This window comes from Dermacentor variabilis, chromosome 8 (assembly GCF_050947875.1).
Source record: "Dermacentor variabilis isolate Ectoservices chromosome 8, ASM5094787v1, whole genome shotgun sequence".
NCBI lineage: Eukaryota > Metazoa > Arthropoda > Arachnida > Ixodida > Ixodidae > Dermacentor > Dermacentor variabilis.
This window is the reverse complement of record NC_134575.1, coordinates 142,429,398-142,554,485: the sequence shown is the minus strand read 5'-3', so window position 1 is coordinate 142,554,485 and position 125,088 is coordinate 142,429,398. Positions and strand designations below refer to the sequence as shown.

General features: G+C 44.5%; 2 protein-coding genes across 4 annotated transcripts; one reads left to right on the top strand and one right to left on the bottom strand.

Moving 5' to 3' along the window:
• The first annotated feature begins 10,143 nt into the window (after positions 1-10,143).
• On the top strand, positions 10,144-82,618 carry LOC142590637 (uncharacterized). Its single transcript, XM_075702988.1, has 5 exons — positions 10,144-10,358; positions 11,289-11,413; positions 15,582-15,648; positions 80,803-81,063; positions 82,438-82,618. Exons 2-5 carry the CDS (start codon positions 11,366-11,368, stop codon positions 82,479-82,481), a joined length of 420 nt encoding a protein of 139 aa, XP_075559103.1. The 5' UTR covers positions 10,144-10,358; positions 11,289-11,365; the 3' UTR covers positions 82,482-82,618.
• Positions 22,280-48,783, bottom strand: LOC142590635 (uncharacterized). Of its 3 annotated transcripts, none has more exons than XR_012830206.1 (4): positions 48,206-48,783; positions 35,596-35,736; positions 25,718-25,901; positions 22,280-22,718 (listed from the first exon to the last, which is right to left on the bottom strand). XR_012830206.1 is itself a non-coding variant. In XM_075702987.1 (4 exons), coding segments are annotated over exons 1-4 (549 nt in total). In that variant the 5' UTR covers positions 38,660-39,969; the 3' UTR covers positions 22,280-22,717. The 3 variants fall into 3 exon arrangements, 2 of the variants coding, with proteins under 2 accessions (XP_075559102.1, XP_075559101.1); XM_075702987.1 differs by lacking the exon at positions 48,206-48,783 and adding an exon at positions 38,437-39,969; XM_075702986.1 differs by lacking the exons at positions 22,280-22,718; positions 48,206-48,783 and adding an exon at positions 38,437-39,969 and having other exon boundaries at positions 25,461-25,901.
• Positions 82,619-125,088: the final 42,470 nt, after the last annotated feature.

Genomic DNA, 125,088 nt, shown 5'->3' with positions numbered 1-125,088 from the left:
ACACACCTCCTAGTGTTAAATTAAATGCATACAAAACCCTCATTAGACCCTCTTTAGAGTATGCTGACATTAGTATTTGGGCCCCGCACCAGAAGTATTTAACCGAGAAACTAGAACGCATACAGAACTTAGCATTGAGATTTATATATTCACAATATTCACGTCAAACGAGCATTACGAACCTGCGCGTCAAGGCTAACGTTCAATCACTGGCGCAACATAGAATGATTTCCAGATTAAAATTTCTATACTTACTTTATCACGGCTCCTATCGAATACCACAAGCAACATACATTCAAGCGCCATTCAGACTTTCTGCCCGAACCAACCATAATAAATCAATACGACACCATCCCAGCCATAATAACACTCACAAGTACTCTTTATTCCCACACGCCATTTCCCATTGGAACATACTACCCTCTAGAGCCGTAAATTGCCCATCTGCCAACGCAATTATTGACAGTATTGAGAATCTGGAATTCGAATGGTGATATTACCTGTATTTCATATGCAGCCTCTGTAGATGCATTCTTATGGTAAACGCTGTTTCTCCTGCTTCCCGGACGGCTCATTTAAACAGTGTATATATTTATTGAGTGTGTTCTTTTTTGTGTGTGCTAATGCTCTTTGTTTTGGATACACTAGTTTCACTTTATTCTTTTTTTGTACTGTATTGCATGTTGTAACCAGCCCTGCATGGGCCCGACGATGGCCTGCAGTATTGTAAAGTAAATAAATAAATAAGAATGCAAAAGCAATATATGTATACATATACACACATACATATATAAATATAACAAATTTCACAGAAGTTTACAATAAACACAAGTTAAGTTACCATCAGGAAACATTCTTTTTTTCAGAAATTATTTTACATACTTGCAAATATATATGTGCATCTATGTTAAAAAACATAAAAAAAAAATCTGCATATAGGCTGCTGCTTTCGCGACAGACATCACGGCAACATAGCCCAGGGCGTCATCACATCCTTGAATTTTAACAAACGCAAAGACGCCCTTTGCAGCATCCAGTTTACAACACGAAACCCTGCCACGTGGTTCGGGCACAATCACTGCAGCGGAAACCCGGATTCTAGGAATAGTAGTTACAAGTGTGAATGTATGAACAAAATGAGAATATATGATAAGTTCTGCGGAACTGTTGGAGCAGTTAACAATACACATCTATAAGAACAAATCCAATATTTTAGTTTTGTTTAGAGATAACACATCAACATGTTGTTGGTTAAAATAGTTAAGTAGGGACGGTAGTGTATGTTTAAGGCATTGGCAGCCATAATTAGTATGTGAGAAAGGGATCTGCCATGGTGCCTGGTGACGATATGAATATGCACTTCTATTTTGTTGTAGAGTTGCCGGGGCTAGGAATGAATCGAGTTTTCCCAGCATAGCATTTCTATAGCTTAGTAATGTTTTGAATTTATATATGTCACGGGCTCTGATTATTCTGTTTTGTTGAAAAGCTCTTGCGTATGCTCGAAAAAAAAAAACGTTCGCTATCGCCCGAATTGCTTTCTTTTGAAGTATTTCCAGCATTTGAATATTTTGTGCTGTAGTGTTACCCCAATAAGTGAACAGTAACTGAGGTGTGAATGAAGAAGAGCATGATAAATGAGACACTTAACTTGAAAATGTAATGCACTTCAATTGCAATTTAACACACCAACAACTTTTCGTACCTTTGAGCAAACATGACTAACGTGTTCATTCCAGGACATATGCTTAGAGAGTATTATGCCTAGGGTTTTTATGGATGACGTAAGGTTAATTTTATACAGACCCCACACAATATTATCTGGCAATGTAGTAGAACTTCCCAGAGCATGAAAAATAACGCACTTTGTTTTGGTTTCATTGAGGATGAGGCCGTTTGCCTTAGACCATGCTCGAAGTCCATAACAAACGGAGCTTGCTATAGGCATTATTTCTTTTAAATCTTTACCTGTAAAGAAAACAGAGCAATCATCTGCATACGTGACAAATTTACACATATTGCTCACTTGTACAATATCATTAATGTAATACAGGAAAAGTATCGGGCCAAGAATGCTACCTTGGGGCACACTCGCTGTCAAAGATTTTATCTGCGATCTGTTCTCATTAATTTCAGCAAACTGATGTCGGCTTTCTAAATAAGATCAGATAAGTTCAAGTGTTATTCCTCGGAAGCCATATTTTTCCAGCTTTATCAGCAGCAATTTCTGGTTGACCCTATCAAAGGCTTTGCTGAAGTCTAAGTATAACCCTAAAGTCAGAAATTTTTTGTCAGTGTTCTCTAGAATAAGCTCCTTCTGTATACTTAAAGCAGTTTCCATAGACCGCTTTTTCTTAAACCTGTGTTGACAGTCGGTTAGCAGGCTATGTTTTCGCGAAAATTTATTAATACAAAAGTTAACAATTTTTTTGAGTCCCTTTGATAGCACAGGAAGTATAGATACTGGCCAATAATTGCCCATATTATTTTTGTCACCTCCTTTGTGAACTATTACTCTCGCTACCTGCATATTACGTGGGAAAACTCCGGTTGACAAGAAAATATAAAAAATATGCATTACTGCAGGTGCAAGTAAGTCTATGGCGTACTTAATTGGCCTAATTTCTAAATCATCTACGTCTCGACTATGGCTATTTTTCAAGGATGAAAATGTTGTAATCACCTCAGGGATGCTAGTAATCTTTAGGAATAAAGATTCTCTTAATGAAGCGGCATGCATTGTATCTTGAATGTCGTGATCTATGCATCCTACTTTAACAAAAAAATTGTTAAAACGGTCTGCAAGTTCTGTACCACCTACAAAAGTGCAATCAATGTTCAACGTATCTGTTTGTGTATCGACTGACCGATTTAGTGCTTCGTTTATTTTTTTCCATACTTTGTCACTTCTGCTATTACCTCCATGGAGTTGTTAGTTGAGTTTTCTTCTCTATTAGTTGCAGGTGTGCCTAATACAGTGTTTTCACTTTAACCTCCTTATTTGCCTTTCTTCACTCTCATTTCCACTTGAGAATTTTGAACTTTGAGTGCCTATAACCTATATTAGGAAGTAGCCGCTAGCAACACTTGGGAAGCAGTGTTTTTTTATTTTAAGCATGAATGACATTGTCATTCACTGAATTTTGTGTGTAGTGCACAAAGCATCACATGGCAATAATTTCTTTGTTGAAAGAACTATAAAAGACACTGGTAAAAAATTACTGCATAATTCATTTGGGATAAGTAAGTTGAAAACCCTGTATTGTTTTTAGAATGCTTTTCTTCCCAATTGGATGTTTTACTGGAAAACATTTTGCAGCAGAAATTATGTTCCTGTGTCATCCTTCCAAAAGGTACAGTAAAACTTGTGAGCCCAAAACTGAATGAATTGGTTTTATGTGTAAGATTAAATTGCCCAAATTATACAGAATTTTTTAATGTTAATTATTAAGCTCAAGGATGTAATTAATGCTTTGAAACATTTGTTCTATGCTTCCATATATGTAAATGTAAGCTTTCACCCAGTGAACACACTAAATTAGAAATATGCCTGCTATCCATGCTCTTTGCGCGTTAAAGGAACTTGCATGCTTTTGCATGTTTAGGAAATTGCCTTTCATTCTGTTTATACAGCATAATTTTCTCACCTATACTAGTAGCTACAGTGTACTGAGGTTGAGTGCCCAGGCAAGGAACCCGGAAATTTTACGGGAATAACTACCCAAAATTACTGTGGATGGATCTGGCAGTGGGAGCAGTTCAGGAAGTGCACTGAAACTTCGAAATTAATGTTCAGTGTGACCTGCAGCATCCTGGAGTGAGGGTCTGCACTGGAAGGAAACTCTGAAATATGTTAGCAACTAGTCAAACATTGTTTTAACCCCAATGAGTGCTTTTAATGGTGCATAATGGGAAAGGACAACCGGTGACATCAATGCGAGCCTTCAGACTCTAAAGTTTGCTCTATGCATTCCTCTGTGTCATTTCATCAATGGCAAGAGAGCAGGCGCGTATGCAGTAACTTTTTTGGGGGGGGGGGGGGGCAACCATAGGTCTCCTTCCTATGCATATTAGGGGAAGGGTACCTTTATTATACAAATATGAATAATGCCGACCATTCACCATAAAGACACATAAACCCGAAAAGAGAAATGAAATAAGGTGCATCTCACAGGTAGGCCTGTGAGATGCACCTCTCCTTTACATGGTAAACAAGGAACCCCATCAAATGGACTCACACTGGAAAGAACCGCAGGAAGAACACTGCCAAGAACAAGTAAACAAGTGAAAATGTAAATTAAAGATTTCTATAGTAGAATACATAGCAACCATGGCACATGAACCGCGCGGGGTTGTGTTACTTAGCCAGCCAATCACAAAAGCAAACAAAATCATCGTCATGTGGCCTTTTCAACAATGCGTTGTACTTGATAGATCCGGAGAGTCTGCTGTTCTTGAAGAGCCTTTTATCGGCAGAAGCAATGAGGTGTGCAACAGACATGGACAAAGTGTATGGAGTCTGAGCATTTCACTCTTCAAAAGTCTGCGGTACAGTTCATTTCACTGCTGAACCAGTTTTACTCATGAAACTTCACTGCCAACTGCACTGAAACTTGAAAACAAATAGTTGCAGCAAAGCAAGCATTTTATAATTTTCAGTTGAATAAAGAATTCGACTTTCGCCATTATTTTATTTATTTATTTTATTTACAATACTGCTACTCTCATTTGAGAGCGTGGCAGTTGGGCGATACGGTAGACATGTATATGAATACGCATTTAGGCAGAACAGTTAATTGAAAAAAGGAAGAAAAAAGAAAACAATTGCCCGAGGATGTTAATATAAGAAAGAAGCTGAGTTTAGAAACAAAAATGCAAGTTTTCACATGACAGTTAATTAACATGATTCTGGCAGTTAAGAACACGTAATTAACTAGTTTATACATAAAATAGGAGCGAACTGAAAGATAACACTTAACGCGTGAAGAAATTTTAAAGTTGTGTGAAGGGATACGCTTTAAAGCATACACTTTGAGAGCGAGAAGACACGAATGGAAAAAGAAAGAACAATCTAGGCAAGCAATCAGCAGGAAATGGCAGTTATAACAATTATCTTAGCAGTAGTACAGTAATGAAAATTTATTTTGGGAACACAGTGTACCATATGTCCACATAACGACAATCAAACAAAAATGGAAAAAGGAAAGTGGGAAGTCGAAAGCAACACAATGCGAAATTTCTGACGATGACACGTGCGACGATAAATTGTTTAATTTACGCACTGCAGCTTCCACTTGTGAAGTAAATTCGGACAACGATTCGATGGCGGTTATAGCAGGATCAAGTCAATTGTAATCAATTGTCAGGGGGAAGAATGAATACTTAAACGTGTCATTGTTGCATGTGTATTCTGTTAAAGTGTGCGCATGTTTGTTACGTGTTTTTCGAGCCTCAGAAAATGAAATGTACCTGGACACATCTATTTATAGTTATTTTTTAGAAGCTGAAACAAGAACTTCAGGCGAGCGTGTTTTGCCCTGGTAGATAGCATTTGCAATCCAGACTGCGTTAGAAGATTAGTCGGTGAGTCAGTGCGTATATATTTGTTGTGAATGAACCTTATAGCCTTTCTTTGTACTGCCTCTAATTTTGTTATGTTAGTTGTTGTATGAGGAAACCAGACTGTATTTGCATATTCGAGAACCGACCTAACGAACATTGTGTAGGCCAGTAGCTTCGTTGATGTTGTAGAGAGCTCAAGGCTTCTTTTGAGGAAGAATAGTTTGCGTAATGCTCCTGCCATGATATTCGAAATGTGTTTATCCCACCTGAGGTCTGAGGTTAATGTAACTCCCAGGTATTTATGTTGTTCAACTTTAGTTAGTGGTATGCCGTTAATCTCACATGTAAAGTTAGATGGTCTTGTTTTCCTTGTTACGGTCATGACCACAGACTTTTTTACGTTAATTGACATCTGCCAATTAGAGCACCAAATAGCTAGAGTGTTGAGGGATGTATTAAGTGCGATGTTATCGTTATAATTAGTGATTTCACTATAGATAACGCAGTCGTCAGCGAACAGTTTTATATTACAACCAATGTTAGCTGTGATGTCATTAATATAGATTATTAAGAAGAGTAAGGCCCAAGAACTGAGCCTTGGGGAACTTTGGAAGTAACGGTGACAGTGTTAGGTGGCATTTTTTCGTAGGTTACAAATTGTGAACGATTGGCTAGAAATTCTTATCCAGGCTGAAAGGAGCCCTTTCCCAACAACACTTTCAACTTTAGCGATTAATTTGTTCTGGCATACACAATCAAGTGCCTTAGATGGATCAAGTAAAATCATGTCAGTCTGGCCGCGGTGATTGATAGTATATGCAAGATCGTGGATTCGTTCTGTTAGTTGGGTTATTGTTGATAAACCACTGCGAAAACCATGTTGGTAGGGAGACAAGAAGCCAATGCTCTCTAGAAAAACCGTTATGTGCTTTAAGATTATGTGCTCTAGAAGCTTACAGGATGTACTAGTTAATGAAATGGGTCTAAAATTTGAAATTTCTGTTGTGTCGCCTGATTTATGGATAGGTATTATCTTTGCAATTTTCCAGTCGTTCGGTAGCTGTGAAGTCGTGAGTGATTTACGAAAAATTATGCCGAGTTATCTACTGCACCATTCCGCATACCTTTTCAGAAAGTCGTTAGGTATGTTGTCAGGACCGCTGTCTTTTTTAGGGTCAAGATTAAGCAGAAGATTAAGTATGCCAGTGTCCGTAATGTGTAATTCGCCAATGCTTACGCCCTGTCTCGTTAGAATGGGGGGAATAATGTTATTGTCTGTAGTAAATACTGATTGAAAAAAAATGTTATATGCGTTGGCTTTCGCAGTTTCTTCCTCTGGGCTTAAGTGGGACGCTTCTCCATCATTGGTGCGAAAGTGCCTCCAGAACCTTCCGGGATTATTAGTAAGAAAGCTCGGTAACTTTACATTAAAATAATATTTTTTTGCTCATTTGGCTGCAAGCTTGAATTCCGCGATGGCATTAGGAAGTTTCGTCACCCTGGATTCGTCTCCTCCTTTAATTTTTATTGTTCTACGCAGTCTTTTCAGACGGCGCTTTGCCTGAATTACTTCTTGGGTTATCCAGGGATTATTTTTTGGCGGCCGCTTGATTTTAGTGGGCACGTAGTTTGTGACGTAGTAGAGGACGATAGATTTGTACTTATACTCGCCTATTATACTTTAATAGGCGAGGGAAAATGTATAAAATTATGCGCTAATAATATTATTTTTGTGATTAACGCCTTATTTGCCTAACAGGAAAAGTTTGAAGTATGAATTATTTGCAGCCTCGCAGAGGAACAGTGGCTGGCGGTTATAAGGCCGTGGGCGGGGCTTCGCTGCATACTTAAGTTGCATCCGACTATAGTTTCGTTTTTTGAATTACCTCTAGAAGAATTATAGAGAAATATATATTTGCAGAACAACCACATTTCTTTTGGATCCCTCGTTTACTGCTCTACCAAGTGCCAAAACTGACTCTTATTGTTATTTGGGAGGTTGTGTAACGATGCGTGGCCGCCAGTCCCGTGCAACCGCATAGAGCGCAGGACGCTGCGGCTCTAGACATGCTGCACCCACCGTGAAGGTTAGAAAAAAGCCCACATAAGCACTACAGAGAAGTGGCAACATTAGGCGGTTTGACTGATAACTGTACAAGCGTCATTCAAGACACACGGAATTGCTCCCCACTTCTGGCGGCGTTTACAGTAACGAACGGCACACGCGTTATCAGCATGATAGCATTGCCTGTTACTTTCCTGTCGGGAATGATAACGCGCATGCCGTTCGTTACTGGAAAGTACCGGGCTCGCCGCGTTAAAGGGCCCCTGAAACGGTTCGGACAAATTTTGTAGACGCGTAGGGTACAGCGTAAGTAGAACATTCGCACCACAATTTAAGTGAAGCGTTACGTATTAATGGAGCTACAAGCGATTACAAGTTACCCTCCTCCCTAGCCATGCTTTTCCTCCTCAACTCGTTCGCCGAGTGATTGGGGCTAAGCTCCGCCTTCACTGGTCCTGCGTCACGATGCGACGTCACATCGTCCATTTCCGGTTGTTTTGGAGCCCGCCCCCGTCCGAGAGAAACCTCTCCGCTAGCCGTTTGGCCGTCGACCCCAAGCGAGAGCTATCGAAGCAGCGTGCGTTGCGAGCATTCTGTCGTAGCGCCGAACGTGTCTGGTATTCCGGTAATCACACACTACCTGAATATTTCGACGGAACGATGGAGGCATAAACTCAAGTGGATGAAGGAACATTAGCGTAGACGTACGTGAGCTACCTGATCGGTCTCCACGGTCCAGCCACCCGCTGGCGCAGGGCTTAACCAGCCAAAGAAAGAGCTAATATTGCTCTAACCAAGTGTAAAACATTTTAAACATTTACAAAAACAACGTGTTAACGATTACACTCCTGCGAAAAATTTACACCAGCAGCCAAGAAGATTACATTTTGTTACTGCTACTGTGTGTGGTTGAGCTCTATGCCACCAGGTGGCTGCACCGTGCAGACCATTCACATTTGCGCTTCTGTTCATCCCCTGAAACCACCCGCAAGGGGACGCGGCCTGGCCCTATCCCCTTGCACTTGCGTTTACCCTAATACCGGACTCGCGAAACGCTACTGCGTTAGTAATCTTCCGGTGTAAAGTGACGGCCGCAATCGCAAAAATCCTGGCGCCGATCGGATAGCGGCAGTCCGATGCGCTGCAGCCAGTCCGCTCGTCTACTGGCTTGCAGAGGGACACGATGTCGCAGCTTGACATATTGCCCGTCGCTACGTTTGCAGTCCACAACGCAACAAAGTCGAATCATAGCGCTCGCGAAAACACAAACCGACACTGACGACGGAGCTCTCGTCAAAGACAGAGCACGTTGTAACACAAGCAGACGACACTTGCTGTGTGCCGGAAGTGCTTAAGTGTACTGAAAAATTGTTCTGGTGGCAGGATTACCTGGAGGAGTCGGGACTATACCCCACCACGATCATCGGGTTTCGGCGTTCCCTCGGCACCCAAGACGCGATGATTCTGTTGAAGAAAGATATAATTGACGAAGATACCCTAACGAAAGACAACAAGGCCATTCTGGGGCTGGACCTGCAGAGCGCCTTCGACAAGGTGAAGCACTCTGCCATCCTAGCCCAGGTGACCAGACTCAACATGGGCGCAAGAACATACAATTATATCAAGGACTTTCTGACGGGACGGACTACTGAGCTCTGCGCCGGCGATCTACGGCTCCAAGAGAAGAGGCTCGGCAGTGTCGGGACCCCCCAAGGCTCGGTCATCTCGCCGTTGTTATTCAACCTCGTCATGATCGGGGTGGCCAAGCGACTCTCTCGCGTCGAAGGCGTCCGGCACACCATCTACGCCGATGACATCACGCTGTGGGTTCCGGGAGGCAGCGATGGTCACATTGAGAGCACGCTGCAAGAAGCCGTCGACGCGATTGAAGACCAGCTGAACGGTTCTGGTTTGATCTGCTCACCGAGCAAGACTACATGAAGTTGTCTCTCTCTCTCTCTCTCTCTCTTGTGCATTCTCTTTATGTTACTTTCTTGTTATAAAAACAAATTAACTAACATTCAAACTATTACGAACATTTGTTTACCATAAAGTTGGAAAATTTATCGATCACGCGCCCTGGTCAGCCAATCGGATAGCTCGCCCCACTGACGTCATATGGTGATTTCGGTCATATGGGTAGGGGCGGCTTAAAATTTCGCCGAGCAGTGTGCTGCGATCGGCAGCGATGTGCATTTTTAAAGCCTTATAATAAATTACACGCTTTACGTGGAGCACTTAGATGTGTCAATTAATGATCAGAAGGACCTACTCTAACGACTCAGTACGTTTGTAGAAAATCGTCAAAATCGTTTCAGGGTCCCTTTAAAGAAAGGAAATGCGGACAAGCAGATGACGATTATCGTTGTGTGGCAAAAGGGTGTAATTATGCTTAAGAGTGTATGCTAGCCACCATACCCTTAGTATAAACATATCTTCTCTGTAAAAAAAAAAAAAGAAAAAGTTTAACACAGTGAATTTCGTCTGGCGACAAAAAAAAAAGTCGCTTCCAAAGATTGTGCGCATCTATAGCCAAGCCGATCCATGCCTAAAGCTTCCCAAAATGGCCGACTGCATCGTCGAAATCGTTAATACACTCTAATCGTTCACTCGATTTTTCGCTGCATTGGAAATGCAAGCGGTTAATTTAGCCGAATGATATGTCTCGACGCTTTTCAGCGCCCGTCTCGTGCTTCTGAATAGAGCTTGCGGTATTGGCGTGAACAGACAGGCAAGTGGACGTATTTATTTTACAGTTATTGAACAGTTACTTATCGATACATCTTGAAGTTAGCCTACAAGCTGTCGTTAAAAGTTCCGTCTTTCAGTATACCTTGTGCAGCGTACTCTCAGCTCAATACGAAATTCTTGACTGCGTTCTCGAGTTTTGTTTAACGGTAATGAGGAGGAGTTAGATAATGCACAGAGGCAAGGTTTTGTCTGGTCTTGCAGGAGTCCCAGGTGCTTTTTCCGCCGCGTACACTGTCGCAATCGTTACACGTCTGAGGAACCAGACTGGCGGCGCATAGGTAAAGCCGGCTGCCAGTGCAAGCCGCAGTCCCCTACATTGTCGCTATAAAGAGGAAATTTGTACGTGTACTAAGTGTACGCAACGTTTCTTTGTTTAGTATAATTTGGCGGTGCCTCCAGCAGACAAAATGTGGATCCCGTACTGCTCCGTCGGTTTGGGCTCGGCAATGCCTCCGCGTGGCGGGCGCGTTTAAGAGAAAGCTTTAGCTCGGGTGTTCCAATCTAAATACATGTAAACGCAGTATTCGTTTTTCTCGGCAACCACTGCACCAAATTTGACGAGGTTTGTTACATTTAAAACAAAAGCTTAGAATCTAGAATTTCTACTGGGTACACAAAAGATTTAAGCGAAACAACTGAAGCAAAGCGGGGCATGGTGCTTTCAGTGCCCAATTTTTTATAGAACATGTAGCTTTCAATTATAAAGGGGACTGTAATGCGATGTCTTTAAGTAGGGGGTTGTCTTATATTCAGAGTCGACTTATGTTTCAATATGAACGGGAATGAAGTGTTACACAATTCTATTAACGAAATTTACCTCTGCTGTTTAGTTTCCATATTGTGCGTAGAAGCAACAGTGCGTGCACTTTCAGCTGCTCAGTTTATCTTCAATGCTGCTCTCATTTTGTAGAGTTCATCACTTGTGCATGTGCAACACATTGGCGGAGGCAATACGAACTGCATTTCTCACTAGCTGGACAAGTCGGAATGGCAATGCACCTTGGAGAACAAGACTCGAATTGTGAAAGTCTGGTGGTAAGTCTGAATTAATATATTTTCATTTATATTTGGCGTTAACTTTCCAGCGCACTTTCTATCCTATTGAAGAAACATTTAGCCCCGTTTGGCCTGTTTTTTGAGGGCCTTGCATCAGGCCCCCTAGCAAGTTTTAGTTTACACTGCAATTTAAAGCTTCTTGAGACCCGAATACAGCCATGGGACATAATTACTTTTCAAGCTGGTTATTATTGCCTCCAGGCATGTTACGAACATGAAAGATGTTTTTTTAATAACATAGTTTTAAATAACTGGCATCTTCTTTAAATGTCACAGTCATACGTAGACAGGCTAAGAGCTGCATCTCCAACAAGTGAACATCTCATGTTCGCTATGGTAAAAACTGTATTTCATTGCCTGAACACAGAGGTGAAGATGGAGTTATGTGTAGTAGACTGTTACTTGGCTGCTGCATCCTGAATTTTCATGCATTAATGAGGAATTCAAAACAGGCTTCAAGGTTGCTTCCTGCTGTTTGTGACAATGCAGAGGCCTAAGATCAATTTAGTGTGAAATTTCTTAAAAGTAGATGAGAAGAATATGAGTGAACCACTTTCGACAGTTCCACATGCATTGGACTTCATATCCATGATGAATGTTTGGAGTAATGACTTCAGACTTCTGGCATTGCTTTACCGAAATAATCTTTTAAACTGGTTTATTATTAGAGGAGACAGCAGAAATTGAATGCCCTCTTACCACACCACCATGAGGTGAGCATGACTGCCAACAGAGACACTCTCCCTCTGCCTTGAGTAGCATCCGCAAACGACGTTCCTTCCTCGCCTTGCCACATACTTGAGCCGAAGAACCACATCGGGTTCACGTGACTAGCACCACCCGCTTTTTTTTTTCTCTTATCCATTTTTGTTGCGTGGCACATTTTCCACCGTGGCATTGGGCGATTTACCGAAGTAATGCGTCATGGCGAGCAACACGACTGTGTTTTGCGTCGCAGTGTTTGTTTGTGTTGCCTTGACTCTGGCTGGGTGTGGCGCTTTCTTGAGAGGGAGGAAAGTGGCGTTTCATTTGACATTTCAGCTGTCTGTATGACATGCACAGATTTATCATGAATATCTGTGTCATGTGCTGTAAGGCTGTAAACTTAAGAACAGCATTAAATACATTCTCTTAGTGGTGAATGCAACGCATATTTATCTTTTGCGCACAAAGAAAATGTGAACAGTGTACAGTGCTCCCACTTCTGCGTCAGTCTGATAAAAAGGCCAACAAAGAGTGATACTGCACTAAATCAAGTATCTTGAAATTTGGAGACATCCTAGGGATGCTTCTGCAGCAGACATGATTGACCAGAGAGGTTAACAATGTACAGCTGCTTGCGGTGACCAAATGCACAGCACCATCAGTTTTGTGCCATGCTATAATTCTATCAAAACCGCCTAAAATTCTTGCAGCTTTTTAAGAAAGGATTAGTGGCACATAACAGTGTGCCTTTTTTTTCCTGTTTTTTGAATTATATTTTTCTCCCACATAGCTGATGTGACTCAGAGGTTTATAGTCCTGAAAGCTTGTTTGCTTTGTTATGAATGTTACCAAAAACTTACGTGTGCAAGCTTACCTCTGCCCACACTGAACGCAGACACAGTGAGTTTATTTAGTATGGAAAGCTAAAACAATGTAGTGGCTGCACTATTGTTATGAATCTGTCGTAGTGATAGATGTTGCTGATTTTATGTAGTGCTTGTTTTCATCACTGAGGATATCACCTAAAATTCTAAGAGGCAAAAAAAAAATGTATATAATGTTCACAAGATATGGCTATGTGACGAGTAGAGACTGGGTGATGGCAGCCGATTGAGGGAACGAGCTCGCCTGCGGATCTTGCAACCACAAGAGGTTTAAGTAGATTTTATCGCATTAAAGTGTAACAAGTGACGAGAAAAAAAAAAGCCTGGGCATGTCATCAAAAGATACCACTGGGAACAAAAGTCTATGGATCTACACGTACCGTGAAATACCCAATTTTTTTTCTTACTTGCCATGTTGGCATACACTGGTCCACAGTAAAGTTGCAGAATGGGGCAGGCCCTCCATTTCATTCCTGCTTGACAAAGTTGAGATCTCTTAATTCCATTCTTTTTAACTCCCCAGAATGCCAAGAGTTGTACCATTCCTCCAACTTTAAATGAAATTCTTACTATACTGGCTCTTTCAGTATCTACCTATAGGTCACTCTCTCTGCCGTGGTACTTGCCAACAAAATGGTATTCTACTTATTGTGAAATCCTGAAGTACTGGAGACTGTTCCAATGACGAGCTTTAATTGCAACTAAACACTAAGCTTTAGTTGCCAAGAATGATTCTATTTAGCAAGAGCATGCTTGGACTATGACACAAGGATGGAGGCCAAAAAGTTACTGCCCTTCCACTGCTGCGAAGTGGGGTGCAAGCGAAACTTGGGATCTGCGGCTCTTTGTAACGCCTCACGGCGAGGGCGGCACGTCAACGTCGACCCCTTTCTCAAGTTCCCGGTGGCATCAATCAAACACTGCCTGTTCTTTGGCCAAAGGCACAACACGTGGCCTGCTCTTCAGCAGAACAGACCAAACGCAGCCTCCCCATCTGACTGCTGGGCCTGAACTGGTGTGGGAAACTGCGGGTGTCAGGCGAGCGAACACACCCTTTCCCTCCTCTGGAGGAAGGGGACGCCCGTGATTGGTTCATGCCTTGCGCTGCTTCTACTTACCCACCTTAAAGGCAGCGTTTGATGAACTGACAGTGGCTGAATCGGTTAGCATGGTGATCTCGCAACCCAGAGATCGGTGGTTCGAATCCGCAGCCTGATAAGCAATTTCTATTTTTGCGCAGCTTGGGTTTTTTCGCGCGGTAACACCGACACCAGTGAGGCAATACAAGCTTCTGTTGAAAAGGTCACAAATGGTTGCATCTTATGCCAGTTCCTGTTCATGTGGATATTCAGTGTTATTTTTCACTGTCAGAAGTATCCTTGAAGAAAAAGGGGAGGGGGGCCAACGAAGTATCAACACTAAAGAAGCAAGGTCGACGTACATGGTAGTTGAAATAAATCGATGATTAAATGTTGATTATGCTGTCATGTACGACGCACAAATTGTGAGATGGATCTGGCGAGCTTCAAGCTCACCTGTCAGCACTCTCATTGGCCTGTTGAGCATGTGTAGCGTTGGTAAGATTAGCATTTCCTCTCTTCAGCGTTGACTGCTGCATTGTGGCGTGGTGGAGCACTGCCATTACGAATCCCCTCACAAACTATGAGCTACCAAGCTGCACTAAGACCAGTGCACCAGTGTCACGTCTGTGCGCACTCAAGGATGACAGCACGCATTGCATGCGAACTCAGATGTGCATACATACAAATTCTTGATTACGTCTCTCATTGTACTGTTACACTAAGGTACGTTTTAATACTGCATAAAATTACTGCTTAATTTGCACATCACATAGCATTAATTATAAAAAATTCAGCATGTGCATATTATAGCCAGCTATAAAGAAAAAAAGTTACAGAGCTCCTTCCAACATATCATGCTATGTTTCGCAAGCTGTTCCAACAACGAAATAGATGATATTGCACAATGGTGGCCGCTTTTCATAAGTTAGCTTCGCTGGAATACATCTGTGTTAGTGGCAAAGCATACGAATTTGGTTTCGTGTCTTAATGAACTGTGCAAGCTATTTCCGGCCCAAATTCTTTTTTAAAGAGTTGCACGCATTCATCATCATCATCATCCTATTTTAAAGTTCAATGCAGAATGAAGGTGCCTCCTTGCAATCTCCAATTATCATTGTCTTGCACTAGCTGATGCGAACTTGTGCTTTCAAATTTCATCTCACCTAGTTTTCTGTCATCCTTGACAGAACTTCCCTTCCCTTGGCACCCATTCTGCAACTCTAATGGTCCACTGGTTATCTAGCATTACATGGCCTGCTCAGCTTCATTTTTTCCTCTTAATGTCTACTAGAATGTCGACTATCCACACTGCTCTCTTCCTGTCTCATTCTCATTTATCATTGCATTGCTCTTTGTACGGCCCTCAACATGTTCTCGAGATTCTTCGTTAACCTCCAGGCTTATGTGCCATACTGCATGCTTAGAAGAACAACGTGTCTACCAAGTTGACATTTTCAAATTCCCCGATTTTTTCAGGTTTCACAGAACTTTGTTTTATGTCAAGATGGGCTGACACCATGTCACCTGATGCTGTCACTCTCTGGTAAGCATGTTAAAAAAATAAAAACAATCCAGTTTGAACAGTAAGGAGTAGTGTTTATTTTATTCAAAATAGAAAACTGAAAAGAGGGGTTTGTAAAATGCACAGCTACTAAAATATCTTCGAAAGAAACTCTGTGCCCTTTTACTCTGTGAAGGATGACCAGCAAAGCTGCGTACGTGGGCCCCTTAATGGTGAACTGCACCTCTACCGCGGGTCGGCCTGGTATTGCACTACCTATGGGATTGGCCCATGTGTGGGGGAGTGCTTAAAGCCTGCTTCATCTCCGCCGCAGGTTTGACTGGCATTTCACGACCTTCGGGATCAGCCCACATATGGGGAGTGCTTAATGCTTGCTTCACTTCTGCCTCGGGTTGGCCTGGTATTGCACTTTCTTCGGGATCGGCCCACCGTATGAAAAATTGTTGGTCTATGCGCAAATGCGATCTGCCAGATCCTCACCATAGACAGCTTCACTGTAAAAAAAGTGGTCTAGCTCACGGCAAATAGAGTCAAACATTTTAAAATGCGAATAAAAAGAGATGCATACAAAAGCAAATAGCTATTTGTATCAACTGATAGCAAGCTCATTGGTATCATGCCCGAACTTTGTCACATATGAGATTCTCCAAGCAACTGGAAAGTCAACCTCAACTGTCTTGACATACTCTCAGCCTGCCCATAATGCCTCAGTGTTGCATTTCATTGCTTTAAGAGATTTATTTTGGTTTGGATGTGGGTAACCTGCATCTTAGCGTCAGCCAACACTTTGCTTTTTGAGCGCAAGCTCCTTCAAAGAGGCGGCGGCACAGTTCCTTTCCTGATCATTCCTCGATGCAATGGTCCTTCCTATTCTTGTCCTTGTTACGCTGCGTGTTCGCCCCATGGATGAAGCATCCTTTTGGTCAGTTGTACAGTCCGATTTTTCAGACTCCCTAAGGGCCGCTACAATGTCCGAAAAAAAAAATGAATGCATGTCTTTTACTGCCCTTAAGGGCCCAAATCGCCACAGGCACGTCCGTAAAAGCTCTGAAGGTCTGCCAGTACACTTATTAGGCATATAGGTGCTTGCACTCTGACAGGAGACGGCGAGTGCACGTGAGTAACAATATATGTGCTGTGTCCCATACACTTCACCGCGTAGCATCACTGTGCTGAGGCAAAGCTGCCTTTCGAGGACTAGCAATATGCAATATGCAACGCGCCGTGCTTTACGAGGATTGCAGAAGCAGAGTGGGTACCTTCGCTGACAGCGGTGAATTCTTTCAATGAAAAAGACAGCACCGAATGTCAAGAACCGTAATAGCATACCTAGGCCTAGTGTTCCCGCCATGGTGATTACAGTGGCCAGTGGATCTGCGTGTGAGTGTCAGTTCAAGGTGGTGAGATAACACGGCGGTGTTGGCTTTGATTAATGCCATATGAAATCTGCAGTTGCAGCACATTCGGAGTGCGGATCAATGGTGAATATCTCGGCAACAGTGGGGACAAATTACTAGTGATTGAGGACCTTAACCAAAAAAGTGTTAGAGTGGGTTTGAAGATTAATATGCAGAAGACAATGTTGAAAAATTCACATCGCCAGTCAGCCACTAGAGTCTGTACAGGAGTAAGTCAGTTGCTCGTAAGGGACCCTGATCATGAAAAGGCAATTTACCTAAGAATAAAAATGGGGTGGAATGCATATGGCAGGCATTACCAAATCATGGCTGGGAGCTTACCACTGTCATTGAAAGAAAAAAATTATGGGGTTTTACTTGCCAAAACCACTTTCTGATTATGAGGCACGCCGTAGTGGAGGACTCTGGAAATTTCGACCACCTAGGGTTCTTTAACGAGCACCTAAATCTAAGTACACGGGTGTTTTCGCATTTCGCCCCCATCGAAATGCGGCCGCCGTGGCCGGGATTCGATCCCCATCCTCGTGCTCATCAGCCCAACACCATAGTCACTGAAAAGAAAAGTGTACAACTATTGCATTCTACTAGTGCTAACTTATGAGGCACACATCAGAATCGGGTAAATACCGTAATTAAACTTTGTGATATATGGTTCTTGCTTCAAAAGTTTCCTATGGCAAGCATAAATGGGAGTTGTCGAAACGCGATCACACGTGTTGAATGCATACATTGTTTCCTAAGCATCGTCGAGCTAGAAGTGCTGCCACTAAAGGAGTCGCTATTGGGTTCACCATAGGGGTCAACAGCGAGTCACTGTTCCAAGTTCAAGTTATCCTGTGAAGGCCAATTTTACAATCAAAATAAGAGATTCGGGACTGTAGAAATGTATGACTGCCGGCCAAGACCTTTGGCCAGGATTGAATTACTCGGAGTCGAATTAACAGAAGTCGACTGTACCATATGGCAGTGGAGTTTGCAGCAAGAATGTATCTCCTACTACACATAGCAGTATATTGGCATGCTGCAGTGCTCAGTGGCTGCAGAACAGTAGACTCCTATAAATTTGATCCCGTCTGAAAGTCCCAGCCGACACACGTGCATTTCTATAGGTCCAAACTTCGGTTATTTTGATACTAAAATAGGCCTTCACCCAACAATTCCAACTTGAGCAGTCAGCATGCATGCTGACCCCTACAGTGAACCCAATAAGAGACCCCTTTGGTGACATACCTTAGAGGACAGTAGATGTGTGCAACAGACTTTATCTCCTGCAGGAAATGCCTATTTTCTGCCTGCCCAGGAGGAGCTCCAAGCAATAATCACAGATCAAAACGTCTGATTGTGGTATTCACCCATTTCTAATGTGCCATCTTAACAAAACTTCCTTGGCGATTTTTGTATGCTTTACCGCATAACCGATGGGTATTGCGGCGAAGCTCACTTTTGAAAATTGGTTGCAATGTGCAACACATTGGACCCCTGTCCATTTCTTTGTTTAATAAAAATTGTGTGCGCATTTGATTTCTCTTTCATTTTAGGGGCTTTTGTCCTTTCTATGCTAGTTTACACTTCGGACACAGAGACAGCGGGCGTGTGTTTCACTCTGGGGCATGTTAGAATCTGTACGTAAACCATGGCAAATAAATCAGTCATGTGTGTTGGAATTTCTTCTGCATCTTCTTAAATTTGACCCACCAGATAATTCAATCTGTTTCGTCAGTCCCGTCAGAGTCGAATTAACGGAATGAAGTCAACTGCATTTTGCTTGCTGCTCAGAAGTATGAGCTTGAATAAATAGCATAGCATTACAACACATAGGAGACAAATGAAGTGCTGCAACATGTGCCAACTTGCCTAAGTTAGCACTATATAAGCTTGAACCCAGATGTGCCAGCTACATTAAGGTTGTGACAAAATGTAAAATCGCATGTGTTGGAGACTCAGTAGGTTGGCTTTCCTTCTTGAAAAAGTGTTGCAGAGTGCCTGTTAAGGATTCACTGATTGATGCTGTCAAACTGTCAACAAGGCTGCCAAAAAATTATTCTTAATACAACCCTTTCATGGACACAACAAGGTAACAAATTGTTTTGTGTGTGAAGCATTAAGAGTATATTCGTGATCAAATATTGTTCTTAAAAAGTGACCTCAACGAGACAGCACACGAGACTGCACAAGATCTAACTCACCGTGTGAGCCCGGACTCCCTCTCGGCAGGATGGGCAAGCGAGTGCGATCCCCTCGTCACAACGATCTCACCCAGCACTACAAGTTAGTCAAGAGAACCATGCCGCTACCGCACAAAGCACCCAATAAAGCACAAGAAGTCACGTACAGGTGGCTTCAGACAGGCACCTACGCATGCCCGGCCTTCCTGCACAAAATCTTTCCGGACGTGCACCCTCACAATGCGTGTCACTACTGTAAGGATATAGCTAGCCTTGATCACATGCTCTGGGCTTGCCCCCTGGTGCCAGGACCACCAAGGAAGAGTGGGACCGAGCTCCACACAGCTCGGACCTTGAAGCACAGCTCTGGGCTGTCCATCGGGCCCGCGACGCGGTGGAGGGGCATGGCCTCTCTGTCTCGACGTGGGAGTGGCCCACTGCGCGCTAATCGCACGTACCGACGGACGTCAAGAAATTTATTCATCCATCCATCATCAAAGCAGTTGTCCGAAAACATTCTGCAGGGAACAGCTAAAACACTATGCATTTCTCATTATAGTGATATTATGTGTGCGTGAGTTTAATAAATAGATAATTGTAGGTGTGTGTATGGCAAATTCAGATGCTAACTTCACCAAAGTCATAAAAGCACACAGCACTCTACTTAAAAGGAATCTGAGCATTTGGCCACTGTTGTGTCACTAATGTGCACTGTCGTAGCCGTCTTCATTACCAAGCAGAAATACACCCAAGAAACTATTTTTCGGACATGCATGAGAATTTGGGTATCCTTGCAACACTGCCACGTACCTCACAGAGGCAATTAATTATAAGCACAGCTGAAATTTCGGATGCTGAAATGCTTTGCCTTCAAAGTGCGGAAGGCACAACCATTGTAGAATGTGTTGTATAATGCCGGTTTTCAAGCGTCAACTTTGCTGCAATATAGCTTGCTACGGGAAGAGGCTTATGCAATGTATCGTGGTGGAGCATACCAGCAGTGAAAAGGGGCCATTGTAAGATGGCATGATTTACATTTTTTTATTTACACACATACATACTCTCTTCTGTTACAGCACAAGCGCCAAGAAGCCTGATAAGTGTTGTGGTTGGTCTACAAAATTAAGAAAAATTAAATTATGGGGTCTTACTTTCTGATTATGAGGCATGCCGTAGTGTGAGACTCCGGAAATTTCTACCAACTGGGGTTTTTTAACGTGCACCTACAGTAAATTTAAGTGCACAGGTGTTTTCGCCTTTTGCCCCCATTGAAATGCGGCAGCTCTGGCCGAGATTCGATCCTGCGACCTCGTGCTTAGCAGCTTAACACCACAGCCACTAAGCAACTAGGGCGGGTACAAATTAAGTTCCTTGCCTACCCAAACAAAAATGTTTGCAACATGATGTGCGTGGTATACCGTCCTTGGGAAGGCAAGCTTAATTGGTTGCTGTTGGCTTTGTGTCTTGCTTCACTCTTGAGCAGCGCTTACTGACTGCACAGTAATAATAAGCTCCACCAAATGGCTAGATTACTTCTGTATTACTCCAAGTGTTCCAAGAAGACTTTTGGAACATGAAGTAGAAAAAAAATTTCTGCTCCTAAACTGCTCCAGAATGTCAACTTTGTGCTTGAAACCCTAAACTGTCTTGACCACCACTGAGGGGTTGATCTTGAACATCACTTATATACTTAAGATAAAATCTTGAGTAACACTTACTGGTTGTCTAAACATTTTGAAATGGTTTCACAGGTTCTAATTTAACACTTATATGCACTTTTTAAAACAACAGTGAATAACGATTTCGGTAACATATTTCAGTATTCTACAGTTGATTTGGAGGATTATGCGCCAACACTGGTCTGCAATTATGGAAGTTTAGAGATAAAAAAATGGGGGCAATAATGCCTACGTTTTACACATTGTCATTGTACAGAACACAACCTATGCAAGTTGCTATAAAACTGATTCATATAGTATTTGAAATTACCATAAGAGTATGTAAACAGCTGGGGTTTCATAGTTCTAGGTTCTTGTTATGTTTTAAACTAGCACCTCCCTTTAAATGGCAGTAAAAGGCATGCATTAATTTTTTTTTTTGGACTGCCTGATTTTCTAAATGTTTTGTTTTTGCAGTCCTCAGGGAACCACCCACCGCCACCAAGAAAAAGCACTTTTGACTGTAGCAGTAATCAGTGATTCGCCTAATTGGCAAACAGTTCAGGATGCCAAACAGCCTCGAGACAGCTGTACCTCTGACAGAAGGCACTAATACACAGTGCAATGCACTGTTTCTGCACTCTAGACTGTGGGATTCTCATCCCGTACCTTGGGTCAAAGGAACGAAAATCACAAGGGCATTTATTGCACCTTTCATAGATCAATGCCTGCTAGCCGAGTTGCTATCCACAAAACATGCTGATGGGCGTGCGACAAATCGCGGAAGTCCGACTCACCGCGACCGGATAGTGAGCGAATATGTTCGCCCCTTGCTGGATCCCAATGCCTGGTCGTTCACGCGTACGGTCACGCGAACGGTGGCTCTTTCGCACAAGGCCTCACGAGACGATCTCGCAGAAGCATGGATCGGCGCACGGGCGGCACGTCCGTGCTGCTTGCCGTCCCGAACCAAAGAGGAAACATGTTCTCCCTTGCGCCCCCAAGTAACCCAGCCATGAGGCGGCGTTAGCAGCGCAACACTCGCGCCATCTCTCGCGTGGCCTGCGGCCCGCGGCGAAGCCGCAATGCAGGAGACGGAAGCTATGCGGGAAAAACAACATATCAGGGGACGTGTGACAGTCGCGCATCCCCACAAGACAAATGTGATAAGAGCTGTATTATGTGACCTATTATAACTCCGTAGTGACAATACAGACAGGATATGCAGGGCATATAGCAATGAGGACAGTAGCAATGGAATGATATCACCAGTGTACAGAGCGCTGAATTCATTCTTGCTCTGTTACTGATAATTGAGAACTCTATCAAATGAAAAATTAAGAAAAATATCATGTGTGAAGGAATACTACTCATCATATCTATTGCAATTATTCTTGGACAGCATTCCGTCTTTCTTGCTTTTATTATTAAGGCATTTATATAGTACTGCTCACCTGCTGTTCCATGTGTTCCATCGACACATATACGATCAGTTCCAAGCCTCTTGAAAAGCTCCTGTTGTGGTGTGGTCATGATGACTAGCATAAAATCTCTGTCATCCAAAAGGTCCTCATTTTTTTCTCTAAAAAAATGTCACTTTTTGTCAAGTTGTCCTTGGTGTTTAAAGAAGAGCAATGGGTTTTCCTTTTCACTATGCATCCTCTCAACCCAGAGTTGCACGCTCACATAGTCATTATCGTGCAGCCGCTCGGTCTTCGAGACTCTGGCATCCCTCATTATTTTGCGGAGATCCTGCTTGCTTAACAGGTTAATGCGGTGGAATGTCTCATCCACGTTGGACCGCACATTATCCAGTACTGCATCCATGGACACACCTTCTCGCAGCTTGTCTTGAGAGAGTAGAGAAAAAGTGTATATTAGTTGAAGCATAAGTAAAAATTACCGAGCACGCAAGGAAGTGAAATGGGCACTGATGAACATTTTTAATATCATTATTTAGAATTCCTTTAATTGAATAATGAGTTACATTGACTTACAAAAACCTTTTGCAATGGTGTGTGTTAAATAGTTCAAGCTGTCGCAATTTTTGTTCTTTTTAGGTTAGGTTAGGTTAGGTGTTATGCAGCCTTCAGCTGCTGAAGAGGCAAGATTACATTTCTGAATTATACTACACGATTACATTACATTTGAAGAAACAAGATTACATATTAAAGTGTTTAAATGTTTGGTGTCATTGATAAACCGTCATAGGGATTATCTGCACCAGTGTTATCAGGTACGTAAGTGAAGAAATTTATTGTGTGTACCAAGTTGTACAGCTAGGCTGCCAATTTCATCCTTCACTGTTGGTAACCTTGTTCGCACAAAAGACATTACTGAACCATTGTAAAAGCATTGCACTGGACTGGACATGTGCAGATTGTGGTTCAGATCCTACCCAGGGCAAAAATGTCTTCCACTTTAGTTCCTTTACTAAATATTGCCATTGTTATCAATTTCTATCCTACAGTTAGAACTTAATTTTCCAATTACATTCCATAGCATAAGTTATTGCCACTTCCATAGTGGCATGCCACCATAGAAGGGCAAAACAGTCTGCAATCGAAAACATGTGCAGCATTTCCAGATTAACTTAAACATCACTGTTACTGACTGAATTGATGCACATAATTTGATTAATGTCAATATAAAAATTGTCAATTAAAGCTTTCAGCAATTATTTTTAATGGTTGATTTATCAGTCATTCATCCATATTTACAGAGCAGACACACCTGTGAACGTATGCTTTGAAGGCTATGCAGTCACGTGGGTTTTTGAGTTAAAGGTATTATTTCAGTCAAGTAGAGTACTGACTGGACACTTGAAGCTGTTTTACGAGTTCATGTCTAATACCCCTGTCACACGGCAAATCTAATGTCATTTACAACGAATGACATTCGCTGATAATGCCATTTCTTTGGTGTCACACGGTAAAACGTAAGGACATTTACAAACAAATCAGTTCGCCAAACTCATTCGCATTCGTTTGGAAATGAATGTGTATCCTCGACACCACGAGTTTACCAGTGTTTCGCAAACAGTACGTGCTTCTTTTTTTGTTTTAACAAAAAATCACTATTATTCTATCCATTTTATTACCTAATTATTGCTTTAACGACATTGAAGTCCATCACATAGGTAAATACAGAAAACTACTCTCAGTCCAGTGACCAGACAGCCATCTTTAGCTTTCGCTGCAGCAGTCATGTTGGTTCTCACCGGAGCATCGGCCGCGGCCACTTCAATTGACTTGGCATAAAAGTGTGCGCGTTTTTTCCTGTGGCACGCGCCAAGAATGAGGATATTAGAAGCTCGCATGCACATCAGAAAGGCGATGACATACAACTGCCCTTCTCGTACCTTTTTTAGCAGATGTAGCGGACGCGCCTATCGTTCTCTTCGCCCTGTTGCTTGCCTTAGCTCGACTCGACTTCGTTGGCAATGTCGACAAGTTAGTGATCGAACACTACGGTTTGAAAGCAGTGATCACATATTCTAGTGGAATTTAGCATACTGGAAAATAATTATTGGACAAAAGTAGGTTTGAGGCGTGTTTTTTTTTTACTATCGTAATTGTCATCATTTTCAAATGACATTAGTTTTCACCGTGTGACAGGGGTATAAGCCTAATTATCGTGATCGTTTCAATCATGTTTCATTCACATAGCTGATTCATAAGCATCCAAATATTAAGGCACCATATTTTCCAAACCATAGGTGCCACCATTTTCTTTTCATTTTCGTCCAAGCGTATTGTAGAACAGTGTAACTTATATATGCAAGACCAACATGAGACATTCTTTTTCTCCAGCAATGTACTTGCAGTTTACTTTGTCTGCTAGAATGTGCGGCTCATAAAATTTTTTTTTACTGAAGTTTAGTGCCCTGAAATGGGTAAGTACGACATTTTAGGATAAGTGTATAAACATGCACAATCGCATTTCATGATGCTGACCCAAGTTAAGATAGATGCATCTTATACAATGAGTTATATACACATATTTTTTCTTTGAAAGTTGTGAAAAGAGGGGGGCAAGGGGGTGACTTGTACAACAGTTCAAATTATAGTCCAGAAAATATGGCACATGGTTTGTGAGCCCTACATATAGTAGAGTAAAATACAACTTGAGCTGATGAAAGTTTCACATGGAAAGCGCATCTGCTGTGGATGACCTACAGTAGTGGTGAGAGGTCGCAGTTTCATCGATGTCTGTAATACTTGCACATCAGTTTCGGCAAAATGGCAGACATAATTATGTACAATGCACCTTAAGTAATCCCAGGTGGAAATTATTCCAGCTTACTGCTATTTTGAGACATTGAATCCCACTAGGATCATAAGTCATACCAATACAGTTAACTGAAAGCCTGAAAAATAAAACAGAAAAAGAAAAAGCCACAGTCTGCTACGTGGCCTACAGTGCACCAGGAGGCACTACACCTTCCTGCTTGGTACATGAAGTGATGCAAACAAGTATAAAATAACTAAAGTCGTTGCCTGCAATAAGAATAGCCATATAGGTCAAATACAGGCCACTGGCTGTGCCAAGGTAGTTGTTACCGCTGTGAAATTGGAGAACGGTTCCTTTTTTCTCTCTCTCTCTGAACCCTTCAGGCATTGATACAATGTAGCAAAATGATAAACATGTTTATGATGTCATTAACTATAATGCCCTGCAGTCAGTAAAGGTGGCCTCGAATTATGTGGAAATTATGAATTATAAATGAATTTCATGTGCTCCAAGTTCATTGCATGGTCTGGCATGAGTATTGCCTTGTATTTGGGATGTTGAAAACTCAACAACCACTCTTTATGTATTATAAAGCAGGGCAAAAGCGGTTTCTTACCAGCAATAGCAGCTCTTTCCGACTTGGGACAGAAAAACACGACCCAGTTCAAAGTCGTGGCCTCTGTGCTTTAATTGGAAAACCACACACACACCTGTGTTGTCTTCAGTCACAGCCATTGCCGCAAAACATCTTTTTCCACACATGACACTTGAAGGCCGCTTCAGCTTTTGTTTACTTGTAGCTGTGGAAAAAGATAACCGGGTAGTTTATTCTAACTTAAGCACTGGACTTCCAACACATGCTTAGTGGTGGTTCTACTACACCATTTACACCATTTAGCTACAATTCAACTTGCCTGAAACCTGGCTACGCGAACTGTGCAAAGGTGTGGTATTTTCACGCTTTCAGGGCAACGCAGCGTTTTCAGCAGGGGTACGAGAAGACTTAAATATAAGAAACAAATAGTGAACGTGCAAGTAATTCAGTTTGAGATGGATCATCTACTAGACTTTTCAAATATTGAGTAATATTTGCAGTAATGCAATGGATTGCCCGAGGTCAAAGCATTGCATGCAGCATTTCAAAAACACTTGGTTTGTCTCGAAACAAGAACAAATAAAACAAATCTGGGTTTTTACATGCCAATACCACGATCTGATTATCAGGCATGCCTCTCTCAGTATAAGTTTCGTCCTGGCTGTCAACACCAATCGAAGCAATTACTATATGCAATGCTAACAGGGTACGGTGACAAAAGCAGCATTCATAGCAAGCACAATGGCATGCAGTAAGACCGATTGACCACTGGAAGGCACACAGTTTGCATTGCATACATGTGTTCTTGCACGTGGTTCAGAACTGTATGGCAATTTGTGATCTTTTAAGTACAGGAACTAACTTCTGTGCACACTTGTGATAGTTGCCGACTTGTGAAAAGAGGGGGAGGTTACTTGTGCCAGGTTCAAATTATTGTCCGGAAAATATTGTATATGGTTTGTGAGCCCTGCATATAGTAGAATAATATACAAGTTAAAGTGATGAAAGCTTCACATGGAAAGCAGATCTGCTGTGATCTTGTGGACTCGTACAGCAGTGCTTCATCAGTTATCAAAAACTCGTACTAACGATCTCGGAAACAATTGCCAATCGTACTAATATATTAACACCAAGCTTCCTGTAACTGCTTGCAGCCCATATCACAATCACCAAAAGCTAATTTCATGGCACACTACCCTGACCATTGGCCCTAATCGGCACTGCTTCATCAGGTCGGTTGGGTATCAGTAACTAGAGCTACAGTTAGCTGATGAATTGACTCATATCTATTTGCAGTTGAATCAACTCATATCTATTTGCAGAGGCCAGCAAACCACCATGTAACAAAATTGAGTGCATGGAATGGTAGCAATGTTGTTTGTGTCCACCACTGCCATCTTTGCATCCATTTGTGCTATGGCACCTCCTTCTGGACGCCGTTCATAGCCTCGCGGCAGTCTCTTGTCGAGCTTCTTGCATTGTTATCGGGTGTAATACACTTGTGCATGTGCCATAGTGCATATGAAAGCACATGTGTCATTTGCAATGCACATAAGACATTCACCTTCACTTCTTTTGTTATGTGTGACAGAGCAAATTGTTCTAGTGCAGTTGTAATTTCTTGCCTCTCCGACGCCTAGGCACACAGCTGCTTTCATTAGCCCACAAAATTTTTATTTATTTACAAAGGCTTTCTACCTACTCAAATGAAAGTACTTGCAACATACTGGCATGGTAATAATTGGCTGGTTCTGGGTGTTAAAATTTTCTTAAATGTGTAAGCATTTCTATGCTTACCAAACGTCCATCACGCAAGATAAAAATGTGGGCCGATCCCAGAGATAGTGCAATACTGGGCCGACCCACGGCGGAGGTGAACAGCCTTCAAGTACCCAACAAAGTGAAAAGTGCATACAATATAGATAGAGCATGGAGCAGTGAGTGGCTTTACCTTTGTTCTGCCTGTCGCTACCACGAGATCGAAGCAGCGCTCGCAAATCTCTCAGCACACACCGCACCCTGCACCTTTCGCAGATCGCTTTCAAGATATGGGCCCGCTCTTCAAGGCAAAGCGACGAGAACACGGAGTTCAAGATATGGTCCACGCGGCGCATAATGGTTTGACGTGGATGGATAAGGCACTAAAGAGCAGTATCAGCTTATAATGATCAGAACGTCATCAGCACACCTGGCGCCGCCGTCTGCAGCAGTCCGTGTTGCTGCAACGCTGCTGTTTATACCGGTCATATTAACTTCCATAACACTTTTTTGTTCAAGTACCCTAAAGAGCCCAGGAGGCATAGGGGTGGGGGATGTTACGATTGGCCAGCGGGGATAGTGACCTTCTGGCTTCACTGCAATGAATCGCTTCGTGAAGCCAACAACACGCCCCCTTCGAATAGCCCTTCGGAGTCAGTAAGGCTAGACACGTTTGGCGGACAGGATTGTTAGCTGGTTCGCTGTCACCTTCAGGGACCAATTGGAGCAAGAAAACTCCTGGAAATGTTTGTTCTATGGCATTCCCCCATGTACTCTGGTAATAGTCACGGTCATGACAGATTCAGCAGCAAACTGCAGAGTCAGCTCAGGAACGACATGCCAGCTTGAGTCAAGCGTGACAACACCTGTCTATGAGGCCTCACTGGTTTTGGTGTGTTCAGTAAAACAAAAGTGCAAGAGAGTGTGTGAACCTTCGCCCTCAAAGGCGGGTACTTCGACGACTTTGGACGCTTTGATTGGATGAAGGTTGGATGGCAGCTTTCCCTGGCCTAGGGATCTAGTAAGGACAGAGAGTGTTTAAGCAGACATTTTCGGCAGTTCAGTGTGCATTTCAGTCATGCTAGACTGATCAGATGTAATGTTCTCCACCCTTCATGTAGATATTGTAAATAAATCCCCTACTCCTCATTCCTCCCTTCAACAACATCCTTAGCATGAATGAGTCGGACGATGGTATGGGCCAGGTACCCTTTTCATGGCAGACACCATCTCTTACAGGGATTACAATGAAAGGAGCAAAACATACCAAAAGTACACAACTAAACAAGAAATATGAATTGGAACAACATGAATTAGTGAAAAAAAACGACTTATTACAGGGTATATACAATGTGTGAAAAAACATAGTGATGACAAGGTTCAAGGTTCCTAAAATACTTGACTTATCACAATGAGCTGTTTTACATTACAAAACAATGGAAAAAAATTTAAGCATACATTACTAAACAGGAAAGCAAAATTGCATATTAAATAAGAACATCAAGAAATGCAACTGGAACGGAACAGCAAGGTAAGAGGTAGTTCAGATTTCTAGGAACAACTTTAAATTATGTACAAATGAGTCGTGACAAATAGCGAGGAGAAGAGGTGAGTGGAAAAACGGATTAGTGTGGGCGAAGATGGGTGCGATTTTAAGTTGGTGATCAAGCCGTCAAGACACATGTCACGAGCTAGTCTGATATTTAGAGTCACGTGGGACAACCGATTGGAGTAAAGTTTATGAAAGAAGGACAATAGTGTCGGAAGCCTGCGTATATTGAGAGGAGCTAAATTAATCTAATATTTGATTTCCGTAACTAGATGTATGCGAGTAGTTTCTTGTGATGAAGCGAGCAACATTATTTTGCAGAGACTCTAGTTTGTGTTCGAGGTAGGCCTCATGTGTGGATTCCAAATTAAGAAGGCATATTCGATTTTAGAGCATACTAAGGTGGTGTAAGCCAGAAATTTGGTCTCGGAGTTAGCCGAGTGCAAATAGTGCCTTATGAAGCCAAGTGATCTGGTTGCTTTAGTAGAGTGTTCTAGTTTGCCGTTTTTACACTCGGCTAAGCAGCTGAGCGGAGCGAAAGCGTGAATGCGCATGCGCCCTCCGCTTAGCTGCAAGCAGGCTGGTGGAGTCAGAAACACGGTCCGCTTACAAGCTGCCTGAGCAGAAGGTTGCTGCCATTTTTTTCTAGCAAGGGTGGTCAATGCACACACCCACTCTGGCACGTGCATCGAGGCACCTTGCCTGCCTTGCTCTTTACAAGACAGATTTGCACAGACGAAGACTTATGTCTGCTAGAAGGTGCGCATGCTGACCCATTTGAAAACCTCGCAGCGCGGTAGTATGTGATGCATGCTGTGCAACATGTTGGCATCAGAAAGGATCAGATTGGATGCAAAATGCAAGCTCGCTGGCTATCACGTGGCATTTCCCAAGATGGGGCTTCATTTTCCACTGGATAAAATGGACCGGTAACGCATTACAAGTTCACGTTTAGATGCTTTATGGACAAATAAGCTATATGTATTCATTTTACTTATAAAAGCTTTACTTACAAGTTTTACTTATAGGTGCTTTTATTTTGTTTCATTACCCTGAATTCGGCCAGAAGGCACTGCAAATACGAAAGGAACATCAAGCGGAAAGTCAGAGAGGCCGAGATAATATCGTGGCTGGCGGCAATGGAAAATAAACCTGCTATGAGTAACTACTGAAGAGGAAATAACAATATTGGGAAAGAAACAATCTGTTATAACTCAAAGGGAAGCTTATTACTTTCTGAAATGAGCTCGGGATGCCTTAGAACACGCACTTATACAGCAAGATATAAGAAGGAAGAAGCATGTGCTTGCTGCGGTAAAGCTAGGGAAACAATAGAGCATGCTTTACTAGAATGTGAAATATCTCCCCAGCAGTAGATTTAGGCACCACTGGCCTATATACCATTAATAAAATATATCCAGAGAGGGAGATTAAGATGAACTGCAATGATTGTAATGGCATCATTGGAATCAGACATATGCTGGCGGGGTGTCCCGCGACTCTCCCCAAACTCGTTGAAGAATGGACACAGTGGGAGAAAAGGATTCAAAGCCCATTGTTTCAGGACCAACTAAGGGCAGTCCAGGGGGCCCATGATGTCGCTGAAAGGCTTGGCCTGACAGTGCCAACATGGGAGCGGCCTGCCTTGGCTTGAGAAGTCTAGCCTCCGGACATCATTAGAATAAAAGTTTTCACACACATACACCACTGGCCTGCTTGAAGCCCTTGGGTTCAGCAAGAGCAGAGGGAAAGTAAAAATGTATGCAGTAAAGATTGGTAAGCAGCGAACGGAAGATTGGTGGACAAAAAGTAGGGAAACGTCAAACAACAGAGGCTTGCAAAGACAAAGTTCAGAAAGTTTGGTTATGGGAAGTCATCGTGGGTTTTTTTTTTTTCTTTGTTAACATAGGTAGAACATTAGGCAATACAAGAGCTTCATGGCGCAACCCACACATCTTTCCAAAGGGGACACTCGTAGCACCTATCCATCCGTCCCTCTGCTCCGCTAGGCTAGACATACAACTAAAACATGCAATCACCCACCACTCCACCATGTGGCTTAGCGGGGCAACTTAGAGCGGTGTGGACCGTAATGACACTAAACTAAAACACTCTAGTGAAGATCACATCTACGCAAATGTTCCATGACAGATCGGATGACAAATGAACACCCAGATATTGCGAATACCGAGGCTACGGGCATGTTTTATAATTATGCAATTGCATAACACGGGTTTAGCTGTAGTCCCGAATCTGATAGCTTTTGTTATATTAATGTTGATTTCCGCTTGCTTACTGCCCCACTTACGGAGATTGTCTAAGTAAGATGGAAGGTAGCAGGTGTCCTCAGGGTTAGTAGATCACGCAATCATCAGCAAATAGTCTATGAAACGCCTACCATTACTAATATCGTTAATATAATCTAAAAACAAAATAGGCCTGAGCATGGAACCTTGCGGTACTCCAGATTTGACATGATTTAATGGAGACAAATGGTCATTGATGAAAACTGACTGCTACCGGTTAGTTAAAAAGATTGTAGTCCACCTAGTTATCCTCACATGTTAAGATCTGTCAGTTTATGAATAAGCCAGAATTGAGGAACCTTGTCAAAAGCCTTCGCGAAGTCTAGAGATATTACATCGAATCGATAGAAAGAATGAGTGGAGTTATGCAAGTCATTAATTCAAATCAATCGTGTAAAAGTCCATGCCGACTGATAAAGAAAAAGTTATGTTCTGTAAGAAACTTCATTAGAGCAGATGAAATGATGTGTTCGAGAAGTTTGCAGCACATGCTGGTTAAAGAAATTGGTCTGTAATTTGATGGGTTAGACGAATCACCATATTTAAATATGAGAATTATGCAAGCTGCCTTCCAAACATTTGGGACGCATCCCGTGTCAATACATTGCTGAAAAGGCTTGGCTAAAATGCGACATATTGCAGGTTTGGATATCTTAAGAAGTTTAGGGCAGATGCCATCACGGCCAGGAGCAGAGTTAGTTGGAAGACAATCGATACAGGACTGTACTACTTCAGAAGCGATATTAATGTTGTGCATGCTTGAATGCAAAATAGGGGCCTGAAAGCTACTAGGTACAGGAGTCTCGTCCGTGAAAACGGATGAAAAAAAACTTGTTGAATTCAATAGCAACACGTGCCAGAGAAAGAATGTTACCATCCTTAGATAACGGTACCGTCAAGTTCGATAATTTGGGTTTCCTAAATTTTTGTGTCATTGCTAAGCATGTCTGAAATGTCATGGTTGAAAAATTTATCTTTGGCTGTTGTTATGGTCCTGCATAAGTGTGCGTGCTCACGATAGGGCCTCCAATCTTCCACAGATGCTCATAGTTCAGCTCTGCAATATATAGGTTTCACATGCGTCGCAAACCAAGTGCTTTCTGTGCAGGCTGTTATTTTGAATTTTGGAATATGCTTTTCTTTTTAAGTGTGATCAGCCCATTATGAAGAAAAACCCAGTTTGTGTTTATGTTGCAATGAGGGAATGACTGCAAGAAGCCGACAGAAAAGGTGGAAAGGTCACTAACAAGCCCGCTGACATTCACGCGGGTGTAATCAAATATGAATTTCTTTCTATTTTCATGTTTCTTTAGGGCACCTATGAATTCACAATGCAAGATATTGTGGCCACTGATACCATCCAATACATTTTCCGTAACATTATTTGGTTCTGTGGCTAGTATGAGGTCAGAGTGAATCACCATGAGTGGGAACAGAAACAATTTGATGCAAATTGAAAGTTGAGAGCATGCCAGGAAAATATTGGCATTGACGGTTTTCTTGTGCCATACAGGGGTCGGCATCAATGCCATTCAATATTGGGATAGTCGAAATCGCCGACAAGAAATATTGGTGATGTCGGGTACTTGTTCTGGACAAAACTTAAAGACTTGTTTAGATGATCCGGAAAGTAGTGGGATGAATCAAGTGGACGATAGCAGACTCCAATGACAGAGGTAGAATGTGTGGGCAGACAGAGAGCAACCCTTACAATTTTGAGGCAGGAATTAGTTTCAATAACACAAGCTTCTAAACTAGATTTTACTGCGATTAACACACCGCCACCTCTCGATTCAGTTTTATGTTTTCTAAATAATGAAAACTGACGAGACAAGGACGATCCAAAATGTCGAATGACAACCAGGTTTCGGTGCCTAGAACGTCTACTGAACAGGATTCAAGATAAGAACAGAGGTGATCTTGCTTACGAAATAAGCTGCGGAAGTTTGACAAAAGAATTGACACACATGCATCACAGCGTTCATTTTTTACATCACTGGGTTTTCACGAGGACGTGACGTTTCGGGAGGGCACTTACTTCATTAGTGGTATGGTCAAAGACAAATCGTGTTGTTTAGTAGAAGCTTGCCAAACAGAAGTTTGAACCTTTCAGCGGGCTTCTGTTTGGAACGTCCGAAATCTCAGAGTTTCTGGACTGCATCTTCATCGAAAAATCCTTATCAGTCCACATGAGACGATTCAAACCTTTTTTAGTTTAAATGCATTTTTCAGTATGTGTTTTCTTTGTTAAGTTTAGGAATTTCACAATTACCAGCCAAGTATAGCCTTGTCTTTTCTGTCCTATTCTATGGGCACGTTCAATTTCACCAGCTGCAATGCCTAAATATTTAGAAACTAACTCAGTTACAAGCCCTTCCTTTTCCTGCCACGTCTCTGAGTCTTGCTCAATGACTGCTTTAAAGATAAGGTTGTTGTGACGCAATCTGTTACTGAGGTCGTCTACCACCAAACTTGTGTTGCAATTGTCCTGATTTTATGCTTTCCAGTTTGTCCTGGGTGTCAAGCATATGAATTACCTCGTGACGCCAGAGGTTCCTTCCATTTAGGAAAGAAGTTCAGTAACATTCGTTTGGACGTCTTTTACTTTCCCTAGGATGTCTTTCTGAAATTTTCCATTACAGGCTGCCGTATCCTTGAAAATGAGTTGATAATGACATTGGGCTGCGTGGAGATGAGCAAGTGGTACAATGCTTAAGCGTACTTAAGTCCCAGAGGAGTTTCTGCATGAATTTTTCAATTGTTTATGAAGGTTTCTTACCTATTCAAAGAAAAGTGTTTGCAACATACTGACGTGGTACTAATTGGCTGCTGCTGGCTGTTGGCCTTGGTGTCTTCCTTTGCTGTTGAGCAGCATTTAGTGAGTGCACAGTAATAATGAGCTGCACCAAATGGCTACACATTACTGCTGTACTACTCGAACTATTCCAAAAGGGCGAATTTTTCTGCTCCAACATGCACCATGACTACTTATTTCCTAGCCCAAATCCTTAACTGGCTAGGCCACCGCTGCATGCTGACACACCACCCACTGTGGGTGTGGGCTGAATTAGCCAAGTCTCAGTAAGACAAAAATAACTGTGGCACTGTTCTTTTTGAGCTTTGTTATTTAATGAAAAGGCTTTGAATTCAGGCCACCAGTGCCACAATAAAGTATTCCTATTCCAGCCGCACTACTTGTTAGAGCTGCATGCCACCTGCACTACTAGCTGGGCCAGTCACTTGAAATCCGTGGACTATAAGGTTAGAGTAGAATCAAACAGAAGACATTTTTTTGATATACTGGCTTTGGACGTCCCCAAATTTTTGGGATGGGCCTGCTATAAATTTTACGTATTCATAACATGAGAAGGTTATGACGACATGTAACCCAGGCAGGCAATGCTTTTGGAAACGAACTTTAAACTTTGCCACTCCGACAGTGGTGAAGAGTGATCTGTTGTCATGTTGAGCAGTATTACTTGCATCTGACCGCTGGATGTATTGTGTCACTGTTCGTTATTTATTACATGTGCTTATAACATGTGCTCCAAAAAGATGTTCCAATCATTGGTGCAATCTACTAATACCAGCTACTTTCGCAATGTCTCTGTAGGCATCTCTTTAATCCTTTTATGTCTAACACGATACACGAGGACTCCCCTGCAATCACTGACACAGAAATAGTACAGTGTAGTTCTAAAACAAATGTGCTTAACTCATATTGGTGACAACAAATAGTTTAACATTGGTGCTATCATAGGTCTGGTTTGCAATTACAGCCGATGTCTTGTGGTTGATTATAGGAGTTCTTTAACAGCAAGGTCCAGCATTACTAGAGCTTTGTTTAAAGGGCAGCCACTTGACAGTGGTACGCTTGGACTCGGGTGTAAGTAGTTTAATATTGATGCATAGGCTTTGAGGTGACCAGGGTCAGGCTAGTGTATACAATTTTTATCCTGTTCTATTTTCTTTCGCATCACTCGCACTTCATTCAGTGTTACTGCATACATGGTGCGTTGAATGATAGGAAGGAAATAGAATAATATGTATAATCTTGGCCAAGATGGCCTTGGAGTATGCTTAAGCCCAACTTTACGCACACATGATTCCCAGCTTGGGTGAGCATACCGAGATAACTGTCCAGGTTGAGGTTCATTCCGATATGCTGTTAACGCTTTTTTGAGTAATCGTATAAACATGACTGAACAAAAATCTCTGTGGTTTTTAAAAACCCATCAAAGCCAGAGACTCAGACTGGTGGTCATGATACGGGCATTTCACGATACCTTGTGAAGCATAACTTCCAGACCGGTGACAGACGAAGTAGAAATGCTTCTTTTTCAGGTGGCCGCAAGTCTCTGTACCTGTCCTTGCAATGAAGTGACTGCGTGTGTCTTTCTCCACCTTTTCCTTCAATGACTTGAAAGCTGATCAGGATAATAAAATAAAGCAAATGTTACATGTATGCAGTGCGTCAAGGGGAATCAGTTTATTGTAAGCCCATGTTGGCTGTGCAGAATATCTTATGGGGTAATTTAGAAGAAGAAAGAACATTAAGTACCCTGGACACTTGTATGTTCAGTCTGCATTTCAGGGTGTGTAATGCACAGAACTAGCGTTACAAAGTTGAATCGTAGACATGTTGTGGAACTCAGTAGTTATGAAGAAGAGGTTCAGTGACATCTTTTCTCTTTTCCTGATGAGGATCAAGCATTTGTTTTTCTCAGGGCAAAATTTTAGAGCGAAGCATAATGGAATTGAAGAAAAAGAAGATATAAAAAGTGACAAGAATGATGTTGTTTCTTGTACATTTTTAAACTATGCTTTGTTTGAGTACATTTTGCAGCTTTCATACAGAGATCAAACTCCTGCGAAGACAGTATGTATAGAAACTGTAAGCTAATTTTCTTTATTAATTTGAGGTTGACACTGTGACATGGCGTCTAATTATAGCAGCACAAAGTGACTGCCATCAAAATTTTTTTCGTGAGCAACGCCAAGAACTGCATGAAATGACAACTGAAAATGACAACTCTACATCTTACAAATTTCCGTTCTGAACGAGAAAGAAAATACAGAGAATCATACCTTGTCTATAAGTTCAAGGCATTGCAACAAATAGGCATAAACATTTCAAAAGGAGCTTTATAATCTATCCGCTATGCTAAATTTCAAGCTATAGGCAACAACACTTAGTTTGGTTTCTTGGCGTATCCTTCTTTTTTTCTTTCCTCTTCTTTTTCTCAGCCGGCGTGTCAGACGCCGTTGACATGCCGGCTAACACGCGTGAGTTGGCACGTGGTTGACACCATGTTTTCCCCGTGTTTTAACTGAACAATTAGTAGATTTAAATTTTTTGCACATTGGGAATTCAGGAAATATAAAACTTCGACAGGAGCTATCATTAGAACTAGTGTACAGTACTTCTAGCACTTCTTTAATCAAACAATGCAAAATTTGCGCTTTGGTTGACTCAGCATTTACTTATTGTGTTAAGATTGATATGAAGTGCTACTTTGTTTTTTCTGCTGTGCGTACATGTTTTTAGACGCAATCCTTTCCATTGTATGGAGTTCTCGCTCACACAAAGCCATGTACTCGATTGCAGATCGACCTTAGGCAGAAGTGCAATCTCATACCTGTGCACTTGCCTCTATTCATTAGTGTGCAATACCGCGCAAGCCTGTGCATAACTATACGACGACTGTAAAGCATATGAAAGCTCCAGCACCAGTTTAGGGCACAAGATTAGACCAGATTTCTTGAACAGAAAAGCTGATTTAACACATTATTAATGTACAAGGAGGCTTGTCCATGCTACCTAACCTGACAACTATTGCTTCTAGACCCTAAAGAATGCAGTAAAAAAAAAAAAGTAGGTGCTTGCTGCAATGGGGAGAAACAAATTTTTCCTGTACCATACTATAGGTGCTTACCCATTTCCAAGTTTGCAAAGCGAGTGCTTTCCTGCATGGCATGGCCACCACTATGGCTAATATTCATGCTACCAAATCTGCATATATTGTATCGCATGGTTTACCTTACAGAAGTTGGGAACTAGAAGCAGGGTTCATACTTTGTATATTTGTTTTCTTTCTTTCATTAGTTAAAGTAAAAATAGCAAATCATTAACTTCATTCATGCTCCTTCAGTCACTTTTCTTTTATAGAATGTATTCTAGGGTTTTATGCGCTAAAACCACGATTTGATTATGAGGCATGCCATAGTGGCACAGTCCAGATTAATTTTGACCACGAGGGGATCTTTAAAGGGACGCTAAAGCGAAACAATAAATCAGTTTAGACTAATGAAGCATTGTTTGAGAACCCTGCAGGCAGTGATTTCAAAAAAATAGTTTGATTATTAGATGAGAAAATGAAGGTCGAAGTATCAGTATTTGAATTTCGTGCCGAAACCCCAGTGCCGGTACGTTAGCGTGACGTCAGGGATTCCAAAGTATGTTTTCGCATTTGGGCCGCGTTGGCTGAATAAAGGTTCCTGAAACTTGCCATGTTTAATATTTGGTTCCTTTAGAACTCAATATAGTCAATCTGTACCGCTACATATAATTAGTAGGCCCTAGAGGATGCCATCAAAATCCACGACGTCATGGCCCCCAGGTGCGGGAACTCAAGTAGGCGTCGCCACCCGTATTTCGTTCTTGCGCTTTTTCTGGCTTACCAAACGTCTTATCATTGTAACAGTGGTGTTTTTGGTGTTGTAGAACGGTAATTTACCGATGCAGAAGAAATAATTTTTCACTTTAATGTCCCTTTAACGTGCCACACAGGCATTTCTTGCATTTCGCTCCCATCTAAATGCGGCCGCCGCGGCGGGTACATTTTTTTAAAACTTAAATATGCGATTCCTAAAAAAGATCCATCAGCAATGATTCTGCGTTGCTTCGATTCAAAACAGCAATGATAAGCATGCAATTTAATGTATGATGGTATAAGTTGCAGCTAGTGCATGGTCAGATAAAATGTTAAGCATGAAAGCACCATAAATGAGCAAATTTCAAGCAATAAGTGAACAAGTGAATCGTTCACTCTGCAAGCCCGTAATGCAAAAATAACAGGTGCAGCGGTAATCACGCGTTGCTTTGAGAAAATAAGCAAGTGTCTTACCTGGCATTGTCAGAAAGTGATACCTCTCATATTCTGGCTCGAAGAAATGCACGCTGATATGGCGGTACTCCAGTTCTTTCAAAGTCAGGGCTACTTCACACTCGTCGCAGTAGTACTTCGGGTGAGTGATTTTGTGCACAAGTTTTATGTGCCTCTGCAGACTGCGATTGTTCGCTAACCGCAAGTCGCAGTACTGACATTCAAAGGAAGCAACTTTTGCCATTGCGAGACCGCGAAGAGAAGCATGGGGTTTCCTAAAAACCGATTACGTAACTATGCTCAGTGCGTGCAAGCGGGCCTTCTATATCTGCTGGTGCTCTGACCATGGAGGAAAGAAAAAGCTGAGAGATGCCGACGTCACTCTTTGCGAAGCATGAGTGACGTCGGAAGGCGTGGCAGATATCCTCTCTTGTGCATATCTCTCTCCTCCGGCCCGCAACCACGCACGAACTGCGTGGGCTGCACGGGCGCGCCTGTAGCAATCCGAAAGCATCTACTATTCTGACAAAAGATGCAATCGCGATGTAACGTTGGCGAAGTCTGAGTATTCTGCCCTGGCATTGAAACAAGTTTAAAATAAACTCCTCACATTAGACCGTCATGTTGGACTCCGCAACTTTTGCGGGATTTTGTGAAAAGCAATATGGTTTATTGGTCCAGCCAACTGAAACTGTCCTGATGGCTTCTAGACCCACCATGTTGTATTAGTGGTTTTGGCGTTGCGCTGCGAAAGTGAGGTTGTGGGATCACATCTCGGTCGTGGAGGCCGCATTTCGACGGGGTTCGACGAAGTAAAAATGCAATGCCCGTGTACCGTACGTTAAACACATGTTAACGAATCCCGCGCGGTGAAAATTAATCAGCAGTTCACCGCTACGGTGTGCCTCATTATCAGTTCTCGGCTTTGGCACGTGAAGTGTCAAAATTTGAATGTTTGATTAACCGCAGGTACGGTGGCTGCCTAGTTCCTGCGTCATTTTAGATTACCTTTATCGTTCATTTCTACCTTCGTTTCCTCTGTTTGGGCTCCCTGGGGCTAGACCATAGTGGTTATGGCTAGACGCGGCGATGAAAAAATCAACGAGTCTAGAAGTTCAGGACAACATTCATTTGGGCTAGATGGTGCATACTTGATTTAGGACGGAACAGCGCCAACGAAGACGTTCACAAGTGGGGAGAACGACACAGGACAAGCACCATGTTAAAATTGGCTCCAAGGTGCTGTCAATACAGGTTAAGAAAATGTTAGTAAGCACCGGGGCGACGCAGGATCCAATACAAATCCCTTGTCTTTGTCGATAAAACTTGTTCTCGAAAGAGATTAACGTCACATCAAGGTAAAATTCTAGCATTTTCATAAAATTATATATTGACACGCCAGAGGAGTTTTGGAACTCTACTGCACTGTTACTTCCTATAGCATCTCTGACAGAACGAAATAAGGCATCGTGGGGCACAGAGTAAAACAAGTCTTCAACATCTACTGAAAACACATAACCATTGGAAGTACATCCCTCAAGAAACCTAACAACATCTTTTGAACTCTGTGGCGTACGGATCTTGAACTTTAAGGGATGTAAGGTGCTTTTGAAGAAACTTGCTTAACACAATCAGCCAAGTTCCATTTTCGCTGACCACTGTTCTGAATGGCACGGACAGTTTGTGCGTTTTGGCCGTAAAGAACATGGAAAGGGCATTGCTTTTGCTGTTACCAATGTCATTGGCCAGCGTGCTCAGATCTAATTCTTTGCACATCGCAGCCGCCTTGCCTCTCCCTCGCGTCGCACTAGCTTTCAGAGGGATGAAGTTCTTTGCAATTGCTTCGCCGGCTCTTTTTTGAAACTCTTCCTCGGTGAGCACCACAAACCCACCATCCTTGTCAGCTTGAAAAAGCCGGAGTCTATTCTTCCTGAAATACGACACGACTTTTCCCATAGAATCTTTGCTAGTCAACGTGTTAGTGCTGGTCGTAGATCTTATAAGCGTATTCACACCATCCAGAAGGCATCTTTCACGGTTTTCTTCCAACGCCTTTCCTGCTATGCGCCTATTAAGCGCCAGGAACTCATGTGCTTCTATCCGTGGCTCGTGGCTGAATTTCGGACCTTTGTTCAACACCTGCCTGACATCGTTGGGAAGATCAACGTCTCCGATGACCGTCACCAGCCTTTCCGGGGGCTTCTTGTCCTTCTTCAGAGAAGACGACCGTAAACACTGGTTCCGTGTCTGAGCCCATCAAAATATATATGTATATATATATATATTATAGAGAGAGAGAGAGAAAGAACAGCGCATTAGTAACTCCCAGTTATGGATATCCATACATTTGTTCCCGCGAGCAGGCATCATGTAATGAATGATTGTAGACCAAAAAATATTTCACGTTTCTTTCCGGATAAATACATGAACATCAATAATGCCTTGGTTTTCATACTTATTAAGAAGTAAAGGAACATTACAGGTTAGCGATTGCATTAGATAAATTGTTAACCTTTTTGGCACGAGCCATCTATCCTGGCTGTAGTCCCGACAGTGATTTTACAAGTGAAGAGACTTTGTTAGAAGAAAAAAATATGAATAGAGTAAAGGAAAGCCATACAGATCTGGCAGTTTGAAATCGCATTAAATTTGGTGAAAAGTGGTGATGTTGTGTGGAGGTATGGAACGTTAGCAATAATTCCGACGTGCACGTTTCTGAAGAAAAAGCTTGTGTTAGTGTTCACAGTGGTGCCCCACACATGCATGCAGTAGTTAATATGAGACGCAAATAGTGCCTGGTAAATTTGTAATTTCAACTGTTCTGGAAAGAAATAATATTTTTAAGGCCGTTGTGGCTGGACCATCCCAATGAAGTCGAAAGGAGTGCGTTCGCTTTAGGAATGGCATCGCAAGCCTCCAGACCAGAGACAAACAGGCTGGTATGATCCACATATAGAATGGTTGTTGCCTCGCTTTCTGCAAGGGTTCATCGAGCAATAAGGTTCCCAAAGAGCTCCAGCCGCACGGGAAGGTGCGAGGTGAAATCCGGCAACACTCATGCAGGCGGCTGTTCCCCCACTCTCCATTCCCCCCAGCCGCACTTTGCTTCGCTGCACCGCTCATTCTTGGCTCAGCAGCCGTCCGATATGGAGGTTCCCATTGTTGATCGCGCCAAGTACGAGATTTGTTCCGCAATTCGCTTTTTGCACGCCAAGGGGACTCCCCCGTGGATATTCATCATCAGTTGACAGAGGTGTATGGCGACAAGTGCATGTCCGTTCAACACGTCCGAAAGTGGTTTAGGGAGTTTAGTGCCGGTTGAAAGAAAGTCCACGATGAAGAACGGAGTGGAAGACCGTCAGTTTCGAAGGTGGTTATCAAGATGGCCCAACGCAAAGTGCTGCGGAAGAGGAGGATCAACATCTGTGAACTTATTGCTCAGATTCCTGGAAGTTCTTACGGTACAGTGGAAAGAGCTTTGACTAAAGTATTGGGGTATCAGAAGTGTTGTGCTCAATGGATACCGCGGCTATTGACATCAGACTACAAGGAGAAACGCCTTGACTGTGCTCGCCAGTTTCTTCAAAATTGTCAAGAAGATAAGGAAGGATTGTTGGACTCCATTTTTATGGGAGACTAAAAGTGGGTGTTTCATTTCACTCCTGATATGAAATAAAAATCCCAAGAGTGGCGTCACCCTGAGTCACCAGTCGCAAAGAAGTTCAAACTCCTTCTGCTGGCAAAGTCATGGCCACTGTTTTTTGGGATCATAAGGGAGTACTGCTGATCGATTTAATGGAACGTGGGACAACAATCAACTCTGAGAGTTATTGTGCAACACTATGAAAACTCAGGCAAGCTATTCAGAACTGCCGGCGAGGACAACTGGCAGCCAGTGTAACACTGCTTCACGACAATGCCTGACCTGACGTCTCCTGTCAAACCCAGGAACTTTTGACAAACTTTGGGTCGACTGTCATGCCCCACCCACCGTACAGTCCGGACCTTGCACCTAGTGATTATCACTTGTTCCCCAAGCTAAAAGAACATTTTAGTAGCCAACGCTTCCGGAGCGATGAAGTCGAAGAGGTGAAATGCTTCCTCAGTGGGTCGGCGGCAGACTTCTACGACACTGGGATACAGAAATTGGAGCACTGTATACAAAAATGCATAGAAAAAGATGGCGATTATGTAAGTTTCAACTTTCCAATAATGTAAATTTCTATGAGAATAAACAATGTTCTCTACTTCTAAAATTGATGGGAAACTTATTTCTGGATCAACCTTCGTATGTCTATCATGTCATTAACGTAAATGTCGAAGGGGACCTAAAATGCTGCCCTGTGGGACACCTAACAATATTGCCGTCCAAGGAAATACTATTTCCAATGACAACGCATTGCCTGCAATCAAGCAGATACGAACACAACAAAATATGTCATTCCATGTACACCGTTTGCAGTCAACTCTGTTATTAGAATCTTGTGTTGCAGACTGTCAAAAGCCTTGCTGTAGTCAATAAATATCCAGACTACTAGGTTTCATTTTTCTAGCTTCTTGATTAACACCTGCTGAACAAGCAGTGCAGTTTCGGTAGAGCAGGTCATCAAAGCTGTTTCTCCATCGCCAGGGTTTGTGTCATGCTCTCCAACCATGATTCCTCGCTCCTTTGTGCCCTCCAGAGGGGCACGGTCATGGCCCCCCAAACAAGGGGCTTAAATCACCACAGCAATGAAATTGCAATTTTTCGCTTTTAATATGCTTCAGTGCAATACATTGCATAAGCTTCCCTGCTTAACTCAACTGTAATGCGGCAGAGGTGACTTTAGGAAGACTTTCTAGACATGCCAAACAATATGTGCATTCTGGTCAGAACTACACCTGATTTAACATTCCGACACGTCAGCATATGAATGGCCCTTGTGCAGTTTAAGAGCACGAATACGCATGCTGGTTGTGGCTTGAGGAAATGTGATTTCTTAAACAAGTTTCAATGCCAATGCCCTAGACTAAGCTTCACCGCAATGCAGTTGTGTTATGCACTGGAGCTTCTGTAATGTATTGCGGTCCATCACTGCAGCAACGTCAGAACCAGCTTTGAATGGGTGTCATGTGAGTTATTAGATGTCTCGGTGCTCATACTGTGACAGATGACGGCACATGTGCGCATGTATAGTTGGGAACATGTGCAAGGCTGTGTTGCAGTCTCGTATATGGAGCTTGCAAGATGGGCGAAGCAAGGGCCCAAATCCCCACAACCGTGCCGGAAATAGCTCTAAATCCCTGCCTGTACACTTCTTAAGGGTTTCGGTGCTTTTACCGTAATCTGAGATTGCACATATAATACTATATTTTCAAAACTGAGCTCATTGGAACATCTTCCTGTTCATGCTATGCACACAAAAATGAGGAATAAGGGAAAAATTATGCAGATCCCACACCCTGTGGGAATTGATGTAAGTGAAGCTTTCCATGCTGGATGCTCTGATTGACGATAATTAGCAGTGTTGACGGCTAAAGCTTAATTTCTTCAATGTTTAGGCTAACACGAGATTGGCGAATTCATGTTAAACGTTACCTTGTGGGCACCACTGCTGTTTGTCTGCGTAATAGGCAGAACACACAGGGAGAGGTGTTTGCATGAGGCATTGTTGTGGGCCATATCTTATAACCCGAGAGGGTTAAGTGTTGTCATTTCCTCATATGGCACATCGCGTTATGGCAGAAGTTTTAAACTTGAATTGGATTATGGGGCTGTACGTGCCAAAACGACACTCAGATTATGAAGCACGGCATAGTGGCAGACTCCAGATTAATTTTGACACCGTGATGTTCTTTAATGTGTCCTAAAATCTAAGTGCACATGGGTTTTCTATTTCGCCCCCGTCGAAATGTGGCTCCCGCGATTGGGATCAAATCCATGACCTCTCGCAATGCCATAGCAGCAGAGCTAATGCAGCGGGCACAGAAGTGTTGATTTGACGGTCAACCACTTCTGTAGTGTTTCCTGGACGCTGCAGTGTGCTTTAATTAATGCGGCTCTGCTTCTGCACGCCGTGTGAATTGCCCGCTTGACATATTTTCATTGTGTTTATTTTTTCAGAAATAGCAGCAACGTATTGTATTGTGCCTTGAACATAAGCACACCGCAACCGCTGTTGTATGTTAGTGGAGTTTCCTTGCCTTCTCATGTCACTTCCCCCATCTTATATGGGAACTGCCTCTTCTCCTCCCTCTTCTTCCCTCTACAGTTCTATCTGTGTCCCCTCTCGCCTCGCACATAAGCACTGCAGTTTCTTCAGTGCTTCTGAGGGGAGTCACGGATAATTGCAGCTGTCAGGTGGCTAATGTGACAACGGCCAGGGAGCTCCAGAGGACATTGTGCACATTCGATGCGGTGGGGTGAAAACAAGCTTCTCCCATCTCCTTTCCTCTCTTACTTGTGCCTGTCATGTATATACACACTCTGAACCCCCCCCCCCCGATGTGGTGTGTGTGACATCAGCAGCAGTCCACAGCAGCAGCTGGAGTGGGAAAGTCAGAGGAAGAGACAAAGAAAGCTTCACTTTAAAACAAAATGCGTAAAGGTTTCTATGCTTACCCAATGAGGAAACCCGTCCATCACGTAAGATGATTGCTTTCAAGATAAGGCCCGCATGAGCGAGCGAATTGTAAGATCGGGCCTGCGCAGCCGTGCCATAAGCAGCGGCCGCTGATGTACAGTTGATAATGGTTTGCATCGAGAGGAGGCAGCATCATTGACCACATTTACGTATGACGTCTACCTAACGTGACAGTTCAATTACGTCACGTAGAACAGCACGCATTGGCCAATGCTCATCTTCCATGAAGCAGCAACATCATCCAAATGCACCATAATATAAAAGGAGTGAACAGTGCTACTACTGGCCTCTGCTTCATACTCATGCTGGTCTCAGTTTAACATTTTGGTGTTGCAAATGCGCTTCTCCATTTCATGATTTTTTTCGTGGCGTTTCTCGCAATTATATGAAACGCAGCAGCATATGACGACAAAACAGTAGGTGATCAGTCACAAATGCTTATGCATCATTTAGATAACTCCCACAGGATACTCTGCATGTAATTTTACCTTTTTCCACTTTCAGTATGCTTCAGCGCTATGGTATGCTTGACCGCGTAACCTTGCTATGTCCAGTGTTTGTGACCCCTTCCCACTGTTGGTATACTTCATCACAATGCTAAGTGCATGGTTGAATGCATAACACCACTGTATTGGGATGAAGCTAACTTATGGGTCTGACATTACAGTTTTAATTTAGCGTAAGCAACTATAGCGTATGTTATACGCTAAAGTATATATAGCGTATGCTAAGCAGCACACATTTCTTTAGGTTGAGTTGGCCTGTGAGATGTTCAGGTCTTAAAGGCCATGTGCCGTCATTGCGGCTATCTCCCGACTGTAGCTATAGGTGGTGCTAACATGTCGGATGTTTCTTTCGTTAGGTTTCAACTCACTCGAAACGAGAAGCGATCTCGAAAACACCACAAGGTCATCCATAATACTCTGTCGTCGAAGCAGCCTGAGACTAAGCGAAAGCCATTTACACAATCAGTTGCAAAGAACGAAGTCCATTTTACAAAAGCAACGCCAAATTCAATTCGAAGCTGGCAGCCGGGGCCGCCGCCATGTTTCACGCAAATTCCGCAAACCACGCAAAGACACTAATGCTAAATCTGAGAAATAGTGCGCGTACGCTATACGCAATGGGTCGTTTAGCGTTCTGCGCATGCGCAGTGATGACCCACTATTTTATAGCGTACGCTAAACTAAAACTGTCTATTATGCAGCACATTTTAGATGCTTGCTGGTTTTAAAGTCCGAAAGCTGAGATACAACAGCGTCGCACACTATCACGTGAGGAAAACGAACCGCTGCATGCAGCAAGTAGCATCAGCATAAGCACTAGATTACAGTTGAACAGCTCTACAATGAAGACCACAATTAATTTGCCTGTAAAACAAAGAAACTTATGCGTCCCTGGCGGCTGATTTACGTTTATAAAACGAATGCCGCACCAGTGCCGCCACTGCCCCGTGAAGATGTCACCAGGGTAAGCTGTGCGCTAGCGCTAACAGCAGTGTATTTGAAGAGCATGCTGATATTACTAGTTCTGTTGCCCTGCTCCAGGATTCACTCACCTCGTATGCTACTTGTTGTGACGGATCAACGGCTGACGAATGCATGGATAGGCCGCGAATGTCAACGAAGGCGACCAAAAATTTTGCAGCAAGGGAGGCTTAGGGGCACTAGACAATCGGGGGCTTTGCTTTGCATGGTTCCTGCATTTGGTTGGAGAGCAAGCTGGGAACCTCAATGGAGCATAGGGTGGCTACAGTAGAACGTGCTGTCAGGGATATTTTGCAGAGAAAAATTAGCGGTCTATTTCATTAAGTCTCTCTTGAATTCTTGTTAAAGATTTTCTTTTGTTGAAAGTGCTTAGCTATTGTGAGCAGTGAGCTGCGCAACCTTTAAAACAAAGTGACCTGCATAGCAAAGGATTTTGAAGGTGCGAGCACTTTGTTAAAAAGGCGTTTGACTACATAGATACATTCAGAGCAGCGCTTTCTACCCTTTAGCCCATGCAGAATTTGTAGGTCCTATTTGCGCCACCAGGATCTGCCGATGTACTGCAGTGAAGCCTTTAATATGTGTCCCAATGTCCAATGCTACGGAGTTCAATATATCCATTTAATGTCTGAGCAAGTTTGATGTATCAAGTTTCATATACATGTAATTCTCTTGGTGATTCACCACCTATTATTTAAGCAGTAATTCTATTTATAATTGTTTCATATAACAAGGTTTAATTGTAATGAATTATTGCTATACGACATTCTTTCCATTACTATAACTAATACTCTCAAGCTTGGAATCTCCCAGCTTCCTCATACAGTTGGCCAATGGGACAGTGCACCTGACACAACAAGCCATGTCGTACACTTACTCTGTGCATATTCACAGCCCATGCAAGCTTGTGCTGAAAGCTTGTTGCTGCTTGCAGAGGTAAACGTTTCACTTGACTGTTGTAATGATCTCGCTGACTATGTGATGGAATAAACAGTTACTCCACAATAAAACATAGTATGAGGCCATTTTGTAAACATGAGCTTGAAGTAAAACTGTGCCATGCATCGTCGAAAAAGGAAAACAACATTACAGGGATGAGGATACTTATCGTGGGCTTGTCTCTATAGCTTTTATGTCTTGCTTTGTCCACATTATGCTGCACAGTTTTAGTTGAAGCGGTTATCGGCTGGCAGACGTCTTCCCATCATGTTACTACGAGTTTTGATGAAAGCAGTCTTGGCCAGCCTCTCTACCCCTGGTTCTCTGGCTTAGGTACTGGTGCCTCCAGTAGTTCAGATTTGAATGGGTGCAAATTAATTTTCCCTCTCAGTGAAATCATACCAACTTTCCCAGGTTACCGGGCTTCTACAATTCCTCCTAAGTTGAACTTGTTCAACAGCTTTACCGAGTACTTTAAGTAGGCAGTGTATTCTATGTCGTAGGGCAAACAGAAAATTAGCATAAGCACTCTTGCTTTCAGGCTGCCATAGACTTCGAGTTAAAAGTGCAGTCGAGATCAACATGTCCAACCTTGATCCCTCCAGCCAATGTGCCAGCTTTCCCTATGAGCCACTACTTGCGAAGGTGAACATACCATCTTTGTTCCATGCAAAACATTTTGTTAACTGTTTCCAGGAAAAAGTAGTTCAAGCATAAATGGCCAACGCATGCTCTTCATACCAGGTTGCCATGGATAATGGAGACGATAGGAAAGTACAGGCCAGCGTCGCTGTCCCAGATCCATCCGGCAGCTTTTCTGTCACAGGTCCATGTGTCCTAACTGCTGGTCTTCAATGGGAGTTGACACTGTCTCCTTCTATAGGGGGCATTTTCTGACATGCTCTTCTGTGGGAGAATGCCCCATTCATAAAAAGAAACAACAAAGATTGGACACAAAATGGTGCAGCTCATTAAAAGAAAATTACTTGCTGGGTTCGCCACTGGGCCGTATGCGTCGGCGCTCGGGACTCTACAAAAAGCAGCCGCAGCGGCACGCGCAAGCTCAGGCTTCACATAGTTTCGCGCCCATCGCAAGAGGGGCACCTCACGGCTACATTCGGATATCGCCGGCGCACAAGGAGGAAGTGCAGAAACATGCACGCTTGCAGTCTCAGAGGGACGCGCATGCGTGCAAACTCGATACCATGGGTGCACAGCTAGAAGGGAAGAAGGGTCGTTTTGCCACACGCTTGCGCACCCTGTAACATTTTGTGGGCGAGTGTACATGCTAGACATGTCTGTAGTGCTTATTTTTTAAATGTGATCCTTTGGGATGTATAATACATATAATATGCATCTTAGCTTTGTTGTGCATTAAGAAGAATTTTTTTTACAAATACTATATAATTATCTGAAAAGATGAATGTTTCTTTAGATTTCACACATTTCTTTTGCTACATTGTAAATGTATATCCTAATAGATTAGTGTTTCGTATGTTATACGTTTGCCGATAGGAGACTTACTGCTGCCATGCGAGGGCCTTCAGGCACATTAAAGCTGTATGTTGCAGCTTTTCGCCTGGAGGACACCCAACAAAGTTTGTTGGAAATAAAACCATTTCTGGTATGGTAAGTCGAAAATTCTATTTCAAGTCGCTGCCTCTAGACCCTTCGTGCCAACCGCCATTTTGGCAAGGCTGTGTGATGTCTGGGAATAAGGCTGCTTCGATGGATTTCAAGACCAGATAGCAGCCTTCCTTCACACACTCTGGCACCAAAAAGGGCAGCACAGGTGTCAAGTGTTACTTGTGCTACAATTCCTTCACTTGTGCTATAAATAGCAGCAGCAAACTGCCAAGATGCAAAAGCAAAACAATGAATGAGGGCCATAACGTATTTCCCAGCTCCTGAAATCAGTTCCAGTTTTTCCAATAGACAAAAGCATGGCCTTCAAGATCAGCTTCGATTACCAGTGGGAACAGTTTCCGAGGGTGCCAATTCATTTCATCAAGACTCAGTGTTGCCACACTGCTTTTGATTGAAGTGTGAGAAAAAAATATTGAAGTGAACGTTTTCTAACACATTGAATGCAGTCAAATTTTCGTTCTGTTATGCTTTTCTTTTATTTCAAAGCAAAAAAAAAAACCGAAAATCTAAGAAAGCAAGAAGCAAAACAGAAAGAAAAATATCTCAGTATAGGGCATCATTGCACAGTGTTGTGAAACCAGATGTGCACGCCTGTGAGGGTGATGATTGGCCAAGTGTGTGCACTATACATTCAGTGATGCTACAGGCATGCACTCTGCTGTTTGCATTTCATTTGACGCTGATAGTACGTCCACACAATGTAGCCACAGGGACAAGTGAGCAGTCAAGTGAAGCTTTTTGAGATCATGTTTAGTTGGATCATGCAAATAAAATGCATTAATTAATCATATGCCATTAGAGATACAAGCACAAGTACACAAATTACTGTGCATGACAGGAGTGGCTGCGAAGATGTATAAGGCTCACACAAAGGCCGGACAGCAGACAAAGGACGATGATATTTAACTCATTTCGCCAGGAAAAATGACTTCGAAGTTTGTGCATTAAGTACGAAGAAAATCCGAGGATACCTAAGCACTTCTTATGAGTTGTGAATACTTTAATGTCCAACTGAACGCCACTGAGCAGTCCGAGTTATGAACTCCTCGCGGGCAAGCGGGCACGTTAAGATGCTTGACACATATTGATTTAGCTTAGCCTCACCGAGGCGCAGTTAGAACACACACAAGAGCTTGAGTAGACAAGGAACAGGTGGTAACACAGGCGTGCGAGAGGGAAGGTGATGTTTTGTCGTAGCAACGCACTCTCCCCTCGCGAAGTAGCGCAGCAGCAGATGTTCCCCTTCACTCGCTTTCCTCTGCTGAGACACGAGCCAGCAAATGCAAGCTAGTGTCATGAGCGCGCCTCGTGTGCTCACATGGCGTCACAGTCAACGGGAAATTAGGCACCGTTTTGCTGCTACAGGTGCTGCCAGCTTTTTCACTGAAGGAACCATTTAACATTCTTGCATAAAAAAAAATCCTGTCACTGACCACATAATAAACAGCAATAAAGAAATTCCGTTAAAAGTATTGCATCAAACCAGCTCAGAGCACGAAAGATTGACCAAAGCTGTCAGGCTTGGCTGCTGAAAATTAATGTCTTGTAGCAAGGTTTAACGAGCGAAAATGATATGCAAGAATACTCAGAATGATGCGAATGCTCAGATGCTAAGCTCTGCTCTTGTGCATGAGCTTGGCAATGCAGCTGGCATAAATGCCAGTCTTCTGACTACTACTCTGGTTTCATGAAAAGTAGGTTATTCTGGCAAGAGTATCACTGCAACATCACTGCAGTGCATTTTTACTTCACAGTGAGTAAGTACACTTTTACTTCACTGTGTCAGATAAACAAGTCGACAGACGTTTGAAGTGGTTCAACCACGATTCACAGCTGGAGAACAGGATAGCAACCATAGAATTTGGCGAGATGATTAGACAACAGGCAAAGGAGAGTGGACAAAAGTTGGAGGTGAAAGCTGTTCTGTTTGACTGTGGCAAGGTGTAATGGAGTCGTCAAGCAACAGGCAATGGCGATGGTGCTTCCTAGCGTGCTGATATTGTTCTGGCTGCAAGGCACATAATGGTGATTACTGCATTTTATAGTGTCCCATTCTTCTTTAGATGACAAAGTATTTAAATTTGTGTATTGGTTACATTTGCAGTGACATCCAAAATCCAGATTTGTACTGGGCAAAGACAATACTTAAAAATTAAGTTCAGTGGTTTTACATGCCAAAATCACTAAATGATGATGAGGGATGCAATAATGAGAAACTCTGGATTAATTCTGACTACCTGGGTTTAACATGCACCCAATGCAAGGCGCACAGCATTTTTTGCATTTTGCCCCGATCGAAATGTGGCCGTAGGGGCTTGGATTTGATCGCACGGCCTTGGGCTTAGCAGCCAACACCAAAGCCACAGCACCAGTAACATTAAAACAAAGCAGTGATTTGATAAGGCGTGTAAGAGCACAACGGTTTTTAAGCATTGCTTCATGCTAAGGTCTAAGTTCGGTACTGTCACACAACAACCACAATAATGAGATGAACAACGGGGGTAAAATGCTAAATTAAGCTGCAAAATTATGAAACAAAAGCCTTTGAAGCTGTGAAGTTCTTTAGGAACTTGCAAGGTGTGGACATTTGGACATGCAAAAGATGTAGCCTTTGGAAACAACTTGCCAAGTTAATTAGTTGTTTTTTACTAAAGCAATACTTCATCGCAAAGCAAATAGCTATAATTTCAGTATGCTCCAAGACTGAATGCCCTATGATGAAAATTTCTATTGCATTTCTAGCAAGTTATATGGAGCAACCAAAGGTAAGAGACATTTGATGCTAGTGTTCAATAAATTTCAGTTATTAGACAGCACTCGTCCAGTGCCCTTCCGTGTGTCTTCCATTGCTTCCGCACTGATTAGTAAGTATGATGCTAGTGACTGCAATAGAATACGCGAAGGCCGAGAAAATAGCAATGGCAATGAAGAGCTATTGCTTGAACAAAAAAAAAAAAGAAAGCATAGGTGTAGTGCCAAAGCAGAAAGGAGAACATGAACGAAAAGTATGTGCAAAGTCATACATGACAAGAGAAAGCAGCAGGCAAGATGTGGTGAGCAGGGGGGTGGGGGGTGGGGAGGAGTATTCTGTAAGAGCCCACCTAGTGGACTGTCCATTTCAGCCGCTACTGATTGGCTAGGGCTGCTCGTCTCCTCCTCTCACAGAGCTGAATCCAATCAGCAGTGGCCGAAATGGACAGCCCACTAGGTGTACTCTTACAGAATACCCCCCCCCCCGCCCCCCAGGAGAAAATGATGAGATGGATTCTTGCCTTGTGAAGTGCAGCAACTGTTTCTTTTTTTTTTTTTCTGTTCAGAGCGAACGTGAGTGAGACTGGAGATGTAATGGTGATATGAGGCTTTGATGTGGAGATAAGCTGTGGTCTGGGATGAAGCACAATTTTGGTTTCCAGCTGTGGATGAATTTCCAGGAGACCCTGCAGATAAAAGTTTTTTTAGCAATTAATAATTCACGTATCTGGCGAAGGAAATCATTACAGTGAACATGCGGCATAAACAATAGACAGCCAGGCACATATAGCAAAAGACAGTGCCACTGTAGAGGAATGGAGACAGGGAAGAGCAACAAAAAGTGATCAAGCATGTGCAGGGAGAAGGGTACAGAAAAACTACAAGGGATCACACAAAGGAGATCAGTTTGGCAGTGACGACAAGAGCAGCACTTATGAGCACAAATTTCAGAAGAAAGTAGCAAATTAATTGGGTCATAAGTTGCCAAAGAGCAAGCACTTTCTGTCACGAATGCTACTGATGCCAAGCATCAGTCCTGGCGCTGTTAAGGAAGTGACGGCGCAGTTGTGGCAAGGGATAGCAGCAGGTGTCTCATAAAAATGGCAGTACCGGGCAGTACTGGGCTACAGTGAGCCAAGTGTACCAGCCTGTGCTTCTTGAAATCCGTCGCCTATGTCGAGTTGAAATGTACTGCTAAAGTGGGTGTACGTCGGAAAGACTTTCTCGCCCGTGCGGCGCTCGTGCCGAGTTAGTGATGGCGGATAATTGATTTAATGAGCCATCTTTCGTCTCATTAAAGATGTTTTGCGTCTCTTCCCGGGCGAGGAATAGGGGCCATAGTGTAGACCAGGCATGCTCTCCTGAAGCAGTACCTTCGCTCGTGCAACGCTTTTTGTACGCTGCTCTCTGATTTTTAAATGGAATATTTGAATGGTCCCCTTCGATATAAATAAAGGTTCTTCAGCAAAACCATGTGCAATAAATCGGTAAGCGGGAGCCGCAGAGCTAGCGAAACGGAAGCAAAGCAGGCAAGTCGGACGTACATTTAAATTAAATTATGGGGTTTTACGTGCCAAAACCACTTTCTGATTATGAGGCACGCCGTAGTGGAGGACTCCGGAAATTTCGACCACCTGGGGTTCTTTAACATGCACCTAAACCTAAGCACACGGGTGTTTTCGCATTTCGCCCCCATCGAAATGCGGCCGCCGTGGCCGGGATCGGATGCACATTTAGACAGAGCGTTATTATAAGCTCAGGTGCTCTCGTGAGGGCTCCGTTTGCCGGTGACGTATGCCGTCCTGTCGCAGTACTGGTAAAAATCCATTATATCGTCGGGACGAAAAAAGCACCCCGCCACTTCTATAACACCAGTCGGAACACTGCGGCCGCCATCACGTTTCAGAGTGGTCTACGGCCATAAATTGCATAACGACTTTCGCTTTTCCCAGCTACAGGGTTCTAAATGTGTTTCGACATGCAGACATGTATGTTCACGCGTATCTCTTGAAGGGTGCAGTATGCACCGATAACCAACACATCATGGACACGGCGTAATGCTTTGGCATTACGCCGTGGCATTAAGTTATCCGATTGGTCCTCGATATCACAGGTTCACTGATCCCGTCGCACGTTCCGTATGTTACCAAAAAGCGCAACAAACCTACCGGCAACATCCAAGGAGACGTAGGAGGAAAACTTATGCACGGCGCATGGCACGCACGGCTTCGTCAAGAAAGGAGACATTGATTTGAAGGATCGCCAGCCGACACACGGCAAAATGCGCGCCTAGGGACAAACGCATACGAAACAAGCAAATCGGCTTCTCCTCCGTAGTACCTAGGCAAAGGGAGAAATTTCAGGCGCAAACGCCCCCAGATTTTCTCTCTCGCACCCGCTGAAACGACTAGCCAATCCCGTGAACTGGCGTTTCCTCTAATGACCGTCTCGTAAGCGACGAAGCGACGTAGGCCGTCTGCCGCCGCCTCCGCTAGGCTAGCCACCCTACCTCCGCCGTCTGCGTTTGCGCACGCGGCCCGGCGCTACTCTCGCTACCCGGGGGCCTGATTTCCCTTTCCTACTCTCTGGTTCGAGGCTTGCGGTTCAAATGGCTATAAAGGAGGGGCGATTTTCTGACAGCTGACGACGCTGCCGGACCGCCTGTGCGGGTGAGTTGGTCTTCTCTTTCTCCCGGACCGTTGGCCCGAACCAAGTCCCCCCACCCAGTCAGCCCGGGTTGTGGGGGAGTACCGGGGTCAATGTATCGAATGATGCTGGGTTGATGAGTACATGAAAGCTCTGGGACGCGGCGCCTCTGGTTGCCAAGTCCTCTTCCCATCTGACAACGGTACCCTTAAAATGGCTTCTCTCACCATAGCTACCTTTAACTGTCGTGGTTTGTCGCGTGCTTCTAAGCAGTTAGAGGTTGTAAATTTGGCTAAATCCAAAAAGGTAGATATTCTCGTACTACAGGAAACTTACATTCATAGGCTAGGCCAGATCAGCCACTTCGACAGGATTTTTCGCACTCGGTCTTTCTGGAGTTATGGCGCGACAGGCAGTCGAGGTACGGCCATCGTTCTGATGCCGAATTTCGACGGCCTTGTTATTCGCCATGCCAGGGATTCCGAGGGCCGCGTCTTGTCCGTGGACCTTGATTGTGGCATTCGAATTGTTAATGTTTATGCTCCAACCCGGTCTAAAGATCAGAGAGAGTTTTTCGCTACATTAGAACCCTACTTGGTAGGTCCCTCTCGGCTAATCCTTGTAGGCGACTTCAACTGTGTGTTAGAACAGGTTGATCGCATCCCGCATAGACGGACTCCAAACCATCAAGATAGGCGTGCAAATGTTGTACTACGAGAGCTCGTCGACGGGCTGGGACTTGTCGATGCTTGGCGTGTGCTTCGCCCTGGTCAGTCAGGAATGACTTGGACAGGAAGAGGCATGCAGAGCCGCATCGATCGTTTTTACATCTCGTCGTCACTGGCTCCTAGTATGCATTCTTCTTGGTTAACTCCTTCTGCTCTTAGCGACCACAGCTTCCTAATTCTGCGGTTCGCCGATTCTAGCATAGTCCCGCGAGGGAAGAGACCGTGGCGTCTGAATCCACGTCTTCTAAAAGACAGGCAGGCAACCGCAGAGGTATCATCCATTCTTTTTCGATCGCTGCACAATAGAGCGAATCTAAGTGGTACAGAATGGGATGACGTGAAGGTCAGAGTGCGTGAGTGCTTCAGGTCTTGGGGCAAGCGTCGAGCGCGCGAGGAGCGTGAGGAGATTAAAATCGTCTCCGACGCGATCCTCCTGCTCTCGAGGCCACTGTCCGGCGGTCCTGGAGTTGCTTCGGCGCTGGCCTCACTCCGAAAGGAACTTCGGATTCTCCTGCAGCGACGCTGGGATGGCTTGAGGGCCACAACCCGAGCAGAGCTGTGGGAAATGGAAGCGTGGTGCAGCAGAAACGTCCTACGTAAACATCTCTAAAGGAAGAGCACAACTCTCTCTTCCCTAATAGATCCAAGCGATGGTAGCATAGTCGATTCACCAGATGGAGTTCTTGCACTGGCGAGGCAGTTTTACATGACCTTGTATGCCGAACCAGCTGCCACTCCAACTGCGTTTCCTTTTGCTTCGCCAGCTGAGCCGCCGCAAGTGTGCGACTCAGCCATAGATGAGGACGAGCTTTTTTCGGCATTGAAGTCTATGAAGCGTAATCGCAGTCCGGGATCCGATGGTCTGACAGTCGAATTTTATGTTAAATTTTGGACACTGTTAGGGAAGCCATTCACATCACTGGTGAACCGGCTACTCAGTGAAGGGACTTTGTCAGCGTCTCAACGAGAGGGGTTAATCACTCTCCTTTGTAAGGACGAGTCGAGGAGCTCCGATCTGAGAGCATGGCGTCCAATCACACTTCTGAACTGCGATTATAAGCTCATAGCAAAGTGCCTGTGTATGCGACTCACGCCAGTGCTCAGCACTGTTTTGGGTCCATACCAGGCATGTTGTGTCCAGGGGCGCTCTACTCAGCTTCACGGTATAGCACTAAGGGACCTTCTCCTGTGGGCAAATACCAGGAAACTTCCAGGTATTCTTTGCTCCTTCGATCAGGAGAAGGCTTTCGATATCATTAGCCATAGGTACCTTTTCCGTGTTTTGGAAGAGGCTGGTTTTAGTGTGGGTTTTAGACAGATGGTCCAAGCTTTGTATTCTCGACCGACTTCTGCTGTTCTCATACGAGACCGCCTCTCGGAGGCGTTCATTGTGGGACGTGGTGTACGACAGGGGGACCCGCTCTCACCTGCCCTCTACGTACTCGCTTTTGAACCGCTTCTGAACGGGATAACCAGCCTCTCAGTGCGAACGGCTTTCGCAGGCTGGTTATCCCGTGTCTCTACAAGTGTCAATAGCAGAACGAATTCTTAGACAGTGTAGAAAAGACAACCAGCACGCAGATAATCCTGTAACTACTCGGGGTAGGACTAGCGTCATCCCTTATCTTCACACAGTCTCACATAATCTTAAGAAAATCGCCCAGCGAGCGAATGTTCGTGTAGTATTTTCTGCCCCCAATAAGCTCATGAGGAATTGCAAACTCACTAATCCGAATAAGGTAGCTCCTCTTTCCTGCGACAAGAACCACAAAAATAAGTTTGTTAATTGCGCACATTGTGTTGTTTATTCTTTTCCACTCAAGTGCGGAAAACGTTACGTAGGTCAAACTGGCCGATGCCTGAATGACAGGCTGCGCGAGCATGGTTACAATGCCAAGAATTGTATTACAGCGGGGGGGGGGGGGGGGGTTTCTCGCGCAGCACTGCAAAACGTGCGGTTGCGAACCTATCTTAGAGGAATGCGTCATTCTTGGTCGCAGTCGTAATCAGCTCACAAGAGAAATCATCGAAGCAAAGGCTATCATTGGTCTGGGCCATGCATGTGTAAGCTCACCCTCATTATCATTGTCAAGAAATGAATTGGCGTATCTCCAACTGCAGCCACAGGCTGTATGAATGTGTTGCCACTTGGTTCCTATCGGTTTTCTTGCTTGGTTTTCTTTGTTGATGTCACATGGTTTGCGAATGTATAAGTAGTCTTGTCACGAAATAAACCTCAGTTGGAAGTTAGCGCTCACCCTGTTTTCTGCTCCCTTTGATTACCCCTACCTCTTTCCTTTTTTGCTCGTCCTGAGCTGCGCTAATAGCCTTAAACACTCATGACAGGGAAGCGTCTGCTTCCGAACGTGTACGGCGTTGAACAAATTGTCGACGGTGATGTGAGAATGAAAGCCAAGTGCGTGTCACAGGTGTCCGACAAGATCGTAGACGACGTCGAGTTAGAGGTACGCACCATGTTCAGAAATTTAGCCACTTTTATTTCAATTACAACATAAGTCACACTGGCAGCAGGAACTTCTGTTGTCATACTACTCGATGACTGCAGGTCCATTGGGCTGCTTCTTGACGGTTCCGTCACTTCACGAAGGCATGTTCTGGAGTCTGTTTCACAAGTGTCTTGCTGCTGCTCAAGGGCTGGGTCGCTGCAGTACGAAAGCACATGTGCCGGAGGTGTTAACTGCTGCGAAGACTGTTGTGATTGCCATTGGTCTGTTTGGCGCCGCTTCCATCTGCATCGCATATAAATGAAACAGTATGTGTGCCTATTTGTTGTGGGGATTAAATTACTCCCAATAATATGTTTCGTCCGAGCGAAGAACTTCGTCGGGCGGCGAACGCCCGACGGCCGGCGTCCAAAAATTTGACGGCCGCCGCCGACCTGCCTCTCCAAATATTTTCGTCGGGCCGCCGGAAGCGTCGAGCGCGCAGCGGCGGACGCACGACGTGGGCGGACGACAGATAATCGGGAGGCGCCAGTTCCGGTCGCTAGGCATGCTGGTCTTTCGCGCGCGGCCTTTTCTCGTCTTCTGCAACCACGTTGGTGTCTGCGCTAATGTTGGTGTATTTTTCAGTTATAAAAGCGGTATATGCCACCTTAAAAAGCGCTTATATTTGTTTCATCGTTTACCACAACGCGTATGCTAAGTCTGATAACACTGGCGCCAACACGGCGAACTCGCGGCGGCGTACGCCCGCTGTTCGCCTCATGTATTGCTATGCAGCGCATCTTCGACGTCTTGCCGACGCGCCCCTGTTCGCCGCGCCGCGTCCGCCGTGACAATTCGCTCCATGTAGCCCGCGCTGCGCCCGAGGGTGACGAGACTTTCTGGATGGATGGATGATTGTGGCTCAACCCTTTGAATCGGGCGGCGGCGGCGCGCGCCACCTAGCCTTTAATGGTTCTATATGCATGCATACCTATGTATTTACTCCTTTACTTAAGCATTGATATTGTCCACCAATCAGATAGCCTCCGTTTAGTTATTTCTACCTGTTCAAAGTCTATTCTACTTTCACTGGTCTTTAAAACCCAAGGCTTTGAATAGTTCCCTGTTACATTCAACTGCAGGGTGAAGTTGTTTACAAGCAAGCATCAGGTGTTCCGCCGTCTCCTCCTCCTCTCTACACGCCTCGCACACCAAATCTATCTCCTGGTATCTGGCTCGGTACGTTTTAGTCCTCGGTACACCTGTCCTGGCTTCGAACAACAATGAGCTTCCCTTAGAGTTATCGTAAATATTTTCTTTGGCTATTTCTTGCTTAAACGTCCTGTATGTCTCCAATGCCGATTTGGTTTGCATCTCTGTACTCCACATACCCCTCTCTGCCTCCTTAACCTTTTTCTTGACAGATGATTCCTTACTTGTTCCCCCGCTACTGCCCAAGTATTTGCTTGTCAATTTTCTAGTTCGCTTCCTCCATCTCGTGTCAACATTCCTCGTGTATAAGTAACTGAAAACCTTCCTAGCCCACCGAATTTCCCCCATTTTTCTCAATCGCTCCTCAAATGCTATCTTGCTACTAGCCTCTCTGCCCTCGAAAGAAGACCATCCCAGATCCCCCTGCACTCCAAGATTTGATGTCTTGCCATGTGCTCCCAGAGCGAGCCTACCCACACCACGTTGCCTAATTTCCAACTGTTGCCGGGTCTCTGTTCTAATACATAGAACTGCATTGGCAAAAGTCAGGCCTGGTACCATTACCCCCTTCCATATCCCTCGTACTACCTCGTACCTATTGTAGTTCCACAGTGCCCTACTCTTCATAATCGCTGCACTTCTGTTACCTTTAGTCGTTAGATATTTTTCGTACTCTGTCAGATACTCAATGCCATTATTTATCCACACCCCAAGGTACTTGTATTTATCGACTATCTCCAGCGTGGCCTCCTATATCTTATGCTTGCCGCAAATGTTATCATTAAAAATCATGACTGCTGATTTTTATTTGCTAAACTTCAAGCCTAATCTGTCTCCTTCTGTACCACATATGTCCATTAATTCCTGCAGATCTTCTGCATTGTCAGCCATTAATACAATATCATCCGCGTACATCAGTCCTGGTAATGACTGTTCAATTTTCCTTGCTTGAGAAATGATAGGTTGAAGCCGAGTCCGCTTTCCTGTATTTTGGCCTCTAGACCTTGTAGGTACAGCATAAACATCAGAGGTGACAATGGGCACCCCTGCCTAAGCCCCCGCCGAATCATCACAGGCTCCGAAACCTGCTTTTCCCATTGTATAATCACCCGGTTACCTTCATAGATATCTTTTAAGAAATTGGTTACTCCATCTTGCACTCCTAAAGTTTCCAGAATGCCCCACAAGCCCTCTTGAAGTACACTGTCATAGGCTCCCTTGATGTCCAAAAAAAGCCAGCCATAGGGGTCTGTGTTCCTTTTCAGCTATTTCAATGCACTGTGTTAGCGAGAACAGATTGTCTTCTAGCCTCCTATGCTTCCCATCCATCGAAGCGCCCTCTCCGCCCTGCCGATTGATAGGAATCGGGACCTACGCCGGTGCGACAGTTTACGCTGCGAGGATCGCTGGCCGAAACCAATGCTCGGAACCTGTGAGATGCAGTCGTATTCCACCACTACTACTAATGATACGCAGCGCGATGCCCTCAAGAGGAAACAAAACGCCCTTGCGATTACTGTGCTGCTCACGTCCTGTTAATTCAATTCGGCATACATGGACACGGCGTGAAAGCACTGAATAGTGTTTTAACGTATTTGCGCTGGCACAAAACGTTATAAACAGTACCGAAAGAGCCTATACTGTGTTGGATGTTAAAGTTCGCTCTAGATATCAATAAATATTGCAGGTATGTGCCAATCTCTTCACCTAATTGCAGAGAACTCTCTCGGGCCGTTATTGCCTTTTTATGGCTTCCTCCATGTCCCAATATGCTGAATTTCAAGTACATTGAAGTTGTTGCAGATGCGAAATGCCACTTTTATGATGTATTTGGTTCGCCTGTTAAATATAGTTTAAGAAGTTCTGTTCAAAAAGAAATTCCCATCTTTTTACAACTGGGATAAAAAAATGTTAGAGGTGGAAAGCTGTTATAATGGCATTGTGCAAGCTAATACTTTAATTTAAGAGCACTGCTTCAAGTGAATTTCTAAAGCACATCAATTTTGCTTGCCTTTTTCTGTTTTATAAACTAAAATGTACATCTTTGAAAGGCAGCCTGACCCTCTTTAAATTCGAAATATTGGACACAGACTGGGAACACAGCTTTCCAATACACTTGCTGAAACTGTCTTATCAGAACACCCTAGTACACAATGCAGATCCATTAAGAAGTGACAAGAGAGTTTGACAATTTTATTCATTGAAAGACTTAGCGAAACCTTTTTTGGGTTGTTTTTTCTTGGTTTTAGACGCTGCAAATTGCCTTTTAAGGTGTGTTTTCAGTGTTTATTTATGGGGAGGGTGTGTTAACATCTTTTACACCATGTCATTTATGTGGTGCCATAATGTGTTCTTGGATGGATTCTTGCCCTTTCATTCAGTACAATATAATGTTTTTTGTGTCATCAGCTGTTTTACATTTGAGTATGAGTGTAGCATTTTGCTAAGTTTTGCCTCTGTCACCCAAGCTTGCAAGTTTGCTACCCACTGCTGGTGACATGTGACACATGTGCCTTTTGTTCAATTAGAGGAAGTCTGTCACTTATCCTGTGCACGGGTTGTCTTTTTGAATTACAATTTGTTGCCTATATTCTTTTGTTGCATCTCAGATTAGGAATGGCTATCATAGTTGACATCATTTAACCATATTGCACACAATGTGGATATGTACTTGCAATATATGGCCACCATAAATATAAATAGAAGTTAATAATTCAAGAATAGTGCCTTTGCATGGTGGGACAGCCATGAATTGTAGCTATAAGGTACCAGCGCTGCAGGTAGCACTGTTTGTGCAGAATATAGTTCAACTCTACTACTTTCAAATGTCATTGCTTTTGTCTGCATTTGTATAGCTCCAATTCCTGTGAACAACACGCATCTGGTGGAAGAGTGGCTTTCACCTGCAGTTGGGCCCAATGAATAGCCAAATTTCTGCCCGTTTTCATGTTATTAGCATATTAGTAGAGGCGGCGTTCTTATAGTAGCCTGTTTGCCCAGTGTGGAAGCCTCTGCGGGTGTCAGGATCTTGTACACATCTTCGACTTTGCAGGGGGACACAGCATCTGGCACATAGTTTGTCACAGGCCATGTCTTTGGGGCAAGTAGGGTTTACTCACTTGCAAAGGGAGAACCAAGCTTGTTGGATAATAATTAAAACACCTGTACACTCAGTGGCTTTCTTCATTTTGTGTGACATATATGGTTATAGCTACCCTTGCTTTATGCACTTCTTGTCCGGCAGCAGTCCTGCTTTTGAAACACTCGGGATAGCTTTCAGCAAGCTGGACAGGAATAGCACTGAAAAACCAGCAGATGTTAATTGTCGCACTTGTCATGCGAAGCTTCGTACAGCATGATGAGGGTGGAAATTAATGAGGGTGTTCCTCAAGGCCTTGTAGCACATGTCATGAGTTTGGAGCAACGTGATGTATAGCACTTTTTTGATTGCATGCTGTAGGTTTAGCAGGTGTGGCCATGGTTGAAGTGCAGTGCAAGGTCAAGAAAACATATCTATGAGCAGCACCCTGGTAAAGGAGACGCTGGGAAATCTAATGGGAAGCCTGTTGAACATCTAATTGACCGAGTTGCTGGCTTCATCAGGCAAAGTGTGATAAAGAGAAGGAAGTCATCAACACATCAGAATGTTTTAGCATATAGACACTGCTAAGGTTCTGAGGCACGCCAACAAGTCTTAGTGCACAGGCTATGCATGACATATGCCTTCTGTTTAGACAAAGAACTGCTCATTGTAACTGGATGAAGATGCAGTGGACAGAAAAACGGCAGCTCCATTAATCTGGTTTCACTGGCATCAACACTGATTTGTAAGCCCGCATCGCCATTCTCCGCAATGCCTTCTTGGGCGACATCAACAAGGACCAGCTTGAGGCAAGGGGTAATGGACATCTTTACAAGCTAAAAATGCATGCATGCATGGAGAGCACTTTGTGTCCAAAAAGTAGGCACTTCCACAGGGGCACTGGAAAAGGAACATATTGACAGTGGGCAAAGACAAGCATCTCTGCTACTATACACCCAGCATTGTTGCCATGTAACGACATCTGCAACAATCCCTCTCAAAGAGGAAATCATCTTTGTGTATCCATAAAGAGGGCAGCAGGCAAAGCCCCTTCAGCAATGATGCCAGCTTCAAAAGGCCCACTTGCACATCCTGAATGCTTCCTTCTTAGACTTTGCTGGGTGCAAGCATTCTACTGTCCAAAAGTTGTCATTGAGAGCACTGTTCGTTTGGCTGCAATACAGTTCAGAAGTGATTGCAACAAATTTCCCTTCCTTGTTGGTCAGGAGGCTCGCGGTGCTCATGAAGCAACACCATAAGATAAGCAAGGTGACTGGATGCCTTTAAGCCCTTGTTCGTTTATCACACTGTTTTGTTAGTAACAACCATGAGATCTGAAACCAACAAGCTCAAGTTCGGCACTCTAGTGGTTACTGTGGAGTATCCATAATAAAAAGCACAAAACAGAAAACTGAAGGGAAAGGATAAGGCACCATTTAACACTTAGTATTGCTGCAGCCCACCCCCTTTTATTTTGTCTGGTCCATGCTACATTTTTTTCTATAGATAGGCATGAACTTATCCTGTGCGCAGCTTACTGCAGAGAGCATAGGTGATGTTCCCGATCGGTGTCCGATTTTTATATACACTATGTGCTGGCTCAAAGAGGCTCGAAACACTGCAATGGAAGCTTCTAGTAGAAAAGGTACCTGGAAGAAAAAAAGAACTGCTACAACCCCCTTGGCAACATCTTGTCCCCTTAATAAAAATTGTGCTTCCGTATCAACTTCAGCCCTCCAGTTTAGAGTACCAGTGCACTTATGAACAACGAATCAATTCTCAAAGAGCACGTGCAGTCCAGCCAGAAGCATAGGCATGAATCCGCATTGTGCTTCTGCATTGAAGGTGAATAATGCATTACAAAATGGCGAATGTGCCTTAGTAAGCATCCCGGCAATATGAATTTGTAATGTACAAAGAATTGTCAATAAAGCTTACCAAGAGCACAGATGCACTTGCAAATTATATCACAATTGAAAATGAGTAAACCTATGTGCCCTTTCCACTCTTAGTATGCTTTACTGCACGATTCTACACTCCTGTATTGCGGTGTAGCAAGCTACGAAAAAAACGTTGCATAATTGAGCTTTTTAAGATTACCTTTTTTGCAATACATCTGTGTAATGCGGTGAAGCATACTAAAAGTGGAAAGGGGCCACTGTCACTGGACATAAAGAGTTCTTAAATTATACACTCGCGCAACCACCGCCTCTCGGGTCGCCTGAGTGGACATACTATGCTGGGTGACAACGGTCCCCTTCCACTTACAGTATCCTTCAGCGCGTAACTAAAACGTACTGCGGCGAAGAAGCAGTACATTTGTATTGGGTGAATAAACAAATGGTTTTTACAACAGTACAGAAATAAACGCGCACCACGCATCAGTCTACCACATGGAATAGCGTCGCAACAAAAGGTAGCTGATTCACACAGGCTGTGTAGCCCACTTATCAGTTGTAAAGGCTATTATGGGTAATTCAAAATTTCACTTACACAGAAATATGTTTATATGTTTACGTTCGTACTCCTTGCGTAATAAGACTTCCAGAACTTCCACAACAGGAAGTAATTTACAACACACAAACGAAAACAACAGATACATATGCCTTGTTTTCAACTCGGTCGTCATGCAAATGACATATAGCACGGAAAACGTGAACATGCTGTGTGTTAGCATCGTAAACTTCATACTAGGCAAGGAGCACACCACAATCCCGCGACAGCCGCTAATGAGACCAAAACGGGAGCACATATCTGTGAACGTGCAAATGGAGACCACCAAGGCACTCTGCTCCTCCAACACCCACGCTTCGTTCTCGCAAAGGGTAGCACTTTGCACAGTCCGAGACGACGGCGTGAATCTTGCCGCTCGCGACAGCACCGCCCGCCACGCGCATTTTTGCCGCTAGTGTGGACGTACCTTAGTACCTCGATCGGCTATTCAGGCAGGGCAAATGTCTTCTAGTCCTGAAAAGTTTTCATAATCTCACTGGGTTTACTTAAAGAACTTCAACGCCCAACATACTCGTTTGGTCGTTCCTTAGTGGAGAAGTGCGGTCAACATATTTGAAATAGGCCTTAGGAAAATTTTTATACTATAATGCGCTGGCATGGAAGCCGGGCAGTTCCTCCCAGGACACCGCATTTGCTTGCACTGAGCGCTGTGCCATGGCGGCCGCAATATGACCTCGCAGCTGGCAGAACGAACGTCGCACTAGTTTATATATGGTGATTATTCAGGAGGAAAGAGACGCTTAAATTCTGCAGCCCATCAGGGAGCACGGCGCAGTGTCTCGCACTAGTTTGCATGAACCCTGTTGTCAAGCATGCTTGAGAGCAAGAGACACGCTTCCCTCGCCCTCTTTATCCTCTGCGCGCACCGGCGGCGACAGCGCTGCAAAGCCCCTCCCCGGCCGTTCTTTTTTTTTTTTTTTAACCAACACTGTACCTTTCGCATCCTGAGAGGCTGCTGCTTGTTTACAACTTCACATAGAAAAGTAGTGTCAACCGTTTACTTCCGAGCAGAAGAGGCGATTGCTGCTATTAAGGGGAATGCTGAGGGCATCTGCTATACCTGAGGGCATCTGTCTGTTTCGAAGAGTCGTGGTAACACAGCGTCGGCTGCATATGGTGCTGACACGGATAATGCATATTGCAGGGTGTGTCATATGTAGCGCTTTGTTGTGTTTACGCCTTCTGGTAAAGCCGGGTGCCTGTTTGGCCTTGGACACCATGTCGACACACTGCTCACGAGCTCGAGAACTCGGAAGTGGTGTGCGCCGGCACTGACGTCGATATAGAGTGCATACACGTTTCCAAATCGCTTTGCAAAGTAAGTGCGCCTTTTGTCGATGAACAAAGTGCATTCACACATTTCGCGTCGCCTTACGCACGCAGAAGCCTAGTAACGAAAGCCTGGACATGAAACGAGAATCGGAACAGAAAGGCCCGTTCTCGTTGAACAGTGTGTGGAGGGCCGCTGCTTCAGTCTGGCCAGTGCCCAACCCGCTTTCGTGAACCATTTGAAATGCCCAGTTTATTAGTTGCTATAGATTGTGGTGCAGTGGGACAGCCATTCCATAGCAGCCATGCAAATTACCCGTGGAAGTAATAGTAATGCGGTAGGTTTTTATGGTAATTATCATTATGTATTACATGCATGGGAGTGCACTCATTTATACCCTGTGCACATGTTTAGATAAATGCTTTATCTTCTGAAGATATGGTACAGCACCTGGATCTGGAGTGGATCTTTCACTGTACACTGCAGGCTATGCCAAAACCTCTCTACTTTTGTGTGCTTCATTTTTGCCAACTGTCTTTGCTCTTCAAAGAAGGCCAAGTTTCTCTCGCCGAGTTTCATTCGCTAAGGGAACAGGCTTGTGTGACTTAGCTGGACTTGGAGCAATCAACAGGAGTCAAGCACATGTAGTACAATATTCAATGGGGGCCATTGTACATGCACCCCTAGGAAATCATTTCCTATGGCAAATACTAATGTAGTGGCATTTCTTTCTTAAATTTGTATGCCTTAATAATAAAATAGAAGTATGTCTGCAAATTCAAGAAATGGAGTCCCTGACGTAATTCCTAATGCATTTCGGTACATTATTATTCCCAATAGACTCCTCAGTATCGCTTTCTCAGCATTCTCTTGTAAAAGGCATTGTTCTTTGTTTTCGCGAAGTTCGGTGTGTGTGTGCGTGCGCGTGCGCGTGTGTGTGTGTACACACACACGACTGATTTTTCGGACTCCAAAAACTCTTGACATGCTTGATCATTCGGTCTGCTTCGCGGCACTGCCATTCTCCCCATAGACCATAATGTATAACAACTGCCGAAAGTTCAGACACCTTGCAACCTCTCGTCTGATTTTTCAGACACTCCTTGAGCCAACTCCATCGAGAGCACCATGCACAGACTCTGACCGGTGCATGGTTTGACTTGCTGAACGCATTTTTGTTTTGAATGGAGCCTTCCTTGCTGCCCCATAGAATAAAGGCCCAACTTTAGAGAAGGGAACTGTACCTTCGGCAGTGGTACGAAAATGAGCAGTGCAGCGCATGGAACTTAGCAGGGCGGGCGCCAGATGGCTCAACCGGGAAGCGGAAGTGGTTTTTTCCGTTTAGAGCAAAATCCAATATGGTCACTTTCCCCGGTCGCGCGCGCTCGTACGCGCCGTGTTAGCTCTGCTGCCTATGCGGCTTGCCGCGTAGCTGGCACGTTCTAATTGCCAGGAGACCAGGGAGCCTCTACTGACGCCCATACAAACAACCCACAAGTGAGTGAACAGGACGTGGGACTTTATTGGCAGACGAAAAGCAGTGCACCTTCTCGTACAAGAGCGGAAATAAAATTTGCATCTCGAGATACGCTAAGAAACTCTCTTAAGTTGTCGCACATGGCGGTCTGGTAACAAGCAACAATCATCGGCGCAAGCAAATTGGACAGTGCCCCATCTGTTTGCATCGACAGTCGCCGTAACTTGCATTGCGAAGCAGCCAGGTGACGCAGGAATCTGCTGCCACAGCCAGCAAAGCGACATGGACTACCCGACATTTTAGCGTTATATCCTTTCCGACCTGCACGTTTCTTTTTGTTCTTTTGCGTGCCGCTAATGTGTAACCTGCACTTGGCGCCTCACATTCTTAATGTGGGCATGGTTGGTCTTGTGGGCATCGCCATTTTGCAGCCACTTTTGCAGAGGCCTTTCTACCCATGTGGCTATCAACTTCATACACTTTGGATCATGTAATCATGTATGCTGGTTTCCAGTCACGCCACATCACGTCTGGTGAAGGCCCACAAGCATTATTTGCCAACTGCTGCAGCATGAAAGGTCGAACGGGGAGCACCAATTACGGTGTGTGTAAATTGGGAGTCATTGTCGCTGTGTGGACTGCAGGAGCAGATGGTTCCCACGCGAGACATCCAAGAAACATAACATGGAAACCATGATCAAATGAGACTCTGCATTCAATCACCGCATAAGGTTCAGACTAAGATTGGCTAAGATCCTCATGACAACAGTGAGCATTCACGCACTATGGGTCGCTTACAGAACATTCAGCTAACGGACTTCAGGCACAGTGCTTGCCTTCATCGCACATGGCAGTCTAGTAACGAGTGACAACCAGCGGCCCAAACATATTGGACAGTGTCCCACCTGTTTGCATCGACAGTCGCTGTAAGTTGCATTGCAAATCAATTGGGTGATGCACACATCTGCTGCCATAGCCAACACAGCGACATAAGCTACCTGGCATTTTAGCATTACCTCCTTTCCAACCTGCACATTTCTTTTTCATCTTTCGAGGGCCTTTAACGGGTTGCTCACACTTGGTGCACCACCCGCTCTCAATATGGACATGGTCTGTTTTGTGGGAATCGCCATTTTGCAGGCCTTTCCACCCATGTGGATATCAACCTCGCACACTTCGGACCATGTAATCATGTATGATAGCCCCCGTTGACGCCAAATCATGGCCGAGGAAGGCCACAAGCAAAATTTGCACACGGTTGCAGCAAGAAAGGACAGAATGGGGAGCATCAATCACGGTGTGTGTAAGCAGGGAGTCTATGTCGCTGTGCGGACTGCAGGAGCAGATGCTCACCCCGAGAGGCTGTTGCCCAATGCAACTGACCAGGCCGCCACATCCGAGAAATGTAACACAGCAACCATGATCAAGTGGTACAGTATTGAAATAAGGCTATGCAATCAAATCACTTTAGCATACCTCTAAAATAACTCATTGGCACTATACACTATACATCATGACAACAGTGAGCATGCACGCATACGGGTCGCTTACGGCACATTCAACCGTCCGACTGCAGGCATAGTGCTTGCATAGGCATGAGGCATTGCATATACAGGGTGGCCAGTTTCTCTAGAACAATCTGCCCACCATCCTTCAACAAATCTGCTCTTACCTGATCCTCCCCAGCTGTCTTCCCCCTTTGCATATCTCCCAAGGCTTTCTTTACTTCTTCCGGCGTTACATGTGGGATTTCGAATTCCTCTAGACTATTTCTCTTCCATTATCGTCGTGGGTGCCACTTGAACTATCTGATCCATATTAGTAATGATATTGCCAGCTTTGTCTCTTAATGCATACATCCGATTCTTACCAATTCCTAGTTTCTTCTTCACTGCTTTTAGGCTTCCTCCGTTCCTGAGAGCATGTTCAATTCTATCCATATGATACTTCCTTATGTCAGCTGTCTTAAACTTGTTAACTTCGAAAGTTCTGCCAGTTCTATTCTAGCCGTAGGGTTAGAGGCTTTCATACATTGGCGTTTCTTGATCAGATCTTTCGTCTCCTGCGATAGTTTACTGGTATCCTGCCTAACGGAGTTACCACCAACTTCCATTGCACACTCCTTAATGATGCCCAAACGATTGTCGTTCATTGCTTCAACACTAAGGTCCTCTTCATGAGTTAAGGCCGAATACCTGTTCTGTAGCTTGATCTGAAATTCCTCTATTTTTTCCTCTTACCACTAAAGGGACACTAAAGGTTACCAGAAAGTTAAGTTAAAGTGATAAAGCAATGCTCTAGAACGTCTAAGGCGTCAATATAATCGCGGACAGAGCTTTAGCAAGCGAGAAATTGAGGTAAATGCATCACACGATGTGAGACCCCACAGCGACACTCCGTTACTAGCCCGATGACAAAAGCACTCCTCATCATAATTTGTCACTAGTACTCAACTACTCGTATGAGAAAGATCATTTCATTAGATTATAAGGCGGAAGGAAATGCTACTTGTCGACTTCTATTCGATTCTAAGAAAAAACATTTTGACGTTACCCTTGAGTAGTACGGGTGATCGAAATGTTTCGGTTTCGCTCGACTCTGCATGCTCGACTTTGCGCCGCGCGCGCTTGGGGGTGTTTGGTTTGTTTCTTTATCGCGTCTTGCTGCGGTTGTCCTGCTGGCTCTCGAAACTTGCATTTGAAACAAGCAGCGAGAATGCCACGTCCATTTGATGTCGTGGGATGCGCGAACGGTCCGCGGTACTTCGCAAAGGGCAGTTGCAGTGGCGAATCCAACGTCACTTATTACTGTGTGCCAACGAGTGAACCTCTCCGTTCGAAGTGGTTAAGTGGCGTACCTCTGCCACAGCGCGCTGGCAAAGAGCAGAAAAATCGCGTAGTGCGCTTGCTGCACTTTCGTCCAGAGGATTACGAGTTCAACGCCAACTTACTGAAGTCGCGTGAAGTGCCTTTCAAAGCAGGTCGTCGTCGTAGTAGTACGTACGCAACGATGCCGGCAGCGCGAGCCCTCAACAGCAGGTCACGTTCATCAGTGCTTAAATCGCTGAACTTGAGCCCAGCATCGCGAGCTAATAATGTGTCGTTGTCAGGGTCATCCATTGCAAGGAGCGTCAAAGTTGGCGTGATAAAATAAAGAACCAGCTTATCGTCGTGCGCTTTCCCTTCCGCTAGCCATCATAGTTCCGCTTTTGCGCTGCTGTCGGCTCTGTCTTGGCTCTTCCTGACCGCGCGTTTGCATATTGTGCAGAAAAGCCGCAGCACCGTCTGCGGTAGCCGTTTTACTCACCGACGGCGCAACGTCACTATGAGACCATGACGTCGATACTCCTCAATCGGAGGGCGGGTGATTTGAACTGCGCCAGAGGTACGCGGACGCTTCAGAACGCATTTTCTCTTAAAATAAGTCTCTTCTTCGCACGAAACAAGCGTTTCGAGGTTTCTGGGATGGTATTTCAACAGTCCACGTTGACTTAATATTAACCTTTAGTGTCCCTTACTACTAACTCATTGATCAGCTCCTTATGTACCAGTTTCTTCTGTTCCCTCCTCAGGTCTACACTAATTCGAGTTCTTACCATCCTGTAGTCACTGCAGCGCACCGTGCATACCATGAAAATATATTTCCAAGCATTCCCCTCTTCCCGGGCCTTCCTTCCTGCGCTTTAATAGCACGAATACACAGGCTACTGCGCGTTTCCAGAACTTGGCTACAACCGATGCGATAGTACACTATGAATACAAAGAGGTGGCCACAACACAGGCTTTCAACCAGACCATGCTGGACGCTCGCAGAATTCCTTCTACTCACACTCAAGACAAATGATCATGAATGACTCCAGACAAGCCTGTCTTCATGCAGTCATTCAGAAGACTGAATTTTCGACTTGAAAGTTCCTGGCGTTTGAGCTCCTTGGTGAATTATATTTTGCACATTCTGCCGGCACAAGCAACACGCTCCCGTGTTATCACTCTTGGCAATTGCTCGTCGCGTTTTCGACAAGCGTGAGTACCGAAAGAAGGCTTAAATTGTTGTGGGGCCACAAAAATTGTCGCAACCTTGTCGCAGCAAGATTCAGTACGCGCCAAACCAACTGTCACCACAGCCAAGCTGCTCTTCGCTGAATCACTACAGGCGCGGCGAGCGTGCCTCATAAGTAATGAAAAACGAAAGCACCGAAAATAATTTTCAACACAGGTGGGCCTCGGAGAAAGTGCCATGAACTTGTTGGTACATTGAAGCGCGAAACTTAACAGCGCACCATGGCAGAGTTGCTCTTCGCCAACCGCGTCACAGCGCCAGGCACGCCCACTGCGCTTGAAAAGTATCCAAAAAATTAACGAAACTAGTTGCGATAATGTTGTGGGTCACAGAAAGCACCAAAACTTGTCCCACTAAGATTCATTGCACGCGAAACTGCGTCGCAGCACCCTGGGCGACTAGCGTGCGCAAAAACTACCGGAATAAGTTAGAATAATATTGGGGCTCATAGAAAGCGTCGCAAACATCTCCCAGTACGATCCATTAATTCAATTTAACTGCGCCACGATGGCCGCGCTGTTTTTCGTTAACTGCATCACAAGTCTAGCTATAGCTGCCGTGCCGTAAGCTTAATAGCTTGAAATGAGTCGCATATTGTCGAACAAAGTTTCTCATCTTGCCGTAGTCCAATAGTGCATTAGTGCAATGTCCAAGTTCAGAAGCAACGCAAAAATTCGCCGGGAGCCCACCAAACGAGGCTGAATCCAAAAATAGAAAAACGGGCAGCCGGGTGACCGAACAGGCCAAAGCGCAGATGCGCGGACGGTCTCCATCGCTCCAACGAATAACGCATGCATCTGGCTCGTCATTCGCCGATTCGCCCATCGCTAGGCAACGCAAGTAAGCCGCAAAGTTTATTCCTCTCTCCTCGCAACCTCACGCCGGCTGCACTTGTGGCGTGACCTACCGTGGACCATGGTCTTCATGTGCACTGCGCAAGTCCCTAAATAGAAAACTGGCGTGCCTCGTCATCGTATCGCGTGGTTTTGTCACGTAAATCCACAGAATACAATTTTACTTTCTTCTTCGTACGAAAGTAAAATACCCGTCTTGTATATGTGCTGGTGACGTATAGTTTCTAAAATACGGATGCTGTATTGACCAGGCATTTACTCTATGCTGAACAAAAAAGGTGCTTTATGATCCAGGTATTCAAACAATGCTTCTTTTAAAGGCTAATGTTAAAGTTCTCACTTCAAGTGGGCATAAAGATTTTTGGTAAAACCAAACTTGAGCAACGGCTTCTCTCAAAAACTGTAGATTAGATTACAGGCAACAGTACGCTGCAGAGATAACAGCCCAACAAGAATGTGTTTTCTTCTGCTTAAAAACAGTACGTAGCCTTATTTGTAAACTTGCTAAGACTTTCAAAATCTATTTTTATTTACTAGGCATGAAAGCGCAAACCATGCATCCTGGTAAAGAAAGTGTTTCATTTACTGTAATCTGAAAAATCGTATGGATAGGCACAGCAACTACAGCAGTCGGGATGGTCGAAATCTCGCCTTTCAGAGGGGGTTAAAGGAATTGAATTACGGGAATCTACACACTCTGTAATAGAGCCTCCTTGAAATCGAGGGCCCAATCCACATCTCCATTTACAACCTCTGCATGCCATGTTGATTCCCTCCTGAATCATGGTACTAGTGTTAACATGTCCTAACAAAAGAAACGAAACGTCTTGGGGGTGCGGTCAAGTGTTTTTGTTTCTTTTTAAACCTATCTGAAGCCTTGTATGCGGATCACTTGCAACATCTCAGCATTTTCTTGCACTTGGGGTCCTGTGAATATTCGGGAATATGCTACGCCTTTCATTTATACATTTATGATGGCTGCCCACAACCTCGTTATTCGCTGTCAGTAGTCTCCTGGCTAAGAACTACGTAAATATAATGGAACATATATTCAATGCAGTGACTAGTCCGTAAAGTTTTCCCTCCCACTATATGACTGCATCTTCAGTTTGGGAATCAATATGGGAAGAGAAAACGGGAAAGAAGGTGGCAGGACGTCCATGTCTAATGCATGAATGAACACTACTGCTAAGTGTGGTGGCGAAAAGTATAAAGAAGAGCTACTGTATTCGCCCCACCATAGCTGACAGCGTTCCCACTCTTCTAGATCAGCTGTTTAAGTAAAATCGCATGCTTAGCCAGTCCTCCTAAAGTTAAAAAAAAAAAAAAAGAAACCCTGCTGGCCCCGTACTGGGGGTACAGTAAATGTTTTCATAGTATAATGCAGATTTCACGTGGTGACTCAATGATAGTGACTATGGCTTCTTTTGGAGAATGGTATTGCGTGTTATTGTCACGGCCGTGGGGATTACCCGTATACAGAAGTCTAGATTTATGTGCCACTAAAGGATCACATTATCGCATAGTAATGTATCGCCGGCACTCGCAAAACACTCGGTTCTCATTGGCAAGACATCCACCTGGACCCACTTTGCAGCCCTTTCATGAGATACTCAAATTAAGCAATAGTAGCAAACTTCGACGGGTTTACAGAAAACCACTTGAGCAACTGGACCTCTTGAACTGCTGTCGTATAAAAAGGGTTCGCAGACGAGAAATACTGCTGCACTGGCTTGTGTTCTCCTAGCATCATGCAAGAAGGAGGGCTTTCAACAAACTAACCGGCTTCGTGCTTTTAACTGACGGCCGTAAAGGTGCACGATTCAAACAGTGAAGCCCGTATGACGGCAGCCATTTTGCATTCAGCAGAGTTGACGGATGAGAACACTTCCGCAACTCAAGCACACGGGGCGCCAACAGTTATCGGTGTCCTTTCTGAACAGGGAGCCCCCAAACAAGAAAAAAAGGTGGTGACTCATGTACACCGCGTTTCAGTGCTCTCTCATCAAGGCACTTATGTTGTCCGTGGTGGTATAGTGCGTTTTGAGCTCGGGCAATTTCTGTTAATTTCAGTTCACTAAAGGTAGTGTAGAACACCTGACCGATATGAACAAGCCATTGTTGCTAGGTACGCAATCGCTCTTGCACAAGAAACAGCCTGCGTCACATCATATAACCCCGGAGAACAAGGCACTGGTTTCAAATGCCACTTTCATTTTCGAGAAGCTGGGTAACACATGCCTTGTTACGTAAGTGCAGTAACCAGCAACAAGATAATGGGCACAGATAAATGCACTTCCGTTATTGTATGTTAACTTTGCACAACAATCGTACATCTGCCTTGTAAAAAGCACTTGTTGTTTTGCGGATTGTATGATAAGTATCTAAGCCAGAAAGCGGGAATGAGACGAGCTCGGTGAGAGCAAAAGGGGGTAGGTCGGATGGGGGAAAGATGGAAAATAGGTGCATAAATGCCGAAGAAAGGCCAAAATAATCGCTACCGAATTGCGAAATTCATGGGTTGCGCGGACTGGAAAACTGATAAGGTACTAAGGAACGTGCACAGAACAGTATTTACACAACCTAGGGCAAGCGACGTGCTCATTCCGAAGTTTCTCCTGGCGGACAAATAATAATTTTAGATAATGTATCGAAGGCTTCACGAAGCTATCCAGTAAAGAGAAAGAGATAATTAGTGGCAGAAAGGTGGAAAGGTCTGATACGCACTTGCACGCCCACCTATTTCTTGAATAAGACAGCTTAGTTCTGTCAGACAGACGGAGTCCGCATCAGAGGCGTGTCACGCACACTGGTACAATTGGCAAGATTCCTCCTGTCATAACATTAGTTGTACAATCAAAAACCATCACTCCTAACCTGTAGTACAACAGTACTGCTGCTGAACTGGTGTGCGAGCATGCAAAAGCAGCCATTCTTATAGTTCTTTCAGTTGCAGTCATGAAAAGGTATTCTTATTTGGTGAAAAAACAAGCAGGAGAAAGCTTTCGCTCATGACGAAGTTCAATGTCCCTGATCAAATGCATCTAAAAGTCATAAATTGTTTTTAGGGACAATCCTTGCACCAATCTAAATGAAATTCGTTGCTCTTTAGAAAAACAGAAATGAATGCAAGCAGCCGCAAGAAGCTCAATTTTTATTAAAGGCCTTTTTTAGAACAATTGCCTAATATAGGTGATTATCGAAAAATTGATGTATGATCTTTGCAAGCTGCCTACTTCTGAACAAAATAGAGATGTCAGAGATCTGTACACCGCATCTATCCGGGAATCCAGAGCAGGCAAGGAGCAGGAGCGCATTATGAAGCATAAGAGTGTGATACACAGGGTGTTTCACATAACGAATAAATGTTAAAAAAAAAACTTGGTTAGCCGCATCTGAATGAAACCAAGGCATATGTTTTGCCGTCATGTGGCGCTCCTTAGAATATTTCTCTATTCCGCTTAATTAGTTAACAAGATGAAATATGCAAAATTTTTAATAATCACTTTAGGGCCATGTGCGGTTCGTTGCATTGTAGAAGGGATTCGGAAACGACCGATCCAATTTTTTGTGACAACGTACATCTTGCGTGGTGTTTTTTTTTTCTCGGCATTTTAAGAAAGCCTGAAAAATGTGAAATAATATCGCGTGACCGCGCTCGTGTGCTACCGTATTGCAGAGCTCTCGACCGCGCATCGTGTGGAAGAACGGTGTTCGTGTGGCCTGTGGTGAAGTGAGCGCCCGTGGCTCTTGGCATCGGTTTCACTGTGCGTGAGAATATTTAGCGGTGGCATACGGAAAAGAAATGCCGTCGTCTTTGATAAGCGATAGGCTCGACGTACGGTTGAGAGCGCTGCAATGTGATAGTGCACGAGCACAGTAATGCAGTTTTATTTCGTAGTTTGCAGGCTTTCTGTAAGTGCCACAAAAAAATCGCCACACAGCCTGTACGTTGCCGCGAGAAAATTGGAATGGATGTTTCTGAATCCTCTTTACAACTCAACGAAATGCCCTTGGCGCTAAAGTGAATATCAAAGATTTTTACACAATTGATCTCATTCAATTAGCTAATTAAACGGGATATATAACATACTCTATAAGGCGCCTTATGACGGCAAACTATATGTTGTTGGTCTCACTGAGTTGCAGTTAACCACTCCTTTAAGATACTTGGTTCAAGCTATGTGAAACACCCTGCATGTCTGTAGCTTACGTAAATTTGTTACAATGCTTAGCAAGGTTTCAGAAATGTCTTGCTCGCAAAAAGCTGTGCATTCGTGAATGGTGTGTGCATGATAAAGTTGTTCGGTTTGAAGCTCTTAATAAGAGCAGTACACTCTTAGACAATCTTACACCCTTTGGGGTGTATCTCTGCCACACAACAATAATCGTCATCTGCCTTGCTTGCGTTTCCTCTTTTGAAAACGCCGCACCCGCTACTTTCCTGTTGGGAATGATATGTCATGCTGATAACGTGCATGTCATTCATAACTGGAAAGTACCCGGCGCACGCCGGCGAGTGCGCATCCTCACCGAACCACAACGAGACGGCCCATTCGGCGGCGCGAGCGCTTACTTTCCGTGCCCCTGAGAGTGACCGTTCCATGTGGTGGTTCGAAACCAAGGACAGATTGACTAGTTATGCGAAGTAACCAAGTGTTACCGCTTAGCTCGACGGACAATGCCACCTCCCCACCCGGCACTCAATCGGGAGGAGGCCGTAATCCTAAGGCAAATACAGACTGCTGCACGTGCTTCACCCAGAGCTCTATCCGAATGGGCTGTGCAGTGTTTGTGCAGCGGGTTCGGCGGACCAATGGCACATCATGTGGGACTGTGCTAGGTTCCTGACGGCAGCTACCTCCAGGACTTACCCGCCCGAACTTCAAAGTGCACTGCAGTCTGCAGACAAGGACTCGCAACTATGGGCCGTCCAGCAGGCCCCGGGGTGCGCTCGAAAAGCGCAAGCCTCATGACCCACTACAAAGAAGCCCAACTGGGCTAGTGCAGAGTAGGGTATAACCCCGGGTCGATGCTTGGCCAGCGTCGCGACGTGTTAAACTGTCGTTTGCCGGCACTTTATTTCGGTTATCCCTATCCTATCCTGGGCCCGTCGTGTTAAAGAAATGAAATGCGGACAAGAGAGGTGGCGATTATTGTTGTGTGACAAAAGGGTGTAATTTTGCTTAAGAGATTACACGTAAGTGGGATACCGTCGTTAATTATTGAGTTATACAGTTGAAAGGTTGGTCCTGGAGGTTTTTCTTTCGCAATTCTGAACGTTCCTCTTAATCTGATGCTAGTAATAAAAAATGTACTTTATATGTTCCTACAGTTATATTCGTTTATTTGTGACAAACCTCATCAAATTTGGTGCTGTGGGTATTGAACAAGAAATTATACAGATTTGCGTTGCAGGACTTGCTGTAAGTAAAATTTTGTAAGTGCAAGACAAATCAGCACATTATAACAGTAGGGAAGGAGCTGTGCATTTTGCCGGTGAATGCCTCCCGCAACCAGTCTCAGCATCGGTGTTGCTGGACTTTGCGGAAGATATTATGTTAAGGGTTAGAACATGTTGAGACACTTACATGCCAACTCGGACCACAGCGCCTAGTCATTCGCACGCGTGAATAAAAGCTTCACTGAACGCAGCCTCCCAGCTGTATCCAGTATTTTCCGCTGGCACCGTAAAATCGCAATTCAGCCAACACCTCCCGAGTTTGAGCATATCTGACTATATATGATTTGCCGCACAATTGCACTGGCTTATCTATAACATTTTGTTTTTGTTATTTTACTGCATACTTTTCAGTTTCACCAGCAAATTTTTACCATGCAAAGCGACATGCGCTCCAAACGTGTCGAAGCATTTGCCTATATAGTTACGCGATTGAAGCTGGCAAATGTGCTATTTAGAGTTTCCTGCATGGATATGCATCGATCCATAGCATACTGGGTAACGAACCGGGTTCCGGCACTGAGGTAACCGGGTTCGCAAGCATTTATGGGCACCTAACTCGTATTCTTTATAGAGTGAAAGTTTCAGCTGGATGAGAAAAATTGGATGTTTTGCCTGAAGATGGAAGCACTCGCAGCAATAGCAATGTTTCGCGCTACGCTGAAACTTCTCGAATAGTGCTGTAATTACATGCTGTGTTACTGTTCACCGGTTTGCCAGAATATCTGCGAAAATCTTTAACACGCCATTGCCACTGCGCTGCCTTTAAACGGCAGTGTTAGCTAAATTACATCACCTTCAGACTGTGAGCACTGAAATTGCTTTCCAATTTTGATTAACATGAGAAGGTATATCATAAAATTACTGGGTGAAGATAACAGACAGGTGTTGTGAGTGGAATTCATGTTTTCTCACGTGCTGCTATTCTAAAAAAGAACTCTTGGAAATAATTCAATGAACATGAGACCTGGATTGAGCAATTTTGGAGGTTGAATAGTATGGGGAACCAGCGCTGGATAGGCGGCGCGTCGAAAAAGAGTGCGTTGCACGCCGCCCTGGCGACGCAACGCGGCATATTCCAGCCACACAACCAGACGACACACGCATACGCAGCCGTATTATAGTTCGTATGTTTCCGTTTTCGCGCCGCTTCAAGTGGAGTTTTTGTAAAGAAGCTAGCGCCATCAAGTGAAGAAATGACGAAAGAAGCTTTTTAAGCTTTATACATTTTTCACAGTGCGTCGCGGCGAGCACGTGTGTTTCTTTAACGGTTGCGTCGTGTATCGATGCCATGCTTGCGTGGCTGCCTGCCTCGCAAATCTAGCAGTTATGGCTCCGGTCGTGCTGCGCTATGGTTTCGGAAGTATTAGTTGGCCTGAAGATATTCCATATTTCTCTGGCTAGACATAAAAAATTCTGATGTTACTTCGCCACAGCAGTCAATGGAGAAGAAAGCTTTATCGCATCAGCTGACTCGCGCAAGCAAAGGTTTGAGTGCTCGGCTGCTTGATCCGTAACAATTCTGGCTACATTTAGCACTAATTACATTAATTTGCCGGATGCATCTCAGCGCCGAGTCCTCATCCGCATGCGCATATTTATAAACACATAGGTGGCTTAGTCGCGCGTGCGCCGGCACTATGCGCATACAACTCGTATTACAAGGCAGCTTCCCTCCTACATAATTCTTGGCAATGAATGGATAATTTTTACCTTTCGTGGCGTTGGAAGGGGCTTGGCGGTGGCATTGCGAAGGAACAATGGTACATATGCCGGATGGTGCATGCTATTGCTCATTTTGTTTCCGACGAAATACCGACAGCAGATTCTGCTGTTTGGTACTGTCTGCCATGGCTGACCGTCTTCGCTATCGAATAAACCAAGGATACACGCAAAATTTCATTTAGAAACCAGCCCGACACCGCTTGACAGGGCGACAAGACGGGAGCTTACTCCGCTCGCCTCACTGCTTGGATCCAACGCCGCCTCCGTTCTTGTTCGTAGGGTTTAGATGGAAAGACGCAGAAGGATACATCCTCCCTCATCCCGACTTAGTTGTGGCACTTGTATACGTAACAGTATCGTCGGCGCCCTTTTGTTTTCCTTCGACTTTAAGGGCACGCAACGCAATTTTCGTCGGCGGGGGAGGCTGCATTGTGCACGTTCTGACCGCCAGGGCGGCGCTGCAGGCGCCGTGAAAACTCCAGCGCTGGTTCCCCATTGCACGTAACTTGCGTATACGGTATGGGTGAACATATAAATGTATGAAATGTTGCGCTGAAAGAGAATCTGCTTGTAGGGCCCATATATTTGTCACCGCAACAAAGCGACGTCAAGCCCCTTCGAAGAGGCCAGGAAGGTTTCGCTGGAAAATAATTTCTTCATCGCCTTGTATACAGGTTATATCTCCTGAGGTGAAGCTTCATGATAAAGGCCAACTGCAGCTAATTTAACTTTGGCTAAATTGGTAAGCTGTAGTATAGAACAGATTCTTTATGGCTACGTAGTGAGAGTGCCAGCCGCGCCGCTACACTTGGTACGAGGTGCTGCCTTCTCGCTGTATTTGTGGTGCCTGTTCGGGTGTTACAAACACCTGTCTTTACCACACCTGCTGCGCTGTTTGCTTACCGATTTAGCTGAGAAGTGCGATGTACTGCTGATACTCATCTGTTACTCGTACATGTCTGTCGGTGGCTGCCCCAACAAACGGAAAAAGGGAACGCTGCGCATACTTTAGCCCTGCAACACACGGACACACGAGAAGCTAGAGTTTCTATGGCGTGTATTTGCTTGACGGATTTCCTGCGGCGCCTGATAACCACTATTGTATAGCTACTTTCAACGTAAAAGGCTTCGTGCCTGGAAAGTTTGCTGGGTGGGCATTATCTTTCCCACTGTAAAGTATGTGATACTGTAAGCCCTGCCTTAGTAAACGACCTCAAGCCGCGGTAGCATAGGACTGCAAACCACTGGCCAGCAAACTCAAATGGCAATATTGCTGTCTCGGTGAAAGTATCCCTGTCAAAAGAACAAGTGCCATTGTGCACCTGCCTTTGCACAAATATCTTGGATAACCAAGAACTTTTCCTTCAGCTATACAATTTGAGAGCTTGCTTGTAGCATGCAAAGGCCCAATAAGTGCCTTCCGACACTTGCATATCGTAACAGTGTCTTTTGATTCCTTTTGTAGGGTTTGAAAGAGAGGTTATCCACAAGAGGAGCGACACAGAGCGAGTTGGTGCCACCAAGATGCCAAACACTAGTGACAAGGACAAAAACACTGCCCAGCTGGTGACGGGCATAGCAAGTGGAGTATTGCTTCCAGCAGCCGTGGTTGCTGGTCCCTTTGCACCGTTGGTGGTAACAGCTGGACTAGGACTGGCTGCCATCGGATGCACAGCAGGAGTCATTACTCTTTCGTTGCTGCCAAGCGATAAAAAAGAAGAAACAGGTTAGTGACAGCACTTGTCTCAATTGGGGCAGAGTCTGTGATAAAATATTCTTTATGTTCATCAACAAACACGACAGCAAAATTCATTTAATCAATGAATAATAACTAATTATTGAAATAAATAAATTATGGCATTTTACCTGCCAAATACAGTTGAGTTCACTCATTAAAGAATAAGGACAGTTTACGTTCAACACATAGCAGTCGCGCGATTTTCAAAGCTAATCCAACTTCATCGGAAAGAATAAAAGAACCTGATAACGCCGTGGGCTTTTAAACTCTTACATTCTCCAACAATTCGGAAAAACAATTTAGCTCGCTTTCTGGCACTTCACAATTTCATACTTGTATTGGCGCGTGTGTCATGTTTGAATGCCCATTAGCTTAAGCCCGGGTTCCTGCCTAATTTCATTTCTACATTCTCGCACATAACAAATACACACTGGTTGTAGCAAAAAGCCCCAGATTGGCCCAAAAGGCGAAGCATCCATTGCAATAGCAAATTAGTGGACAGCTACACAAAGTAAGGATAGTAGTTTCATCTGCCATACAAACTTGTAAACATTGGCGTACTAACTCAATCAACAAGCATAATGTAACGCGCGTATAAGCAAACATGAACACATGTCATTTAGTGACGGCAGACACTCGCTGTCAAAATGCCGGAGTGAGGTAGCGCGGCAGCAGCAGTAAGTGAATTGACCTTCGTGCTTAACAGTGCGCGGCGGACTTTGTGCCCGTCGCAGATGGCTTTCAAGATCCAGCAGCGTGGGAGGGCGTGCAAAGGCCCAGAATTATTGGAGGCCCAAAACTTAATGAAAGGAGCGTTTTAAGGTTAAAATATATGTTGCAGGTGAATACATGAGTATTTCCACTTATTGAAGAGCTGTAGTGGGCCGCAAGAGGTGGTGAATGTTCCGAACACCCTCAAACTTTCAAACTCAAAGAAACTGCGGTTCTGGCGCAGCACTTGAGCAAACACGCGAATAAATTTGCGCTCTTAGCAAATGCATCATGTAATCTTTTTGGCAAGAAACTCGTTTCTTAGCTAGCATTGCCCTAACTTATGTAGTCAAACATGCTTGATGTCTTTAAGTAAAAAAAAAAAGATATTCTACATAATAAAATGCACCAAGTTAGGCTTGTGGTCACGCATTCAAGCACGAACGCGCGCTGATTCCAGACAACTGCTGGCTTTATGACGTCACTTTGTCGGTTGAAAAAACGAGTATTGCTTTTGGAAATCCTTGTGCTTGACAATTTGAAGTATGCATTTGTTTGGCAGAGCTCCAAATAAACATTTTACCGCGTTCTCCATTGCACTACTCTATCGGGTGACAGAGTTACTTACGAAGAATCTTTCTGTGTTTGCAGGCACATCAAACAATGAAACCCCTAAGGCGCCCGAAGGCAAATGACGGACCTTGATGACGGACCACACAGACGGACCTTATGTATGCCGACAAGTGTAGAAGGGCTTATTTGCAATTTCTGGAATTGTCTAACAGCTTTGATGGCATTTTATACTAATAAAAATGAGGTGTTTCGTACCACATTTATTCTACCCTGGCCTTTTCTTTTTGTTACTTTAGCTGGAGATTGGCATGTGCGAAATCGGAGAAAAATGCGTCGGACTTCTGCACATTTGCCAGTCCTGACTGCGTCTTTCGCATTATTTTCTGACTAGTCCTGGCTGCGTCTACTGCCACTTCAGCATTATCTCGCATTCAAGAGAATCGTCACATGTTCCTTTCCATATTTCTTCCTCAAATAAGTGCACATATCAACTATGGGGCAGGAGGAAGAATAAAAGCTAGGACGACAGGCAGATTAGCCAGTGTACGTAGCGGCTGGCTGCCCTGTGCTGGTGAACGGGCTAAATGAAAAAAAAAAAGATAGAAGGAAAAAAAAAAGCATAAAATAGACTAAAAATTTGCACATAAACCTGATCCAACGCGCTACAACTTTCAGAGTCGGTCGCTCAATTCACATGTCCTTCAATTTTGTGGCAATGCGTTCAAAGCCTAATGTGTCGAACATGGTCTAGACCATATGGTGTCCTACACCAGAGGACAATAGATATAGCTTGCCAAGCACCATCGAGAGCAATTTTGTTGCCACGCCGTCACGAGGACCTCCAGAGAAGTGACGCTTGACAGACTCGTAGCCGAATTTGTTGCAAGCAAGATGGTCGCAATAGCAGTGCATAAGGAATACGCAGTTGTGAATTCCACGCCGAGCCACAGGTGGTACAGAAATGTTTCTCCAGCTTGAGAGGTACGAGGTGGAATACACAGTTGCAGACGTGTATCCAAACTGTGGAGACGAGCATAGAAAAGTCCTTGTACACCTGACAATGTTAGTACATCCAGAATGCTTAAAAGACCAGCGGTCATGGTATATTTAAGAAACGAGGGGTGTAGTGCAACGGAATGTGTACTAAACATACGCATTATGCAAAGTAGGAATGGGAAGAGAAAACTAATTTCTTACTTATTTTTTACGACATGTGCGAGTTTTTCGTATTACCTAAACAAAAGTGTAGCCTAGACCACACACACGCATTGATCTTATTTACCTTTTTATGCAGTCACATTCCTCTGCGCATAAGTTATTCGTACATGTTATGGAATTCAAAATTTATGTAAAGCTTCAGCACGCTGTGGCTTACCATATATTAGTATACTTGAACATTGTGCAATGTAATGTTCATAGCTGTTTGCCGAAAGCAATATAGCATATTTTTTACAGCACATGCGATACTTAATTTGAAGACATTTATTTGAGGCTGTCTTGGTCAGTATTACATTAACTTATGAATTACTTGTACATGCCTAAGTACTTATAATAAATCACGTTATTTAGTAATTTCGTAAATTGACGATTACATTGTTTACTCAGTAACGCCTCCTATGATTCAGTTGCATTGTAGCTAACCAGTAGCATTTACAATGAAACAAGCTCCGACAAGTGACGCAGCTTTCAAAACTTAAATGCTGCTGGAACTGCAGTTCAAAAGCATGAAACCATGTACACCGGTTACCTCTTTCCCATAATTGGCATGCTGCAGCTATGCCGGCAACACCTGAGCATGGCAGTCTTGCAGATTGCGCACTTCTCTTGGAGATCCGAAACCTGAGCTTTTCTCGTATTATAACTTTGCTTCCATCTCTCCTGGAAGCGCTCATATATGGCATTCACAGGTGATCAGAGCTGCTGCTGAGTCATTCACTGTAAGCGGAACTAACTCTCGGGTGCCAGTATGATTCTTGTCCTCTAACAACCCCGTGGTTAAGAGATTATTACACTCCATATGATTGCAGTAGAATTTTACTCCGTGCGAGCGGAAATTTTGCGTGGCACCATGGGAGTTTTTTTTTTTTTCTTTAGTTATATTTTACTTTGCACTCGCCGGAGCTTTTTGAGGCACAACGGGAGTAAAAAGGAGGTATCGTGTCAGTTTGGATGAGGATTTTTATATTCAGAGACTACTGGTCAAATTTCGGAATATGCACACAAGACCACGTCAAATTGAACCACAGAAGTTAATGAAAGCACATAAACCATGCCATACATAAACATTTGAGACATACACGTGACACATAAGAAGCAACGCTGCCAATATATATAGCCACAATACTTTGTGCCTCAAAACTGCTTAGTGAGCAGCTATGCTGTTTTCAGAATTACGACTAACATTCTCGCTATTACGATATCTGCCTCTCTGAAATTAACAGAATACCTCAATCAACACAAAACTTTATTCAGAATAGTGAGAAAAAAGTTATTGGCATAATTTTTCAAATTTAGCCTGATAATTTGTGAGTTCTGAAGCAACTGTGCAAACTGCCAGTGTTCACGGCCAAAAATTAGTGCGTTAGTTACAGTAAGCAACAGAAATGTTAAGTGCATGTGCTTCATGGCAAAATTTGTGTGAAATAGTGGTGGCGTAGCAAGAATTCACTCCGTGCGAGCATGACCCGCAGCAGCCTACACAACATCGAAAAGTGCCTAGTCATACATTTCTTAGACCGCACTATTTGCTCAGCATCCAAGCAATGAATAACTGAATGAATGAAAGAGGTTTTATGATTAATAGAGAAGATGCAGTACAAGGGAATATTATACAGGAGGAGGTCCCGAGGATTTCTGTACAGCGCATAAGTAAAAATATAAACAGTTGCAACAAATGTTAAGTATAAAAAATAGCAAATGTAGTATCGGTTTAGGTTTAGCAGTACTAATACAAATCAGTAGCAGACATGCTAGTAAAAAAGTAAAATTATTAATACATTTGACTAATTACAGAACTATAAGGCCATTATGAAAGGAAATGGGTAATGAGACATAACCAACAGAACTTTTATTTGTGTAGCGTAGCAAAATGTACATTTGGAAGGGAGAAAAAAAAAAGACTTAAGTGGTTGCCGATGATAAAATGTGGTCTTTTAGTTCTCGTTTAAATTGAAATGATTTACATGACTTAATAGTAGGAGGTAGTATGTTCCAGAAGGAAACGAACGAAAAATGGATACTCTGCTTACGATAATTTGTATGTACCCTGGGCAGAATAAAATTATTGTTTAGTGCAAATTGTGTAACATTAGTATTCATTAGACAAGAATGATGTATCGGACTGTTGCAGTGAGCGTTATGTAGTTGTCGGTATAAAAATGTACCAAGACTCAAGTTAATATGTTTGTCCACAGTAAGAATGTTATAGTTATGTTATAACTGTATGGAATTGAAATGGTCAGTACTAAATGTAATTATTGAAACAGTCCGGTTTTGTAATACTTGTAAGTGGATACGATACGTATTGTTCTACCATGCAATGCAATAGTTTATATGTGAATTGATAAATCAGTAGTATAAAGACAGTAGTGTTTTCTAGTTAAATACATCCCGAGGTTTAGAAATTGTCCTTATTCCGTATGTGGCCTTCTGCCTAACGTTGGCTATGTGTTGATAAAATTTAAGGTTAGAATTAAGTTCCACGCCCAAATAGTTACAGGAAGTACTTTGCGCAATAAGATTATTACCAAGGTGGAGTGGAGGAATGCGTATGCGTGTTGGTGGGACGTGAATAAAACAAATTTACCTTTAGACGAGTTTATATTGAACTGGTTAATATTGCACCAATTTAGCACCTTGTGAATATTTAACATGTTTTTTCACAGGTAGTAAAAATGAGCTACATCGCTGATCTGTTGAACATATCCTCACACTCGCAGCCAGCAAGCAAGCTTCTAAATCAGCGTCTGTGATAGAGCATAATGTTAATGCAATATGGGCAGCAACGACATGACCAAAACACAAGTGCGCAATAAAAATTTGATTCAAATCGCTCAGTAAGAAGCTTTATTTACAGTGCACATACTTATGCCCTGCCGTTTTCTTGGGCGAGGACATCCCTACACGTATACATAAAAACAGTTGCTTGCACTCCAGTATTTCTCACTGGTAACACAGCGTCGCAACGAATTTTGAATATGCCATTCATGTACGGCTCGCACGGATGCCGTCGCTCGAACAGGCGCTGCTTTTGCCATTGCTACACGGTCCTTTCAAACATTATGCCGGATGTTGTCAGCATATACTCACATGGGCATAAAGGTCCGCTTTCACGCACTCAAGAACGCAAGCCAAGATCACGCAACATGAAAGTATAGTCGGAAACCTCAGCCAGCATCATGAGTATAACGAGCAGCTTCAAGGTAAGCCTTATTCCGCACTTCAAAATGTTTGCTTTTGCATTCATCATTGTCAGCAAAGTGATCACAGCTAACGTACATGAAGCTGAGATAGTGAGCTTCAGGCACGCCTATCAAACTTTCTGGAAGGAAATACGGAAAACAAATTGACGAAAAGCTGTCACGGAACGCTTCTTCACAGATGTAAACGAACCGTTAGCCATGAGCGCGGCCGGAAGCTAGTGCAGCGCACAACCTCATGGGAAGCGCCACGTGACCAACCTGTTTCGGTGGGGCAATTTTTTAAACCCCCTTTGCGGAGTTTTCACAGGAGAACAATATTTTGAAGCGTAAAATCACGTCATATGTCGCCTTAATCCTCCCACAGCTAGCCAACGCAGTGAAATGAGGAAATGCCGCTATATTGCTCCCATACATCGGAGTAAATATTCGAAGATGGTGAGATTTTAGGGCACGTAACTTTTTAAAATTTCCAGGTGGGTTAATTTTCCTTTACAGTGTTCTTTGCTTAGAGCAGTCTAAGTGCTTTGATATGGACAGTAGTTTTTGGAAGGTAAACTCATTTATCTATCTGTTTGCTGTTAGGTGGCCGAGACTAGAAATGGAATGGCGAGACTAGAAATGAAATAAGACTTTATACTCTGCGCTAACCCTGGCATCATACAAGATGTGGACGTGCTCAGCAAGGTGCGCTGCAGTGACCATAGGATGGTACAAACTCGAATTAGCCTAGACTTGAGGAGGGAATGGAAGAAACTGGTACATAAGAAGCCGATCAATGAGTTAGCGGTAAGAGGAAAAATAGAGAAATTCTGGATCAAGCTACAGAACAGGTATTCGACTTTAACTCAGGAAGAGGACCTTAGTGTTGAAGCAATGAACGACACTCTTATGGGCATCATTAAGGAGTGTGCAATAGAAGTGGGTGGTAATGCCGTTAGACAGGATACCAGTAAGCTATCGCAGGAGACGAAAGATCTCATCAAGAAACGCCAATGTATGAAAGCCTCCAACCTTACAGCTAGAATAGAAGTGGCAGAACTTTCGAAGTTAATCAACAAGCATAAGACAGCTGACATAAGGAAGTATAATATGGATAGAATTGAACTTGCTCTCGAGAATGGAGGAATCCTAAAAGCAGTCAAGAAGCTAGGAATAGGCAAGAATCAGATGTATGCGTTAAGAGACAAAGCCGGCAATATCATTACTAATATGGATGAGATAGTTCAAGTGGCTGAGGAATTCTATAGAGATTTATACAATACCGCTGGCACCCACAACGATGATAGAAGATAGAATAGCCGACAGGAATTTGAAATCCCACAAGTAATGCCGGAAGAAGTAAAGAAAGCCTTGGGAGCTATACAAAGGGGGAAGGCAGCTGGTGAGGATCAGGTAACAGCAGATTTGTTGGATGGTGGGCAGATTGTTTCAGAAAAACTGGCCACCCTGTATACGCAATGCCTCATGACCTCGAGTGTACCGGAATCTTGGAAGAACGCTAACATAATCCTAATCCATAAGAAAGGGGACACCAAAGACTTGAAAAATTATAGACCGATCAGTTTACTGTCCGTTGCCTACAAAGCATTTAATAAGGTAATCGCAAATAGAATCAGGAACACCTTAGACTTCTGTCAACCAAAGGACCAGGCAGGATTCCGTAAAGGCTACTCAACACTAGACCATATTGACACTATCAATCAGGTGATAGAGAAATGTGCGAAATATAACCAACCCTTATATATAGCTTTCATTGATTACGAGAAAGCGTTTGATTCTGTCGAAACCTCAGCAGTCATGGAGGCATTACGGAATCAGGGTGTAGACGAGCCGTATGTAAAAATACTGAAAGATATCTATTGCGGCTCTACAGCCATTGTAGTCCTCCATAAAGAAAGCAACAAAATCCCAATAAAGAAAGGCGTCAGGCAGGGAGATACGATTTCTTCAATGCTATTCACAGCGTGTTTACAGGAGGTATTCAGAGACCTGGATTGGGAAGAATTGGGGATAAGAGTTAATGGAGAACACCTTAGTAACTTGCGATTCGCTGATGATATTCCCTTGCTCAGTAACTCGGGGGACCAAGTACAATGCATGCTCACTGACCTGGAGAGGCAAAGCAGAAGGGTGTGTCTAAAAATTAATCTGCAGGAAACTAAAGTAATGTTTAACAGTCTCGGAAGAGAAGAGCAGTTTACGATAGGTAGTGAGGCACTGGAAGTGGTAAGGGAATACATATACTTAGGGCAGGTAGTGACCGCTGATCCGGATCCTGGTCCTGAAATAATCAGAATAAGAATGGCCTGGGGGTGCGTTCGGCAGGCATTCACAGTTCATGAACAGCAGGTTGCCATTATCCCTCAAAAGAAAAGTGTATAACAGCAGTGTGTTACCAGTACTCACGTACGGAGCAGAAACCTGGAGGCTTACGAAAACGTTCGACTTAACTTGAGGACGACACAACGAGCTATGGAAAGACGAATGATGGGTGTAACGTTAAGGGATAAGAAAAGAGCAGATTGGGTGAGGGAACAAACGCGAGTTAATGACATCTTAGTTTAAATCAAGAAAAAGAAATGGGCGTGGGCAGGACATGTAATGAGAAGGGAAGATAACCGATGGCCTTTAAGGGTTACGGACTGGATTCCAAGGGAAGGGAAGCGTAGCAGCGGGCGGCAGAAAGTTAGGTGAGCGGATGAGATTAAGACGTTTGCAGGGACAACATGGCCACAATGAGTACATGACCGGGGTAGTTGGAGAAATACGGGAAAGGCCTTTGCCCTGCAGTGGGCGTAACCAGGCTGATGATGATGATGATAGGTGACCCAGATAAAGTGATTTTTCTTATTGTAACACATTAAGAGTATCCACAGGGCTTAATAATACCCAGTAGTATGTCAAATTACAATACAGATTTGAGCACCTTTACAAGGAACGTGAGCGTTTGCTCGCATTCGTTACAATTAAAAGTTTTCGTCTGAATGGCTAACGAGTGAAAGCCGCAAGACGAGGTCCACGAGATGTTGGCCGAAATATTAAAATAGCTCTATAGCGATGACCACGTTGGAGCTTGATGCAAGGGAATCGCCGCGTTCCACTGTGATTTACAGTGTGCCTCCGAAATCTAATCGGGAGCACGCACATTGTTCTCGTACACCTTGTGAGGTACTGCAGCGCTGAGCTACTTGTATAATGTAAGAAAATCGATTGTAAAGGTAGAAGTGCACGGTTGGGCGAATACATTTAAGTTCATGAGCTTGAATCGCGCCAAGAAAACTTGTCCGAGCATTTAAGCCTGCTTTATCCGAAGCATTACTGCACCATGAACATGCAGTCAGTATTTCTTAACCGCGCCAAATTTTAAGAAATAGACCAATGTAAATCTTGCTGACATTATTGCTATCATTCGAGTGTTCATAATGGCAACATCTAGACACGCAGTAAGCTGGGCAGTTTGCCTAATAAACGAAGCTACGGTAGTTAAAATTTCAATAATTGATCTTAAGCGGCTAATGCAAATGAGTATTTTGGCGCCAGTCCTCGAGCTGAGCGAAATTTTTTTATTAAACATGCTTCGGTTAGAGCCATGAGAACAATATTTTCCAAGTAAGCTCTTCCAAAGAATAGCTGATGCAAAAAAAGAGCATCTGTTAGGGTGACCTGACCGCGCCCAGCCTTTTTTGATATTGCGATCAATGACATGGCTTCCTGAGCACGTACCTTGTGGCCAGTTCGCTTTCAATACATATTTATGTCGTTTCTTTCGAAGGCAAGGAGTTTAAAGTTTTACTGTCAATATAGCAGTGAAAGTGTGCCTCCGAAAGCTTGCTTGGTCGTAAAATGTATGCATGGCGCAATGATGGTGCAGATTTAGCAAGTCATAGCTCTCAAGATATTGCACTATCACCGAGGCAAGGAAGGTAACGAAAGTCAAGCGCTTAGCAGCTCCTTGCGGGGCTGTGTCGGCGGTGATGGAGCATCGTGACGATATCCAGCGCGCCAATATTGACGTCACAGGTGCTTTTTCAGTGAAGCTGTATACCTCTTCCCCACAATGCTTTGTTGTGTTCGTGGGCGAAAATGTAGGCCGATCCAGGAGATTCAATACAGGACCATCCTGCGGCAGAGGATGAAGCAGGCTAAAAGCACTCCGCCCGTAATAATAATAAAAGGAAGAAGAAGTAGAAATAAGTAGATCAAGATACATTGCTTCAGGGTTATGGGTATGCTTGAATCGTCTGTAAAGAGCACAAGGACTTACGAGATGCCACATTTAGGAAGTTGGCTGGCTACAAAAAAAAAAAAAAAGATAAACATGAACACAGGTTGCTTTCTGCAGACTTTGAATAGGTCACATGTGTGGCCCATACTCTCATCTCTTAACGAGCAGTGATTCTCCCCTCTATTGGAAATATGGCGAGATGCTGGCTGTGCTCTACCTTTTGCTTGAATTTCGCAAAGTAGAAGAGCAAAGAAAATGCTTTTCTTTAGCATACAGACAACATATTCCAGTATACCCAGCATTGTTAACGTCTCGACAAAGACCCACTCTTTGACATAAAATCACTGTTAGACTTTTGAAATGATGCCCGTATACTAGATGCTATATACCCGAACGATCCGTAGCATGCCTCTCAATAGAGGCCTATGCTGCGGCATTGGCATCTACAGCACATGCTTCCAGGCGTGCAGATTTTTGGGCTAGTTGGTTCGTTGCATCAATTGAAGTCATAGCGCCGGATTAACAGGGATATGAAAGACGACATGACATGCGCTAACTATCAACTGAATTTTATTTCAGAAAAGCATGGTATTTATACCGGCTCACACGAGTGAAAATCATCGCGCGAGCAACCCAACGTTTTCACACATAGGCCATTTCCTTTCTGGTCAGAGAGATCGACGGGACGCTGATGCAGGTTTGCACCTTCTCTTGCAATCAAGCTTGCTTCTACAATCTGCCTTGTGCCTTTATCTTCTGCATTTCTAAACACAACTATACAATCATTAAACAGTGGTTTACAAATGCAATCATCACAGTAAGCTGGTCGATTGGATAGCTGATACTTACATTCGCGCTCTCAATTTGTTACGTTTAACCGCGTGAAGTCATCAGAGGTACAGATTACATCTGGGGTGACTCAAGGCTCGGTGCTGGGGCCACTTTTGTTCATTATTTTCATAAATGACGTAGCAGAAATCATCGGCGACACTCAAGTTAAACTTGGAATGTATGCAGATGATTGCGTTATCTACAACACCATCTCTGATGCTTATGATCAGGTTGCGCTGAATGTTTTTTCATTGTTTTTTAACTGGAGTGAGACTCGGCAAATGTTTATCAACTTCAAAAAGACTATAGCTATGACCTTTTCAAACAAGAAACAGCCCCTTTCTTTTACTTATACTAATGGCGGGGTCTGTCTAATACAAGTTACAGAGTTTAAGTACCTCGGTGTAACTCTAACATCAAAATTAAAATAGCGGAAGCACGATGAAATGATCTGCAGTAAGGCTCGTTGAAAGCATTGGTATCCCCAATGCACGTTGAGCGGCTCGACAAGAGAATGCAAATTGACTGCGTACGAAACATTGGTCAGGCCCATACTAGGATGTGCATTGGTTGTTTGGTCACTTCACCTCAAGCACAACATAGCTATATTAGAATCTGTCAAAAAAAAAAAAGCAATCAGGTTCATTTTTCGTTGCTATGACTGGTAATTTTTGCTTAATTTGCATGCGCACGTTTTAACGTTGCAATCTCTCGAACTTCGGCGCACTTGTGATCGCGTTATCCTTCTGCAGAAGATGGTTCACACCGGCTTGAGTGTTCTGGCGCCCATTTTTTTTGTTGCAGCTTCTGCACGCTGTACTCGACGAGCTGATCCCCTGAACATTATACCCTTCAGGTCAAATCTTGATTGCTTTAAGTTTTCATTCTTTCTGCGGACGGTGGATTTATGGAATAAACTTGATGGGTCTCTGCATAGACTCGGTACTGACATTTTGAAAAAGAATTACGTAATTATGTATTCTGTTAAGGTTTTGTTGTATTGTGGTGAATTTTGTTGAATACATTTGTAATTGTATTTCTATTGTTATTCTGTACTCACTCCTGCTATGTCTCAGAAACTGAGACAGCAGTATTTCTAAATAAATTTGTAAATGAAATGCACGGAGACTTGTCCATCTCGATAACAATTCAATTTTTGTTTGTGTTTTTTTAGCCTGTCATTGAGGCATCTACCTATCTGTCCTTTGTATACTTTGCCGCACTTGAAAGAGAAGCGATATACGACACCTTGCACGCAGTGCACAAACAGGAAAGTTGGGAAAGTGCTCAGCCTTGTGCCCAAGTTTGCCACCGAACCAAGGAAGTCAGCCCCTGGCTGCTCTTATTTGCTCGACGGGTCAAGAGGGCTGCATCGGACAATGGTGGTGGTCGTTGTGTGGGTGAATGTGTCGACGTATTGTCTCGTAGGAAGAAAGCGGTGGTTGATCAGCCTGTGCGACGGGTGCAGCAGTTCTTGCGGGACAGGACATTGTGCGTGTTGCCAGAAGACAAAGAGGGAGTCTTTGTCGTTCTCACTGAGCGTGAATTCAAATTTAAGGTGTAGAAGCAGTCTCTTCTGTAATGAAGTGCTGTAATGATGTCTCACTGCAGAAAGTAAAAGTGGAGGGAGGAAGGCTCTGTTCCCGACTTAGCCTTTCCCACCTGGTGAAATGTTTTTTAAAAAGTGAGGACCTTCATTTAGAGGTCATGTTCTCTGTAAAGACCAGCAAATTAGATTGGCCATTGCCAGTTATTGTTTCGAAAGAGGTACATGGCAAAATGCGCTGGCTAGTTTTCTGCAAGATAAGCTTAGCTTGTTTTGTATTGACGACCCTTTGATGGTGAGAAGCTCAAATGAGGTAGTAGACTACCATAGGAGCAATCAAGACAAAGGCATATCAGCCTGCTTCATCGATATTAAGGATTTGTACTACTCCATGGCTCAAGCTGCCCTAATGCAATGTATTGAAGACTTAATAGATGACTATGGTGTAATTGCATTGCATACTGAGACAGGCATTTCATCCAGTGGGTTCCTAGAGCTTCTAGCGTTTTATCTAACGTCTACCTATGTTGAATGTGACGGGCTCATGTATCTCCAGAAAGGAGGAGTGTGTATCAGGTCAGGCCTGGCCCCTGTCCTGAGCGACTTGTTTCTCGCCCGTCACGACAGACGTCTACAAGAAAAACTCGCGACACTAAAGATTTAAAAAACCTTTAGATACGTGGACTACCTCGCAATGCGTGATTTCAATTCGAATAACGCTGAAACAGTGAATGACGTAGTTGCCGTGTTCAATGAATGTCTTGACAATCTGGTTATTACACGTCATCTACCTAACAATAATGCTATCCAGTTTTTAGATATAAAACCAAATTTGACCGCCCATCACTGCTGTTGGGAATATTGCCCTAGGGAAACAAAAATGCTGCTTCCGCATGCCTCGTCACATTCAAAGTTGGTGAAGCGAGCAATCACAAATCTGTTTTATGAATGCCCCCACCGGATGACTGAAGGTTTTTATTAGACGAAAAGAGCGGCTACTGGAAGCAGGCTAGTTCCAAAACTTTCCCTGCATTTACAGAGTTAAAAAAGTGTCCCCAAGAAGCCCCCCTGTTGCTCGGGTCTTGACGTCTGCACTCGGCTAGGACCGAAGCGCTCCCTTTGTCGGATTCAATACTCTAATGCGCGACGCCAAGTAGCTAACGCTTAAGAAACGCCTCGTGTGGTTGTTTGAAATATTATGTACTGGGGTAAATGCAAATGGGGAAAGTTGGTTAGAATTGATTATCGACACTGCATATGCATAGAGAGATGAAAAAAAAAAAGACAAAAGAGGTTAGCGAACCAATGTAGAAAATCTACTCAACATAATAATGCTACCTAGCAAGGTTTGACCAGACAGCCACCCGACGTCCCTCTTCAACAGTCCCAGACATTCCCTGGCTATCTACATTTCCCTGCAGAGCATAGATCTGGCTCCAAACGCCATCCCATAGATGCCTACAGTCTTTCCCGGAAAGAGTTCCCTTAACGCCGCATACTTCCTTTTCTTGGCGGCACACATGCGAAGCAGTATGTCCTCATTGGCGTCCCAGGTGACAGCGAAATCCACAATGGTCACCTGGTTGCCATCTACAACCACAAGGTCAGGTTTCAAGTGTACGTTATCCTTTGTTACAAAAAGTTTTTCCGTTTGGGCAGCGGCCTGTGCGTTTCGCTCTTTTATCATGCGAACCACATTTTTTGTGATGAAGTTATGGTGCTCTACTCTGGGAAGATGGATGCTGGGACACTCCTGAAGAATGCGAAAAGCTGTCTCCGGTCCCTGGTTGCATCGGCGACATAGACGCATACTTGGGTCGGTGGCGTGTCTGTTAGACAAGGTTCGGGTTGGAAATAAGTATGTGCTCAAACGCAATGCTTTGATTCGGTCTCCATCCTTCAATTGCTTGGAGTCGTACGCCAACCAAGAGTTCGCAGTGGACTGTGCCTTATGAGGAAACAAGTCCTGTTGTGCGTATTTGGCTGCCTGCTTCTTCCACCATGATACTGAGCCTTTCTTCAAGGCGGCTTTAACTTGGGTGGCATTAGTTATATCGGTGGAAGTTTCAAAGATCACTGCTGTGCGTTCCCTGCATGCGCCCAAAACTTCCTTAAATAGTTCATCAACGAATTCGTCACCAAGGCTAACGAGTTGACTAAGCGCCTTGTAGTGTGTAACCAAGGCAACTCTTTGTATTTGCAACATCCCTAGACCACCACATCTAGTTGGCATCGAAACGGGACTGGGTGGAAAGCCCTGGGGAAGATGCAGTGTCGACTTCACCTCTTTTGCAAGACGACGATCAAGGCGCACAGCCTCTGCCTGCACTTGAAATTAATTTTATGCTACATATAGGTATGCCGGCTGAACCAGCTGTCTCCAGCAATGAATCTTTAGAAACGGTTTGAGTTTAGCTCTTCCGATGAGCTCCAGGAGTTTGTTAGTCTTTTCTGATTCAAAAGAAGGAGCTTTATTGACGAAGAAATGTAATCCTAAATATTTGATGGGTTGATCTTTCAAAACTGGATGGACCTCAGTCCCTGCAACCGGCATCGAATCTATGCAGTAGTCAAAGCCCTTTGATTGATGGTTTGCCCGCTAACCAAAATACTGTGATTTACGGGGATTGATTTTGAGGCCAACATTGAAAAGAAATGTGTCAGTGTGTTTAATCAGTGAGGAAAGTCCCTCGTACGTGTCTGACACCAGAACTAGGTTGTCTGCAAATGCCTTGGCTGACATATGAGTTCCATTAAACTGAACACCTAGTTTCGACTTGTTCAATCTATCTAAGAGAGGATCAAGGACACAGTTGAACAAGAAAGGTGATAGTAGATCACCCTGCTTAATACCCCGCCTCACAGGAACCCTTCGTGAATCTGTTAAGCCCCCACACCAAGATGTAGTGGAGCAGTGTCTATACATATCTTTTAATATATGTCTCATGCATTCAAGGATACCCTGCTCTGACAGAGCCATGAAAAGAGCATTGTGGGACACTGAATCGAATGTCTTTCTAAGGCAAAGGCTCATCGCAAAGAAAAGACAGTGCTTTTTCTTTAACGTTCAGATTAGAGCTTGTAGCAATAGTACATTAGATGACGTAGATTTGTCATCCTGAAATCCCGCCTGAAATTTATGAAACTAGTTGTCTTCCGTTAAACGCCACAAAAGCATTTTGGAATAAATACGATAGAGTACTGGGGAGACCGTAATGGGTCTGAAATCTCCGGGACCAACAGAGTTTGCACATTTAGGTATTATAGTGAAAGCTCGTTAGTTCGAACTTCAATAATTCGAACTTATGGATAATTCGAACTGTACGATTTGGTCCTGCCAAGCTCCACAGAAGTCTATGTATAAAAAAGTCCGTTAATTTGAACGCGAGAAGGTTCCCTCACGGATAATTCGAACTACGCTCGCCTGGCACACGGCCAGAGAAACGCGCCTACTGCCTGCACACAAGGCTGTATTGCCTCCGAAACGGAGAGAACGGCGAGAGAAGGCAAAATCGGAAAAAAATCTAACCGACGCGGGGGTCAGCCAGAAGGCAGCAGCGGCTGCCGCCTCTCCGTTCTACGTAACCTCCGAGACTTCTTGCCTGTTGCGAATCTCGGAGGCTTTGCAAATCTTGTACAGCTGCTAATGTTGTGCGGAGATGGCACGGCAAGCGCCAAAACACAGCGAATCAAGTACGTCGCAGCTGCGCTTGCAATCAAGAACCAACGAATCAGGGCCTTCGCCACCTTCACATGTTCAGCGTCTTTGTCTCGGCAGTCTTCATCGGTTGTGCACCTCTGTTTTCAGCTTAGGAGGTATCGGCCGTCGCGATTCATTGTGATGGTGTTAAGCCTCGGCTAACGTTCGTTTCGGTGGACATCGGTGGTGTGGCACAGTCAGACCCAGAGCCTCGACTTGAAGATGGCGTGTGCCCGCGGCACACGCCATCACTTTCTGACTCGCCAAATTTCTGACATGCCCTACTGCTTCCAAATCGCAGTGTACTGTTGCTCTCCTTCACTTTCGTTAGTTCGAACTTTCGTTAATTCGAACTGAAGCGGCTTCCCCTTGCGGTTCGAATTAACGAGCTTTTACTGTAATACAGTATGGGACAATTTCATTTCAATAGGAATGGAAGCGAAGGAAAACCAATTCTTAAAGAGATGAACTAACACATCCGAGGGAACTTTCTTCAAATCAGCTATCCTAATACCATCTCGTCCTGCAGCGGATTTGTTGAGGAAGCATTTTCAAGGCTCGACTAACCTCCTCAGCCACAAAGAGACTCTCAGAAACCTCTGTCCTAGCCTGACAATGGAGACCCCCCCTTCCCCCCCCCCCTCCCGTACCGGAGTGGATTCTGCACCAACGATTGGATCGTACTCTCTGTGTAGATCCTGTATTGCACATGCAGCTTGAGAACCACCGAGCAGGAGAGAGTCCCGAAGGGCAGCAGGACCCAAGTCATATAGATGCTGATGCTCAGCATATAATGCCCGGCGGCGATTTTTCCTTGGCAATGCTGAGAAGTCAACCTGTGGCCTAGGATGACGCGGTTTTGGAGGAGCACGTTTAATTGTATAATAGTCTAGTAAGTGGTAGATATCTTGCATTGATATTGGGCCCACGCTTAGTGTGGAAACAAGTCATTCACCCTCAATGCCTACATTTGTTAGAGAAAGACGAATATCATTAGTGTCAAGTGGAAGTGCTGCGATTGCTGAATTTTCAAATACGTATACGAAGAGGTGGCGGATTTAGTACACATTGCTTTGCCAAGTCAAGCGCAACCCTGTACCAAGATGTGTATTGAACCTGTAAGATTGCCTGAACTGTTCTGGTACGAATTTGTTCGTGTAGGTCTTCATTTATGGCGCCACTGAACGGTAGGGCAGCCTCGGCCATTGCAAGTGCAGCTATGTCCGAATCTGTCCAACGACAGTGAGAGTAACTTGGCATAGGGGGGATCGGTGATGATGGCTCTCCAACTTCGTCTATCTCAACGTCATCTTTCAGCAGTTCAATTGCATCCTTGTAGCGTGCTGTTCTCCTTATGTGTTCCATATCATTCTGCGTACGCAATGGAAAGGTCCTGGCTAATCATCTTAGCACTGCTGTTCCTGCTGGGAGACGTATTTCGGCTGCAGCCAATGTTGCGATGTCTTCTGCAGTCCATCTTGCTTGACCAGTAGACTGGTAAGTCACCTGTGTAGCATGTGAATTGGCTTCGCGAGACTCTTCTTGGTACACTTGCGCAAGCAGTGTGTGCAGGCCGTCGCTTGAGCCAGGTAGTGTTGTAGCATCCATCACATCGGCAACTGTCTCAGCAGCTGACACACTTGGCAAAATGAATCTTCAATTGAAGCCCCCCCCCCTGTAGCAGTAGTAGTAGGTGTAACTGGCACAGCATTTGGGCAACCTGCAGCTTGTTCGGCAGCAATTTGCTGTATAGGAGTGGACGAAGATTGTGTGTTACGTGCAGTGACACACTTAACAAACTTTGGGTAATGCGAAGATATTTTCTGTAAAGAGCTATATTCACGGCCGCATGAAAGGCACCGCCATAGAAGTTGTATACTATGTGTAGCATAGTGATGCTCAAATTTAACACGAGATGAAGCTCGAAATTCACATACATGATATACAAGTGTCGTGTCCTTAAATGCCATTGAACGGCTGTGATGAAATCTCTTGTATAGGTAGAAGACATTGAATGCACATGCCGTACTACCACGTCACCCGGGGCGGGCGAAAAAACACACACGGAAACTCGCTCACCCAACAGAAAAGAGAAAAAAAGAAAAAAAAAGCCAACTACCGAACAAGCGACCACAAAATGCCGAACCATACACCACAGAACTGCCAGAGAACCGCTAACACCATCAAACAACTGGCACTAACTTCGGAACCGAAACCTGCAACACAAGTGGAGAGGACTTCATTCAATATTATGTATGACAGAGGAAGACAGAGGTCAAGACTAGGTCTTTTCAAACAGAGCCGCCTGGAACAACCAGGGCGTTGTTTTACACACGGTACAATGAACCGTTTGGGCGGTGGCCCCTTCCTTGGTCAACCAAGGGCACTACTTCGGGAGAGGTGTAGTGTATCTCTATAGAGCACGTTCCCAGCCATCGAGGGCAGGCACTACTTGGGTGAGGCGTAGTGAACCTCTTGGAGGAGTGCTCGCTGCTGTCACAAGACAGGCACTACTTTGGTAGAGGTGTAGTGTACCTCTGGAGCAAGCTCCCTGCCGCTTTCAAGCGGGCACTACCTCGTGAAGGCGCTAGTATGCCTTTAGGTTTCGCCCGGGAAGCAATGACACCCTGTGACCCGGCAGGGTTGACCCCAGGGCTAAGTACGCAGGTGAGCACTGCTCGAACCCACTTCAGCATTGCTGCTACAGCCTGACTCTCTTCATGAGGAAACACAGAAGAAAAGACCTCTCCTCACTGGCTACAAGCACCCACTTTCGAGGCCGTCAACCTTCCACTTGCGGTACCACCCGCTCCGTCAATTCCGGAATCAATCCGTGTTATGGGACGCAGTGGAGAGACTGAAGCTCCATCCACCACTTGCAGTTAAAAACTGCTATAAGTCACTTTCATGCGTGGCCATAGGCCTACAGTACAAAGTCACATACGGGAAAAAAGCAGTGTCGCCCGGAGAGTAGGGTCCCCTTTGGCTATTGGTCAGAGGCCCGAAGAATTCCAAAGATACTAAAGTTTCACTCCGGCAGTGCCCTTGTATCGGGTCAGCAAGCACTTCGCTACAAGATGTTTCCACCTTGTGCCCAGGGGCGCCACGTGGAGGCGTGCCTGCTCGAGGTTGAGTCTGTTTGCCAAGCGAAAACCAGACCAGATCGCAATCTATATCAGACCAGATCGCAACCAATACCCCCAAGAAGTATTGGCCCGCCAAACAGTATCCCCCCGACATTACGCAGTTCGGTCAGGGCCGGGCACTCTCCCAGGACCTTCGCTCATATTGGGTGCAGCCCGGCATGTCGACCTACCGAGCCACGTCCCAGGGCCGGGTCGCTAGCCAAAGCTATACATCGTGTACCCATTTACGTTGGGTCATCGTCGGACTGAAGCTCTACCATCGAGCGTGACGGCCCACCCTACTACTGTCACCTCGTTGGTAATATTTTGGGCAAATTACGTATTCGAGTTGGCCAGGGCTCAAACTCCCCAAATGCCCCCCCCCCCCCGTGAAAGGCACCTCTGCCGGGCGCCGTAGCGTCCTCGAGCTTGATGATTCCCTAGTACACCAGACCTCTGGCTGGGAAGCCATCTCTCCCCGCATTTAGATAGCGGTTGACCGCCGGCGTTTTCCCAAAAGGACCTCCTGTCTAAGTGACAGGAGGCCTGAGTTCTGACAACAGGAAACTCCCGATTGTCACCTTATGGTACTACTCCCAAACCCGAAGGTTTCGTTTCGCTTCCTCGCCCTCTTAGCCACTTTACAGTGTCGTCTGAGGCGCCCACGTGGAGGGGGGGCGAGGTTAGACACAGGCAACGCTTCTTTGATCTTGATCACCGGCTTGGATTACATGAGAGCGCCACCTCTCACAGCGAAGTCACCTGTGACTTATGTGGATCTCCTGCACCTCAGTGAGGCACCACACATGCAACCTAGCGCGATTTCACTCACGCAGCCTCCAGTGAGCTGGATTACAGGGGCTCGCAAGGTCCCCCAGCTTTATATGGCGAGGTTGTCCCGACACCTGGGATCTAGACGCAACTCGCCTATAATCCCGAACCTACCTTGCGGACGGTTGTGTCGGCCTCCATGCTTGGATTACAAGCAGGCGCAACCATCCCCGGCCTTAGGCACCACCTCTAGCATTGTGCCGCTGTATGCCACTGACTGACGTGCACGGCCTCAAAGCATCTCGATTACAGAGGGTCGCCACACCCTTCAGCGTCAGCTGCCAAGACGAAAGTGTTCCTCCAGTCTAGGTCACACGGTTTATGCACACACACCGTGATGCCCCATCGAATTGCATGGGTGGAGGTCCACCTGTGACTGGACCAACCACCCGAGCTCCGCTTGGATTACAGGATGACGCTGGACGTCCCGCTCATAGCATGGTAGTACCAGCCACACAGCCACCTTGGTATCCACGTACTTCTATCAGTGGTGGAAAATGCGCTTAAAAAACTAGCGGAATCGGGTAGGAAGCGAGAGCTCAGCCATGAAAGGAGAAAGAAGGTGGTTGTACCTTACATGCATGGTAATCGCATGGTTTAAAGAAAGTGGCCCGGAAAGTGGAAGTAGACGTCGTATTTTCAGCTTCACAAAAGCTATCAAGCATATGTAAGGCCACCGATATGCTGAGAATGATGCGCCGAGGCTGCGCAAAGAACGATCGGGCGCCGTTTGTGCACTGCGTGCAAGGTTTCGTATACCGCTTCCCTTTCACATGCGGCAAAGTATACATAGGGTAGACAAGCAGATGCCTCAATGACAGGCTAAGAGAATACAAACGAAAATTGAATTGTTATCGAGATGGACATGTATCCGTGCATCGTGATGATTGCGGCTGTAAACCACTGTTTAATGATTGTATAGTTGTGTTTAGAAATGCAGATAAAGATACAAGGGAGATAGTAAAAGCAAGCTTGATTGAAAAAGAATGTGCAAACTGCATCAGCGCCCCGTTGATCTCTCTGAGCAGAAAGGAAATGGGCTATCTGGAAAATGCTGGGTTGCGCGTGCGATGATATTCACTCATGTAAGCCAGTATAAATACCATGCTTTTCTGAAATAAAATTCAGTTGATAGTTAGCGAACGTCCTATCATCTTTCACGTCCCTGTAAATCCAGCGCTTTGACTGCAATTGACGCTTCCATGTGGCCTGGCACAAGGTTCCTGGTTAGGAAGTAGTGCTCCTTTGAAATTATCATCGGGTGTTTTAAGCTTATATGCCATCTATATACATAGCACCCCTCACTGTTTTCATTGTCACAGTTCTATTGCAATTATATTTTTATGCATTCATGCAGCGAACAGTTTTAAACCTCTATACGGCAATGATACATCTACTTAACGTCATTCACCCTTCGATCACTCAATAGCACTTCTTGGCGCTCTTTGGCCATACCTGGCTGTTGTGCCATTAAGCACTATATATTCATAATATATATTTGCCGACGCTAGCTGACGAGCAACAAAACATTTCCAAGTACAGTTAAAACACTTCATAGAAATGTAGCGTGCATCGTCATCATATCGTGGTTTTGTCACAAAAAACCACAAAATATTATTTTAATTCTTTCATATAAAAGTAAAATAGCCATCTTGTATTATTGTGCTATGTGCAGGTGAAATATAGTTTCTAAAATATGGATGCTGTATAGTTGACCAGGTACTTATGCGGAACGAGCAGGTGCTCTATGATTGGAGTTTCAAACAAAGCTTCTTTTAAGGGCTAATGTTAAAGTTCTCACCTCTCATTTGCATGAAGATCTTTGTTGAAACCAAAATCGAGCAACGGCTTCTTTTCAAAAACCATAGATTAGAATACAGGCAACATTGTACTGCACAGATAACAGCCCAATAAGCACGTTTGATATGCTTAAATATACTACGTAGCATTATTTGTAACCTTGCTAGGACTTCTAAAATATATCTTTAGTTACTAGGCACGCATGCGCAAAGCTTAGATCCTCGTAGAGAAAGCGTTTCGTTTACTGGAATCCGACGAATCGAATGGATTGGCTCAGCAACTACAGCACTTGGAATGGTCCAAACCTCGCCTTTCAGAGGAGTTAAAGAAATGGGATTACGGGGATCTACACTGTCCGGAATGGACCGTCTGTGAAATCCACGGCCCAATTCACATCTTTGTTTACAACCACTGCAGGCCATTTTGCTTCTCTCTCGAATCACGCTACTAACTTTAGCATATTCCAACAAAAGAAACGGAACATCTTCGCAGTCCAATCGAGTGTTTTTGTTTATCTCTTTGAACCGATATGAAGCATAGTATTTGGAGCAGTTGTAGCACCTCAGCATTTTGTCGCACTTGGAGTCCTTTGAATATTTAGGAACATGCTACGCCCTTCATTTATACATTTACGACGGTCGCCCACAATCTCGCTATTTATTGTCAGTAGTCTCCTGGCTAAGAGCTGCGTAAATATAGTGGAACATATATTCAGGAGAATGACTAGTCCGTAAAATTTTCCCTCCTACTATATGACTGCATCTTCGGCGTTCGGAATCAATATGGGAAGAGAAAACAGGAAGGAAGATGGCAGGACGTGCATGTCTAATGCATGAATGAAGACTACTGCTAAGTATGGTGGCGAAAAGTATAAAGAAGAGCTACTGCAATGGCCCCACCATAGCTGACAGCGTTCCCAATCTTCTAGATCAGCTGTTTAAGCAAAATCGTACCGCCCGCAACCTTTCCAATCTGTCCACAGGCAGATCAAGGAAGCAAGCTGAAACCGGGCACTCCTGTTTGGGCTCGCAACTTTAGAGAGGGAGAAAGGTCAGCCACAGTGAAAGAAACAAGAGGATCCCGAATGATCACCATTGACACGGCAGAAGGTAAGCTTCAGCGTCACATGGATCAAGTCCGTCCTCGATACAGTCCTGTGCCGGTGCAACCTTCGCCGCAAGATCAACCAGCTGTGTCCGACGCTACCAGAAGAGGCTGAACCAGCTGTGCTTCGTGGGTCAATTCTACGGTAGCTAAAGAGCAGTTTAGCCAATCGCTCAGCCAAGTCATCTGATCGAACCTTCCAAAGGCCATCTTTTAGTGTCCGCACGGCGCGTTCAGCAAGCCCGTTCAATTGGGGGTGATATGGTGCCGTACGAAATTGCTCTATGTTATTTCCTGTCAGAAACTTCGTGAAAGTCTCTGACATGAACTGAGTTCCATTGTTTGTCACAATCGTGCTTGCTATGCCCAGTCTGCTGAAGATTTTACGCAAGGATACAACTGTCGATTGCGCTGTCGATTTCGAATGTGAATCTACAGCCACTAGGATCATAGTGTTATTCACTGGACCGGAATAATCCAAATGTACACGTGACCGATTCTCATGCGTTAGTGGCCAGCTTACTGGTATTTTCGCCGGTGGCATTGCGCTTGCTCGTATGCATGTAGTACAATTCCTACTGATTTGTTCTATAGCTCTGTCGATCCCTGGCCACCACACTACCGTACGGGCCAATGCCTTCATTGCAGACGTTCCCTGGTGCGTCTCGTGCAGGAATTGCAGCATGTCACTACGAGCAGCTTTGGGAATCACGACTCTGTGACCCCAGAAAATAAGACCCTCATAAATGGTTATATACATAGCTCGCTCTTCCGTGCGAAGTATGGTTCCAACCAGGATCGGGTGCTTTGCGCTCCTTTGGCCAACCATGAAGCACGTAGGACTTGACATTTCTAAGTACTTGATCTTTCTCGGTCAACTCTCTCATTGCTTGCAACAAAAGAGGTGTATCATCCAGCTGATGCAGCGAGTGCACATACTCGTGTAGCTCCTCTGATGTGTCCTCGGTGGTTTCTAGAGGAAACTGACTGAGTGCATCTGCGTTCAGGTTGTCCAAGCCAGGTTTGTACTCTGTCTTATACTGGTATGTTCCCAGCAGCAAGGACCAAGGCTGAACTCTTGCGGCAGCCATGATAGGCGTGGGACGATCTTCGCGAAATAGAACCACCAGCGGCTTCTGATCTGTGATCAATGTGAATGTTCTTCCCAGTAGGTAGTTTCGAAATCTGATACCCTGAGCACTAGGGCCAACGCTTCACGCTCCAGTTGGGAATAATTCCATTCCGCTTTGGTAAGTCTGCGAAAGCGAAAACCCATAGGCGTGTCAACATTGCCAGTGCGATGGGACAGTATCGCTCCGATTCTGTTCGGTGACGCATCGCACTCCAAGCGCAGCGGCAGTGAGGGATAGTGAGTGAGCATTTTGGCATTGCATAAAGCGTTTTATGACTTCTGAAACGCTTCCCGTTGTTGGCAGCCCCAATTCCAGTGACGTTCTTCCGATAGAAAATCGTAGATTGGGGATAGCGGACTGGCCATATTGGGAAGGAACTTGCTATAATACGTGAGAAGACCCAAGTAGGAACCCAGTTCATCCACATTCTTGGGTGTTGGCGCCTTCTTGATTGCGCCCATGTTCTTCTCCAAACTTTGCAGCCCTCCCGTACTGATCTTGTGGCCAAGGTACGAAACCTCAGGCATCCTGAGGGTGCACTTGTCGTTCCTTAGCTTGATGCCGTACTCTCCAAAGCGCTGGAAAACTGCCTTGAGGTTCTTGCCCCCGTCATTCCCCTTCTTTGCAACCAGAACGTCGTCCAAGTACGCCTGGACTCCCTGTAACCCGTTCAGGATGCTGTCCATTATTCGCTGAGATAGCTGGGGCAGAAGACACACCAAATGGCAGACGATTAAAACAGAATAATCCTCGATGTGTGTTAATGACCGTCAACTTCTTTGACTGCTCATCCAAAAGAACCTGGTTGTAGGCATCTCGAAGGTCCAATGTGCTGTAAACGTCACCCTCGTGCAGTGCAGCAAAAAGGTCATTGATTACCGGGAGTGGGTACTGCTCTGTCACACAGCTGGCATTTACCGTTAGCTTGTAATCGCCCCACAAGCGAACTGTTCCGTCTTTCTTCATTACCAGAAGTATCGGCGTCGCCCACTTCGAGTGAGCCACCGGGGACAGTACTCCGGATTTAACAAGCCTGTCCAGGTCATTAGAAACCTTTTCTCGCATTGCATATGGAAGTGGCCTGGCTTTGAAGAACTTTGGAACCACATCCTCCTTCATGTATAGATAAGCGGGCGGAACCTTGAACAGACCCAGTTCAGGTGCAAACACGTCCTCGTACTCGCACAGGATCGCTTGCAAGTTTAGCCCTTGATCCTTGATGCTGGACACGCTTAAAACCGCACCCTCTTCGTTGTTCAGTGCCTGAATGAGATCACGGCCCCACAGGCTCGGTCCGGAGATGCGAACAATGGTCAATGACGCCGTAACAGTTGTGTCGCAGTATGAAAGTGGGCTCCTTTAGCTTCCCGGCTATAGGCAATGGACCCAAGCAGCATGACAACTTCAAGCTGGAGTTTTCAAGGCAGGGCCAACATGTGCGATGTAGGCAGTAGATGTCCCAGGACACCACGCACACGGGTGAGCCGGCGTCAGTTTGCATCACTATGTCGACCCCACTCCAGCGAAAATTGCGTCGTACCGGGCTCACGATTCCGTTGGCTGCGGTTCGTTGTGGCTTTAGTGTATATACCTGTACGGAGAGCTCGGCTTCGGCATTTCCCATTGAGCCGCCGCTCGGCGCCAAGCTCTGCTGCGGTCGCTTTCCTTTAGATCGACACACGGCAGCTAAGTGGCCCTTTTTCTTACAGTTGAAACTATAGGCGTGTTTAAAGGCACAAGTTGCCTCACCGTGCTCGCAGCTTCCGCACCGGTGACAGCCTTTAGACGATCCACTCGCCTGACTGCAGGTTTTTCCTGCCTGTCACTGCCGTCTATCGTCCGCTAGTCTGTGAAGCTCGGGCTCTTCCTTCGGTTCCGTCCGCTTCATAAGCTGAACACCCTGTCATGCAACCTCTGCTACAAGCATGATATTTTCTGCCTCCTGCAGCGTCAGTTTCGTGTCAGAAAGCAGTGCCTTCTGCACGTCACTGCTACGTATTCCGCACATGATCCTGTCCCGCAGCAGGCAGGCGGTTCAACATGGTCCCAAAGTTGCATTCATCAGCCAGGTGTCGAAGCTCCGCGATAAACTGCTGAGCTGATTCCTCTTCCCTTTGAATGCGGGCAAAGAACTCATTCGGTGGAGAATAATAACCGCTTCCGCGTAGGTTACCTCGCTCACCTTCCGCGGGGCACAGCGCTCACTTAGTACGTCGATAGGCTTCGAACTCAGTACCGAGATGAGAAGCGCCCTTTTTTTAGCGTCGTCGATGATGTCGTTACCCTCGAAGTACGATTCAACTCTGATGTAGTACGACGACCACTTGTCCTTGGCGTCGTCGAACTGTTGAACTTGGTACGCCATGGCAGGAGTGTTCGCCGTCATCAAGGTGCTGGTTCGTTGCTCGTCGCCACTGTTATAACTCAAGTGAGTGAGTGGGCAGTGGAGCAGCACTTATGGCAGTATGCTTCATATGCATAATTTCTTCGCTCCTCAAGTGTTGCTGATCTTGGCGATTGTTTCACCGTCTGCGCCCCTGCATATCTACCCTCAGGCCACCGCTTGCGCAGTTGCTGATCATGCCCATCGTGGTTCCATTCGACAGCACACGTGCTGAGACCTACGTGCCGCCTTTACATAGTTGGCTCCTGGACAGGAAGCTCATTGCTTCTGGGACAACACCGGAAAAAACGCCCATGCCCGGCTTCTTCATAAGCAACACGCGGATGGTCTACCACTTTAGTTGGCAGTGAAGCAGCGCTTATGGCAGTATGCTTCATATGCATCATTTCTTCGCTCCTCTGGTGCGTAACAATTTGGCTTTGTACGCTAGACAGAGTGACAATCGCTCCCTATTGCTGCTCCCCTGCCCACTTGTTTTCTTCGATAGTGTGTGCGACTGCATTAATATGAGTCTGCTGTTGTTAAAATGTGGCGATGCCGAGGAAAACCCAGGGCCTCAAAAATCAAGCCAAGATGTCATTGCTTCTAATAGTGTTAATGAGCTTCAGTCCGATGAAATCAGTTCTGTCCTACAAATGCTAAAGACAAAAAAACAACAGGTGAGCTTGCCAAAGGCCGGGCTGAGTTAGAAAAGGACGTGAAGGACGTCAAAACAAGCCAACAAGCTGTTGAAAGCAAGCTAACTGACATTTACCGCCGCCTCGAATCGCTCGAAAAGAAATCTGAAACGCTTGACAATGTTTCTAGTGATTTGGTCAAAGTGCAACAGTCAGCGGAAAGCCTGGAAAAACAGCAGGTTGCCCTTATAGCTCGTCTAGATGATCTGGAGGACGACACAAGAAGTAACAACCTAATTTTTTATGGCATACGTGACTCCCTAGCATCACGAGTGCAGACCGAAAAGAAAACAATCGCTGCCTTGTCGTCTGCGATGGAACGTGATCTGCCACCGAACTCGGTTGAACGCGCCCATCGTATTGGAGCCTTTTCAGACTGAAAGTGCCGCCCCGTCATAATGAAATTAACGAACTTTAAGGTCAAGGAAACCATGCCTTCCTCACGCAGCAAGCTGAAAGCTAACAACGCTTGTTTCTGAAGACTTCTCGCCAGCTACAAGGCACGCAAGGAAAAAGCATATCGAATTTGGTAAGCGCCAGCCCAATTCACCTCCGTTTCAGGTAAGATTTAGTAAGCTTTTTATTGGTAGGCAATCTTTCCTGTACGACCCAACGAATGACTGCGTAAAGCAAATCAAGCCAGCACTCTCTGATGGCGCAGCCACAGCTGTCAGTTCATGCAGTCCCTTTGCTACGTAGGAACACGCGAGGGGTAGTGACGTTGTTTCATCAGCACATGTCCCAGTGCTTCTTGCTAACGTAAGAAGTGTGATAAACAAGCGCAAAGCAATTAACTTTCTCGTCGACAACTGCGGTGCCAGCATTATGCATCCTCAGGTGTATGACTGTGAAATTTTTGACGTATCCCGCTTTCATATCTTCCGTTGTGATCACATGGCTGGCCACGGCAGAGGTGCACTGCTTGCCATTTTGAAATCTTTGCCTTATCATCACGTTACCTTTCACAGCAACCTAGAAATAGTGTGCGGCTGCGTTGACCAAGGCCATCAAAAATTGATTTTCACTGTTTGTTACCGCCCTCCCTCTTACCCGTCTTCTTTCACTGCGAAACTTCATGACGCACTAAACACACTTTTTGTAAGAGCAGCATTCCGGGGAAGTTGGTAATCCATTACTTAAATGATACTGCGCGCGAAAAACGACAGGGACGTGAGGGAAGACGACACACGAAGCGCAAACTTTCAACTAAGTTTATTGTACCACTGAATCGATTATTTATACATGGGAAGCAGTGTAGACCGCGCATGTGCTTACAAGAAAAAGAAATGCAAATTCATGTAACATAGTTATGAGTAATGTGATGCCACCTCCAAGAAACTTAGTCATTTTTCTGTGAGAGCCAGAGAAGGGAAGCTAACACACTTATCACCCAATTTCGTGATTCCTGCCGACAAAGCAGGTGGTTTTGCTGTGTTACCTGCTGAAGACTTTAACGCCAAGGCTCTAGAAGCCATCAGTGCCACGTTTAACTGTCATAGGGAGGCGTCGCTGGCTAAGGTAAAGGCTGTGGCAAAGCGCATGTGCAACAGACTAAATCTACAAAAATTAACCAAGGCCTTTGAAAACAGAAAGCGGGATCATCTACAAGTTTTCTTCACTGCTAAAACGCATAAACCCGGGGTTCCATTACGGGTTATTGTGTCAGAAATTGATACTTGGCAAAAGCCATTGGGGGTGCTTTTACAACAAAAGTTGGGTCTTCTGCCTGTTAGCGACCCTTTCCTCGTTAAAAGCTCAGATACTGTGATTGATTTTTTTGAAATCACATTCTGACCGTGGTCTTCAGGCGTTTTCTATTGATGTAAAGGATCCTTATTATTATTTGCCGCATAGAAGCGTATTGTCCTTTGTTGAGCAATGTATTGATAAGTATGGTGCTGTTTCCTTCCAGAATGAGGCCGGCATGTCTTGCAGTCAATTTTTAGAACTTTTACAGCTTTATCTTAATTCCACCTTCATCACTTGGGATAACCAATGTTTTCTGCAGAAGAGTGGAGCTTGTATTGGCTCTTGCATTGCTCCCATTCTTAGTGACTTGTTTTTATCCTCTTTAGACCGTAACATTTAATTACAAGTGCAAGGCACTGCAGTTTTTAAAATATTTAGATACGTTGATGACTTTTTAATTTTCATTGACTGTTCTTCTGATAGCTTCATTCTGGAAGCTAAGAAAGTGTTAGGAATGTTTCAGAAGTGCTTAGTTCCCCTTCAAATTACTCCTGAGATGCCGGTAGATAAGTCTTTTCGTTTCCTTGATCTTCGCCTGAGCTTTCAGGACAGCCACACGTGTTGGTCATATGAGCCGCAAGCCAACAAGCCACTGCTGCCGTATACGTTCGCACATTCTAAGCTTGGCTTGTTAAGCGGGCCATTATCGGTTTGTGCTTCAAGAATGCCCTTAGCAAGTCTTGCTGTCATGTAGTGGACGTAAGCTTTGAAAAGCAAACTCGACGTTTGTCCTTGGCTGGATATCTTAGGGTGGTGCTAGTGTCTGTCACGGAACGAATTTTAAGAGAAGCGCAATCCAGCACGCAGAAGTCAGTTGCTGATGCTCTCCCCAGCATACGCTCTAAAGTAATCGTTATACCTTACATGCACAGGATATCCCATAACTTGAAAAAGATGGCCCAAAGGGTGAATGTAAGAGTTCTTTTTTCTGCTTCCAACAAGCTCGGCAGGCTTTGCAGGTTGACCGATCCAAATGCCATCTCTTCCGATAAGTGCAGAAAGCATCACCGCAAGAAGTTTGTAGAGTGTGTCCACCGGGTGGTGTACAACCTCCCGCTTTCATGTGGGAAGAAATACATCGGACAAACTGTACGTTGCCTCAATGATCGGCTTCGCGAACACAGCAACAATGTAAACAAATGGCTCCAGTGGTTTCTTGGCAATTCATTGTCACGATCATGGATGCAAACCTCTTGAGGATCAATGCATGATTGTTTCCCGTGGCAGCACGCAGCTCATCCGTGAAATATCTGAAGCGCAGATGATCGCGAAATTGGGTGATAAGTGTGTTAGCTTCCCTTCTCTGGCTCTCACAGAAAAAGAACTAAGTTTCTTGGAGGTGGCATCACATGACTCATAACTGTGTTACATGAATTCGCACTTTTTCTTTAGACACATGCGCGGTTTACACTGCTTCCCATGTATAAATAATCGATTCAGTGGTACAATAAACTTAGTTGAAAGTTTGCGCTTGATGTGTCGTCTTTTCTCACCTCCGTGTCGTTTTTGGCACGCAATATCATTTAAGTAAACACTTTTTTGTGCTGCATCCAAAAGCACCCATTATATTATTGTGGGACGTTAACTTCCCGAATATAATTTGGAACGCTGATCCACCTGCTTGTTATCCATATTCTTCAAAGTGTAATGAATTTCTTGATCTTTGTTCTTTATTTTCTTTCACTCAGCTAGTATCTGAACCAACAATAATTTCAAAGGGCACTGCCAATATCTTAAGAGTTTACATTATGCTCTCCTCCAGACCTTATTACGGATGTTTCATGTATACCTGGTGTAAGCGACCATCTAGTTCTTTCATTTAACGTTTTGTCTCCTGTCAAAGCCAGCTGTTAAAAAAAATTTAATATATGACTACGACAAAGCAAACTTTAATGATATAAACATGGAACTATCCAACTTCCTTCACCTCTTTTTAGGTAACTTCGATGATCGCACGGTAGACAATAACTGGATCATATTCAGAAACAAAGTACATAAACTAACTGATAAGTTTATTCCGTCGCGTATAATAGCATCGAATTCTGAGGTGCCTTGGTTTAATTCCCACCTAAAGAGGCTTTGCTATCGGAAAAAGCGCCTGTACCGCATCGCAAAAGAAAGTCGCTTGCCATCTAAGTGGGACGCTTACAAGGACGCCAACGAAGCTTACATAACAGCTGAAAAACTCGCTAAGAGTATGTTTCAGGAACACACTTTGCCTACAATACTTACAGAAGACCCGGAAAAGTTTTGGCGCATCATAAACCCTTCCAAAGATGATACAATAACCTTACCTGATTCTAGTGGATCAAAAATACCTGACGCTGAATGTTCCCGAATCCTGAACTCCGTATTCTGCAGTAATTTCGGTCTATGTCCTGATCCTGTGTTTCCCACCCTAGATAGCTGCAATTACCCGGCTATGGATTTTATTAGGATTGAGCCACTTGGGGTAGAAAATGTAATTAAAAATCTAAAGGTGCCGTCAAGCCGTGGCCCAGGCCTGGTTACGGAAAAGTTTTTGAAAAGCACTTCTGTGTACTCATCTTTATTACTTTCAAAAACACTCCAGCAATCTTTGGACACCCATCAGCTCCCTGCAGACTGGAAAATTGGGAAGGTGATTCCACTTCACAAGTCCGGCAACAAATGCTCACCTCATAACTACCGCCCCATTTCCCTCATTAGCATTCCTTGTAAAGTACACGCACAAATCTTGTTCTCTCATTCAGTTAAGCACATAGACGATAACTCATTCTTCACACACGCGCAGCACGGTTTTCGCAAAAGTTTGTCCTGTGGAACACAACTGCTTTCGTTCACTCACAATCTTCATCTTATTCTTGATAAAGGTTCATGCGCAGAGTGCGTTTTCTTAGAATTTGAAAAGGTTTTCGACAAGGTATGTCACAAACTACTAATTTTTAAGCTTGGGAAACTAAATCTTGACCCTAATCTGTTTGCATGGCTAGACCACTTTATTTTTAATTGATCCCAGTTCGTTGCATTTAATAACCACTTCTCTACATTTAGCCCTGTTGAATCTGGCGTTCCTCAAAGATCAGTGTTACGGTCGCTTTCTTAATTTATATTAACGACTTACCTAATGAAATTTCTTCTAACATTTATCTCTTTGCCGACGAATGCGTTATTCTTCGTGATATTTCTGACGCCGCCGATACTAACATTCTGCAAGACGACAATAACGCTGTCTGTAACTGGTGCGACTTGGGGTTAATGAAACTAAACCCATCTAAGTGCAAAACCATGCGTGTAACCTGCCGTGAACTTCCTCTTCCGACCTATTACCTTAATAATACTGCCATGGAAGCAGTTACATCTTACAAATACCTAGGTGTCCATTTAACCTCTACTCTTTCCTGGTCTTTACAGATCGACAGCGTTATCAATAAAAGTAATCGCATGTTAGGTTATGTCCGTCGAAACTTCTCTTCCGCTCCGTCACCATTAAAGTTAATTTTGTACAAGACGCTAATTAGGAGTAAAATGGAATACGCTTCATCAATTTGGGGCCCATATGCTGAGACACTAACCCAGTCCCTCGAATGTGTTCAAAATAATGCCTCGCATTTCATCTTAAGCAATTTTAACCGCACGGCTAGCGTAACTTCTATGAAAAACATCCTCCAACTTCCACCACTTTCTGCTCGTCGCAAATGCTCTCGCCCGGCTCTGTTTCATAAAATGTACTTCCATAATTCATATATGCACGATAATCTGATTTCATCCCCAACCTACATACCTCCTCGCATTGATCATCACAAAGTTGGAGTTTTGCAGTGTCGCACTAGAGCTTTTCATGAGTCTTTTTTTCCTAGGACGTGTCAAAAATGGAACCACCTTCCCGCCGCGTTGATTGCTGTTAAAGACCACGCACAATTTCGTACGGCTATAATCGACACCATCGCTTCGGGCTTCACATGTCTATAACTACATCACTGGCTGCCTTCTTTGTGTTGTAACTTTTTTTTTACCCCACTCCCCTCTGTAATACCTTGTGGTCTAGAGGTTATAATAAATGAAATGACATGAAAAACTGTTACAACTGCTACCGGGCGGGAATGGCATCCGGCAAGACGGCCAGGAGCATAATAACGCTCACACAATAATGCGAACACTGCACCCGTTTATTCAGTGACAGCCCTTTTCTTCAGACGTTCCGAAGCTGCTCCGGCGCGTGCTATGACGGCAGTCTCGTGCCACGGCGAATGCGGTTTTTCTTTTTTCGTTGTAGTTTTCTCTTTGCAGCAGCTCTCGCACAACAAACAGCCTGTGTCACATCACATAACCCCGGACAACGAGGCACTGGCTTCAAAGGCCACACTCATCTTTTAGAACCTGGCTAACACAAACCTTGTTACGTAAACGTAATAACCAGCTACGAGATAATGGGGCACAGATAAATGCACTTCTCTTATTGCATGTGAACTTCGCACAACAATCGTACGACACCTGCCTTGTAAAAAATACGAGTTCCTTTGCGGTTTGTGCAATAAGAATCCAAGGCAGAAAGCGGGAATGAGACGAGCTCGGTGAGAGCAAAAGGGGGTAGGTCGGATGGGGAAAGATGGCAAGTAGTTGCATTGTCTGCGTGATGATAAATGGCGAAGGGAGGACAAAATTATCACTACTGAATTGCGAAATTAACAGGTAGAGCGGACTGGAAAAATGATAAGGCGCAAAGGAATGCACAAAATAGTACTTACACAACCTAGGGCAAGCGACGTCCTCATTCCGAGAATCTTCTCCTGGCGGACAACAAATAATCTTAAATAATGTATCGAAGGCTTCATAAAGCTATCCAGGTAGAGAGAAAGAGATAATTAGTGGCAGAAAGGTGAAAGGTCGGATACGCAGTTGCACGTCCACCTATTTGTCAAATAAGAGAGCTCAGTTGTCTCACCAGACAGATGTAGTCCGCAACGGAGGCCTGGCAAGCACTCTGGTACAATTGGCAAGATTCTGCCTGTCATCATATTAGTTGTACAATCAAAAACCATCACTACTAAGCTGTAGTACAACAGTATGCTGCTGAACTTGCGTGCGAGCATGCAAAAGCAGCCGTTCTTACAGTTCTTTCAGTTGCGGTCATGAAAAGGTATTCTTATTGGGTGAAAAAACAAGCAGTGTTTAGGAGACAGCTTTCGCTCGCAGCAAAATTCAATGTCCCTGATCAAATGCATCTAAAAGTCATAAATCCTTTTTAGGGACAATCCTTGTACCGATTTAAATTAAATTTGTTGCTCTTTAGAAAAAAAATGTATGCAAGCAACTGCAAGAAACTGAATTTTTATTTAGGACCTCTTTTTGAACAATTGCCTAATATAGGCAAGTATCGAAAAGTTGACGTATGATCTTTGCAAGACGCGTACTTCTGCACAGAATACAGATATCGGAGATCTGTACACTACATCTATCCTGGAATCCAGATCAGACAAGGAGCAGGAGCGTTCAATGGAGCATAAGAGTGTGATATAAAGGGTGTTTCAGGTAACAAGCAAATTATTAGAAATAACATAAATAGCCGCCACTGAATGAAACCAAGGCATATGATTTACCTTCATGTGGCGCTCCTTAGGATATTTTTTATATTCTGCTTAATTAGTTGCCTAATATGAATTATGCAAAACATTTAATATTCGCTTTAGGGACAAGTGTGTTTCGTTGCGTTGTACAGGAGATTCAGAAACGAAAGATTCAATTTTTTGTGGCAATGGACATCTTGCGTAGTGCTTTCTTTTTTTGGCATTTAAAGAAAGCCTGCGAAATATGAAATAAAACCATGTGACTGCACTCATGCGCTACCGTAGTGCATCGTGCAGAAGAACGGTGCATGTGGACCGTGGTGAAGTGAGCGCCCGCGGCTCTTGGCATCGGCTTCACTGTGTGTGGGAATATTTGGCCGTGGCACACGGAAGAGAAATGCCGTCGTCCTTGATAGGCGATGGGCTCGACGTATAGTTTAGAGCGCTGCAATACGATAGCGCACGAGGGCACTAACGCGGTTCTATTTCTTATTTCACGGGATTTCTGTTGGCGCCGAAAAATATAGCCATACAGCCTGTACATTGCCGCAAAAAAATTGGATAGGTCGTTTCTGAATCCACTATAAACACAACGAAACGCCCTTGGCCCTAAAAAGAATATTACAAATTTTGCACGATTGATCTCATTTAATTAACTAATTAGGCGGAATATAAAACATACTCTAAAGAGCGCTCCGTGACAGGAAACCATATATTATGGGTTTCATTCAGTTGCAGTTAACCACTCTTTTAAGATACTTGGTTCAAGCTACGTGAAACACCCTGTATGTGTCTGTAGCTTACGTAAATTTGTTAGAATGCTTAACAAGGTTTGGGAAAAGTCCTGCTTACGAAAAACTGTGTATTTGTGAATGGTGTGTGCATGATAAATCATGTTTTTTGTTTGAAGCTCCTAATAAGAGCAGTATACATAAGCGGGATATCGACATTAATTTTACTGAGTTACACAGTTGAAAAGCTGGTCCTGGAATTTCTTTCTTTCGCAATTCTGAACATGTTTTTCATAATCTGATGCTATATATATCAATAAAAATGTGCTTTATATGTTCCTACAGTTATATTTTTCTTTTATTTGCGACAAACCTCATCAAATTTGGTGCTATGGGTATTGAACACGAAATTATACAGATTTTGTTGGAGGACTTGGTGTAAGTAAAACTTGTAAGTGCAAGACAAAACAGCACATCATAATAGTAAAAAAAGAGCAGTGGATTTCACCAGCGAATACCTGCCGCAACCAGCCTCAGCATCGGTGGTGCTGGAATTTGAGGAACATATTATGTTAACGGTTAGAATGTGTTGAGACACTCGTGCCAACTCGTACCACAGCGACTAGTCATTCGCATGCCTGAATGAAAGTTTCAGTTAACGCGGTCTCCCAGCAGCATCCAGCATGTAAAATCGGGTTTCAGCCAGTACCTCCGGAGTTTGAGCATATCGGACTATATATGAATTGCGGCGCGATTGCATTGGCTTATCTACAACTTTTTGTTTTTGTTGTGTTGCTCCGCATTTTTCACATTTAGCTGCTAATTTTTACCATGCAAAGCGACTCGTGCTCCAAACATGTCAAAGCATTCGCCTATATAGTTACATGATTGAACCTGGCAAATGTGCTATTTCGAGTTTCTATCCTGTATGGACGTGCATCGATGCATAGCATACTGGGTAGAGAACCGGGTTCCGGCACTGAGGTAACCGGGTTCGCAAGCATTTATGGACATCTAATTCATATTCTTTATAGAGGGAAAGTTTCAGCTGGATGAAAAAAATTGGATGTTTTGCCCCGGCATAGCAGCCGCAGTGTTGCTTCCAGCAATCGTGGTTGCTGCTCCCTTTGCACCGCTGATGGTAACAATTGGACTAGGGTTGGCTCCCTCTGGAAGCACAGCAGGAGTTGTTACTGTTTCGTTCATGCCAAGCAATGACAAAAAGTAACAGGTTAGTGTCTGTGCTTGTCTATATTGTGGCGGAGTCTGTGATAAAGTATTCTTTATGTTCGTCACTAAACAGGTCATCAAAATTCATTTATTCAATGATTAATGATTATTAATGGATTATTTAAATAAATTATGGGGTTTTCCTGCCAAATACAGTTGAGTTCACGCATAAAAAAATAAGGACAGTTTTAAGTTCAACACATAGCAGTCACGCGATTTTTAAAGCTAATGAACTTCATCGGAAGGAATAAAAGAACCTGATAATTATGCCGTAGGTGTTTAAACTCGTACATTCTCATCACAATCTGAAAAGAAAATTTTAGCTTGCTTTACGACATTTTACACTTTCATACTTGTGTTTGTGTGTTTGTCATGTTTGAATGCCCATTAGCTTATGCCCGGGTTCCTGCCTAGCCAGTTTCATTTCTGCATTCTCGCACATTACAATTACACACTGGTAGTAGCAGAAGGTCGCAGTTTCGCCCGAAAGGCGATGCCTCCGTTGCGATATCAATGTAGTGGAGAAATATACAAAATAAGGATAGTAGTTTCATCGGCTGTACAAACTTGTAAGCATTGGCATACCAACTAAATTAACAAGCATGGTGTCACGCGCGTACAATGAAACATGAACACATCTCATTTGATCACCGCGGCAACTCGCTGTCAAAATGCCAGAGTGAGGAAATGCGGCAGCAGCAGTGAGCGAATTGACCCTCGGGCTTGAATAGCGTGCGGCGGACTTTGTGCCCATCGCAGATGGCTTTCAAGATACAGCAGTGCGGGAGGACGTGCAAAGGCCCAAAATTATCGGAGGCCCAAAACTTATGAAAGGAGCATTTAAAAAAAATGAAATTATGGGGTTTTACGTGCCAAAACCACTTTCTGATTATGAGGCACGCCGTATTGGAGGACTCCGGAAATTTTGACCACCTGGGGTTCTTTAACGTGCACCTAAATCTAAGTACGCGGGTGTTTTTGCATTTCGCCGCCATTGAAATGCGGCCGCCGTGGCCAGGATTCGATCCCGCGAACTCGTGCTCAGCAGCCCAACACCATAACCACTGAGCAACCAAGCGGGTAGGAGCGTTTTAAGATCAACATATATGTTGATCTTAAAACACGAGTATTTCCGCTTATTGAAGGGTTGTAGTGTGCCGCAAGAGGTGGTGAATGTTCCGAACACCCTTAAACTTTTAAACTGAAAGCAACTGCGGTTCTGGTGCAGCACTCGAGCAAACACACAAATAAATTCGCGCTCTTAGCAAATGCACCATGTAATTTTTTTGGCAAAAACACGATTCTTAGGTAGTATTACCTTAACTTATGCGGTCAATAAAACACGCGGGATGTCTGTAAGTAAAAAAAATTTTCTAGATAATAAAATGCACAAAATTAGGCTTGTGATCACGCACTCAAGCACAAACGCGCACTGATTCCAGACCACAACTACTCGCTTTATGATGTTGCTTTGTCGGTTTAAAAAACGAGTATTGCTTTTGGGATCCCTTGTGCTTGAAGATTTGAAGTGTGCATGGAGATGAAGTGTGGATCTGGCTGAGCTTCAAAAAAAAAAACATTTTACTGCGTTGTCCATTGCACTACTCTGTCGGGTCACAAAACTACTCGCGAAGGATCTTTCCGTGTTTGCAAACACTTTAATAAATGAAAACCCGAAGGCGGCTAAAGGCAAATGACGGACGTCTCGCTTCTAAAGGGCCGTCTGGATGGCTAATTGAAGACTAAGCCAACACAGTGTAGAAAGGCCTATTTGCAATTTCAGGAATGATCTAAAAGCTTTGATGGAATCTTGTTATTAATAAAAATGAGGCGTTTCGTACCAAATTTATGCTACACTGGCCTTTTGTTACATTAGCTGGAGTTGGCATCTGGGAAATCGGAGAAAAATGCGGCGGACTAAAGCACATTTCCCAGACCTTATTGCCTGCGTCTTCAGTATTATCTGCATTCAAGAGAATCATCACGTGTTCCTTTCCGTATTTCTGCCTCAAATAAGTGCGCATGTCAACTATGGGGTACGAGGAAGAAAAAAGCGAGGAGGACAGGCAGGTTAGCCAGTGTACGTAGCGGCTGGATACCCTGTGCTGGTGATTGTGGTAAACGAAAAAAAGAAAGATAGAAGGAAAAAAGGCATAAAAGAGACTAAAAATTTTCACATAAACGTGATCCAACGCGCTACAACTTTCAGAGTCGGTCGCTCAATCTATACGTTCTTTAATTTTGCAGCAATGCATTCAAAGCCTAATGTGTCGAACACGGTCTAGACCAGATGGTGTCCTAGGACTCGCTCCTCCACCAGAGGAAAACAGCTAGAGCTTGCCAAGCACCATCGAGAGCAATTTTGCTGCCACACCGTCACGAGGACCTCCAGAGAAGTAACGCTTGACAGTCTTCTTGTAGCCGCAGTTGTCGCAAGCAGGATGGTCGCAATTACAGTGCGGAAGGAATACACAGTTTTGAATTCCATGCCGAGCCACAGGTGGTAGAGAAATGCTTCTCCGGCTTGTGAGGTACTTGGTGGAATACACAGTCGCCGACGTGTATCTTAAATGTGGAGACGTGCATTTAAATGTCCTTGTTCCCCTAACAATGACTTACTACAAGGCTGTATAGAGATGATGGCTTGGTTCCTGCCTGCGTATCGAAAATGTGCCAAGAACGCTGCAAGTGACCTCTTGCGATGTATTATTTTTGACTGCGTAATTTCTAGGCTTTGTACTATCATTTTCTTTTGCCGGAAATAGGCTTTGTTTTCCGTCATTCGCACATGATTCTCTATCGAAAAGCAGCAGACCTTGATGTCCAGTCTCCGACGAGAAAAAAAGAAAATGCTACTAGAGCTCCACTCAATCTGTCATGCTGCCTCTTTGTAGGTACGAAGATCCGGCCTATATACTACGAGGTATATTGTCGCAGTACAATGCGGACAGTTGACAGGGAGAAGTTCTTCAAAAACCGCAGGACAACTTGTTCAAAAACAAACAGGCCAGAGACGCGTCTTCGTTGTCCTCGCCGAATCTCACTGACCCACTAGATGAAGTCCCTTAACGTCCCTACCTTATTTGTCGTCTGCATAGAATACACACGTCATTTGTCCCTCCCTAAGAGACCATCGTCCCGATGCTAGACCAGAAGTGTCACTTGCGGAAGTAAGGGTCCCTCGCATAGTTATTCGCTCACATACGGCTTCATGCGGACAAAGCGCACAAGTTCAGGACGCTGCCTGCGGCGCCGCATACAATTGGGACTATCGGGAATGACCTCGTACGTGACATCACTGAGTCGGTGCAATACTCTATATGGTCCGAAGTATCGCCTTAACAGCTTCTCGGAGAGGCCTTGTTTCCGTATGGGTGTCGAAACCCATACTCTGTCGCCGACATTATAGATTACTATTCGATGGTGAAGATCATAGCGCCCTGCGTCGTAGTCTTGCTGCTGGCAGATCCACAAGCGTGCGAGCTGCTGAGCCTCTCCTGCGTGCTGCGTAAACAAATCGGCGCCCGTATCAGTGTCGTCAAAGTCATGTGGAAGCATCGCATGCAACATCGTTCATACATCCTGTCCGTGAACAAGGGTGAACGGAATCATGCGTATCGTCTCTTCTTTTGCCATGTTATATGCAAAGGTGATATAAGGTAGGATGTCATCCTAATTTTTATGTTCAACATTCACGTACATGGAGAGCATATCTTCAATTGTTTTGTTTAGGCATTCTGTTAATCCGTTGGTTTGCAGATGGTAGGTGGTTGACTTCCGATGAGCCGTTCCACTTAGCAGCAAGAAGTGATCTCGAACCGCAGCCGTGAATGCGGTTCCTCGGTCTGTTATTACGACGGTTGGTGCACCGTGTCGCAACACAACGTGCTCAATGAAAAAGCGCACCACCTCGGCTGCTGTGCTTCTCTGGATTGCCTTTGTTTCAGCATAACGTGTGAGATAGTCGGTTGTGACGATAACAAAGCGATTCCCAGCAGTAGAAGTAGGAAGTGGGCCCAATATATCCATTCCGATTTGATCAAATGGTCTTCCAGGAACTAGGACGGGTTGTAGGAGGCGACTACCGCCTCTGGCAGTCGAGGCAAATGCGAACGTGATGTTTCACGGTGGTGGTCAGTCTCGGCCAGTAGTACCTCTGCTGCAGTCTGGCCAACGTTCTTGTGTTGCCTAAGTGACCAGAAATCACCTCATTGTGACCTGCTTGAAGTACTTCCGTACGAAGAGCTGCAGGAATGACGAGCAGATAGGGGAGACCTGGTCGAAGAAAAGTTTCTTTTCTAGAGGACTTTGGCCCGCAAACAAAACGACAACAGTTCTCTTGAGAAAACTCTAGGCGGTCTCGCAGATCTGCCCTCTAAGTAACTGATGAGTTGAAGCAACTCAGGGTCGTCCTGTTGTTGTTGCGCGATGGTGGATGTGTCCAGGACACAAAGAAATCCCGAGTCTTCTTCAGGTGGAGCAGACGATTCTATCGGCGATCGAGACAGGCAGTCAGCATCCGTGTGTCGTTTTCCCGACCCTTATTTAACAGTCATGTCAAACTCTTGCAGCTGTAGGCTCCAACGCGCCAATCGTCCCGAAGGATCTTTAACATTTGTCAACCAACACAGTGAATGGTGGTCGCTGATAACTGTGAAGTGGCGGCCATACAAATATGGGCAAAATTTCATAACCGCCTATACTACGGCGAGGAATTCTTTCTCAGTTATGGAGTAATTAGCCTCTGTGCGTGAGAGTGTTCTACTTGCATAGGCAAGTACTATTTCTGTGCCCTCTTGCTGCTGCACAAGAACACATCTCAAGCCAACATTGCTGGAATCAGTGTGGAGCAATGTAGGAGCGGTCTCATCAAAGTAAGCAAGCACTGGAGTTGTCTGGAGACGTTCCCGCAAGTCGATGAATGCACCTTGCTCTTCGTCGCCCCACACAAAATCAACGTCGTCTCTCGTCAGGCAAGTTAACGGCTATGCAATGCGAGCAAAGTCCGCAATAAACCGCCGGTAATAGGCACAGAGGCCCAGGAAGTGCCTGACAGCCTTATTACGAATGGTACGGGAAACTGTGCTATGACGGAAATTTTCTCAGATCTTGGCGAACACCTGCGTTCCACAAAGCCAAAGAGGCACTTCTCCATCTTCAGGGTGAGGCTGGCAGACCGTACGGACTGCAGAACCGCTTCAAGCCGTTTGAGGTGTTTAAATGTTAAGGAGAACACGATGACGTTGTTCAGGTATACTAAGCAGGTTTTCCACTTCAGACCCGAAAGCACAGTATCCATGAGGCGGATCGTAGCAGGGGCTGAGCACAAGCCGAAAGGCAAGACTTTAAATTCGTATAGGCCGTCTGGCGTCACAAAAGCAGTTTTTTCACGGTCTCTCGGATCTACCTCGATTTGCCAATATCCGCTTTTTAATTCAATTGAAGAGAAATAATGCGAGTGACGAAGCCTGTCGAGTGAATCGTCTATACGGGGAAGCGGGTACACGTCTTTCTTTGTCACTGGATTTAGTTTTCGGTAGTCCACGCAGAAACGCAAGCTGCCATCTTTTTTCTTGACTAGAACTACAGGAGATGCCCACGGACTCGTTAATGGTTGAATCAAGTCGTCTTCCAGCATTTTTGTCACTTGTTGTTGTATGGCTTCACGTTCTCTGGGAGCCACACGGTAAGGATTTGGTGAATTGGTCTTGCCGTATCCTCTGTAATTATCCGATGCTTCGTTAGAGGCGTCCGTCTGACGCTGGACGTCGACGCAAAGCAGTAATTGAACTTGGACAATGGCGTAAGAAGCCGCTCTCGTTCATGCTGCGACAAAGCAGTGCTGACGTACAGTGCAGAAGCTGGGTCTTGCGTAGGCACTTTTCGAGTAGTGAACAGCAGCCGCGAACATCCGCAACAGCATCAAAATAAACCACAGCCGTGTCCTTTGGAAGGTACCGTCGTTCTGTGCTAAAATTGGTTAGTAACAGGTTCGTGTGCCCGTCGGTGACATTTACAATTCCTCGTGCGACCGAGATATCGTGAGTAAGCATGCAACGTAGTTATTTGATCGGTAACTCCCTCTCAATGAAACGGTGCGCCACATGCTACCGAAACAAGGGTACGTGATTGAGGTGGGATGACGACGTCGTCTTCTGCTAGACGAAAGGAGTTGTTGCGTTGCAGCGATAAATAATGGACTAAACCAGGGCTCTTATGAAGTGTCACCATGCGGTGCGGGATGTTAATTACGGCGCCGCATTCTTTCAGGAAATCCATTCCAATTATCAAATCTTTACAGCACACAGGAAGAACAATAATATCGGCCACGAAAGGATAATCCCCGATATTAATTCTAGAAGTACATCTTTCAGTAGGCATCAGTAATTGGCCACCTGCTCTCCTTATGTGAGATCCCGTCCATGGTGTTTTTACTTTCTTCTGGTGGTGGACTAGTTCCTGACTCATTATAAAGTCAGCACCAGTGTCGACTAATGCTGTTACCGGCTCTCCGTCCACCAAAACATCAATGTCGGCGCTCACAATTTCTTTGGTGTCGGGGTTTATCGGCCTCACGTCGTTCTGCGGCGAGAGTGATGGGGGCTTTTTGTCTTGCATTGGGCCTGCAACCTTACCCCCAGAGGTCGCCACCTTCAGTTTCCCCGGCGTGGGCTGGGTGACCTTCGTCCTCGGAGGTCAGCAAAAGTACGTCCAGTAAGGGAAGGCATCTGGCATGGAGGGGTTGGAGAAAGTGACCGACGGCCGAAATCGGACTGAACATGCGGCACGGATTCGTCATTCGGGTGCGCTATTGGAGGTCCCTGAAAAGCAGTTTCGTCGCGGAGTAGCATGGAGTCGTCATTTGCACGTCGACTACAGGTGCACGGACGAAAAGGTCGAAATATGTCGCGATGCCAGCAGTGACGCGAAATGTGGCTGGCGCCTCCGCAGTGAAAACAGAGAGGCGCCTATCGATGGTGCGCCATGCGTCGGTTCTCCGAAATTGCGGCCGTCCCGTGGGGTCGTGCTGCAGCATTGACCAAGGCGCTATGGACGGTGGCTGGTGGTATGACTGTAGCTGCATAATGGGGGCGCGCTTCGAAGCCTCCACTTGTGGCGGCGACCAAGGAGCGACTATCGGAGGCTGGTGGTATGGCAGTGTGGTTGTAACGGGTGATGGACATCGGAGAGCGGCTGCGTAAGTCATGGGATGCTGGTGACGTTGAAGATCGGCTGCCAGTAAAGCCTGCCTGATTTCGTCACGCACCACTCAGGCGATTCACGCTACGGGTCTATCCACTGTCGGTGTCACACTCTTTTGAATTTCCTTTCTGACGAGTTCTCTGATCAATTCCCGCAAGGGATTCTGATACTCGCCAGTCACTGCGGCAGCATTGATTGTTGTGCTGGTGGACAGTCAATCGTACTGCCTGCGTCTCTGATGAAGGGCCCGCTCAATAGCTGTAGCCTCTGTTAAAGTCAGCGACTGTGACTGCTGGATTCCGCACAAGCCCCGCTAACAACTGCTCTTTTACACCTCGCATGAGGTAGCGCAACTTTTGTCAGTCATGTTTGGGTCGGCTCTACGAAAGGGGCGGGCCATGTCCTCGGCGAACATTGTGACCGTCTCATTGGGTTGTTCTACCCATAGCTCCATCATCCGCTGGGCGCGGTCG

What these genes read in the sequence shown, in the direction of transcription:
- LOC142590635 (XM_075702986.1), bottom strand. Translation starts at nt 38,659, where the DNA reads ATGGCAAAAGTTGCTTCCTTTGAATGTCAGTACTGCGACTTGCGGTTA. An exon ending in TCACTTTCTGACAATGCCAG is followed by an intron (nt 35,737 to 38,436) that starts GTAAGACACTTG and finishes TATCCTGATCAG; the next exon opens with CTTTCAAGTCATTGAAGGAA. An exon ending in TGGAAGTTATGCTTCACAAG is followed by an intron (nt 25,902 to 35,595) that starts GTATCGTGAAAT and finishes CTTTTTCCACAG; the next exon opens with CTACAAGTAAACAAAAGCTG.
- LOC142590637 (XM_075702988.1), top strand. Translation starts at nt 11,366, where the DNA reads ATGGCAATGCACCTTGGAGAACAAGACTCGAATTGTGAAAGTCTGGTG. An exon ending in CCTGATGCTGTCACTCTCTG is followed by an intron (nt 15,649 to 80,802) that starts GTAAGCATGTTA and finishes TTCCTTTTGTAG; the next exon opens with GGTTTGAAAGAGAGGTTATC. An exon ending in CGATAAAAAAGAAGAAACAG is followed by an intron (nt 81,064 to 82,437) that starts GTTAGTGACAGC and finishes CTGTGTTTGCAG; the next exon opens with GCACATCAAACAATGAAACC.